The 144,179-nt window shown below is 45.2% G+C and overlaps 4 protein-coding genes across 8 annotated transcripts in view; 1 reads left to right on the top strand and 3 right to left on the bottom strand.

Annotated features, from left to right (window-relative positions):
• Positions 1-30,057: 30,057 nt before the first annotated feature.
• On the top strand, positions 30,058-31,987 carry LOC121583149 (putative uncharacterized protein DDB_G0286901). Its single transcript, XM_041899350.1, has 2 exons — positions 30,058-31,828; positions 31,859-31,987. The coding sequence occupies exon 1, from the start codon at positions 30,146-30,148 to the stop codon at positions 31,424-31,426; it is 1,281 nt and encodes a 426-aa protein (XP_041755284.1). The 5' UTR covers positions 30,058-30,145; the 3' UTR covers positions 31,427-31,828; positions 31,859-31,987.
• Positions 31,988-33,262: 1,275 nt separating this feature from the next.
• fktn (fukutin) lies at positions 33,263-55,466 on the bottom strand. The gene is given in 10 exon segments (XM_045225369.1): positions 33,263-33,653; positions 35,487-35,611; positions 36,152-36,285; positions 49,771-49,900; positions 50,101-50,248; positions 50,577-50,854; positions 53,807-54,007; positions 54,230-54,286; positions 54,426-54,645; positions 55,369-55,466. Coding segments are annotated over 9 exon segments (1,389 nt in total). The 5' UTR covers positions 54,528-54,645; positions 55,369-55,466; the 3' UTR covers positions 33,263-33,439.
• A 12,601-nt stretch (positions 55,467-68,067) lies between these two features.
• On the bottom strand, positions 68,068-134,509 carry LOC121581826 (FSD1-like protein). 3 transcript variants are annotated; one of them, XM_041897188.1, is made up of 14 exons: positions 134,028-134,509; positions 107,830-107,925; positions 107,417-107,548; positions 104,460-104,561; positions 102,470-102,492; positions 101,977-102,098; positions 84,169-84,378; positions 83,788-83,886; positions 83,382-83,511; positions 82,137-82,169; positions 77,638-77,732; positions 72,101-72,352; positions 71,228-71,316; positions 68,068-68,327 (listed from the first exon to the last, which is right to left on the bottom strand). In XM_041897188.1, the coding sequence occupies exons 1-14, from the start codon at positions 134,040-134,042 to the stop codon at positions 68,205-68,207; spliced, it is 1,521 nt and encodes a 506-aa protein (XP_041753122.1). In that variant the 5' UTR covers positions 134,043-134,509; the 3' UTR covers positions 68,068-68,204. The 3 variants fall into 3 exon arrangements, with proteins under 3 accessions (XP_041753122.1, XP_041753120.1, XP_041753121.1); XM_041897186.1 differs by lacking the exon at positions 82,137-82,169 and having other exon boundaries at positions 77,638-77,735; XM_041897187.1 differs by lacking the exon at positions 82,137-82,169.
• A 9,161-nt stretch (positions 134,510-143,670) lies between these two features.
• LOC121581827 (leucine-rich repeat-containing protein 19) overlaps positions 143,671-144,179 on the bottom strand; it is a 5,219-nt gene continuing 4,710 nt past the window's right edge. For all 3 annotated transcript variants that reach the window (XM_045225366.1, XM_045225368.1, XM_045225367.1), the window contains exon 4: positions 143,671-144,179. This exon is cut by the window's right edge and continues 275 nt beyond it. In XM_045225366.1, the coding sequence (XP_045081301.1) occupies positions 144,093-144,179 (87 nt within the window). In that variant the 3' untranslated portion in view covers positions 143,671-144,092.

The raw sequence follows: 144,179 nt of genomic DNA, 5'->3' as shown, positions 1-144,179 counted from the left end.
TGCCCTAACCCTCCATCCCTAGTGCCCTAACCCTCCATCCCTAGTGCCCTAACCCTCCATCCCTAGTGCCCTAACCCTCCATCCCTAGTGCCCTAACCCTCCATCCCTAGTGCCCTAACCCTCCATCCCTAGTACCCTAACCCTCCATCCCTAGTGCCCCTAACCCTCCATCCCTAGTGCCCTAACCTCATCCTAGTGCCCTAACCTCCATCCCTAGTGCCCTAACCCTCCATCCCTAGTACCTAACCCCTCCATCCCTAGTGCCCTAACCTCCATCCTAGTGCCCTAACCCTCCATCCCTAGTGCTTTCTAACCCTCCATCCCTAGTGCCCTAACCCTCCATCCCTAGTACCCTAACCTTCCATCCTAGTGTTTCTAATTTCCTCCATCCCTTAGTGCCCTAACCTCTCCATCCCCTAGTACTCTAATTCTCCATCCTAGTGCCTCTAACCCTCCATCCCTAGTACCTAACCCTTCCATCCCTAGTGCCCCTAACCTCCATCCCTAGTGCCCTAACCCTCCATCCCTAGTGCCCTAACCTCCATCCTAAGTGTCTTTAACCTCCATCCCTAGTGCCCTAACCCTCCATCCCTAGTGCCCTAACCCTCCATCCCTAGTGCCCTAACCCTCCATCCCTAGTGCCCTAACCCTCCATCCCTAGTGCCCTAACCCTCCATCCCTAGTGCCCTAACCCTCCATCCCTAGTACCCTAACCCTCCATCCCTAGTGCCCTAACCCTCCATCCCTTAGTGCCCTAACCCTCCATCCCTAGTGCCTAACCCTCCATCCCTAGTGCCCTAACCCTCCATCCCTAGTGCCCCTAACCCTCCATCCCTAGTGCCCTAACCCTCCATCCCTAGTGCCCCTAACCCTCCATCCCTAGTGCCCTAACCCTCCATCCCTAGTGCCCTAACCCTCCATCCCTAGTGCCCTAACCCTCCATCCCTAGTGCCCTAACCCTCCATCCCTAGTGCCCCTAACCCTCCATCCCTAGTGCCCTAACCCTCCATCCCTAGTGCCCTAACCCTCCATCCCTTAGTGCCCCTAACCCTCCATCCCTAGTGCCCCTAACCCTCCATCCCTTAGTGCCCTAACCCTCCATCCCTAGTGCCCTAACCCTCCATCCCTAGTGCCCTAACCCCTCCATCCCTAGTACCCACCCTCCATCCCTAGTGCCCTAACCCTCCATCCCTAGTGCCCTAACCCTCCATCCCTAGTACCCTAACCCTCCATCCCTAGTGCCCTAACCCTCCATCCCTAGTGCCCTAACCCTCCATCCCTAGTGCCCTAACCCTCCATCCCTAGTGCCCTAACCCTCCATCCCTAGTGCCCTAACCCTCCATCCCTAGTGCCCTAACCCTCCATCCCTTAGTGCCCTAACCCTCCATCCCTAGTGCCCTAACCCTCCATCCCTAGTGCCCTAACCCCTCCATCCCTAGTGCCCTAACCCTCCATCCCTAGTGCCCTAACCCTCCATCCCCTAGTACCCTAACCCTCCATCCCTAGTGCCCTAACCCTCCATCCCTAGTGCCCTAACCCTCCATCCCTAGTGCCCTAACCCTCCATCCCTAGTGCCCTAACCCTCCATCCCTAGTGCCCCTAACCCTCCATCCCTAGTGCCCTAACCCTCCATCCCTAGTGCCCTAACCCTCCATCCCTAGTGCCCTAACCCTCCATCCCTAGTGCCCTAACCCTCCATCCCTAGTGCCCTAACCCTCCATCCCTAGTGCCCTAACCCTCCATCCCTAGTGCCCTAACCCTCCATCCCTAGTGCCCTAACCCTCCATCCCTAGTGCCCTAACCCTCCATCCCTAGTGCCCTAACCCTCCATCCCTAGTGCCCTAACCCTCCATCCCTAGTGCCCTAACCCTCCATCCCTAGTGCCCTAACCCTCCATCCCTAGTACCTAACCCTCCATCCCTAGTACCCTAACCCCCCATCCCTAGTGCCCCTAACCCTCCATCCCTAGTACCCTAACCCCAACCCTCCATCCCTAGTACCCTAACCCTCCATCCCTAGTACCCTAACCCCAACCCTCCATCCCTAGTGCCCTAACCCTCCATCCCTAGTGCCCTAACCCTCCATCCCTAGTGCCCTAACCCTCCATCCCTAGTGCCCTAACCCTCCATCCCTAGTGCCCTAACCCTCCATCCCTAGTGCCCTAACCCTCCATCCCTAGTGCCCTAACCCTTCCATCCCTAGTGCCCCTAACCCTCCATCCCTAGTGCCCTAACCCTCCATCCCTAGTGCCCTAACCCTCCATCCCTAGTGCCCTAACCCTCCATCCCTAGTGCCCTAACCCTCCATCCCTAGTGCCCTAACCCTCCATCCCTAGTGCCCTAACCCTCCATCCCTAGTACCCTAACCCCTCCATCCCTAGTGCCCTAACCCTCCATCCCTAGTGCCCTAACCCTCCATCCCTAGTGCCCTAACCCTCCATCCCTAGTGCCCTAACCCTCCATCCCTAGTGCCCTAACCCTCCATCCCTAGTGCCCTAACCCTCCATCCCTAGTGCCCCTAACCCTCCATCCCTAGTGCCCTAACCCTCCATCCCTAGTGCCCTAACCCTCCATCCCTAGTACCCTAACCCTCCATCCCTAGTGCCCCCTAACCTCCATCCCTAGTGCCCTAACCCTCCATCCCTAGTGCCCTAACCCTCCATCCCTAGTGCCCTAACCCTCCATCCCTAGTGCCCTAACCCTCCATCCCTAGTGCCCTAACCCCTCCATCCCTAGTGCCCTAACCCTCCATCCCTAGTGCCCTAACCCTCCATCCCTAGTGCCCTAACCCTCCATCCCTAGTGCCCTAACCCTCCATCCCTAGTGCCCCTAACCCTCCATCCCTAGTGCCCCATAACCCTCCATCCCTAGTGCCCTAACCCTCCATCCCTAGTGCCCTAACCCTCCATCCCTAGTGCCCTAACCCTCCATCCCTAGTGCCCTAACCCTCCATCCCTAGTGCCCTAACCCTCCATCCCTAGTGCCCCTAACCCTCCATCCCTAGTGCCCTTAACCCTCCATCCCTAGTGCCCTAACCCTCCATCCCTAGTGCCCCTAACCCTCCATCCCTAGTGCCCTAACCCCTCCATCCCTAGTGCCCTAACCCTCCATCCCTAGTGCCCTAACCCTCCATCCCTAGTGCCCCTAACCCTCCATCCCTAGTGCCCTAACCCTCCATCCCTAGTGCCCCTAACCCTCCATCCCTAGTGCCCTAACCCTCCATCCCTAGTGCCCTAACCCTCCATCCCTAGTGCCCTAACCCTCCATCCCTAGTGCCCTAACCCTCCATCCCTAGTGCCCCTAACCCTCCATCCCTAGTGCCCTAACCCTCCATCCCTAGTGCCCTAACCCTCCATCCCTAGTGCCCTAACCCTCCATCCCTAGTGCCCTAACCCTCCATCCCTAGTGCCCTAACCCTCCATCCCTAGTGCCCCTAACCCTCCATCCCTAGTGCCCTAACCCTCCATCCCTAGTGCCCTAACCCTCCATCCCTAGTGCCCTAACCCTCCATCCCTAGTGCCCCTAACCCTCCATCCCTAGTGCCCTAACCCTCCATCCCTAGTGCCCTAACCCTCCATCCCTAGTGCCCTAACCCTCCATCCCTAGTGCCCTAACCCTCCATCCCTAGTGCCCTAACCCTCCATCCCTAGTGCCCTAACCCTCCATCCCTAGTGCCCTAACCCTCCATCCCTAGTGCCCTAACCCTCCATCCCTAGTGCCCTAACCCTCCATCCCTAGTGCCCTAACCCTCCATCCCTAGTGCCCCTAACCCTCCATCCCTAGTGCCCTAACCCTCCATCCCTAGTGCCCCTAACCCTCCATCCCTAGTGCCCTAACCCTCCATCCCTAGTGCCCTAACCCTCCATCCCTAGTGCCCTAACCCTCCATCCCCTAGTGCCCCTAACCCTCCATCCCTAGTGCCCCCTAACCCTCCATCCCTAGTGCCCTAACCCTCCATCCCTAGTGCCCTAACCCTCCATCCCTAGTGCCCTAACCCTCCATCCCTAGTGCCCTAACCCTCCATCCCTAGTGCCCTAACCCTCCATCCCTAGTGCCCTAACCCTCCATCCCTAGTGCCCTAACCCTCCATCCCTAGTGCCCCTAACCCTCCATCCCTAGTGCCCTAACCCTCCATCCCTAGTGCCCTAACCCTCCATCCCTAGTGCCCTAACCCTCCATCCCTAGTGCCCCTAACCCTCCATCCCTAGTGCCCTAACCCTCCATCCCTAGTGCCCTAACCCTCCATCCCTAGTGCCCTAACCCTCCATCCCTAGTGCCCTAACCCTCCATCCCTAGTGCCCTAACCCTCCATCCCTAGTGCTCCCTAACCCTCCATCCCTAGTGCCCTAACCCTCCATCCCTAGTGCCCTAACCCTCCATCCCTAGTGCCCTAACCCTCCATCCCTAGTGCCCTAACCCTCCATCCCTAGTGCCCTAACCCTCCATCCCTAGTGCCCTAACCCTCCATCCCTAGTACCCTAACCCTCCATCCCTAGTGCCCTAACCCTCCATCCCTAGTGCCCTAACCCTCCATCCCTAGTGCCCTAACCCTCCATCCCTAGTGCCCTAACCCTCCATCCCTAGTACCTAACCCTCCATCCCTAGTGCCCTAACCCTCCATCCCTAGTGCCCTAACCCTCCATCCCTAGTGCCCTAACCCTCCATCCCTAGTACCCCTAACCCTCCATCCCTAGTGCCCTAACCCTCCATCCCTAGTGCCCTAACCCTCCATCCCTAGTGCCCTAACCCTCCATCCCTAGTGCCCCTAACCCTCCATCCCTAGTGCCCTAACCCTCCATCCCTAGTGCCCTTAACCCTCCATCCCTAGTGCCCTAACCCTCCATCCCTAGTGCCCTAACCCTCCATCCCTAGTGCCCTAACCCTCCATCCCTAGTGCCCTAACCCTCCATCCCTAGTGCCCTAACCCTCCATCCCTAGTACCCTAACCCTCCATCCCTAGTGCCCTAACCCTCCATCCCTAGTGCCCTAACCCTCCATCCCTAGTGCCCTAACCCTCCATCCCTAGTGCCCTAACCCTCCATCCCTAGTGCCCTAACCCTCCATCCCTAGTGCCCTAACCCTCCATCCCTAGTGCCCTAACCCTCCATCCCTAGTACCCTAACCCTCCATCCCTAGTGCCCCTAACCCTCCATCCCTAGTGCCCTAACCCTCCATCCCTAGTGCCCTAACCCTCCATCCCTAGTACCCTAACCCTCCATCCCTAGTGCCCCTAACCCTCCATCCCTAGTGCCCTAACCCTCCATCCCTAGTGCCCTAACCCTCCATCCCTAGTGCCCTAACCCTCCATCCCTAGTGCCCTAACCCTCCATCCCTAGTGCCCTAACCCTCCATCCCTAGTGCCCTAACCCTAACCCTCCATCCCTAGTGCCCTAACCCTCCATCCCTAGTGCCCTAACCCTCCATCCCTAGTGCCCTAACCCTCCATCCCTAGTGCCCTAACCTCCATCCCTAGTACCCTAACCCTCCATCCCTAGTGCCCTAACCCTCCATCCCTAGTGCCCTAACCCTCCATCCCTAGTACCCCTAACCCTCCATCCCTAGTGCCCTAACCCTCCATCCCTAGTGCCCTAACCCTCCATCCCTAGTGCCCTAACCCTCCATCCCTAGTGCCCTAACCCTCCATCCCTAGTGCCCTAACCCTCCATCCCTAGTGCCCCTAACCCTCCATCCCTAGTGCCCCTAACCCTCCATCCCTAGTGCCCTAACCCTCCATCCCTAGTGCCCTAACCCTCCATCCCTAGTGCCCTAACCCTCCATCCCTAGTGCCCTAACCCTCCATCCCTAGTACCCCTAACCCTCCATCCCTAGTGCCCCTAACCCTCCATCCCTAGTGCCCTAACCCTCCATCCCTAGTGCCCCTAACCCTCCATCCCTAGTGCCCTAACCCTCCATCCCTAGTGCCCCTAACCCTCCATCCCTAGTGCCCTAACCCTCCATCCCTAGTGCCCTAACCCTCCATCCCTAGTGCCCTAACCCTCCATCCCTAGTGCCCTAACCCTCCATCCCTAGTGCCCTAACCCTCCATCCCTAGTGCCCTAACCCTCCATCCCTAGTGCCCCTAACCCTCCATCCCTAGTGCCCTAACCCTCCATCCCTAGTGCCCTAACCCTCCATCCCTAGTGCCCCTAACCCTCCATCCCTAGTACCCTAACCCTCCATCCCTAGTGCCCTAACCCTCCATCCCTAGTGCCCTAACCCTCCATCCCTAGTGCCCTAACCCTCCATCCCTAGTACCCTAACCCTCCATCCCTAGTACCCTAACCCTCCATCCCTAGTGCCCTAACCCTCCATCCCTAGTGCCCTAACCCTCCATCCCTAGTGCCCTAACCCTCCATCCCTAGTGCCCTAACCCTCCATCCCTAGTGCCCTAACCCTCCATCCCTAGTGCCCTAACCCTCCATCCCTAGTGCCCTAACCCTCCATCCCTAGTGCCCTAACCCTCCATCCCTAGTGCCCTAACCCTCCATCCCTAGTGCCCTAACCCTCCATCCCTAGTGCCCTAACCCTCCATCCCTAGTGCCCTAACCCTCCATCCCTAGTGCCCCTAACCCTCCATCCCTAGTACCCTAACCCTCCATCCCTAGTGCCCTAACCCTCCATCCCTAGTGCCCTAACCCTCCATCCCTAGTGCCCCTAACCCTCCATCCTCTAGTGCCCTAACCCTCCATCCCTAGTGCCCTAACCCTCCATCCCTAGTGCCCTAACCCTCCATCCCTAGTGCCCTAACCCTCCATCCCTAGTGCCCCTAACCCTCCATCCCTAGTGCCCTAACCCTCCATCCCTAGTACCCTAACCCTCCATCCCTAGTGCCCTAACCCTCCATCCCTAGTGCCCCTAACCCTCCATCCCTAGTGCCCTAACCCTCCATCCCTAGTACTCTAACCCTCCATCCCTAGTGCCCTAACCCTCCATCCCTAGTACCCTAACCCTCCATCCCTAGTGCCCTAACCCTCCATCCCTAGTGCCCTAACCCTCCATCCCTAGTGCCCTAACCCTCCATCCCTAGTGCCCTAACCCTCCATCCCTAGTGCCCCTAACCCTCCATCCCTAGTGCCCTAACCCTCCATCCCTAGTACCCCTAACCCTCCATCCCTAGTGCCCCTAACCCTCCATCCCTAGTGCCCTAACCCTCCATCCCTAGTGCCCCTAACCCTCCATCCCTAGTGCCCCTAACCCTCCATCCCTAGTGCCCTAACCCTCCATCCCTAGTGCCCTAACCCTCCATCCCTAGTGCCCTAACCCCTCCATCCCTAGTGCCCTAACCCTCCATCCCTAGTGCCCTAACCCTCCATCCCTAGTGCCCTAACCCTCCATCCCTAGTGCCCTAACCCTCCATCCCTAGTGCCCTAACCCTCCATCCTAGTGCCCCTAACCCTCCATCCCTAGTGCCCTAACCCTCCATCCCTAGTGCCCTAACCCTCCATCCCTAGTGCCCTAACCCTCCATCCCTAGTGCCCTAACCCTCCATCCCTAGTGCCCTAACCCTCCATCCCTAGTGCCCTAACCCTCCATCCCTAGTGCCCTAACCCTCCATCCCTAGTGCCCTAACCCTCCATCCCTAGTGCCCAACACCTCCATCCCTAGTACCCTAACCCTCCATCCCTAGTGCCCTAACCCTCCATCCCTAGTACCCTAACCCTCCATCCCTAGTGCCCTAACCCTCCATCCCTAGTGCCCTAACCCTCCATCCCTAGTGCCCTAACCCTCCATCCCTAGTACCCTAACCCTCCATCCCTAGTGCCCTAACCCTCCATCCCTAGTGCCCTAACCCTCCATCCCTAGTGCCCTAACCCTCCATCCCCTAGTGCCCTAACCCTCCATCCCTAGTACCTCAACCCTCCATCCCTAGTGCCCTAACCCTCCATCCCTAGTGCCCTAACCCTCCATCCCTAGTGCCCTAACCCTCCATCCCTAGTACCCTAACCCTCCATCCCTAGTGCCCTAACCCTCCATCCCTAGTGCCCTAACCCTCCATCCCTAGTGCCCTAACCCTCCATCCCTAGTACCCTAACCCTCCATCCCTAGTGCCCTAACCCTAACCCTCCATCCCTAGTGCCCTAACCCTCCATCCCTAGTACCCTAACCCTCCATTCCTAGTACCCTAACCCTCCATCCCTAGTACCTGCATTATTGTTTGCCCCTTGGCATTAAATTGTACCAATGTGTTTCTCGGTCGCCCATGCTATTTCAATAATAAATCATTAGATTTTTCCATTGTGTCAATGAGGGCGGATTGATTGATTTCCACGTTTTTACTATACGTTTTTTCAAGATGAGAAGAGAATCGTCCAGCCCATTGCGTATCTCACTACACCCCGATATACCATGTCTTGAATTATGCGGATAGACGTATACAATTTTTTATATTTCTGACAGCCAACTTCCGGACTTTATAGCATTCCCAGAAAGCATGGATTATTGAGTCATTATTAGTTTTACACTTAAAACAAGACTCTGCCATTATGCTGTAGAATTTGTGAATTTTGTCTCTTGTATAATACATTCTATACATTAGTTTATACTGGATTAAGCATACATTTTAGTTAACTGTAATTTCGTTAGTTATGTTCCATCTTTCCCTCCATTTTGTGCCAACATCAGTTATTTTTAAGTCTCGGTTCCAATAGTGTATATTTTTTATTCTAAGAGGTTGTCAGTTGGATCGGCTCTCTGCAAGGTTTTGAATATCTTCCATATCATATGAACATCCTTTTCCTGACTCAAATAAGATTCCCTCAAGGTTGCTTTGATGTCCAAAATATTTCAAATCGAAATTCCGTGATATGTAACTTTTAAGTTACATTTATTAGATTAAATTCTACAGGTATTGCTTTCAATAGTGTGGTATGTATTCCTTTTTAATGTCGGTTGTTTTTAAACGTTGATTAGTTTGTCAACACCTCTATACTTTATTACCTCAATTTCCCATTGATTGTGCATCCACACTTTGGTAATACTGCATTGATTGGATATCATTGATTTAACAATATTGATGTGATCAGTGATTTCTTGCCACCTTCCCAAAAATCCCAAAGCCCAACCGATCTGCTTTAACAGAAAACAGAATGACAGTTTCTCAGTCAATGAATTTATGGACTGAAATGATTATGTATCCATGTCATTATCACTGAATGGAGCTTGTCCTGGCCAGTCCCTTCCTTACCTCCGCCCCCCTACAAGACCTGGAACTTCCAGGAGTTCTGGTCTTTGAAGTCCAGGCAGTCAACTGCATTGAAGTTTAGTTTTCAGGAGGCAGCTTGGTCCTTGTAGTTCAGGTAGCCCAGCGAGGAGATGAAAGGAGGGCTCCAGATGAACATGGTGGCGTTGGCGCTGCTGGAAGCTCCAGATGGACATGGTGACGTTGGCGCTGCTGGAGCGCTCCAGATGGATGTGGTGGCATTGGCTCTGCTGGAGCTGGGGGTGATGGAGGTGTTGATACTGGCCTCAGAGTTGGCCTCCCGGGATGGAGAGGCCTTCTTCTTGGGTGGATGAGGTTTAGACTGGCCAGTGCTCTGCTGCGCCTGCTGGACGCATTTAGCAGAAAAGTAGCTATAATCAACAATGACTTGACGAGTGCGACCGAAAGGAATTCGCCCCAGTTGTGAATTCCTATTGGTGTGGATGGAATGAGAGGGGTAGGCTACTTAACTTAGGGAAGGGTGAATGTGCTTCACCCCCGCAGAATCCCAAAAGGCCTAGTAAAAAAAGGCCATGCCTTTACGTGACTTTGCCCACAGTCCTGTTAGGGTGATTTCTCCACTTCTTAGCTGTCTATCACAGCCTCCTGGTTTCTGGGGGGAACACAGAACGGAAGGCGGGCTTCTGGGGTCGACAGAGAACGCCGGACGGAAAAAAGATGGCGGAAGTGGATTCTGAATCTATTGGCGGTAGAATCAAGGAGAATTTGAATATTGTCCAAAAGAATGGAAAACGGAGCAAAGTAGAGTTGAGTCTCAAATGGTTTGTTAATGAGGAGCAGCTGATAGAATGACCAGTCTTGAGGAATCCATTTGAGATTCCAAACTGGTGGAGAGAGTGCTGGGTAGAGTGAAGGCTGTGGAATCCATTTGAGATTCCAAACTGGTGGAGAGAGTGCTGGGTAGAGTGAAGGCTGTGGAATCCATTTGAGATTCCAAACTGGTGGAGAGAGTGCTGGGTAGAGTGAAGGCTGTGGAATCCATTTGAGATTCCAAACTGGTGGAGAGAGTGCTGGGTAGAGTGAAGGCTGTGGAATCCATTTGAGATTCCAAACTGGTGGAGAGAGTGCTGGGTAGAGTGAAGGCTGTGGAATCCATTTGAGATTCCAAACTGGTGGAGAGAGTGCTGGGTAGAGTGAAGGCTGTGGAATCCATTTGAGATTCCAAACTGGTGGAGAGAGTGCTGGGTAGAGTGAAGGCTGTGGAATCCATTTGAGATTCCAAACTGGTGGAGAGAGTGCTGGGTAGAGTGAAGGCTGTGATGATCACGAGAGGCGGGCTGGTTTAGATTTTCTGTGCTTCTGCGGATCAGAAGAAACGTGTTGCGTCTCACCCGATTTTATAAGTTTGAAGTGTCATGTGTGTCTCTTAGGAACAGAGCACCCCCTCAAGTGGGTTACAGTGCCTTGCAAAATAATTCATCCGCCTTGGCGTTTTTCCTATTTTGTTGCATTACAACCTGTAATTTAAATGGATTTTTATTTGGATTTCATGTAATGGACATACACAAAATAGTCCAAATTGGTGAAGTGAAATGAAAAACTTGTTTCAAAAAAATGCAACAAAAAAATTAATAACGAAAAAGTGGTGCGTGCATATGTATTCACCCCCTTTGCTATGAAGCCCCTAATAAGATCTGGTGCAACCAATTACCTTCAGAAGTCACATAATTAGTTAAATCAAGTCCACCTGTGTGCAATCTAAGTGTCACATGATCTCAGTATATATACACCTGTTCTGAAAGGCTCCAGAGTCTGCAACACCACTAAGCAAGGGGAACCACCAAGCAAGCGGCACCACGAAGACCAAGGAGCTCTCCAAACAGGTCAGGGACAAAGTTGTGGAGAAGTACAGATCAGGGTTGGGTTATAAAAAAATATCAGAAACTTTGAACATCCCACGGAGCACTATTAAATCCATTATTAAAAAATGGAAAGAATATGGCACCACAACAAACCTGCCAAGAGAGGGCCGCCCATCGAAACTCACAGACCAGGCAAGGAGGCCATTAATCAGAGAGGCAACGAAGAGACCAAAGATAACCCTGAAGGAGCTGCAAAGCTCCACAGCGGAGATTGGAGCATCTGTCCATAGGACCACTTTAAGCCGTAAACTCCACAGAGCTGGGCTTTACGGAAGAGTGGCCAGAAAAAAGCCATTGCTTAAAGAAAGAAATAAGCTAACACATTTGGTGTTAGCCAAAAGGCATCTGGGAGACTCCCCAAACATATGGAAGAAGGTACTCTGGTCAGATGAGACTAAAATTGAGCTTTTTGGCCATCAAGGAAAACACTATGTGTGGCGCAAACCCAACACCTCTCATCACCCCGAGAACACCATCCCCACAGTGAAGCATGGTGGTGGCAGCATCATGCTGTGGGGATGTTTTTCCATCGGCAGGGACTGGGAAACTGGTCAGAATTGAAGGAATGATGGATGGCGCTAAATACAGGGAAATTCTTCAGGGAAACCTGTTTCAGTCTTCCAGAGATTTGAGACTGGGACAGAGGTTCACCTTCCAGCAGGACAATGACCCTAAGCATACTGCTAAAGCAACATTTGAGTGGTTTCAGGGGAAACATTTAAATGTCTTGGAATGGCCTAGTCAAAGCCCAGACCTCAATCCAATTGAGAATCTGTGGTATGACTTAAAGATTGCTGTACACCAGCAGAACCCATCCAACTTGAAGGAGCTGGAGCAGTTTTGCCTTGAAGAATGGGCAAAAATCCCAGTGGCTAGATGTGCCAAGCTTATAAAGACATACCCCAAGAGACTTGCAGCTGTAATTGCTGCAAAAGGTGGCTCTTCAAAGTATTGACTTTGGGGGGGTGAATAGTTATGCACGCTCAAGTTTTTAGTTTTTTTGTCTTATTTCTTGTTTGTTTCACAATAAAAAATATTTTGCATCTTCAAAGTGGTAGGCATGTTGTGTAAATCAAATGATACAAACCCCCCAAAAATCAATTTTAATTCCAGGTTGTAAGGCAACAAAATAGGAAAAATGCCAAGGGGGGTGAATACTTTCGCAAGCCACTGTATAAATAGTGCCTTAAGAGTATATTAGCATTGGAATGAGACACTCATATCCATCCATTGATCCATTGATCTATACATTCCCAGAGGGCTGTGCTTCCTCCTGTCACTTCTGGTCACCTCCGCCTGGTGCAGGTACTCAACCATGTTGGTCCCAACCTGTTAGAGAAATCATTTGATTTCAGAATATGAGGACTTGTGCAAAGCATGGTGGCACACTCACAGTGCCATCACACACCATTTATTTAGTATATTTTATAAACATTTACATCAATCCACACCCAATCCCTGTTTGATGTCTACATCTTCCATTGATTTGGGTCTGGTGCTCATTGGTTTATTTATACAACACTAACCACGTTTCCAGCCAACCATTTCGACTGGGCTGATGGAAACAGGAAATGCCGTTTTACCATTTTATAAATATACAATTTGTTTGTTCGACATGGTGGGATCTTTCTGTGTCTTTAAAATTAATTATGCAAGAAATGGCGGTGGAAAGTCAAATATTGATATAATAACAATCATATCGAAGTAAACTTGGAGTCACGCGATGATATGTTGTGTGGTCCTACGACTCCGGAAGGTATGCAGTTTATTAGGCTACAGATTAAATACACTGAACAGAAATATAAACGCAACATATAAAGTGTTGGTCCCATGTTTCATGTCCGGGTTTAAGTCCTGAGCAATCTGTAGTAAAGCAGACAATTACTTTTTTGTAATATTTTATTTTACTTTGTTGTTTTTTTCAAACAAGAACATACATTGAAAAAAAACAACAGACAACTTAACATTTACATACATATCCATAAACATGAATGACATCACATTTGCTCAGATCCACATGTTCCCACCCGATGCTGTTTCTAATGCTTGTGAGACTCTGCCCCATATGACTTTCAAATTGTGTTATGTTGTAGCCAGACAAACAATTACTTTTAAATCACTAGTCTGGCTAACACCTAACTCTTGATGTCCTCCTGACTTCAGAGTCTGGAATGTCTCTTTGATGTGGCGCAGTGGTCGCAGTGCAAGCTGTGCCACTAGAGATCCTGGTTCGAATCCAGGCTCTGTCGCAGCCGGCCGCGACCGGGAGACTCATGGGCGGCGCACAATTGGCCCAGCGTCGTCCAGGGTAGGGGAGGGAATGGCCGGCAGGGATGTAGCTCAGTTGATAGAGCATGGCGTTTGCAACGCCAGGGTTGTGGGTTCAATTCCCACGGGGGGCCAGTATAAAGAAAATATGTATTCACTAACTGTAAGTCGCTCTGGATAAGAGCGTCTGCTAAATGACTAAAATGTAAAAAAATGTAAATGTAATGTTGTCGGCACAATGCGTTGATAATGAAGGGGGCTGTGCTTTTACTGGTTGGCTCTCCTCTGTGTCTTTCTCACCCACAGCCACACTCAGTCCCTTCTATTTCAATGGTTGGATTTTCAAATCCAACCAATGAGAGGTCTCAACCCAGAGGAAAAAATAAACATTTGAGAGAACCAATCAAACCCCGTTGCACAATTTATTGCATAAACAAACAGCCTCCTTTCCAGACCAGTGTGGTCACAGCTCTCCCTGCGTTGTGAGTCACGTCAGCCAGGCTAGTTAATCACAGCAAACAATCAAATTCAAGTCTAATGTTTCTGGAAAAATGTAATCCACCATGCCTGGCGTATTCAGCAGACGTGAATACTCTCGGACTATCTCGACTGTATTGGCCCCATTCTGTCTGGTCCACTGAGCCCTCTGGATCGCGGTCTCCTTCATGTACTCCTCAACCTGGTTTGCCGGCCAGATGTTGTTCAGCCACTTGGTCATCTGGGCTGCCCTCTCACATTTGACTCTGTTGTGAGCACAAAGTATTCAATTAATTATAAATTCCTTTTAACAATAAGTTTTCAAAATACACAACAAATCTTTCAACATGTACCTGGCAAGACCCGCCTACTGCTCAAGCTTGGTGTTTCCTATGTATTCATGTGTGTCCCGAGGACCTCCCCTCACATATAAGAAAGGTGGTGTTTACAGAATACTCACTGCGTGAATCAGAGAGGTGAGGGGAGCTGCCTTAATCGACATGCACGTCTTCAGCGCCCGGGGAGCAGTTGTTGTTGGGGGTTAACTGCCTTGCTCAAGAGCAAAACGGCAGATTTTTCCACCTAGCAGGCTCGGGATTCGAACCAGCGACCTATCAGTTACTGGCCCAACGCTCTTAACTGCTAGGCTTAATCACTAGGGGGGAGATTTTGTCAAGTTGGTCACTGTGACAGAATATCTGTGTAAATGACCAAGAAAGCAAGTATGGTAAAATGACGGCCAGAATATCTATGGTAGCTGTGTATGTAATTTACATTTACATTTTAGTCATTTAGCAGACGCTCTTATCCAGAGCGACTTACAGTTAGTGAGTGCATCCATTTTTCAGAGGAGTTACACTCCAAAGTGTCAATGTAGCAATCTGGAAGTCAACAACAACAACAACAACAACATAGTCAACCAGCACATCAGTAGAGGACACAGAGATGACAGTCTAAGGTCAGATATCAGACCAGTACTGTATGTAACTTCAGGTTGACAGCCCAGCATATCAGACCAGTACTGTATGTAACCTCAGGTTGACAGCCCAGCATATCAGACCAGTACTGTATGTAGCCTCAGGTTGACAGCCCAGCATATCAGACCAGTACTGTATGTAACCTCAGGTTGACAGCCCAGCATATCAGACCAGTACTGTATGTAACTTCAGGTTGACAGCCCAGCATATCAGACCAGTACTGTATGTAACTTCAGGTTGACAGCCCAGCATATCAGACCAGTACTGTATGTAGCCTCAGGTTGACAGCCCAGCATATCAGACCAGTACTGTATGTAACCTCAGGTTGACAGCCCAGCATATCAGACCAGTACTGTATGTAACCTCAGGTTGACAGCCCAGCATATCAGACCAGTACTGTATGTAACCTCAGGTTGACAGCCCAGCATATCAGACCAGTACTGTATGTAACCTCAGGTTGACAGCCCAGCATATCAGACCAGTACTGTATGTAACTTCAGGTTGACAGCCCAGCATATCAGACCAGTACTGTATGTAACCTCAGGTTGACAGCCCAGCATATCAGACCAGTACTGTATGTAACCTCAGGTTGACAGCCCAGCATATCAGACCAGTACTGTATGTAACTTCAGGTTGACAGCCCAGCATATCAGACCAGTACTGTATGTAACTTCAGGTTGACAGCCCAGCATATCAGACCAGTACTGTATGTAACTTCAGGTTGACAGCCCAGCATATCAGACCAGTACTGTATGTAACTTCAGGTTGACAGCCCAGCATATCAGACCAGTGCTGTATGTAACTTCAGGTTGACAGCCCAGCATATCAGACCAGTACTGTATGTAACTTCAGGTTGACAGCCCAGCATATCAGACCAGTACTGTATGTAACTTCAGGTTGACAGCCCAGCATATCAGACCAGTACTGTATGTAACTTCAGGTTGACAGCCCAGCATATCAGACCAGTGCTGTATGTAACTTCAGGTTGACAGCCCAGCATTGAGTAGCAGATCGTCCCCATCACAGTCCAACTCATAAGAGATCAATTACATCACAGCATACAGTGACGGGAAAAACAGTATTTGATCCCCTGCTGATTCTGCACGCCTGCCCACCGACAAAGAAACCATCAGTCTACAATTCCAATGGTAGGTTCATTTGAACAGCGAGAGAAAAGAACAACAACAAAAAAATCCTGAAAAACGTACCTAGTCCCAAAGGGTCTGCATGGTTCTAAGAGGCTCTGGTGAAGTTCAGTCTTTCAGGTTTCCATTAAGGTTCTACTATTGGTTATCGATGACAATGTGGAAGACGTAGATGCTGTTTTACACAGGGTCAATGAAAATCTGTTTTTTTCTCCCCCCCCCCCCAGAGCTCTGTCCCTACTCTCAAATAGGAATTTCTCAGTTTTACTTACCCTCAAACTTTGGAATCAAAGAGGCCAGGTTCCACTCGTTCAGCGTATCTTTACACAAATGTAAATGTAATGTATCTTTACAAAGCTGTCTATTCATTGGCCTTGACCTCTGCATTTAAGTACAGAAATAAAGAAATGTTAGAAACATAGCTAGCTAGATAAACTAACTTGGCTACATCAAATTTAAGGTAAACTCTAACGTTAGCTAGCTAACAGAATTAGTGTCCATCCTCCTCAACTTCACAAGTCCGACTAAAGCTACCATTGACAAAAACCATTGAAAACCAATACAGTAACGCTAGCTAGCTAACTCAATCAATCACCATGCAAGCATGAGATAAGCCTGCCAAATAGCTATGGTAACAGCTAGCTAGCCAGCTAACTTAGCTAACGAGTGAAACAGTGTCTGAGAAAGTCCAGAAGACGTGTCAGACTAATCTAGCTAAGGTAGCTAGTTAGTTAACTTTACCAACCTACCGTTACAGAACTGACATAGTTAGCTAGATAGCTAGCCAAACGTCGAGAAAAAAACATACATTTAGTTATATTCCGCGACAGCACTTCAGTAAGCTTGCATCGCGAGCATGGTCGCGAGGCTAATGTTAACTAGCTAGCTAACGTTGCAACAGCCAAAGATATTATGGCTAGCTAGCTAACGTTTGTTCGGTCGGCAAACCTTTTCCATTTGAAGTGCCAATTTATCTTACCATTTCTACCAATCTGAGTGCCAGTTATGATTTTCATGAAACAGTTTCATTTAATTTATAATAGTCTTTGTATCTCAAAATCATTGTCTAAAATTATACAAATCTAAAAGTAACTTATTGCCATTGCCAACTATGTAAAAATAGCCTACATAAAGCCAACACATAAAAGCATTGCAGCCTGCAGGTAGGAAATATCCTGATAAAAATAAATATCCTATAAATCACATTGGCTATGCATGGCCTGTCTGCAACGAACTTGAAATACTATATCAACTATCAGCTGGGTCGCCCAAAACTCACGCTAGCAAACTTGACACATTGTATAGAATATTCTGGGCCCTCAGAGTTTCCGGCACCAGTGACCTCGGGACAGACACAGCTGTAGGCTATTTGTGCAAGGGATAAGAAGTAATCAGGTATTTTATGATGTTTCCACTGGATCAGAGCATTACGTTTTTTCCCTTTCATGCCGAGTGGTTATCGAAAGGGAGAGAGCTGGAAATATTGTTCAAATAATTTGAGGAACTATTGTCATTCTCAATTGATTCTAAAAACATACTTTGTTTACTTGCTGTTTGAGGTGAAGAAAACATTACTTTGACAAACTCCACAGCTCATTAGTGGTGGTGAGTTAAGACAATCAGAAATACTATCAGACATCCCCAAATGGGCACATTTATAGGCCTCCATTTGGGTGCAGGCCATGTAGACTGGTCCTACTTCTATATGCATCATCAGGTGCCCGTCCTTACTCAACATTGACAGGAGCGTTTCAAACAAAAGATGATTCATAAATTGACAAAATTCATAAAAAAAAAAAAACTTGGTTCTCACAAGTGTAGCATAGGTTGTGAGTTCTGCAAAACACATGTCCACTAAGACAATGAGAACTGTAGGCCCAAATGACTGTAATAATAATAATAATAATAATAATAATACAGGGCCTAAAATTAACACCTGCCCTTTGCCAAATACAGGTAGATTTTGGCAAATTAACACCTGCCCTTTGCCAAATACAGGTAGATTTTGGCATGGCGGGTAAAGATGTCCATTTCACCAGCCACGTTGGTACGTGGTCAGGGCTCTGCAGTGCGAGCATTTCACTCGCATTTGTGAATAAAAATTGTTTGATCACATCTATATCAAAGTAAATGCTGCAGTAGCTGTTTAATTATTTCTGCCGTTTTGTTTCATAGCTGGAAAATTAATTGCACAAAGTCAAAGAACTACAAATCCTATAGCCTATCCTACCTCAAGCTGCTACATTGGGGCTGTGCACATGAAGAGCGGAGTGAAATGATGGTGTTTAGAAGCGCTGTGCACAGGCACAACAGTTGGTCTAATTTACTTGAAACTAAAGTCTACTGAAGTGAGATTTTGTCCTTGTGTTTCTTGGCTATTTACATTGTTTTGTTCACAAGCTAGGTTGTTTTTCAATGTTTGAGTTTCAACTGCCAGGGAAGAGAAGACAACGCTGCTACTAGTCAGACTCAAATCTCACAGGCATAAGGCACATGACTCTGGAGCCGCGTTACCACGGTAACCTCCCGCCCTTAAATGGGCAGGTGAACATTTTTGTCTCATCTGTGATATTTTGGTTAAAAATCTGAAATTAAATAATATACCACATTACTTCTAACTAGTATACATTTACTGTTTTAGAAACATGACAAAGCATGCTCATCTGTTTTGTTTTGTTTTGTTGGTGTCATTTTAGCTGAAAAAAATATTTTGGCTGGTAAAACATTTTTTTTATCTACTTGACAGTGGCTGGTAGACCAAAAAAGTAATATTAGGCCCTGATAATATATTGAATGCATTACCATAAATTACCGTAACCAAACAAACATTTCAGATTATAAATTATGGGAATTAACGGTAAATGTAGGCTACTACTGGTGAAATATGTAATGGGGAATTGATAGACACAGCAAACAATGCACACAATGAAGTTATGAAACATTGAATACCCAGGAAATGGCGGGAGATAATGCATTCTGGAGAGAGATGTGCCTTGTGTATCTGAGCCACAATCCCCATATTCTTGGACCGTGTCACCCCCGCGGCCTCCTCAATGGATTAGTCCAGTGAGACAGGCGCCACAATCCCCATATTCTTGGGCCGTGTCACCCCCGCGGCCTCCTCAATGGATTAGTCTAGTGAGACAGGCGCCATAATCCCCATATTCTTGGTCCATGTCACCCCCGTGGCCTCCTCAATGGATTAGTCCACTGAGACCGGAGCAAATCAGGCAGGTGTCTCGTGTGCCATGAAAGAAACATCTATTTGCGACTGCTGGACTAAAAAAATCTCATGTTGTCAATACAGACCCCTTTTTGTCCATATAAGGCACCCAGACTTTATGAAAATTGCCCACTATACCCTTAATCTTGTTATAAATCAAATCTAGTGATACATAACTTGACATTTCTGCCATCCATTGTGACATTGTGGGAGGATAACCAACCTTCCAATTAACGGCAATGCATTTCTTAGCCGCTATAAATGCTAGGTTACACAGTTTCTTCCGATAACAGGCTCCGGTATCAACATTTTCAAGCAAACAAAAAAAAAGGGAGAATCTGTAGACGTGCTGAGATAAAATAACATACTCTTTGCCAGAATTCAGCCACAAGATCATAACATGCAAATATGTCCCATTTTGTGTTTTTTCAGCAGAGGAATTACATATCCGACTACATGATATTTAGTTTCACTGGCATATAGTATTGTTCTATGGATGGTCTTAAACTGCAGTCATTTATGTCTGAGATGATATGAACATTATATGAGCATTCAAATATATCTGTATCCATTCATCATCATCAATAGCGTCTCCCAGGTCTTCCTCACATTTTTTGTTTGACATGTTTTGTGTCATCGGGGAACAGCCTCTATCAACCTATAATACAGTTTGAAAATCTACTTGAGGTTTGTCAGACTGCCTTAAAATAGTTTCAATCTTTGAAGTTTCTGGCTTGTCCAGCGTTTGCTGCACTGATAGAATAAAGTCTTGTATCTGCAAAATATTCACCTCAGAATAAAGTCTTGTATCTGCAAAAGACTGGTCTTCCCTGGTTACCCTGCTGAGACCTGCTCAGATGAGGCATGACAAAGAATTACCTTGGCGTACATTTATACATTATATTATCCAGGAATGGAATCAATGGTTCAATAATTGAAATGACCATTATTCCCAGATCCCAGACTGTGGCCCACCCATCAACTTTGTATCCATTCACTGATTGTTATAATATACTGCAAAATTCACCTGAGCTCCGTAGACAGACTGGTCTTCCTTGGCTGTCTGACCCTACAGGGACACCTGTCACCATCTGATGCTGCTAAGACATGATGAGCATAGTGTTGTGTACTGACTGTGCACCATGACAGTGTAGCCTGAGGAGCTGTTTATACCATGTCAGTGTGAAAAGTGGAGAATTAGCTTGGGAAACTGACAGATCAATGACCTTACATTGCTATACTGACTCTAATAAAAACTCACATTGCGCTGTCAAAAAATGTCTGAATATTGGCCTTCAATCGTTTGGCCGCTGGTTTCATCGTTCGATTCAGGTCTAGTGTGATTGAGGCAAAAATAATAGCTAAAGTTAGTGAGCTAGCTAGCTAACGTTAGCCAACTTTTGGCTAGCTCTAATGGTACATCAACTGACGAAAACTAGCCAAGTTAATTGCCTTCTGTTGAAACAGGGTCAAAAAGGCTACAAAACATTTCCATACACACAACAGCTGTTAGATACTCCTACCTGGCAGATAGCTAGAGGCTTTTATTTTTTAATATATTTTTTATTTAACCTTTATTTAACCAGGTAAGCCAGTTGAGAACAAGTTCTCATTTACAACTGCGACCTGGCCAAGATAAAGCAAAGCAGTGCGATAAAAACAACAACACAGAGTTACATATGGGGTAAACAAAACATAAAGTCAAAAATACAACAGAAAATATATATACAGTGTGTGCAAATGTAGCAAGTTATGGAGGTAAGGCAATAAATAGGCCATAGTGCAAAATAATTACAATTTGTATTAACACTGGAATTATAGATGTGCAAGAGATGATGTGCAAATAGAGATACTGGGGTGCAAATGAGCAAAATAAATAACAATATGGGGATGAGGTAGTTGGGTGGGCTAATTACAGATGGGCTGTGTACAGGTGCAGTGATCGGTAAGGTGCTCTGACAACTGATGCTTAAAGTTAGTGAGGGAGATAAGAGTCTCCAGCTTCAGAGATTTTTGCAGTTCGTTCCAGTCATTGGCAGCAGAGAACTGGAAGGAATGGCGGCCAAAGGAGGTGTTGGCTTTGGGGATGACCAGTGGGATATACCTGGTGGAGCGCATACTACGGGTGGGTGTTGCTATGGTGACCAATGAGGCTAGAGCTTAACTGGCTGTGGTAGCTACTAGCTAGCTAGTTCATTCTCTTCAGACAACTTCAGTCGAGAGGGGATAAAACATTACTGTAGCTAACGTTTCATGTCAGTTACACTAGAATAAATACTTTTTTTCTGTTAAGTCAAATAGCACTTACCTTGCCAGCTACATCAGTCAAATAAAGAGTAGCCGGTTTCTGCTCTGCTTGCTTTTACAACTCGGAGAAAAAAGCGCAACACACACAGAGACATGTCTTTCAGAAGCTTTGCCTTCACACAGCCTGTCTGCACCCTATTTGGTGTTCTTGCGGTAGCCGTCTGAAACCGGCTTGGGGTGCCATATTCTTTCCATCTTTTTAATAATGGATTTAATGGTGCTCCGTGGGATGTTCAAAGTTTCAGATATTTTTTTTATAACCCAACCCTGATCTGTACTTCTCCACAACTTTGTCCCTGACCTGTTTGGAGAGCTCCTTGGTCTTCATGGTGCCGCTTGTGTCACGACTTCCTCCAAAGCTGCCTCCTCTCCTTGTTCGGGCAGGCTTCGGCGTTCGTCGTCACCGGCCTTCTAGCCACTGCCGCTCCTCATCTCATCATTCCATTTGTTTTGTCTTGTTTATTACACACACCTGGTTCATATCCCCTCATCAGTACCTGTATAAGTCTTCCCTCTGCCCCCTTGTCCTGGTTCATAGCCCCTCATCAGTACCTGTATAAGTGTTCCCTCTGCCCCCTTGTCCTGGTTCATAGCCCCTCATCAGTACCTGTATAAGTGTTCCCTCTGCCCCCTTGTCCTGGTTCATAGCCCCTCATCAGTACCTGTATAAGTGTTCCCTCTGCCCCCTTGTCCTGGTTCATAGCCCCTCATCAGTAGCTGTATAAGTGTTCCCTCTGCCCCCTTGTCCTGGTTCATAGCCCCTCATCAGTAGCTGTATAAGTGTTCCCTCTGCCCCCTTGTCTTTGTGTGTGATTGTTTATTGTGGAGGTTATATGAGCTCGGTGGAGCTCCTTGTACTTTGTATCGACATATATACAGAATAAACCTTTATTCTGTGATTTACCCTCCTGCGCCTGACTCCTTCCGAATCACACGCCACAGAATCACACACCTGCCATGGAGTCAGCAGGAGAAGAGCCCATGCCTGGAGTCGTGGCACGGGTCCACGAGAAGTCCAGGATGCTTGCCAGCTTGGGAGAAGCGATGGATCTGGTTCTCCAGGTCGTCCAATGCCTGGAGAGGAGAGGACCCGACGCATCAGGACCAGCTGAGCGACCGGATCCGGCCACGTCTCCTGCCTCTCGGGGAAAGCCCTGGAGTGGGCCAACGCGGTCTGGAGAGGAGGAGGAAATGCGTTGGACAACTACGGGGAGTTCGCTCACCTCTTCCGGGCAGTCTTCGACCACCCGCCCGAAGGATGAGAGGCGGGCGAGAGTCTGGTCCAACTGAGGCAGGGGATGAGGACCGCGCAGGACTTCGCCCTGGAGTTTCGGAACCTAGGAGCTGGGTCCGGGTGGAACGAGCGGGCCCTGATTGATGGATTCCGGTGCAGCCTGTGAGAGGACGTCCGAAGGGAGCTAGCCTGCCGGGATTCCATGTTAATCTCGACCAGCTGGTGGACATGGCCATCCCATTGGACAACCTGCTGGCTGCTAGAGGACGTCCCGGTAGTGGCCTGCCCCCCAACTCGGAGTCCGTTCCGATGGAGCTGGGTGGGGCAGCGATCCGGAAGAACGGAGGAGGACAGCTTCAGTGTCACTCTTGTGGCAGAAGAGGACATTATACTGCACGCTGTCGTCAGGGTTCTTCAGGGTCTGGAGGCGGCAGGCAGGGCACTCTCGTATCACCCCAGGTAGCGCAAACCCACACTCGGTCAGAGCCCTCTGCTGCACACTGCACTATACACGTCACCTTCCCTGACTACCCCGTAGTTTCCCTGTGTAAGGCGCTGGTCGAATCAGGTGCAGCTGAGACTTTATGGACAGGTCATTAGCTCTAAGTCTAGGTATTCCATTGGTTCCCCTATCCACTCCACTGCCCATCAAAGCACTTGACAGTCGACCATTAGGGTCAGGGTTCATTAGGGAAGTTACAGCACCAGTCACGATGGTTACCCAAAGGACCCATAGAGAACACGTCACATTTTTTTATTATTTTGGCCGCAGCTTTTTCATGGCCGCAGAGGGTTCTCACGGGGTTGGTCGCGAGAGTGTCAGGGTAGGTGCCTAGCTGTTTCCGTTGGTGCAACCATGGTGGAAAGTCTGGACAGTTCCTCCACCGTGCACCTCCCCCGAATACCTCGATTCGGCTCACGCGTTTCCAAAATGCAGGCGACCAAATTACCACCTCATCGGGGCGGGGCGCGATAAACCTACGAGTAGATGCTGTGCCTCCCAGGAGTCATGTATATTCCCCTGTCGCAGGCTGAAAGGGAGGCGATGGAGACATACGTCTCCGAGTCCCTGCGCCAGGGGTTCATACATCCCTCCACTTCGCCCGCCTCCTCAAGTTAATTTTTTGTGAAGAAGAATGACGGAGGTCTGCGCCCATGCATTGATTACCGAGCATTGAACAAGGGGACACATACGTTATAGTTATCCTCTGCCCCTTTGTTTTAGGTTATCAGCCGGTTCTGGCACCGTGGCATCAGAGCCAGACCGAGGCTCCTGCGGTGGATGACTGGTTTCGGCGCGCGGAGGAGATGTGGAACGCTGCTCACGTTCACCTCCAGCGCGCTGTGCGTCGCCAAAAGGCCAACGTTGACCGCCTCCGCAGTGAGGCCCCGGTTTTTGTACTGGTTGATCGGGTCTGGCTTTAGACCCGGAATCTTCCACTCCGCCTGCCCTGCCGGAAGCTGAGCCCGTGGTTTGTGGGGCTGTTGAAAGTCCTGAGGAGAATCAACGAGGTTACATATAGGTTACTACTCCCTCCAGATTACCGTATTAACTCCTCGTTTCATGTGTCTCTCCTCAGGCCGGTGGTGGCTGGTCCGCTCCAGGAGTCTGAGGTGCGGGAGGTCCCTCCGCCCCCTCTGGACATCGAGGGGGCTCCGGCGTACTCCGTCCGTTCCATCCTGGATTCGAGGCGTCGGGTGGGGGGCCTTCAGTACCTCGTGGAGTGGGAGGGGTACGGTCCGGAGGAGCGGTGTTGGGTCCCGGTGAGGGATATCCTCGATCCCTACCTGTTGCGGGATTTCCACCGTCGCCATCCGGCTCGCCGTGCTCCGCATCCTCCTGGCCGTCCCCGAGCTGTGCGTCAAGGGGTGGGTACTGTCACAACTTCCTCCGAAGCTGCCTCCTCTCCTTGTTCAGGCAGGCTTCGGCATTCGTTGTCACCGGCCTTCTAGCCACTGCTCATCTCATCATTCCATTTGTTTTGTCTTGTTTATTACACACACCTGGTTCATATCCCCTCATCAGTACCTGTATAAGTGTTCCCTCTGCCCCCTTGTCCTGGTTCATATCCCCTCATCAGTACCTGTATAAGTGTTCCCTCTGCCCCCTTGTCTTTGTGTGTGATTGTTTATAGTAATTTTTTTCATTTCACTTCACCAATTTGGACTATTTTGTGTATGTCCATTACCTGAAATCCAAATAAAAATCAATTTTAAATTACAGGTTGTAATGCAACAAAATAGGAAAAACGCCAAGGGGGATGAATACTTTTGCAAGGCACTGTAGATATTTTTCCACCCCTACTCTTGTCCACGGTGGTCTGTGAACCCCCAACCTTCTGTCCCACACCCTGTGCGCTGTCAAAGTCATTGTGTTGCCATGTAATGCTTACAGGACGAAGAACAGTTTCTAAACTGCATATCTAAGGCTCTGGTCTGTCCAGGAACTGAGGGTAAACGGTAGAGATGTTCTCTGCTATCCACTTTGTTGTAATAATTATTTTGGGTATAGGGGAGGGTCACTTGTTTAGTTTTTTCAAGCATTCAGGGGGGGTTTAGGTCAAATATATTTTGCTGAAGGGAGGGCCATCCGTTTTCATTTTAGAGAGGTGCGATTTTTCACCTTTATTATAAATAACGTTCACTCCCTTAGGTCACTGCACGGGAACATTGGAGCATACATTTTCTGCATCAGGTCTTTGATCCACAGGCCAATCTGCAACATGGACGCGTTCTGAGACTCATACATCCAGAAGTCTATGAAGTAGTCATGGATATCCTGCCAGTCTTTTCTGTCAAAGGGTACATTGTAAAACATTAGTTGATGGAAAGCGAGGCGGTGGACTCCAGCACTGTGACACTAAGGTTCCCCTTCACTAGCTCCTCCAGGATCGTATGCATCTGTGCCCAGACACCCACAGAGCAGGAGGAGGGTCACAGCAGACTCCATCCTCTGAAGGCTGAGAAGAGTAGAGTAGCCTCGGACACCCAGGCTTCCGTTCCTAGTCAACGAGATGAGATTTGGATGGAGGGCCCTGCGAGACTAAGTAGATAGAGACCGGAGTGGAGGTTGATGCATTCAAGGAGTGGAGGTTGATGCATTCAGGGAGTGGAGGTTGATGCATTCAAGGAGTGGAGGTTGATGCATTCAAGGAGTGGAGGTTGATGCATTCAGGGAGTGGAGGTTGAGGAATTCAAGGAGTGGAGGTTGAGGCATTCAAGGAGTGGAGGTTGAGGCATTCAAGGAGTGGAGGTTGATGCATTCAAGGAGTGGAGGTTGAGGCATTCAAGGAGTGGAGGTTGATGCATTCAAGGAGTGGAGGTTGAGGAATTCAAGGAGTGGAGGTTGATGCATTCAAGGACTGGAGGTTGATGCATTCAGGGAGTGGAAGTTGATGCATTCAGGGATTGGAGGTTGATGCATTCAGGGATTGGAGGTTGATGTATTCAGGGAGTGGAGGTTGATGCATTCAGGGAGTGGAGGTTGATGCATTCAGGGAGTGGAGGTTGATGCATTCAAGGAGTGGAGGTTGAGGCATTCAGGGAGTGGAGGTTGAGGCATTCAGGGATTGGAGTTTGATACATTCAGGGAGTGGAGGTTGATGCATTCAGGGAGTGGAGGTTGATGCATTCAAGGAGTGGAGGTTGATGCATTCAGGGAGTGGAGGTTGATGCATTCAGGGAGTGGAGGTTGATGCATTCAGGGAGTGGAGGTTGATGCATTCAAGGAGTGGAGGTTGATGCATTCAGGGAGTGGAGGTTGATGCATTCAGGGAGTGGAGGTTGATGCATTCAGGGAGTGGAGGTTGAGGCATCCAAGGAGTGGAGGTTGAGGCATTCAAGGAGTGGAGGTTGAGGCATTCAAGGAGTGGAGGTTGAGGCATTCAGGGAGTGGAGGTTGATGCATTCAAGGAGTGGAGGTTGATGCATTCAGGGAGTGGAGGTTGATGCATTCAGGGAGTGGAGGTTGATGCATTCAAGGAGTGGAGGTTGAGGCATTCAGGGAGTGGAGGTTGATGCATTCAGGGAGTGGAGGTTGAGGCATCCAAGGAGTGGAGGTTGAGGCATTCAAGGAGTGGAGGTTGAGGCATTCAAGGAGTGGAGGTTGAGGTATTCAGGGAGTGGAGGTTGAGGCATTCAAGGAGTGGAGGTTGAGGCATTCAAGGAGTGGAGGTTGAGGCATTCAGGGAGTGGACGTTGAGGCATTCAGGGAGTGGAGGTTGATGCATTCAGGGTGGCCACATACACCCAGAGAGGAATAGGCAAATAAGATACAAAGTCTTAAAAAACAGCAGGTTTTGACTCACATTCGTCGGTGTGAGATCAACAACACTGTGAAAGAGGGAGTGGTCAGAGGGTAATATGCCAATAAACCGTTGTGTAACTCCTTAACCTGAGTCAAGTCTTTTTCAATGAGGGGAAAGCATGAACACAGAACAAACACATACCCCACTGTGACAGGATCTTGGATTCCACAGTATTCCCACAAAGGCAGAGCCACTTCTGTTCAGTTCAGACCTGGGCCCGTATCCACAAAGCATCTCAAATAGGAGTGCTGACCTAGTATCAGGTCCTCTCTCTCCATATCATCTGATTCATTATGATCTAAAAGGCTAAACTGATCCTAGACCAGCACTCCTGCTCTGAGATGCTTTGGGGATACTACGGGCCCCTGTTTGGGGATACTACGGGCCCCTGTTTGGGGATACTACGGGCCCCTGTTTGGGGATACTACGGGCCCCTGTTTGGGGATACTACGGGCCCCTGTTTGGGGATACTACGGGCCCCTGTTTGGGGATACTACGGGCCCCTGTTTGGGGATACTACGGGCCCCTGTTTGGGGATACTACGGGCCCCTGTTTGGGGATACTACGGGCCCCTGTTTGGGGATACTACGGGCCCCTGTTTGGGGATACTACGGGCCCCTGTTTGGGGATACTACGGGCCCCCTGTTTGGGGATACTACGGGCCCCTGTTTGGGGATACTACGGGCCCCTGTTTGGGGATACTACGGGCCCCTGTTTGGGGATACTACGGGCCCCTGTTTGGGGATACTACGGGCCCCTGTTTGGGGATACTACGGGCCCCTGTTTGGGGATACTACGGGCCCCTGTTTGGGGATACTACGGGCCCTGGCCAAGTTCCCAATAATACACTTTCCCTTCCACTCCTTAGTCTGGTATTTCAGCTCATATGACTTTATAAAAACCAGACATGGAGGAGCCTTAGAGACACATTCTGAAAAACAAACACCAACTGAGCTCTTAAACATTGCATCCCCGCCCCTACACTGTCTGTCCCCGCCCCTACACTGTCTGTCCCCGCCCCTACACTGTCTGTCCCCGCCCCTACACTGTCTGTCCCCGCCCTACACTGTCTGTCCCCGCCCCTACACTGTCTGTCCCCGCCCCTACACTGTCTGTCCCCGCCCCTACACTGTCTGTCCCCGCCCCTACACTGTCTGTCCCCGCCCCTACACTGTCTGTCCCCGCCCCTACACTGTCTGTCCCCGCCCCTACACTGTCTGTCCCCGCCCCTACACTGTCTGTCCCCGCCCCTACACTGTCTGAAAGAGATAACTGACTGAAAAGGGACTATTGCACCCCCCATCCTTACTTGGCCTACACTGTCTGAAAGAGATGGGCTCGGTTAAAGGTCAAACAAACCGAAGGTATGGCTACCACTGACTCTTGAATATGATGGAGCTATATATCTTTACCAAAAACCTCGTTGCTGCCACGATCTTTGAACAAGATGTCTCGAGATATACAAAACAGGGTTTTTCAGTCGCTGAGCAAAAGTCATTTTGTCAGTGTATTCAAAACCATTGCCTGGGACGTAAAGGAACAGGGGTGATGGCATTTGCCTGCAGAGTCGTTCCATGGTGTTTGTTACCAAAGAAGAAGAGCATCGTGAGGACGAAGGGTAGTCTCTGCAAGAAGCTCCCCATCTATAGTCCTGGGGTCAGAGGTCAGAACGTCATACTGTTCACTCCACAGTCTCTCCAGCAGCTCAGATAACAGCGCTTTACAGACTTCCTGTTTCTGCCTCACGCCAACATCTATCGTGGCCTTGACCTTCACTGATGACTGGATTAAATTGCCATTGGGCATGTCGTATTTCCAGTATCTCAGCATCTTATCCATCTACTCCTTGACTTCCTGCCCGGTGAAGGGAACCTGGAGGATCTCGAAGCGGTAGCCGCCGACGTCGAGGAAACTGTTGCTGACGGTGTGCGATCACAGTGATCTGGTGACCCCTCTGTGACAGGATCTTCATGCTGGCCAGATCCGCACCTTGCCCCCCAGACACACACAGACTGGAGCAGAGTAGGAGCAGGCCCAGTGCAGGCAGCAGCACCAACACAGCAGGCCCAGTGCAGGCAGCAGCACCAACACAGCAGGCCCAGTGCAGGCAGCAGCACCAACACAGCAGGCCCAGTGCAGGCAGCAGCACCAACACAGCAGGCCCAGTGCAGGCAGCAGCACCAACACAGCAGGCCCAGTGCAGGCAGCAGCACCAACACCGCAGGTCCAGTGCAGGCAGCACCAACACAGCAGGCCCAGTGCAGGCAGCACCAACACAGCAGGCCCAGTACAGGCAGCAGCACCAACACAGCAGGCACGGTGAGGTAATGAGGAAAAACTGACTGAGGAGAAGACCTGGGAACCTCTGGACTAATAGACTACTTCCCAAATGGAACCCTATTCCCTATACAGTGCACTAGTTTTGACCAGAGCCCATCAAAAGTAGTGCACTATTTAGTGAATAAGGGTGCCATTTGGGATGCGGACATGGTGTTGTAAAGACTTGTCACATGGTCTGCGGCAACACTACTGGCAGACTGCCAGCAATTTCAGGACTACATAATCTCTCCCATTCAGGAATGTTTCGAAGGGAAAACCAGCACACTGCGTAAGAGGTAGCCTTAAAAATGCCTTTTTATGAAGTTGCTACAACCATGAAATGCAGCAACACACAGATGAGATGAAGTACAGGAAACAGTTCCACGTGCTGTTATATGCCAACTATACAGAGCGGAGCCATGCACAGCGTTTTCATTCTAGGGTTCTGGTCCGTGGTTGTTCTATGGGACGCTGCATATTTCTGACCTGTCTCCATCATGTCAAAGCTTTTAATCATTTTAGGAATCGGGAGCTGTCAGCTGGTGAGCATAGCCTGGTCCCAGATTTGTTTGTTCTCTTGATAACTCCAATGCTGTCATTGTCAAGCTAAATGAGTGACAAGGAGTTGGCATGATAGCACAAACATACTGGCACTCAGGCTAGCGTGAGCATAGTTCCCTTCAACAACGATGATGACAAAACTCAATCCAAAGGAAAGTAAGACAGTTGGATCTTTATTAAGATTTGTCGGCAAATCAATGATTCCTGAAACACAAGAGGCATTAAAATATATACAATGTGAACATAATGTCCACTCCCAATGTAGGAAATATGGTGCAATTTGGGACACACACAATAATCAAGTTCAGTCAGTGGTCATCACCACCACCTAGCACGTCAAGTAACCAAGGCCGTAATAATATGATATCAAGTAACCAAGGCCGTAATAATATGATATCAAGTAACCAAGGCCGTAATAACATGATATCAAGTAACCAAGGCTGTAATAACGTGATATCAAGTAACCAAGGCTGTAATAACGTGATATCAAGTAACCAAGGCCGTAATAACGTGATATCAAGTAACCAAGGCCGTAATAACATGATATCAAGTAACCAAGGCCGTAATAACATGATATCAAGTAACCAAGGCTGTAATAACGTGATATCAAGTAACCAAGGCCGTAATAACATGATATCAAGTAACCAAGGCTGTAATAACATGATATCAAGTAACCAAGGCTGTAATAATGTGATATCAAGTAACCAAGGCTGTAATAACATGATATCAAGTAACCAATGCTGTAATAACATGATATCAAATAACCAAGGCTGTAATAACATGATATCAAGTAACCAAGGCTGTAATAACATGATATCAAGTAACCAAGGCTGTAATAACATGATATCAAGTAACCAAGGCTGTAATAACGTGATATCAAGTAACCAAGGCTGTAATAACATGATATCAAGTAACCAAGGCTGTAATAACATGATATCAAGTAACCAAGGCTGTAATAACGTGATATCAAGTAACCAAGGCTGTAATAACGTGATATCAAGTAACCAAGGCCGTAATAACATGATATCAAGTAACCAAGGCCGTAATAACATGATATCAAGTAACCAAGGCTGTAATAACATGATATCAAGTAACCAAGGCTGTAATAACGTGATATCAAGTAACCAAGGCTGTAATAACATGATATCAAGTAACCAAGGCTGTAATAACATGATATCAAATAACCAAGGCTGTAATAACATGATATCAAGTAACCAAGGCTGTAATAACATGATATCAAGTAACCAAGGCTGTAATAACATGATATCAAGTAACCAAGGCTGTAATAACGTGATATCAAGTAACCAAGGCTGTAATAACGTGATATCAAGTAACCAAGGCCGTAATAACATGATATCAAGTAACCAAGGCCGTAATAACATGATATCAAGTAACCAAGGCTGTAATAACATGATATCAAGTAACCAAGGCTGTAATAACGTGATATCAAGTAACCAAGGCTGTAATAACGTGATATCAAGTAACCAAGGCTGTAACACGGCCTTACCCTGGGCCTATCCAAAGTAACCAAGGCTGTAATACGGCCTTACCCTGGGCCTACCCAACTGGGCAACACGTCAGTAGTAAGTCATGTCAGTAGCTATTCAAACGTCTATGACATGTTTTTGTCAACATAATACAGTACTTCAAACAAGGAACACACATTCCATATCAATAGACAGCTGCTTCAGTCCAAAGGATGACGTGAGTACAGTATTGGGTGGTCTGCAGTTTACAACCTAACAGTCAACGGTAAGTCACCAGTTCAAAACGCACATCTCAGACTCACACCCTTTAGTAGTAGGCTTTAAAGCTGCTACTTTGGTGTAGTGTTTTCAGGTGTAGTGTACTTCGGAGTAGTGTACTCAGGTGTAGTGTACTTCGGAGTAGTGTACTCAGGTGTAGTGTACTTCGGAGTAGTGTACTCAGGTGTAGTGTACTTCGGAGTAGTGTACTCAGGGTCGTATGGAGGACGCCGTAGCAAAACGTACAAAGACAAGTGTTTCTTATTGAAAAGTTCAGTTCGACAGTCCAGATACAGTCCAGACAGTCAGTCCAGATACAGTCCAGATAGTCAGTCCAGATACAGTCCAGATAGTCAGTCCAGACAGTCAGTCCAGATACAGTCCAGATAGTCAGTCCAGATACAGTCCAGACAGTCAGTCCAGACAGTCAGTCCAGACAGTCAGTCCAGATAGTCAGTCCAGATACAGTCCAGATAGTCAGTCCAGATACAGTCCAGACAGTCAGTCCAGATACAGTCCAGACAGTCAGTCCAGACAGTCAGTCCAGATAGTCAGTCCAGATACAGTCCAGACAGTCAGTCCAGACAGTCAGTCCAGATAGTCAGTCCAGATACAGTCCAGACAGTCAGTCCAGATAGTCAGTCCAGATAGTCAGTCCAGATACAGTCCAGATAGTCAGTCCAGACAGTCAGTCCAGATAGTCAGTCCAGATACAGTCCAGACAGTCAGTCCAGATACAGTCCAGACAGTCAGTCCAGACAGTCAGTCCAGATAGTCAGTCCAGATACAGTCCAGACAGTCAGTCCAGACAGTCAGTCCAGATAGTCAGTCCAGATACAGTCCAGACAGTCAGTCCAGATAGTCAGTCCAGATAGTCAGTCCAGATACAGTCCAGATAGTCAGTCCAGACAGTCAGTCCAGACAGTCAGTCCAGACAGTCAGTCCAGATAGTCAGTCCAGATAGTCAGTCCAGATACAGTCCAGACAGTCAGTCCAGATAGTCAGTCCAGACAGTCAGTCCAGATACAGTCCAGACAGTCAGTCCAGATAGTCAGTCCAGATACAGTCCAGACAGTCAGTCCAGACAGTCAGTCCAGACAGTCAGTCCAGACAGTCAGTCCAGATACAGTCCAGACAGTCAGTCCAGACAGTCAGTCCAGATAGTCAGTCCAGATACAGTCCAGACAGTCAGTCCAGATAGTCAGTCCAGACAGTCAGTCCAGACAGTCAGTCCAGACAGTCAGTCCAGATAGTCAGTCCAGATAGTCAGTTCAGATACAGTCCAGACAGTCAGTCCAGACAGTCAGTCCAGATAGTCAGTCCAGATAGTCAGTTCAGATAGTCAGTCCAGATAGTCAGTCCAGACAGTCAGTCCAGATAGTCAGTCCAGATAGTCAGTTCAGATACAGTCCAGACAGTCAGTCCAGACAGTCAGTCCAGATAGTCAGTCCAGACAGTCAGTCCAGATAGTCAGTCCAGATAGTCAGTCCAGATAGTCAGTTCAGATACAGTCCAGACAGTCAGTCCAGATAGTCAGTCCAGACAGTCAGTCCAGATAGTCAGTCCAGATAGTCAGTTCAGATACAGTCCAGACAGTCAGTCCAGATAGTCAGTCCAGACAGTCAGTCCAGATACAGTCCAGACAGTCAGTCAGTCCAGATAGTCAATCCCTGTTTCAGTCCATTTTCTTCCGTGTGGTTTAAGTGTACTCCAACGTAGTCTACTCTGATGTAGTGTAATCTCATACAGTGCACTCATTATGTAGTGTACTAGTCAGTACAGGTGTAGCAGTGTGTCAGTACACCTGAATGACCTCATCCCAGTCCCTGACAGGCCACACCCCGTTGTCCTGCACGTTGGGCGGAGAGCTCTTCCAGTCCCAGGTCTTTACAGGTGTGTTCCAGGAGGGGCCGTAGTTAGCTGACACATAGTCCAGCGTCTCACATGGGACCCGCACCTTGAGGTCCATCAGCTCAGTCCAGCAGAGAGTAAACTTAGGGAACACGTACCTAACAGAACAGGTAGGAGTCTCTGGTTAGTAAGTCTGGAATGGTATCAAAAACATATTTAAATATACACTAAATATACACAAGTATGTGGACACCCCTTCAAATTAGTGGATTCGGCTATTTCAGCCACACCCGTTGCTGACAGGTGTATAAAATCGAGCACACAGCCATGCAATCTCCATAGGAGTCAGTTCGTCAAATGTCTGCCCTGCTAGAGCTGCCCCGGTCAACTGTAAGTGTTGATATTGTGAAGTGGAACGTCTAGGAGCAACAACGGCTCAGCCGCGAAGTGGTAGGCCACACAAGCTCACAGAACGGGACCGCCGAGTGCTGTCCTCAGTTGCAACACTCATTACCGAGTTCCAAACTGCCTCTGGAAGCAACGTAAGCACAAGAACTGTTCGTCGGGAGTTTTGTAAAGCTCGCCCAACATCAGTGCCTGACCTCACTAATGGTCTTGTGGCTGAATGGAAGCAAGTCCCTGCAGCAATGTTCCAACATCTAGTGGAAAGCCTTCCCAGAAGAGTGGAGGCTGTTATAGCAGCAAAGGGGGGACCAACTCCATATTAATGCCCATGATTTTGGAATGAGATGTTCGACGAGCTGGTGTCCACATATTTGAAAGCATCTCTACTACACATTTTAAAAACATATACTAAAACATCTCAACAAAGCCTGAAGGTCTGCAGAGTGTACATTTAGGGAACACATACTGTATCTGACAGGAGGGAGAAGGAGAAGCATTGGTAACCGCTGGTTAGTAACTGGCACAAAAACACTGCTAATTATTTTAAAAAACAACTGTAAATACAACGTGGTCTCAGAGCATTTCGTACTATTCTGTACGTAAATCCGAGATAACTCCATTTAGTATGAGATGTTACGTTTCGTATGGTATGTATTTGTGGATGTCCATCATCCATTTTGTACGATATGCTACGAATTTACAATTCGTATGATATGTTAAGAATTGCAATCTGGACAATATGTTACGTTTTTTGCTAAACATATGATATGTTATGAATTCCAATTTGTTGTGGCTAAAGTTAGCTAGGTAGCTAACGCTAACATCAGCTAGCTCTAGGGGTTAGGTCGTTGCAAAGTAGCTAAAAAAAAGTAGCAAGTAGTTGCAATGTTGCTAATTAGCTAAAAACGCTAAAGTTGTCTGTGATGAGATTTGAACACGCAACCCTTGCGTTGCTAGACTATACGTGCTGTGAGACCAGTCTCCCACTTTGCGCAAGTTCAAAGTTCTTAATTTGGCATTAGGGAACACATGACCCTCTAGAGCTAAAGAACATTCTGGAATGTTCACCTCCACATTATACTTTGAACTCGTGGAAAGTTGGAGATGCTGTCAAGAAAACACTGGCATGTTTTATCATCGGACCCAGCTGAATTTAAGAACCCACCACTTACTGTCCTCTTGTTATATTTGGTAACACACGATTATTTTCGCTCGACTCCGACCCCATTCGATACATTGAACGGATGTGGGTGGGGCTATGTCTACGTAAGGGTGCAAATCAGAAACACTCACAAAAGCTCTGACGAAGGCCTTGAGGCCGATTCGTAAAGCTTAATAAAGAGATGCCAGCAAGAGCAGTGTGCAGGATTCTTATTTTTTCTCATGTTATTCAACTGTTACCATGGCACCTGCATCAAAGATAGCTCAGATGTGCGATTGCATTTCTAAATACATTTTTTTTTTAAATTAAAAGCCTGAAGGTCAACAGATTGAAAACGTGTTACCTGTAGTTTTTGTTACAGTCTATCACTAAGCAACAGTGACTCGGCTTTATAACATATAGTAATAGTGAAACAGAGACTTACTTGAATTTCTTCCCACTCTTAGCTTGGGTTCCTCCGTTCCACACGATGTCAGTCTCCTCGTAGAAGAAGAAAATGTCCAGTTTAACATCCAGGCCCTGGAAGGACAGTTCCAGGCTGTCCACCACCTGAACAGAGACACATAACATGATACCATTAACCCTGGAAGGACAGATCCAGGCTGTCCACCTGAACAGAGACACATAACATGATACCATTAACCCTGGAAGGACAGATCCAGGCTGTCCACCTGAACAGAGACACATAACATGATACCATTAACCCTGGAAGGACAGATCCAGGCTGTCCACCTGAACAGAGACACATAACATGATACCATTAACCCTGGAAGGACAGACCCAGGCTGTCCACCTGAACAGAGACACATAACATGATACCATTAACCCTGGAAGGACAGATCCAGGCTGTCCACCTGAACAGAGACACATAACATGATACCATTAACCCTGGAAGGACAGTTCCAGATACAACACATTGACTGGCGATACTTCTGAAATGGCACCCTATTCACTATTTAGTGCACTACTTTGGACCAGGACCCAGATCAAAAGTAGTGCACTATAGAATAGGGTGCCATTTGGAACACACAAATGAACCAAAATGATCTTTCTAATAGTATCTCTTTTATGATCGGAAACATAATGTACCTTTCCAAACTTGTGTTTTAACGGAAGGCCAGCCTTTTGAAAAGCTTGAGTGATATCATGTCTGTAGTCTTTAATCCAGATGCCCAGGTCCACATCTTTACTGTAGCTAATGATACTGCACTGCCGAAACCAACCTGAGGAGAGAGGAGCAGAGACCAAGGCCATGTCAACCTGTAGGTAGTGATACTGTAGGGAGTGATACTGTAGGGAGTGATACTGTAGGGAGTGATACTGTAGGGAGTGATACTGTAGGGAGTGATACTGTAGGGAGGATACTGTAGGTAGTGATACTGTAGGGAGGATACTGTAGGTAATGATACTGTAGGGAGTGATACTGTAGGGAGTGATACTGTAGGGAGTGATACTGTAGGGAGTGATACTGTAGGGAGTGATACTGTAGGTAATGATACTGTAGGGAGTGATACTGTAGGGAGTGATACTGTAGGTAATGATACTGTAGGGAGTGATACTGTAGGGAGGATACTGTAGGTAATGATACTGTAGGGAGTGATACTGTAGGCAATGATACTGTAGGAAGTGATAATGTAGGGAGAGATACTGTAGGGAGTGATACTGTAGGTAATGATACTGTAGGAAGTGATAATGTAGGGAGAGATACTGTAGGGAGTGATACTGTAGGTAATGATACTGTAGGAAGTGATAATGTAGGGAGAGATACTGTAGGGAGTGATACTGTAGGGAGTGATACTGTAGGTAGTGATACTGTAGGGAGTGATACTGTAGGAAGTGATAATGTAGGGAGAGATACTGTAGGGAGTGATACTGTAGGGAGTGATACTGTAGGTAGTGATACTGTAGGAAGTGATACTGTAGGGAGTGATACTGTAGGGAGTGAAACTGTAGGGAGTGATACTGTAGGGAGGGATACTGTAGGGAGTGATACTGTAGGCAATGATACTGTAGGGAGTGATACTGTAGGGAGTGATACTGTAGGGAGTGATACTGTAGGGAGAGATACTGTAGGGAGTGATACTGTAGGGAGTGATACTGTAGGGAGTGATACTGTAGGGAGTGATACTGTAGGCAATGATACTGTAGGGAGGATACTGTAGGTAATGATACTGTAGGGAGTGATACTGTAGGGAGAGATACTGTAGGGAGTGATACTGTAGGGAGTGATACTGTAGGCAATGATACTGTAGGGAGGATACTGTAGGTAATGATACTGTAGGGAGTGATACTGTAGGGAGGATACTGTAGGGAGTGATACTGTAGGGAGGATACTGTAGGGAGTGATACTGTAGGGAATGATACTGTAGGGAGGATACTGTAGGGAGTGATACTGTAGGGAGTGATACTGTAGGTAATGATACTGTAGGGAGGATACTGTAGGGAGTGATACTGTAGGGAGTGATACTGTAGGGAGTGATACTGTAGGTAATGATACTGTAGGTAATGATACTGTAGGGAGGATACTGTAGGGAGTGATACTGTAGGGAGGATACTGTAGGGAGTGATACTGTAGGGAGTGATACTGTAGGTAATGATACTGTAGGGAGTGATACTGTAGGGAGTGATACTGTAGGCAATGATACTGTAGGGAGGATGCTGTAGGTAATGATACTGTAGGGAGGATACTGTAGGGAGTGATACTGTAGGGAGTGATACTGTAGGGAGGATACTGTAGGGAGGATACTGTAGGGAGGATACTGTAGGGAGTGATACTGTAGGGAGGATACTGTAGGTAATGATACTGTAGGGAGGATACTGTAGGGAGTGATACTGTAGGGAGTGATACTGTAGGGAGGATACTGTAGGGAGGATACTGTAGGGAGTGATACTGTAGGGAGTGATACTGTAGGGAGTGATACTGTAGGGAGGATACTGTAGGGAGGATACTGTAGGGAGTGATACTGTAGGGAGTGATACTGTAGGGAGTGATACTGTAGGGAGTGATACTGTAGGGAGGATACTGTAGGGAGTGATACTGTAGGGAGGATACTGTAGGGAGTGATACTGTAGGGAGTGATACTGTAGGGAGTGATACTGTAGGGAGTGATACTGTAGGGAGTGATACTGTAGGGAGTGATACTGTAGGGAGTGATACTGTAGGGAGGATACTGTAGGGAGTGATACTGTAGGGAGGATACTGTAGGGAGTGATACTGTAGGGAGGATACTGTAGGGAGTGATACTGTAGGGAGTGATACTGTAGGTAATGATACTGTAGGTAATGATACTGTAGGGAGTGATACTGTAGGGAGGATACTGTAGGGAGTGATACTGTAGGGAGAGATACTGTAGGGAGTGATACTGTAGGGAGAGATACTGTAGGGAGGATACTGTAGGTAATGATACTGTAGGGAGTGATACTGTAGGGAGTGATACTGTAGGGAGTGATACTGTAGGGAGGATACTGTAGGTAATGATACTGTAGGGAGTGATACTGTAGGGAGTGATACTGTAGGCAATGATACTGTAGGGAGTGATACTGTAGGGAGTGATACTGTAGGGAGGATACTGTAGGTAATGATACTGTAGGGAGTGATACTGTAGGTAATGATACTGTAGGGAGTGAAACTGTAGGGAGTGATACTGTAGGGAGAGATACTGTAGGGAGAGATACTGTAGGTAATGATACTGTAGGGAGAGATACTGTAGGGAGTGATACTGTAGGTAATGATACTGTAGGTAATGATACTGTAGGGAGTGATACTGTAGGTAATGATACTGTAGGGAGAGATACTGTAGGGAGTGATACTGTAGGTAATGATACTGTAGGGAGTGATACTGTAGGGAGAGATACTGTAGGTAATGATACTGTAGGGAGTGATACTGTAGGTAATGATACTGTAGGTAATGATACTGTAGGGAGTGATACTGTAGGGAGTGATACTGTAGGTAATGATACTGTAGGGAGAGATACTGTAGGTAATGATACTGTAGGGAGAGATACTGTAGGGAGTGATACTGTAGGTAATGATACTGTAGGGAGTGATACTGTAGGTAATGATACTGTAGGGAGTGATACTGTAGGTAATGATACTGTAGGTAATGATACTGTAGGGAGTGATACTGTAGGTAATGATACTGTAGGGAGTGATACTGTAAGGAGTGATACTGTAGGGAGAGATACTGTAGGGAGTGATACTGTAGGGAGTGATACTGTAGGGAGTGATACTGTAGGTAATGATACTGTAGGGAGTGATACTGTAGGCAATGATACTGTAGGGAGTGATACTGTAGGTAATGATACTGTAGGGAGTGATACTGTAGGGAGTGATACTGTAGGGAGAGATACTGTAGGGAGAGATACTGTAGGTAATGATACTGTAGGGAGAGATACTGTAGGGAGTGATACTGTAGGTAATGATACTGTAGGTAATGATACTGTAGGGAGTGATACTGTAGGTAATGATACTGTAGGGGGTGATACTGTAGGTAATGATACTGTAGGGAGGATACTGTAGGGAGTGATACTGTAGGGAGTGATACTGTAGGGAGTGATACTGTAGGGAGAGATACTGCAGGTAATGATACTGTAGGGAGTGCTACTGTAGGCAATGATACTGTAGGGAGTGATACTGTAGGTAATGATACTGTAGGGAGTGATACTGTAGGGAGTGATACTGTAGGGAGAGATACTGTAGGGAGAGATACTGTAGGGAGTGATACTGTAGGGAGAGATACTGTAGGGAGTGATACTGTAGGGAGTGATACTGTAGGTAATGATACTGTAGGGAGAGATACTGTAGGGAGTGATACTGTAGGTAATGATACTGTAGGTAATGATACTGTAGGGAGTGATACTGTAGGTAATGATACTGTAGGGAGTGATACTGTAGGTAATGATACTGTAGGGAGTGATACTGTAGGTAATGATACTGTAGGGAGAGATACTGTAGGTAATGATACTGTAGGGAGAGATACTGTAGGGAGTGATACTGTAGGTAATGATACTGTAGGTAATGATACTGTAGGTAATGATACTGTAGGGAGTGATACTGTAGGTAATGATACTGTAGGGAGTGATACTGTAGGTAATGATACTGTAGTTAATGACACTGTAGGGAGTGATACTGTAGGTAATGATACTGTAAGGAGAGATACTGTAGGGAGTGATACTGTAGGGAGTGATACTGTAGGGAGAGATACTGTAGGGAGTGATACTGTAGGTAATGATACTGTAGGGAGTGATACTGTAGGGAGTGATACTGTAGGTAATGATACTGTAGGTAGTGATACTGTAGGGAGTGATACTGTAGGTAATGATACTGTAGGGAGTGATACTGTAGAGAGTGTGATACAGTAGAGAGTGAGGGGGTGATAATGTAGGGAGTGATACTGTAGGGAGCGATACAGTAGAAAGTGAGGGAGTGATACTGTAAGGAGTGATACTGTAGAGAGTGAGGGAGTGATACTGTAGGTAATGATACTGTAAGGAGTGATACTGTAAGGAGTGATACTGCAGGTAATGATACTGTAGGGAGTGATACTGTAGAGAGTGATACTGTAGAGAGTTATATTGTTTGGAGTGATACTGTAGGTAATGATACTGTAAGGAGTGATACTGCAGGTAATGATACTGTAGGTAATGATACTGTAGGGAGTGAAACTGTAGGGAGTGATACTGTAGGTAATGATACTGTAGGGAGTGATACTGTAGAGAGTGAAACTGTAGGGAGTGATACTGTAGGGAGTGATACTGTAGGGAGTGATACTGTAGAGAGTGAAACTGCAGGTAATGATACTGTAGGTAATGATACTGTAGAGAGTGAGGGAGTGATACTGTAGGGAGTGATACTATAGAGAGTGAGGGAGTGATACTGTAGGGAGTGATACTGTAAGGAGTGATACTGTAGAGAGTGAGGGAGTGATACTGTAGGTAATGATACTGTAGGGAGTGCTACGGTAGGTAATGTTATTGTAGGGAGTGATACTGTAGGTAATTATATTGTAGAGAGTGATACTGTAGAGAGTGTGATACAGTAGAGAGTGAGGGAGTGATGCTGTAGGGAGTGATATTGTAGGTAGTGATACTGTAGGGAGTGATACTGCAGGTAATGATACTGTAGGGAGTGATACTGTAGGTAATGATACTGTAGGGAGTGAAACTGTAGGGAGTGATACTGTAGGGAGTGATACTGTAGGTAATGATACTGTAGTTAATGACACTGTAGGGAGTGATACTGTAGGTAATGATACTGTAAGGAGAGATACTGTAGGGAGTGATACTGTAGGTAATGATACTGTAGGGAGTGATACTGCAGGTAATGATACTGTAGGGAGTGATACTGTAGGTAATGATACTGTAGGGAGTGAAACTGTAGGGAGTGATACTGTAGGGAGTGATACTGTAGGTAATGATACTGTAGTTAATGACACTGTAGGGAGTGATACTGTAGGTAATGATACTGTAAGGAGAGATACTGTAGGGAGTGATACTGTAGGGAGTGATACTGTAGGGAGTGATACTGTAGGTAATGATACTGTAGGTAGTGATACTGTAGGGAGTGATACTGTAGGTAATGATACTGTAGGGAGTGATACTGTAGAGAGTGTGATACAGTAGAGAGTGAGGGAGTGATAATGTAGGGAGTGATACTGTAGGGAGCGATACAGTAGAAAGTGAGGGAGTGATACTGTAAGGAGTGATACTGTAGAGAGTGAGGGAGTGATACTGTAGGTAATGATACTGTAAGGAGTGATACTGTAAGGAGTGATACTGCAGGTAATGATACTGTAGGGAGTGATACTGTAGAGAGTGATACTGTAGAGAGTTATATTGTTTGGAGTGATACTGTAGGTAATGATACTGTAAGGAGTGATACTGCAGGTAATGATACTGTAGGGAGTGAAACTGTAGGGAGTGATACTGTAGGGAGTGATACTGTAGGGAGTGATACTGTAGGGAGTGATACTGTAGAGAGTGAAACTGCAGGTAATGATACTGTAGGGAGAGATACTGTAGGGAGTGATACTGTAGGGAGTGATACTGTAGGGAGTGATACTGTAGGGAGTGAAACTGCAGGTAATGATACTGTAGGGAGAGATACTGTAGGGAGTGATACTGTAGGTAATGATACTGTAGAGAGTGAGGGAGTGATACTGTAGGGAGTGATACTATAGAGAGTGAGGGAGTGATACTGTAGGGAGTGATACTGTAAGGAGTGATACTGTAGAGAGTGAGGGAGTGATACTGTAGGTAATGATACTGTAGGGAGTGCTACGGTAGGTAATGTTATTGTAGGGAGTGATACTGTAGGTAATGATACTGTAGGGAGTGATACTGTAGGGAGTGATGCTGTAGGGAGTGATACTGTAGGTAGTGATACTGTAGGCAATGATACTGTAGGGAGTGATACTGTAGGGAGTGATACTGTAGGCAATGATACTGTAGGGAGTGATACTGTAGGGAGTGAAACTGTAGGGAGTGATACTGTAGGGAGTGATACTGTAGGCAATGATACTGTAGGGAGTGATACTGTAGGGAGGATACTGTAGGGAGTGATACTGTAGGGAGTGATACTGTAGGGAGTGATACTGTAGGGAGGGATACTGTAGGGAGTGATACTGTAGGGAGTGATACTGTAGGGAGTGAAACTGTAGGGAGGGATACTGTAGGGAGTGATACTGTAGGGAGTGATACTGTAGGGAGTGATACTGTAGGTAATGATACTGTAGGGAGTGAAACTGTAGGGAGTGATACTGTAGGGAGTGATACTGTAGGTAATGATACTGTAGGGAGTGATACTGTAGGGAGTGATACTGTAGGGAGTGATACTGTAGGGAGTGATACTGTAGGGAGTGATACTGTAGAGAGTTATATTGTTTGGAGTGATACTGTAGGTAATGATACTGTAGGGAGTGATACTGTAGGTAATGATACTGAAGGGAGTGATACTGTAGGGAGTGAAACTGTAGGGAGTGATACTGTAGGGAGTGATACTGTAGGTAATGATACTGTAGGGAGTGATACTGTAGGTAATGATACTGTAGGGAGTGATACTGTAGGGAGAGATACTGTAAGTAATGATACTGTAGGGAGTGATACTGCAGGCAATGATACTGTAGAGAGTGATATTTTTTGGAGTGATACTGTAGGTAATGATACTGTAGAGAGTGATATTTTTTGGAGTGATACTGTAGGTAATGATACTGTAGTGAGTGATACTGTAGAGAGTTATATTGTTTGGAGTGATACTGTAGGTAATGATACTGTAGGGAGTGATACTGTAGGTAATGATACTGAAGGGAGTGATACTGTAGGGAGTGATACTGTAGGTAATGATACTGTAGGGAGTGATACTGTAGGGAGTGATACTGTAGGGAGTGATACTGTAGAGAGTGATACTGTAGGGAGTGATACTGTAGAGAGGGATACTGTAGGGAGTGATACTGTAGGGAGTGATACTGTAGAGAGTGATACTGTAGGGAGTGATACTGTAGAGAGGGATACTATAGGGAGTGATACTGTATGGTGTGTATTAAATTGATTTATTAGACTTTTTTAAATGTAGATGTTCCAAAGGCGTAAATCAGAAGCTTGTATGTGTGGAGGCCAGTGATGTCATCAGCACAATTCAACAGAGAGGAGTAGAGACCACAGTCATGTCAACAACACAATTCAATAATGACTTTTTGCCATATATCACAATAACCATATGGACAAGTCAGTTGAGTGTGACAATGTAAATGTTCAATGGGATAAAAGCTTGAATATGTAGTGTGAAGAAGAAGAAGAAGAAGAAGAAGAAGAAGAAGAAGAAGAAGAAGGGTTAAGTAGCGCAGTCTTATCAAGGCAAGTGCTACTGCTGAGCCAGAGGGGGACTTGGAGCTCTGTGAGTGGTTAGGGATATGTAGGGTTAGGGATATGTAGGGTTAGGGATATGTAGGGTTAGGGATATGTAGGGTTAGGGATGTGTAGGGTTAGGGATATGTAGGGTTAGGGATATGTAGGGTTAGGGATATGTAGGGTTAGGGATGTGTAGGGTTAGGGATATGTAGGGTTAGGGATATGTAGGGTTAGGGATATGTAGGGTTAGGGTTATGTAGGGTTAGGGATATGTAGGGTTAGGGTTGTGTAGGGTTAGGGTTGTGTAGGGTTAGGGATGTGTAGGGTTATGGATATGTAGGGTTATGGATATGTAGGGTTAGGGATATGTAGGGTTAGGGTTAGGGATATGTAGGGTTAGGGATATGTAGGGTTAGGGATATGTAGGGTTAGGGTTATGTAGGGTTAGGGTTATGTAGGGTTAGGGATGTGTAGGGTTAGGGATATGTAGGGTTGTGGTTATGTAGGGTTAGGGATGTGTAGGGTTAGGGATATGTAGGGTTAGGGATATGTAGGGTTAGGGATATGTAGGGTTAGGGATATGTAGGGTTAGGGATATGAAGGGTTAGGGATATGTAGGGTTAGGGTTATGTAGGGTTAGGGATATGTAGGGTTAGGGATATGTAGGGTTAGGGTTATGTAGGGTTAGGGATATGTAGGGTTAGGGATATGTAGGGTTAGGGATATGTAGGGTTAGGGAAGTGTAGGGTTAGGGTTATGTAGGGTTAGGGTTATGTAGGGTTAGGGATGTGTAGGGTTAGGGATATGTAGGGTTGTGGTTATGTAGGGTTAGGGATATGTAGGGTTAGGGATATGTAGGGTTAGGGATATGTAGGGTTAGGGTTATGTAGGGTTAGGGATATGTAGGATTAGGGATATGTAGGGTTAGGGAAGTGTAGGGTTAGGGTTATGTAGGGTTAGGGTTATGTAGGGTTAGGGATGTGTAGGGTTAGGGATATGTAGGGTTGTGGTTATGTAGGGTTAGGGATATGTAGGGTTAGGGATATGTAGGGTTAGGGATATGTAGGGTTAGGGATATGTAGGGTTAGGGTTATGTAGGGTTAGGGATATGTAGGATTAGGGATATGTAGGGTTAGGGATATGTAGGGTTAGGGATGTGTAGGGTTAGGGATATGTAGGGTTAGGGATATGTAGGGGTAGGGATATGTAGGGTTAGGGTTATGTAGGGTTAGGGTTATGTAGGGTTAGGGATATGTAGGGTTGTGGTTATGTAGGGTTAGGGATATGTAGGGTTAGGGATATGTAGGGTTAGGGATATGTAGGGTTAGGGATATGTAGGGTTAGGGTTATGTAGGGTTAGGGATATGTAGGATTAGGGATATGTAGGGTTAGGGATATGTAGGGTTAGGGATATGTAGGGTTAGGGATATGTAGGGTTAGGGTTATGTAGGGTTAGGGATGTGTAGGGTTGTGGTTATGTAGGGTTAGGGATATGTAGGGTTAGGGATATGTAGGGTTAGGGATATGTAGGGTTAGGGTTATGTAGGGTTAGGGATATGTAGGGTTAGGGATATGAAGGGTTAGGGATATGTAGGGTTAGGGATATGTAGGGTTAGGGTTATGTAGGGTTAGGGTTATGTAGGGTTAGGGTTATGTAGGGTTATGTAGGGTTAGGGTTATGTAGGGTTAGGAATATGTAGGGTTGTGGTTATGTAGGGTTAGGGTTATATAGGGTTGTGGTTATGTAGGGTTAGGGATATGTAGGGTTATGTAGGGTTAGGGATATGTAGGGTTATGTAGGGTCTTACCCAGGCAGGTACCACTACTCAGCCAGAAGGGGACTCGGAGCTCAGTGAGGGTCCTGGGTTAGGGTTAGGGATATGTAGGGATATGTAGGGTTAGGGATATGTAGGGTTAGGGATATGTAGGGTTAGGGATATGTAGGGTTAGGGTTATGTAGGGTTAGGGTTATGTAGGGTTAGGGTTATGTAGGGTTATGTAGGGTTAGGGTTATGTAGGGTTAGGGATATGTAGGGTTGTGGTTATGTAGGGTTAGGGTTATATAGGGTTGTGGTTATGTAGGGTTAGGGATATGTAGGGTTATGTAGGGTTGGAGTTATGTAGGCTCTTACCCAGGCAGGTACCACTACTCAGCCAGAAGGGGACTCGGAGCTCAGTGAGGGTCCTGGGTTAGGGTTAGGGATATGTAGGGTTATGTAGGGTTAGGGATATGTAGGGTTAGGGATATGTAGGGTTATGTAGGGTTGGAGTTATGTAGGGTTAGGGATATGTAGGGTTGTGGTTATGTAGGGTTAGGGATATGTAGGGTTATGTAGGGTTAGGGATATGTAGGGATATGTAGGGTTGTGGTTATGTAGGGTTAGGGATATGTAGGGTTATGTAGGGTTAGGGTCATGTAGGGTTAGGGATATGTAGGGTTGTGGTTATGTAGGGTTAGGGATATGTAGGGTTGTGGTTATGTAGGGTTAGGGATATGTAGGGTTAGGGATATGTAGGGTTAGGGTTATGTAGGGTTAGGGATATGTAGGGTTGTGGTTATGTAGGGTTGTGGTTATGTAAGGTTAGGGATATGTAAGGTTATGTAGGGTTAGGGTTATGTAGGGTTAGGGTTATGTAGGGTTAGGGATATGTAGGGTTAGGGTTATGTAGGGTTAGGGATATGTAGGGTTAGGGTTATGTAGGGTTAGGGTTATGTAGGGTTAGGGTTATGTAGGGTTAGGGATATGTAGGGATATGTAGGGTTGTGGTTATGTAGGGTTAGGGATATGTAGGGTTATGTAGGGTTAGGGTTATGTAGGGTTGTGGTTATGTAGGGTTAGGGATATGTAGGGTTGTGGTTATGTAGGGTTAGGGATATGTAGGGTTAGGGATATGTAGGGTTAGGGTTATGTAGGGTTAGGGATATGTAGGGTTGTGGTTATGTAGGGTTGTGGTTATGTAAGGTTAGGGATATGTAAGGTTATGTAGGGTTAGGGTTATGTAGGGTTAGGGTTATGTAGGGTTAGGGATATGTAGGGTTAGGGTTATGTAGGGTTAGGGATATGTAGGGTTAGGGATATGTAGGGTTAGGGTTATGTAGGGTTAGGGATGTGTAGGGTTAGGGATATGTAGGGTTGTGGTTATGTAGGGTTGTGGTTATGTAGGGTTAGGGATGTGTAGGGTTAGGGATATGTAGGGTTGTGGTTATGTAGGGTTAGGGATATGTAGGGTTATGTAGGGTTGGAGTTATGTAGGGTTAGGGATATGTAGGGTTAGGTAGGGTTAGGGATATGTAGGGTTGTGGTTATGTAGGGTTAGGGATATGTAGGGTTGTGGTTATGTAGGGTTATGGATATGTAGGGTTAGGTAGGGTTAGGGTTATGTAGGGTTAGGGATGTGTAGGGTTAGGGATATGTAGGGTTGTGGTTATGTAGGGTTAGGGATATGTAGGGTTATGTAGGGTTGGAGTTATGTAGGGTTAGGGATATGTAGGGTTAGGTAGGGTTAGGGATATGTAGGGTTGTGGTTATGTAGGGTTAGGGATATGTAGGGTTGTGGTTATGTAGGGTTATGGATATGTAGGGATATGTAGGGTTTGGGTTATGTAGGGTTAGGGATATGTAGGGTTAGGGATATGTAGGGTTAGGGATATGTAGGGTTAGGGATATGTAGGGTTAGGGTTATGTAGGGTTAGGGTTATGTAGGGTTAGGGTTATGTAGGGTTAGGGTTATGTAGGGTTAGGGATGTGTAGGGTTAGGGATATGTAGGGTTAGGGATATGTAGGGTTAGGGTTATGTAGGGTTAGGGATATGTAGGGTTAGGGATATGTAGGGTTAGGGTTATGTAGGGTTAGGGTTATGTAGGGTTAGGGATGTGTAGGGTTAGGGATATGTAGGGTTGTGGTTATGTAGGGTTAGGGATATGTAGGGTTAGGGATATGTAGGGTTGGGGATATGTAGGGTTAGGGTTATTTTAGGGTTAGGGATATGTAGGGTTAGGGATATGTAGGGTTAGGGTTATGTAGGGTTAGGGTTATGTAGGGTTAGGGTTGTGTAGGGTTAGGGATGTGTAGGGTTAGGGATATGTAGGGTTAGGGATATGTAGGGTTAGGGATATGTAGGGTTAGGGTTATGTAGGGTTAGGGTTGTGTAGGGTTAGGGATGTGTAGGGTTAGGGATATGTAGGGTTGTGGTTATGTAGGGTTAGGGATATGTAGGGTTAGGGATATGTAGGGCTAGGGATATGTAGGGTTAGGGATATGTAGGGTTAGGGATATGTAGGGTTAGGGATATGTAGGGTTAGGGTTATGTAGGGTTAGGGTTATGTAGGGTTAGGGTTATGTAGGGTTATGTAGGGTTAGGGTTATGTAGGGTTAGGTATATGTAGGGTTGTGGTTATGTAGGGTTAGGGTTATATAGGGTTGTGGTTATGTAGGGTTAGGGATATGTAGGGTTATGTAGGGTTGGAGTTATGTAGGCTCTTACCCAGGCAGGTACCACTACTCAGCCAGAAGGGGACTCGGAGCTCAGTGAGGGTCCTGGGTTAGGGTTAGGGATATGTAGGGTTATGTAGGGTTAGGGATATGTAGGGTTAGGGATATGTAGGGTTATGTAGGATTGGAGTTATGTAGGGTTGTGGTTATGTAGGGTTAGGGATATGTAGAGTTATGTAGGGTTGTGGTTATGTAGGGTTAGGGATATGTAGGGTTAGGGATATGTAGGGTTAGGGATATGTAGTGTTATGTAGGGTTAGGGATATGTAGGGTTAGGGATATGTAGGGTTGTGGTTATGTAGGGTTAGGGATATGTAGGTTAGGGATATGTAGTGTTATGTAGGGTTAGGGATGTGTAGGGTTATGTAGCGTTGGAGTTATGTAGGGTTAGGGATATGTAGGGTTAGGTAGGGTTAGGGATATGTAGGGTTGTGGTTATGTAGGGTTAGGGATATGTAGGGTTAGGGATATGTAGGGTTGTGGTTATGTAGGGTTAGGGATATGTAGGGTTAGGGATATGTAGGGTTAGGGATATGTAGGGTTAGGGATATGTAGGGTTGTGGTTATGTAGGGTTAGGGTTATGTAGGGTTGTGGTTATGTAGGGTTAGGGTTATGTAGGGTTATGTAGGGTTGGAGTTATGTAGGGTTAGGGATATGTAGGGTTAGGTAGGGTTAGGGATATGTAGGGTTGTGGTTATGTAGGTTTAGGGATATGTAGGGTTATGTAGGGTTAGGGTTATGTAGGGTCAGGGATATGTAGGGTTGTGGTTATGTAGGGTTAGGGATATGTAGGGTTAGGGATATGTAGGGTTAGGGATATGTAGGGTTAGGGATATGTTGGGTTAGGGTTATGTAGGGTTAGGGTTATGTAGGGTTAGGGATATGTAGGGTTGTGGTTATGTAGGGTTAGGGATATGTAGGGTTGTGGTTATGTAGGGTTAGGGATATGTAGGGTTGTGGTTATGTAGGGTTAGGGATATGTAGGGATATGTAGGGTTAGGGTTATGTAGGGTTAGGGATATGTAGGGTTATGTAGGGTTAGGGATATGTAGGGTTAGGGATATGTAGGGTTATGTAGGGTTGTGGTTATGTAGGGTTAGGGTTATGTAGGGTTATGTAGGGTTATGTAGGGTCTTACCCAGGCAGGTACCACTACTCAGCCAGAAGGGGACTCGGAGCTCAGTGAGGGTCCTGGGTTAGGGTTAGGGATATGTAGGGTTATGTAGGGTTGTGGTTATGTAGGGTTAGGGATATGTAGGGTTATGTAGGGTTGGAGTTATGTAGGGTTATGTAGGGTTGGGGATATGTAGGGTTGTGGTTATGTAGGGTTATGTAGGGTTGGGGATATGTAGGGTTATGTAGGGTCTTACCCAGGCAGGTACCACTACTCAGCCAGAAGGGGACTCGGAGCTCAGTGAGGGTCCTGGCAGCTAGGTGGAGCAGAGCCTTAGCTTTCATCCTGAAGTTCATTGCCTCAGGAGATGTGTCATCAGGGTACAGCTGATTCAACAGGGAACAACCCTGGTTAGATGTAGTGAACTAAACCAAAGTCCAAATCATAGGCTGGAATCCGAACTTCAAATTTGAGATACAGCTGATTCAACAGCAGGGAACAACACTTAGCTAGTGGACTAAACCAAAGTCCAAAGGCCCAATGGGTCCTGTTCAAAAGTAGTGCGCTATATATGGAATAGTGAGACTTGAAACTACAGACCTGGAAGAAGGAGCTGACGGCCCCTGTATCTGCACTCCAGAAAACGAGCCTGGGAATATTCAGTCAGGAATCCAGAGATGTTCCTGGGGATCCGGACATCCAGCCCGTCCAACGTGGTCATTACCAGCTCTGGCCTGACAGGAGAGAGACAACCAATCGTCAGCCTTCTGTGGTTATTTACAAATACTCAATGTCTGCAGGTATAATGCATTATGATGCAGTTATAATGCACTGTAAGACTTGTCATGAGCATGTATGACCCCTACGGTGTTGTTTCCGGACTGTTCTAAGGAATGGGAGGTTTACAGAAGAAGCAAGTACAGAGGAAAGAAGGGCTGGGGTGTATTCACTATAGAACCAAATGGAAGAAAACCGTCCAAAACGGGAAGAGACTAACTTGAACTTATCCAATTAGAAACTATTGTTTTCGTTGGCACTATTGTTTCCCTGTTGTCTACCTACCGGTCATAGGCTCCAGCGTTGCGGCCATAGTCCAGCCTTCTGAAGGGGGCGAACTTCCTGTCCATGTTTGGTTTGAGTCGCAGGGCGCCGTGCCACAGGTAGTTCCCGCTGCGCTCGTACAGGACCACCACGTGGACCACGTAACCTTGGAGACGGAACAGGAAGTGGAGGGGGATCTCGTTTCCTGATAGGTCGTCCATGCTGACCAATCGAGGGTCTTTCCCTCGCACCTCCAACAGTTCGAAGCCCTTCTCTTCAGCTGCTGCCACCAAACCAGCCTGACCACAACACAGACAGATACCAGGGTCATGTTCATTAGGCACCAAATGGAAAGAAAAAGGACAGAAACATTTAGCTACGGTGTGTGCTAATGAATAAAACCCAGGCTTCTGTTCAAATAACTACTGGACAATGTCAGAGAAGTCAAACCTATCACTCCAAGGACGTTATAATGAAAACAAAGCTCTGCTTAGAATCAAATGAGGACATTATTAGAGAAACAGCTCTAAACCAAACAGTTCTACATCTCTATAGCTAGCTTCATATCTAGCTCTATATATCTCTCTCTCTATATATATCTCTATATCTAGCTCTATATCTAGCTCTATATCTCTATATCTAGCTCTATATCTCTATATCTAGCTCTATATCTCTATATCTAGCTCTATATCTCTATATCTAGCTCTATATATCTCTCTCTATATATATATCTATATCTAGCACTATATCTCTCTCTATATATATATCTATATCTAGCTCTATATCTCTATATCTAGCTCTATATCTCTATATCTAGCTCTATATCTAGCTCTATATCTAGCTCTATATCTCTATATCTAGCTCTATATCTCTATATCTAGCTCTATATCTCTATATCTAGCTCTATATCTCTATATCTAGCTCTATATCTCTATATCTAGCTCTATATCTCTAAATCTAGCTCTATATCTATATCTCTATATCTAGCTCTATATCTCTATATCTAGCTCTATATCTCTATATATATAGCTCTATATCTCTATATCTAGCTCTATATCTCTATATCTAGCTCTATATCTCTATATCTAGCTCTATATCTCTATATCTATCTCTATATCTCTATATCTAGCTCTATATCTAGCTCTATATCTCTATATCTAGCTCTATATCTCTATATCTATCTCTATATCTAGCTCTATATCTAGCTCTATATCTCTATATCTAGCTCTATATCTCTATATCTCTATATCTAGCTCTATATCTAGCTCTATATCTAGCTCTATATCTCTATATCTAGCTCTATATCTCTATATCTATATATCTATATCTAGCTCTATATCTAGCTCTATATCTCTATATCTAGCTCTATATCTCTATATCTAGCTCTATATCTCTATATCTAGCTCTATATCTCTAAATCTAGCTCTATATCTCTAAATCTAGCTCTATATCTCTATATCTATCTCTATATCTATCTCTATATCTCTATATCTAGCTCTATATCTCTATATATAGCTCTATATCTAGCTCTATATCTCTATATCTAGCTCTATATCTCTATCTAGCTTACCATCTCTATATCTAGCTCTATATCTCTATATCTAGCTCTATATCTAGCTCTATATCTCTATATCTAGCTCTATATCTCTATATCTAGCTCTATATCTCTATATCTAGCTCTATATCTCTATATCTAGCTCTATATCTCTATATCTAGCTCTATATCTATCTCTATATCTAGCTCTATATCTAGCTCTATATCTCTATATCTAGCTCTATATCTAGCTCTATATCTCTATATCTAGCTCTATATCTATATCTAGCTCTATATCTCTATATCTAGCTCTATATCTCTATATCTAGCTCTATATCTCTATATCTAGCTCTATATCTAGCTCTATATCTCTATATCTAGCTCTATATCTCTATATCTAGCTCTATATCTCTATATCTAGCTCTATATCTCTAAATCTAGCTCTATATCTCTAAATCTAGCTCTATATCTCTATATCTAGCTCTATATCTAGCTCTATATCTCTATATCTAGCTCTATATCTAGCTCTATATCTCTATATCTAGCTCTATATCTCTATATCTAGCTTAACATCTCTATATCTAGCTCTATATCTAGCTCTATATCTCTATATCTAGCTCTATATCTATATCTAGCTCTATATCTCTATATCTAGCTCTATATCTAGCTCTATATCTCTATATCTAGCTCTATATCTCTATATATAGCTCTATATCTCTATATCTAGCTCTATATCTCTATATCTCTATATCTAGCTCTATATCTCTATATCTAGCTCTATATCTCTATATCTAGCTCTATATATCTATATCTAGCTCTATATCTCTATATCTAGCTCTATATCTCTATATCTAGCTCTATATCTCTATATCTAGCTCTATATCTAGCTCTATATCTCTATATCTAGCTCTATATATCTATATCTAGCTCTATATCTCTATATATAGCTCTATATCTCTATATCTAGCTCTATATCTCTATATCTATAGCTCTATATCTCTATATCTAGCTCTATATCTCTATATCTAGCTCTATATCTCTATATCTAGCTTAACATCTCTATATCTAGCTCTATATCTAGCTCTATATCTCTATATCTAGCTCTATATCTCTATATCTAGCTCTATATCTCTATATCTAGCTCTATATCTCTATATCTAGCTCTATATCTCTATATCTAGCTCTACATCTCTATATCTAGCTCTATATCTAGCTCTATATCTCTATATCTAGCTCTATATCTCTATATCTAGCTTAACATCTCTATATCTAGCTCTATATCTAGCTCTATATCTAGCTCTATATCTCTATATCTAGCTCTATATCTCTATATCTAGCTCTATATCTCTATATCTAGCTCTATATCTCTATATCTAGCTCTATATCTCTATATCTAGCTCTATATATCTATATCTAGCTCTATATCTCTATATATAGCTCTATATCTCTATATCTAGCTCTATATCTCTATATCTATAGCTCTATATCTCTATATCTAGCTCTATATCTCTATATCTAGCTCTATATCTCTATATCTAGCTTAACATCTCTATATCTAGCTCTATATCTCTATATCTAGCCTCTATATCTCTATATCTAGCTCTATATCTCTATATCTAGCTCTATATCTCTATATCTAGCTCTATATCTCTATATCTAGCTCTACATCTCTATATCTAGCTCTATATCTATAGCTCTATAGCCGTTAATTCCTTACGTCGTATTTCCAGAGGTTGCTGAGCAGAGCGAAGGTGAGGACGTCTCTGTTAGTGCAGAGGAAATTGCAGTGGGGTTCTTTAACCAGGCCGTCTCTCAGCAGCATAGAGTCCTGAGAGAGGAGTCCTAGAGAGGCTGTGTCCACCAGGAACACTGGCAGGTTGTACTTATGGACCAGCCCCATGAACTTCTTCACCACCTGCTGTAGTAGTAGACAGGGTCACGATTCAACAACAACACACCCATTACTGCATATTGTTCAGAGGACTGGAAATGACAGGTTACTCAAATAGACAGACTATTCTTCATTTTAACCCAACATAGGTTCTATTCAAAGATTAGCGGTAGGTCATTCTGTATATGTGTTGTTTATCTGTGGGGAAAACAGTCATGGAAGAGAAGCTCTAGCCTATAAAGAGCTTACCCATTGAGTATCCTTTCCTGACAGATGCACTGTCCTGCCAAAGATATGTGGTCCATTCTAGAACGACATCAACAGTTTAACATTGTGGTGAACGCAAGCACATTACTTCCAGTTTGTATGGCAAAAATAGGCCAGCCAGTGGGTCAATATCCATGCATAGATTTACAGCAAACTTATGTGGTCAAGTTCAACCCACCTGAGAGACATGCTGTCTGTAGTGATAGAGCTGGAACAGGAGGAAAACAGAGCTGGTAGCTATGAGGAGGGCCAGAACCGTTGTTTTGTTAAAGCGAAGCATCAGTCCTCCTTAGTTGCTCTGGCACAGTAGAGCCAAAGATTTCATCTGTGGTAGAGCAGTAGCAGTGTTGCAGAGCCTCAGGTGGTCCGCTAACCATGTTCATCAGATGGCAGGGATACTGAGAGAGAGAGAGAGAGAGAGAGAGAGAGAGAGAGAGAGAGAGAGAGAGAGAGAGAGAGAGAGATGCAACTCACTACAGTGTAGGTCAGGGATAGGCAACTGGAGGGACGCCCCCGCCTACTGTTGAGAGTTAGAATAGTAGAATACACAAGGTGACATTTTGAAATTTGGTAGTGCATCACCAATTTTTATTTTGTTATGTGAAAACTTCGCATAGGGCCCCCAAAAGGCTAGGTCCGGCTCTGACTGCAGGTGTGGGTATGGATGTGGGTAGCAGACCCCCAGACCCCCTGCGACCCCTGCGACCCGCGACCCCCTGCGGACCCTCATATTGAGTTCTGACTGTTTTGGTGGCCCCCCCACCACCATCAAAGTTTCCCATCCCTGGTGTAGGTACTGTACAGTCTCCATCTACTCTTCAGCTAAAATGTAGCACTGCATTTCATGTTGACACACTTTGAAGTAGTTACATTTAGTGTAACTGAGAGAAGATATTACAGCCCTGGAAATTACTCGGGACAGAAATAACGTTATGATGCTACCGGTGCATTAGCCTAGACAGCCGATGGGCCCAGCAAACAGCATAATCATTATCAGGGACACACCGATAAACCGAGTGTTATGACACTGTTATAACGGTCACAGAGCACTGATGAAAATGCCAGCTAGCTGGATAATAATGGTCCTAGATCGAAAATACCTGAATGGCATTTTAACTTACCAAAGCCAGTTTTGTCTTTGTGCCGTCAAGGTCCTAGCTAACAAAATCCAAACAAACTGCTGTCTTCTTCTATAACAGTGACGTTGTTCACCATCAGTTAACATCAACTTACATCGCCTCCTGCTGGTCTGGAATACACGTTGTATTTTGTGAGAGTACGACCAAAGATATTTAGAACTAATCCCTTACCCCCAGTGGCGGTTCTAGACACATTTTACTAGGGGGGCCAAGGAGGGGCCAGTGTTTAATCAGGGGGGCACACATAAAAAAACTGGCAACACATGATATTCAAAGATTATAAACTTTATTTTACTTTAAAATCATATGACATTTATTATAACACGTATTTTGTACAAGAGTGCAGATGCAAGAGAGATAGTGCCATAAAAATGAAAAAATAAATAAATTTAAAAAAATTTAAAAAGTACAGGGTACAAATACAGGGTTCATATTCAATGTGAACAAAACTCCAGGATACAACAAAGGGTACAACAATGTGCCATTTCCTATTTATGGAAGCCCCACTACTGTGGACAGTTGATTCCACATTTTGTTTTAAGAAAGAAAACTTTCTGAGTGATTTATAAACAAAACACACTACCCTGTATCCATTTAGGTAAAATAAACCAAATCAGAAAAGAAATTCAATTCAAAGAGGCTTTACTAGCATGACCATATTGACATACAGTATTGCTAAAGTACATAAACAGGGAAACGTGTTACACATTAACATCCAGTAGTCCAATAGGATGCAGACAATAAACATTAAGTTAACATTCGTTTAAAAGCAACAATCATGTCAACACAATGTAGCAATATGAACAACACTGATGGATATCAGCAACAACATGAAAACAAGAATATTACAGGTGTCTGTGTGTGTGTGTGTGTGTGTCTGTGTCTTTGTGTACTTCACTGTCAGTTGATGAGCAGGTGTACAAAAAAAGGGCTTTACAACATATATGGGCAAGTCCATTTAGGACAGCACATTTCCACCATAGTTCACATTAGGAAAAAATGACAGCATGAATGCTCACTAAACAAACATATACTACATATACCTTTTTATACACATTTTTTTTCAGTAATTTTTTAAGAGTGAAAGGGAAGTAAGCAATCGCTCATCATAGGATCATACATATTTCAGTTACAATATTAGTTACAATATTAGTGTTAGTTAGATCATCATGTCAAAGCTGGACCTGCAAAGTCTGAACGACACAAGTGTGCAATGATTGGAGTGATTTTGTTTCTTTTTTTCTTGCTTTGCTTGTTTTCAAAAGGAAAAATCATAGTTGGTAAAAAATAAAATAAACTTTCGTTGAAAGGTATCACACTGTATAATTTACAAATATCTAAAGAGGTTTAGTGGATGCCATAAAACATCTGTGGAGCTTGAAGATTTGTAGTACATAGATGTTTGGCAGAGATAATTCAAAATAATAAAATCATAAACTCTATCTATCTATCTATCTATCGAGAGAGAGAGAGAGAGAGAGAGAGAGAGAGAGAGAGAGAGAGAGAGAGAGAGAGAGAAGTGTTTCCTTAGAGCAGTACATGCAGCAATCACTTAATGGAGTGATGTCATAATGGGCCACAAAACTTTGGGGATGTGGATGGAAAGTTACAGGCAGGAGAGGGGAACCAACAGAAGCAGGTCTTGAGACATGAGTTTGCCCCTTTTTGAAAACCTCTTGAGAGAGGATTGGTGGGATATATATACATACATACAAACATACATACACTCTAGTAGTGTGTGGAACTACTGGTACTGTGAGGAAAAAAAGATAGATGATGTAAAATGAAAAATAAAACAAGCTTCAGCTTCTTAAGACACGGTGGGTTCATCTAAGTAGACACATGTAACTTCATATGGACACCAGACTGTCTCTGTCTACACATCTAACTTCATATGGACCCCAGACCGTCTCTGTTTACACATGTAACTTCATATGGACACCAGACTCTTTGTCTACACATGTAACTTCATATGGGCACCAGACTGTCTCTGTCTACACATGTAACTTCATATGGACACCAGACTGTCTTTGTTTACACATTTAACTTCATATGGACACCAGACTCTTTGTCTACACATGTAACTTCATATGGGCACCAGACTGTCTCTGTCTACACATGTAACTTCATGTGGACACCAGACTGTCTTTGTCTACACATCTAACTTCATATGGACCCCAGACCGTCTCTGTTTACACATGTAACTTCATATGGACACCAGACTCTTTGTCTACACATGTAACTTCATATGGGCACCAGACTGTCTCCTGTCTACACATGTAACTTCATATGGCTGCACCAGACTGTCTTTTTCACATCAACCTGTCTACACATGTAACTTCATATGGGCACCAGACTGTCTCTGTCTACACATGTAACTTCATATGGACACCAGACTCTTTGTCTACACATGTAACTTCATATGGGCACCAGACTGTCTCTGTCTACACATGTAACTTCATATGGACACCAGACTGTCTCTGTCTACACATGTAACTTCATATGGACACCAGACTCTTTGTCTACACATGTAACTTCATATGGACACCAGACTGTCTTTGTTTACACATTTAACTTCATATGGGCACCAGACTGTCTCTGTCTACACATGTAACTTCATATGGACACCAGACTGTCTCTGTCTACACATGTAACTTCATATGGACACCAGACTCTTTGTCTACACACGTAACTTCATGTGGACACCAGACTAACTCCATTCATTTTACCGGTGGTATTGAGAACAGATAAACCCACCGTGTCTTAAGAAGCTCAAGCTTGTTGTTTTATTGTTCATTATATCTCTTTTTCCTCACAGCGGCACTCATACGCTACTAGCGTATATATCATATAGATACACTACAGCAACAGGATACGGCGGTTGTGCTGTCTGGCAAAACGGTCCACAAATACATCAAGATCCAGAGCCTTGGCCCTTCTGGACTCTATGCTCAGGACACCAAGATCACTGAGTCTCTCATCACTAGTGGTGGACCGCAGGAAGGTTTTTATCAGTTTCAGTGTGGAGAAACTGCGTTCGCAAGAGGCTGAGCTTTTGGGTGCGCCACTCTAATTTACCCGTGTAGAACGTTGCCGTGTAGAGCGTTGCATTAGTTCCGCTTTTGGCGCTCGCGTGTAAAATAGTTATAAATTCATAATTTTTTATTTGGTCAGTACGGGGGGGCCACAGGGGTGGCCAGGGACATTTCCAGGGAGGCACGGGCCTCCCCCGGCCTCCGTGTAAAACCGCCACTGCTTACCCCTTACCTGTCTATGGTATGACATTATATGACAGTAGGAAGGAATACCGCAAGGTGACTGACTCATACGCCTCATATAGAATAACAGCCACACATAATGGAGATAATTATCTGAAATCAAATGTCAGTTGGAGCGAGCATGTCATTGGCCGTGTTCCAGAGGCTCAAAACCGCAATGTATCATGGGTAAATTGTGACTGACTGATCTACAAACGATAATGAGTGGTTATTTATGATGCAATGTGATTTGTAAATCAGTCAGGCAGTCGCCTGCAGACGTTTTGATGCTCTCGGCGGCCGTCTGCGCTGAGCTGTCTGATGGCTTCTTGGCTAGAAGGGATCCAGCTTTTGTCAAATTAACTTCAGAATCAGATTTTACTTTTCGTAGCAAGTTAGGAGAATTTACGCAGCAGGTTAGGATAATTCAAGTAGCAGGTTAAGATATTTAGGTCAAGGGCTTTTGACGCCTCCTCGACCAATCAGATGAGGGAGTGTGATAACGCGGTTCTGGCATATCTGGACCAAAAATACATTCAGGAACAAGAGCTGCAATTGGCAACGTAAATACAATTCATAACATTGAAAAGGGACAAAGGTTTGGGGCAAAAGTAGCTACACTCATCTAAAATGAGCTAGCTAGCTAGCATAAGGGATTCCATGCCAAGAACAGAGGAGTTATTCTATTTGATAGAGCAACGTTGTTAGTTTCCCTACAAGCCTTTCATTCTAATAGTAATATATCATATTCTTGACCTTCAACAGATGCACAACCTTTGGCAGGAAAACAACTCAGCTGGGAGAGTAAAAGCCTCCCATTTAATGGTGTTCCGTTTCATGTCGGCACAAAGACGTATGAATGCTACCAGGGGAAACACAGACTGCCAAACAAAAGCCAAAGAGAAATATATAGCCTCCCTATAAAGGTAACATGAATGTAAAATGTATGTGAAACAAAATATCTGTAAAAAAACAAAAATGTCAAACAAAGTTACTTTTGTCCTCCGAAGAGGGGGTGGATGGGCCAATAAAATAAATACAAATAAAGAGGATGTAATTTTTATTTATTTATTTAACCTTTATTTAACTAGGCAAGTCAGTTAAGAACAAATTCTTATTTACAATGACCGCCTACACCGGCCAAACCCGGACAACGCTGGGCCAATTGTGCGCCCCAATGGGGTTAGGGTGGTGAGTTTCCCCTCTATAGAGTGGGGTTAGGGTGGTGAGTTTCCCCTCTATAGAGTGGGGTTAGGGTGGTGAGTTTCCCCTGTATAGAGTGGGGTTAGGGTGGTGAGTTTCCCCTGTATAGAGTGGGGTTAGGGTGGTGAGTTTCCCCTGTATAGAGTGGGGTTAGGGTGGTGAGTTTCCCCTGTATAGAGTGGGGTTAGGGTGGTGAGTTTCCCCTGTATAGAGTGGGGTTAGGGTGGTGAGTTTCCCCTCTATAGAGTGGGGTTAGGGTGGTGAGTTTCCCCTGTATAGAGTGGAGTTAGGGTGGTGAGTTTCCCCTCCTGTATAGAGTGGGGTTAGGGGTGGTGAGTTTCCCCTGTATAGAGTGGGGTTAGGGTGGTGAGTTTCCCCTGTATAGAGTGGGGTTAGGGGTGGTGAGTTTCCCCTGAATAGAGTGGGGTTAGGGTGGTGAGTTTCCCCTGTATAGAGTGGGGTTAGGGTGGTGAGTTTCCCCTGTATAGAGTGGGGTTAGGGTGGTAAGTTTCCCCTGTATAGAGTGGGGTTAGGGTGGTGAGTTTCCCCTGTATAGAGTGGGGTTAGGGTGGTGAGTTTCTCCTGTATAGAGTGGGGTTAGGGTGGTGAGTTTCTCCTTTATAGAGTGGGGTTAGGGTGGTGAGTTTCTCCTTTATAGAGTGGAGTTAGGGTGGTGAGTTTCCCCTGTATAGAGTGGGGTTAGGGTTGTGAGTTTCCCCTGTATAGAGTGGGGTTAGGGTGGTGAGTTTCCCCTCTATAGAGTGGGGTTAGGGTGGTGAGTTTCCCCTGTATAGAGTGGGGTTAGGGTGGTGAGTTTCCCCTGTATAGAGTGGGGTTAGGGTGTTGAGTTTCCCCTGTATAGAGTGGGGTTAGGGTGGTGAGTTTCCCCTGTATAGAGTGGGGTTAGGGTGGTGAGTTTCCCCTGTATAGAGTGGGGTTAGGGTGGTGAGTTTCCCCTGTATAGAGTGGGGTTAGGGTGGTGAGTTTCCCCTGTATAGAGTGGGGTTAGGGTGGTGAGTTTCCCCTGTATAGAGTGGGGTTTGGGTGGTGAGTTTCCCCTGTATAGAGTGGGGTTAGGGTGGTGAGTTACCCTGTATAGAGTGGGGTTAGGGTGGTGAGTTACCCCTGTATAGAGTGGGGTTAGGGTGGTGAGTTTCCCCTGTATAGAGTGGGGTTAGGGTGGTGAGTTTCCCCTGTATAGAGTGGGGTTAGGGTGGTGAGTTACCCCTGTATAGAGTGGGGTTAGGGTGGTGAGTTTCCCCTGTATAGAGTGGGGTTAGGGTGGTGAGTTTCCCCTGTATAGAGTGGGGTTAGGGTGGTGAGTTACCCCTGTATAGAGTGGGGTTAGGGTGGTGAGTTTCCCCTGTATAGAGTGGGGTTAGGGTGGTGAGTTTCCCCTTACACTGTAAAGAGCTTTGGATGTCTAGAAAATAGCCATGGAAGTCCAATCAATGATTATTATTATTACATGTTTTGCCATCTTCCATGGCTTGAAGACCATGCCTTCGTACAGAGATGGAAACTGGTACAAAATACCAAAAAGGTGGACTGCAGGGCTATGTTAAGTTAAATAAATAAATGACTGTAGTAAGTGTCTAGGTGCCAAATAAAGTAACAGGGTTGAAGTATATCTTAAAATCAGCCAATTTCTAAAATATAAATTTCGGTGAACATTTATGTGAAACTGTATGTTTTACTTGTGGATTTTGAAAATAAACATGTAAAATCAAGATGTGTCAATTTGTTTGTCTACATACCATTTTAAAAAGAATTAATATATTCAAATCAAATCAAATGTTATTGGTCACATACACATGTTTAGCAGATGTTATTCGCGGGTGTAGCGGAATGCTTGTAGATATTGGAGTAAACCTGTTTTGGGTTAAGACAAGTAACTGAGTAATTGAAAACATAAGCTTGCAAGCTGAGTTTGAATAAGACATCCGATTAACACTGCATTTATAACGGTTGGTTTTACTATATCTAATAAATAACCAAATCATTGATGGATCAATAGATAAAATAAATGAATGTCTCTCGTCTAGCGCTGCAAGCTGGGGAGGCCCACGCGTCACCACACTCTATCTGATTGGTCGAGTAGGCGGGCCTTCTGACTTTGTGGCTGTAGTAACTAGTGACGACCTTGTCGGTTAGGATAGTCTGGTGGCAAGTCTGGTGGCAAGTCTGGTGGATAGTCTGGTGGATAGTCTGGTGGATAGTCTGGTGGATAGTCTGGTGGATAGTCTGGTGGATAGTCTGGTGGATAGTCTGGTGGATAGTCTGGTGGATAGTCTGGTGGATAGTCTGGTGGATAGTCTGGTGGATAGTCTGGTGGATAGTCTGGTGGATAGTCTGGTGGATAGTCTGGTGGATAGTCTGGTGGATAGTCTGGTGGATAGTCTGGTGGATAGTCTGGTGGATAGTCTGGTGGATAGTCTGGTGGATAGTCTGGATAGTCTGGTGGATAGTCTGGTGGATAGTCTGGTGGATAGTCTGGTGGATAGTCTGGTGGATAGTCTGGTGGATAGTCTGGTGGATAGTCTGGTGGATAGTCTGGTGGATAGTCTGGTGGATAGTCTGGTGGATAGTCTGGTGGATAGTCTGGTGGATAGTCTGGTGGATAGTCTGGTGGATAGTCTGGTGGATAGTCTGGTGGATAGTCTGGTGGATAGTCTGGTGGATAGTCTGGTGGATAGTCTGGTGGATAGTCTGGTGGATAGTCTGGTGGATAGTCTGGTGGATAGTCTGGTGGATAGTCTGGTGGATAGTCTGGTGGATAGTCTGGTGGATAGTCTGGTGGATAGTCTGGTGGATAGTCTGGTGGATAGTCTGGTGGATAGTCTGGTGGATAGTCTGGTGGATAGTCTGGTGGATAGTCTGGTGGATAGTCTGGCTAGCCTAACATTTGAAATAAAAAAAATGTTACCAAGGTGACGTTGTCCACTGAACCCCCTTTCATCCTTGAACGAGTCAGCGGTAATCTTACCAAAAACGGTAAACCTGTAGTCTTCACTCCCTAATTCTACATCTAGCTAAGGTGTCTTATGGTAGAATCAGTATTTATGAAATTAGAATTGTGCACAAAAATGTGCCATCTAACATTAGGGACAGATCGACATTTACTGGGGGGAGGGGCTGGTCCAACTCAAGGTGTCATAAAAAAATATTTAAGAAATGCACCCCCCCTCCCCAATGTTACAAATATGACCATCCCCTTGTACTGTAAAATAAATGAAACACCCTTCCCCCTCAGAATTAACACCCACATTTTTTTTTTTTACAAACGCATAACAATGTAGTGACCCTATGTTTATTTAAGGTTGATATCGACATTGCCACTTCAGCATGCTTTTGTGGCACAGCCGATGCCACGCAGGGCTACAGGCCAGAAGGTTGAGGGATTGCTGACCGCCACAACACGCTCACTCTCTGTGCATGTTTCATTACACTACGCTGTAGAGCACGGCGCTTGTAACGCCAAGGTAGTGGGTTCGATCCCCGGGACCACCCATACACAAAAATGTATGCACGCATGACTGTAAGTCGCTTTGGATAAAAGCATCTGCTAAATGGCATATTATTATTATTATATAATTAATATTATTACTACGATCAGAGCCAGCGGCAGACAATGATTAGCTACTCAAGGACATTCAGAGACTTGTCCCGAAGCCACTCCTGCGTTGTCTTGGCTGTGTGCTTAGGCTCGTTGTCCTGTTGGAAGGTGAACCTTCGCCCCAGTCTGAGGTCCTGAGCCCGCTGGAGCAGGTTTTCATCAAGGATCTCTCTGTACTTTGTTCTGTTCATCTTTCCCTCGATCCTGACTAGTCTCCCAGTCCCTGCCGCTGAAAAACATCCCCACAGCATGATGCTGCCACCCCCATGCTTCACCGTAGGGATGTTGCCAGGTTTCCTCCAGACGTGATGCTTGGCATTCAGGCCAAAGAGTTCAATCTTTGTTTCATCAGACCAGAGAATCTTGTTTCTCATGGTCTGAGAGTCCTATAGGTGCTCTTTGGCAAACTCCAAGCGGGCTGTCATGTGCCTTTTACTGAGGAGTGGCTTCCGTCTGGCCACTCTACCATTAAGGCCTGATTGGTGGAGTGCTGCAGAGATGGTTGTCCTTATGGAAGGTTCTCCTATCTCCACAGAGCAACTCTGAAGCTCTTTCAGAGTGACCATTGGGTTCTTGGTCACCTCCCTGACCAAGGCCCTTCTCCCCCGATTGCTCAGTTTGGCCGGGCGGCCAGCTCTAGGAAGAGTTTTGGTGGTTCCAAACGTCTTCCATTTAAGAATGATGGAGGCCACTGTGTTCTTGGGGACCTCAACACAATCCTGTCTCGGAGCTCTACGGACAATTCCTTCGACCTCATGGCTTTGTTTTTGCTCTGACATGCAGTGTCAACTGTGGGACCTTATATAGACAGGCGTGCGCATTTCCAAAGGTTGGAGCGCTTGGGTGCACTGCCTTCATATCGTAGGCCTGCAGTAGTTGAAGCTTAATAATAGCCAAACCAAACCAAACCTTCACAAATGTTTCTAAACTTTATTAGGGTAATATCAAAAGTAAAGCAAGCCATTGTTTATAGGGAAAATATGAGCAGAAGAGCAAATGTTAACTAGGGAAAAAACACACTACCCTCCCCTGTGCCCCCCCAAAAACACACTACCCTCCCCTGTGCCCCCCCCAAAAACACACTACCCTCCCCTGTCCCCCCAAAAACACACTACCCTCCCCTGTCCCCCCCCAAAAACACACTACCCTCCCCTGTCCCCCCAAAAACACACTCCCCTCCCCTGTCCCCCCAAAAACACACTCCCCTCCCCTGTCCCCCAAAAACACACTACCCTCCCCTGTCCCCCCAAAAAACACACTACCCTCCCCTGTGTCCCCCCCAAAAAACACACTACCCTCCCTGCCCCAAAAAAATCCTCCCTGTCCCCAAAAACACACTACCCTCCCCTGTCCCCCAAAACCTAAAACATCCTCCCTGTCCCCCCCAACAACACTCCTCCCCTGTGCCCCCAAAACTCCCCCCTGTCCCCCAAAAACACACTCCTCCCTGTCCCCCAAAAACACACTCCCTCCCTGTCCCAAAAACAACACACTCTCCCTGTGCCCCCTCACCTCCCCTGTGCCCCCAAAAACACACTACCCTCCCCTGCCCCACTCCCCCCTGTGCCCCCCCAAAAACACACTACCCTCCCCAAAGCAAATAAAAAGCTAGACAGCCCTCCCCAAGTAAATGTGGATCTGTCCCTAAATTAGACCAACTTCTATGCTGAGCCATTGCACAGCCCCCAGCCAGGCAGTGTTGCAGCAAGGTGGGATAGGCTATAGGCAGGGCAGGGGTATTCAACTCCCTGCGAAGTCCAGAGCCTCCTGGCTTTCTGTTCTATCTGATAACTAATTGCACACACCTGGTGTCCCAGGTCTAAATCAGTCACTGATTAGAGGAGAACAATGAAACAACGCAGTGGTAATGGCTTCCAGGTCCAGAGTTATAGGATTTGTAGTTCTTTGACTTTGTGCGATTAATTTACCAGCTATGAAACAAAACAGCAGAAATACTACTGCAGCATTTATTTTGCTCTAAATGTGATCACACTTTTTATTCACAAATGCGAGTGAAATGCTCGCACTGGTGAAATGGACATCTTTGGCGGGTGTTAACTTTAGGCTCTGGCTAACTTCTTTGCAAAAAAACGAGCATAGTATTCACGGGATAGTATTCACGGGATAGTATTCACGGGATAGTATTCACGGGATAGTATTCACGGGATAGTATTCACGGCATAGTATTCACGGGATAGTATTCACGGGATAGTATTCACGGGATAGTATTCACGGGATAGTATTCACGGGATAGTATTCACGGGATAGTATTCACGGCATAGTATTCACGGCATAGTATTCACGGCACATTGTATATATCTGACTGTTACTAGGATAGTATTCACGGCACATTGTATATATCTGACTGTTACTAGGATAGTAAGAAACAAGACCAAATGCAAAAATAAGCCAACACATTGACATTTTAGTCATTTAGCAGAAGCTCTTATCCAGAGCGACTTACAGTTAGTGAGTACATACATATTTGTATTTATTTTTCATACTGGCCCCCCCGCGGGAATCAAACCCACAACCCTGGCGTTGCAAACACCATGCTCTACCAACATCCCTGCCGGCCATTCCCCTCCCCTACCCTGGACGACGCTGGGCCAATTGTGCGCCGCCCCATGGGTCTCCCGGTCACGGCCGGCTACGACAGAGCCTGGATTCTAACCTTAGACCACTGCGCCACTGTTAGTTAAATAAAATATGTAATAGTAAACGATAATGTTCAACATATCTTTCGTTTTGGATCAAGTTAGCTAGTAGCTAGCTAGCTGACAGCAAAGGTGTCAGCTAGAGATGACGTGCCGGAGCTTGCAGGGATTTGTAGTCTTTGATGCTAATTAGCATTTTCTCAGCCGAGAGTAAATCGAGCCGAATATATTGATAAAAGTCACCTTGTCCTAATGAGATTTACACGGTTATCAAAACGTCACGCCAGGGTAAGCCCACACAAAACACAACCCTTATTTTAAGTGTTTCTAAAATCCCTTATTAGGAAAAATGAATGGTGAAAACAACTATTGGAATAATTTCTGTGTTTGACCGCTAGGTTTTATGGGTATTATGACAAGTCCACTCTGGGGCTCCATTGGTTTCAATGGATGTAAGAATATATGATAACAGGTCACACTAGAATAGCATTAGCCTACCGTCTGTGGAATACATTTAAAATAGATAGCTCAATGCATTTCAAAATGTTGGTAAGCGAAAACAGAGAAACAGAGAAATTCTTCACTTTTTAAAATTCAATCAACCTGCCTCAATACTATAGATTTAGGGGTCAATTATTTATAATTTAGGGTATAAAGATACAACACTTTGCTAAGGGGGTGAAAACAGTTTATTTGGTGTTCAACAAAGAGGAGGAGATATCTAAAGAGTCAAATATCAAACAAATATTTATGTAAAGTGTGAATGTTACTCAAAATGTTGGCCCACTTGAAGACAACAGGAGAGATATCATTCTCCCTTCAGGGCCCAACACAGAACAGAACAGAACAGAACAGCACAGCAGCATGGAAAATATGGTAGAAAATGAAATAACCAAACATTGGAAAAAGAGTTTAACCAGTATACATGATGTAGACATGAAAACGATGGGTCAGTTATTTTTTAATGAATGAATCCATCTGGCTCAATAATCCAGGTCATTGTGACATCTTCAGCATTCAGACCACTGAGAACTAAATGATGTCAAGTGAAATAATTATTTTAAAACAAAAAATCAAAAATGTAGTAATGTATGATGAAAGATGTCTTCTTGTCTGCAGTGGGAAGAGATGCTGCCCGCTTGGTGGTTTTCTGGAATTATTGCAAAGATATTGTCCAGACACCAGGTGGCAGAAGACACAGTATCCCATTTACATTTCCCCTCACTAAAAACAATCTTTGGTGGTGGTTTTGACACCATTTATTTGACAGACTCCTTCCAACTAACGACGACCATATGTATCATCATAATTATGAATGTCTATATATCACCCTTTTCCAACCTAATTTAAGACCTGCCATTCCTGAGCAACATCACGACATGCTTTAAACATACAGTAGTAGGTAACTGGGGAGAACAAGGGAGAAAAAAGTGCACTGGTCTATTCCCTGATTAAACGTCTAGCATTCCAGATACAGAATGAGAATCCTATGGGTGTTCCATCCCCTAAGAGACCTGGAACATGGTTATGAGGGTTCCCCTAACCCCTACCCTAATGCTGCAGCTGGGATATTGTTGTGCACCTAGGGGCTACATCTTGATTCCTTTAAGTGTCCGTAGCTGCTTGGTTAAACTCGGAGGAGTGAAGGCGAGGCTGGTTTTGAGAGAGAGAGGAGCCAGACAGAGAAAAATGCTCAGTGTTTCTCATGCTTCGTAGTGCGGCTGCGTTGGGCGGCTCGGGTTGACTGACAGATCAAGAACAGGAAGGGGTTGTACTTGCACAGGAAGCAGGAAGTCAGAACAGGAGCGAGTTCAGTTAGTCATTGGTTGTGTCTGAAATGGCCCCCTATTCCTTATATAGTGCACTAGAGGGCAAGGGCTGTTCAACTCTGACCCTACGAGGTCCGGAGACGGCTGGTTTTCTGTTCTACCTGATAATTAATTGCACCCACCTGGTGTCCCAGGTCTAAATCAGTCCCTGATTAGAGGGGAACAATGAAACAACGCAGTGGAACTGGCTTGGAGCCCCGGAGTTGAGTTCCAGGGACATAGGGAATAAGGTGAGGTTTCAGACAGTGAGTGTGGGCTACTGGGCCATGCTGTTGAGGCTGCTGTTGGATCCTCCCAGGCCGTTCTCGGTCTTCTGGAAACTCTTGACTGCACTGGGGACCTGCATCCCTGTACTGAGGCTCAGTCCACCACACCATACCTGGAACAACACAACACATGAATACAACACCTCTACCATAGTCCACTACACCATACCTGTAGATAACAAAACACACATTAACAACTTGCAATACGGCTGTGAAATGTGCCGAATGATGGCACGCCTTACATAGCTACAGTGGGGGAAAAAAGTATTTAGTCAGCCACCAATTGTGCAAGATCTCCCACTTAAAAAGATGAGAGAGGCCTGTAATTTTCATCATAGGTACACGTCAACTATGACAGACAAATAGAGATTTTTTTTCTCCAGAAAATCACATTGTAGGATTTTTTATGAATTTATTTGCAAATTATGGTGGAAAATAAGTATTTGGTCACCTACAAACAAGCAAGATTTCTGGCTCTCACAGACTTGTAACTTCTTCTTTAAGAGGCTCCTCTGTCCTCCACTCGTTACCTGTATTAATGGCACCTGTTTGAACTTGTTATCAGTATAAAAGACACCTGTCCACAACCTCAAACAGTCACACTCCAAACTCCACTATGGCCAAGACCAAAGAGCTGTCAAAGGACACCAGAAACAAAATTGTAGACCTGCACCAGGCTGGGAAGACTGAATCTGCAATAGGTAAGCAGCTTGGTTTGAAGAAATCAACTGTGGGAGCAATTATTAAGAAATGGAAGACATACAAGACCACTGACAATCTCCCTCGATCTGCGGCTCCACGCAAGATCTCACCCCGTGGGGTCAAAATGATCACAAGAACGGTGAGCAAAAATCCCAGAACCACACGGGGGGACCTAGTGAATGACCTGCAGAGAGCTGGGACCAAAGTAACAAAGCCTACCATCAGTAACACACTACGCCGCCAGGGACTAAAATCCTGCAGTGCCAGAAGTGTACCCCTGCTTAAGCCAGTACATGTCCAGGCCCGTCTGAAGTTTGCTAGAGTGCATTTGGATGATCCAGAAGAGGATTGGGAGAATGTCATATGGTCAGATGAAACCAAAATAGAACTTTTTGGTAAAAACTCAACTCGTCGTGTTTGGAGGACAAAGAATGCTGAGTTGCATCCAAAGAACACCATACCTACTGTGAAGCATGGGGGTGGAAACATCATGCTTTTGGGCTGTTTTTCTGCAAAGGGACCAGGACGACTGATCCGTGTAAAGGAAAGAATGAATGGGGCCATGTATCATGAGATTTTGAGTGAAAACCTCCTTCCATCAGCAAGGGCATTGCAGATAAAACGTGGCTGGGTCTTTCAGCATGACAATGATCCCAAACACACCGCCCGGGCAACGAAGGAGTGGCTTCGTAAGAAGCATTTCAAGGTCCTGGAGTGGCCTAGCCAGTCTCCAGATCTCAACCCCATAGAAAATCTTTGGAGGGAGTTGAAAGTCCTTGTTGCCCAGCGACAGCCCCAAAACATCACTGCTCTAGAGGAGATCTGCATGGAGGAATGGCCCAAAATACCAGCAACAGTGTGTGAAAACCTTGTGAAGACTTACAGAAAACGTTTGACCTGTGTCATTGCCAACAAAGGGTATATAACAAAGTATTGAGAAACTTTTGTTATTGACCAAATACTTATTTTCCACCATAATTTGCAAATAAATTCATAAAAAATCCTACAATGTGATTTTCTGGATTATTTTTTCTCATTTTGTCTGTCATAGTTGACGTGTACCTATGATGAAAATTACAGGCCTCTCTCATCTTTTTAAGTGGGAGAACTTGCACAATTGGTGGCTGACTAAATACTTTTTTCCCCCACTGTATGTGTTGTTCATGGCAGTTGGACTGTTCTGAGGCCATTAACTATCATTACAGACTCACAGGCATATCTTCTCTTATTTTGTACCAGTATTCCTCACTCTTGGTAGACCAAGGAAGACAATTTTCGGATCACTGAAAATGTATTGGTTTTAGCTGGTTCAATATAGTGTACACACACCCAGTAGATTTCACAGATACAGGGTGTATATGGATAATATCTGGACCTGTGGTCTGGGGCTGAGCTAGCCTGTGACCTATGGACCTGTGGTCTGGGGCTGAGCTAGCCTGTGACCTATGGACCTGTGGTCTGGGACTGAGCTAGCCTGTGACCTATGGACCTGTGGTCTGGGACTGAGCTAGCCTGTGACCTATGGACCTGTGGTCTGGGACTGAGCTAGCCTGTGACCTATGGACCTGTGGTCTGGGACTGAGCTAGCCTGTGACCTATGGACCTGTGGTCTGGGACTGAGCTAGCCTGTGACCTATAGACCTGTGGTCTGGGACTGACTGAGCTCTAAACACATCAAGCAAATAACATCCAAGGCCTCCTGGGGTGATTAAAGGAGAATATGGCAACATATTTGCATTGTCACTGGACAGATCATTGAAAGTAAAGCCCTGTTTTACCCTGCTGCTAAACTGAGTTTGTCTGGGTGTATAACATTGATCTTCTTTGACCAATGTCCACTTGTGAATGAAATGTGCTACCAATAGTCATGAAACATTTCACATTTATATATGAGTAATTTAGCAGACGCTCTTATCCAGAGAGACCATTTAGCAGACGCTCTTATCCAGAGAGACCATTTAGCAGACGCTCTTATCCAGAAAGACCATTTAGCAGACGCTCTTATCCAGAGCGACTTCCAGTTAGTGCATTCATCCTAAGATAGCTAGGTGGGACAACCACATATCACAGTCATAGTCAGATCATTTCTTCCCGACAAAGTAGCTGTCAGAAAAGTCGGTGCTAGTTAGAAGTACGAGTGTTAGTTCATGAAAGAAACGTTTATTTTTTATTTTTTTTATATTGTTTTTTTTACAATACAAGTTCTCTGGTGTTATCTGGGTCTTGATGACAGGCATGCGGTGTAAAGTACAGGGATGAGGGAGTGGTAGTTAGACAAAATAATATCAACCATAATACAGACAAAACATACCATGAAGGCTGGTACAACAGGTTGGCTAAACTTAGCCTTGAACGTGTGGATCAACTGCTTGGTTTCAGCGTTGTAGAAGGACACTTGTCCTGAGGAAGAACAAGAGAAAAACAAACAGAATTCAGGCCCAAGCAAACTATTGCATCCACTTCACTTGTTGAAGCACAGAGAGAGAAGGATGAGAAGTGTCTCCTGATAATAATAATAATAAGCCATTTTAGCAGACGCTTTTAACCAAAGCGACTTACAGTCGTGTGCATACATTTTTACGTATGGGTGGTCCCGGGGATCGAACCCACTACCCTGGCGTTAAAAGCGCCATGCTCTACCAATTGAGATATTCTGATACTCAGAGGAGAACAGCCTAGTTTGTAATCACTTCCTGGGGAAGAGAGATGGCTGAAATCCAATATGGCCGTATCCGATGGCCTATGTCACCGTCACCTGAGGGATATGGTATTCCACCCTGACTGGCTGTAAAACACACCACTACATGTACAGTAGAACAATGAGGCCCAACTTGTTCTCAGTTGGTGAAATTGTCAGTACAATATATCACAGGTATAGCTGCATAAAATGTATGGATCAACAACAGGATTTTAATACCTGCCAGGTGTTGAAATCCATTGAACCACAGCTCCTATCAAACCTGGGTTCAAACTTCAAATACTATTTGACATTTTTTTGGGAATACTTTAGCTGTGCTTGACTGAGCTTTCCTGCCGAAACGGAACCAATAAAATAGTCCCAAAAGTGTAAACACCACCTATCTGCCACCTCAGACAGGCTAAAGCAAAGGCTCAAAGTATCTGAAATATTTCAAATAATATTTGAACCCAGGTCTGGGTTCCTATGTCTCTAACATCAACCCACCTGAGTCCAGGTCACAGAAGACTCCGATGCGGTCAGGTACGGCGCCGTCCAGACTCTTGGCCTTGTTGTTGTGCTTGGCGGAGAAGGAGGTCTGCAGCCAGGTGTTGATGTGGATACACCATGTGGTGTTGGTCTTTCCCAGCTGGTCGAACTTCCCCAGGTTCCTGTAGGAGACCCCGACGCTGTACGACTTACAGTCTTTAAGAGCTTTCACCTCCCAGTAGTGTTGACCACAGTCCATACTGGTATCACCTGGGAGCGGTGGACAGACATGAAGGCTTATCAATCCCTTGACAGACAGAGCAAACACACATAAATACACAACTGGTATCACCTGGGAGCGGTGGACAGACATGGAGGCTTATCAATCCCTTGACAGACAGAGCAAACACACATAAATACACAACTGGTGTCACCTGGTGGCTGGATACTGTGGTATTATGATTTCATACATAATACCTGGGTGGGGACTGGAGAGGACAGACAGGACATCTTATTAATCACTACACAGACTTCTGGTGTGCCTTGGGAGTGGATATTATATTATGATATAATAATGTTATACCTGGGTGTGGAGGACAGGAAACCTTATCAATCCCTTGGGAGAGAACAAACACTGACACCCAAAACATCATAATACACGAAAACCCTGTTGAACATGTTTACCTAGCACTGTGTCCTCTGTTATGAATCCTCTGACAGAGCAGTGAGAACACAGCACGCCACTAACGACTACCCTTCGTGGGTAGAGACTTCTGACAGAACACAGCACGCCACTAACGACTACCCTTCGTGGGTAGAGACTTCTGACAGAACACAGCACGCCACTAACGACTACCCTTCGTGGGTAGAGACTTCTGACAGAACACAGCACGCCACTAACGACTACCCTTCGTGGGTAGTGACTTCTGACAGAACACAGCACGCCACTAACGACTACCCTTTGTGGGTAGAGACTTCTGACAGAACACAGCACGCCACTAACGACTACCCTTTGTGGGTAGAGACTTCTGACAGAACACAGCACGCCACTAATTCTTACATAGGTGTTCCTTTTGTCCAGGTGGGAAAGGGCAGTGTGGAGTGCAGTAGAGATTGCGTCATCTGTGGATCTGTTGGGGCGGAATGCTAATTGGAGTGGGTCTAGGGTTTCTGGTATGATGGTGTTGATGTGAGCCATGACCAGCCTTTCAAAGCACTTCATGGCTACAGACGTGAGTGCTATAAGGTTGGCAGGGTTTACCTACCTAGCACAGTGATGTGTTAACGTTGTGTTTACCTAGCACAGTGATGTGTTAACGTTGTGTTTACCTACCTAGCACAGTGATGTGTTAACGTTGTGTTTACCTAGCACAGTAATGTGTTAACGTTGTGTTTACCTACCTAGCACAGTGATGTGTTAACGTTATGTTTACCTAGCACAGTGATGTGTTAACGTTGTGTTTACCTACCTAGCACAGTGATGTGTTAACGTTGTGTTTACCTACCTAGCACAGTGATGTGTTAACATTGTGTTTACCTAGCACAGTAATGTGTTAACGTGTTTACCTAGCACAGTGATGTGTTAACGTTGTGTTTACCTACCTAGCACAGTGATGTGTTAACGTTGTGTTTACCTACCTAGCACAGTGATGTGTTAACGTTGTGTTTACCTACCTAGCACAGTGATGTGTTAACGTTGTGTTTACCTAGCACAGTGATGTGTTAACGTTGTGTTTACCTACCTAGCACAGTGATGTGTTAACGTTGTGTTTACCTACCTAGCACAGTGATGTGTTAACATTGTGTTTACCTAGCACAGTAATGTGTTAACGTTGTGTTTACCTACCTAGCACAGTGATGTGTTAACGTTGTGTTTACCTAGCACAGTGATGTGTTAACGTTGTGTTTACCTACCTAGCACAGTGATGTGTTAACGTTGTGTTTACCTAGCACAGTGATGTGTTAACGTTGCGTTTACCTAGCACAGTGATGTGTTAACGTTGTGTTTACCTACCTAGCACAGTGATGTGTTAACGTTGCGTTTACCTAGCACAGTGATGTGTTAACGTTGCGTTTACCTAGCACAGTGATGTGTTAACGTTGTGTTTACCTACCTAGCACAGTGATGTGTTAACGTTGTGTTTACCTAGCACAGTGATGTGTTAACGTTGTGTTTACCTACCTAGCACAGTGATGTGTTAACGTTGCGTTTACCTAGCACAGTGATGTGTTAACGTTGTGTTTACCTACCTAGCACAGTGATGTGTTAACGTTGTGTTTACCTACCTAGCACAGTGATGTGTTAACGTTGTGTTTACCTAGCACAGTGATGTGTTAACGTTGTGTTTACCTAGCACAGTGATGTGTTAACGTTGCGTTTACCTAGCACAGTGATGTGTTAACATTGTGTTTACCTAGCACAGTGATGTGTTAACGTTGTGTTTACCTACCTAGCACAGTGATGTGTTAACGTTGTGTTTACCTACCTAGCACAGTGATGTGTTAACGTTGTGTTTACCTACCTAGCACAGTGATGTGTTAACGTTGTGTTTACCTACCTAGCACAGTGATGTGTTAACGTTGTGTTTACCTAGCACAGTGATGTGTTAACGTTGTGTTTACCTACCTAGCACAGTGATGTGTTAACGTTGTGTTTACCTACCTAGCACAGTGATGTGTTAACGTTGTGTTTACCTACCTAGCACAGTGATGTGTTAACGTTGTGTTTACCTACCTAGCACAGTGATGTGTTAACGTTGTGTTTACCTACCTAGCACAGTGATGTGTTAACGTTGTGTTTACCTACCTGCACAGTGATGTGTTAACGTTGTGTTTACCTAGCACAGTGATGTGTTAACGTTGTGTTTACCTACCTAGCACAGTGATGTGTTAACGTTGTGTTTACCTACCTAGCACAGTGATGTGTTAACGTTGTGTTTACCTACCTAGCACAGTGATGTGTTAACGTTGTGTTTACCTACCTAGCACAGTGATGTGTTAACGTTGTGTTTACCTACCTAGCACAGTGATGTGTTAACGTTGTGTTTACCTACCTAGCACAGTGATGTGTTAACGTTGTGTTTACCTACCTAGCACAGTGATGTGTTAACGTTGTGTTTACCTACCTAGCACAGTGATGTGTTAACGTTGTTTACCTAGCACAGTGATGTGTTAACGTTGTGTTTACCTACCTAGCACAGTGATGTGTTAACGTTGTGTTTACCTACCTAGCACAGTGATGTGTTAACGTTGTTTACCTAGCACAGTGATGTGTTAACGTTGTTTTTACCTACCTAGCACAGTGATGTGTTAACGTTGTGTTTACCTACCTAGCACAGTGATGTGTTAACGTTGTGTTTACCTACCTAGCACAGTGATGTGTTAACGTTGTGTTTACCTAGCACAGTGATGTGTTAACGTTGTGTTTACCTAGCACAGTGATGTGTTAACGTTGTGTTTACCTAGCACAGTGATGTGTTAACGTTGTGTTTACCTACCTAGCACAGTGATGTGTTAACGTTGTGTTTACCTACCTAGCACAGTGATGTGTTAACGTTGTGTTTACCTACCTAGCACAGTGATGTGTTAACGTTGTGTTTACCTACCGCACAGTGATGTGTTAACGTTGTGTTTACCTAGCACAGTGATGTGTTAACGTTGTGTTTACCTAGCACAGTGATGTGTTAACGTTGTGTTTACCTACCTAGCACAGTGATGTGTTAACGGTGTGTTTACCTACCTAGCACAGTGATGTGTTAACGTTGTGTTTACCTACCTAGCACAGTGATGTGTTAACGTTGTGTTTACCTACCTAGCACAGTGATGTGTTAACGTTGTGTTTACCTACCTAGCACAGTGATGTGTTAACGTTGTGTTTACCTAGCACAGTGATGTGTTAACGTTGTGTTTACCTAGCACAGTGATGTGTTAACGTTGTGTTTACCTACCTAGCACAGTGATGTGTTAACGTTGTGTTTACCTACCTAGCACAGTGATGTGTTAACGTTGTTTACCTAGCACAGTGATGTGTTAACGTTGTGTTTACCTACCTAGCACAGTGATGTGTTAACGTTGTGTTTACCTACCTAGCACAGTGATGTGTTAACGTTGTGTTTACCTAGCACAGTGATGTGTTAACGTTGTGTTTACCTAGCACAGTGATGTGTTAACGTTGTGTTTACCTACCTAGCACAGTGATGTGTTAACGTTGTGTTTACCTACCTAGCACAGTGATGTGTTAACGTTGTTTACCTAGCACAGTGATGTGTTAACGTTGTGTTTACCTACCAGCACAGTGATGTGTTAACGTTGTGTTTACCTACCTAGCACAGTGATGTGTTAACGTTGTGTTTACCTAGCACAGTGATGTGTTAACGTTGTGTTTACCTAGCACAGTGATGTGTTAACGTTGTGTTTACCTACCTAGCACAGTGATGTGTTAACGTTGTGTTTACCTACCTAGCACAGTGATGTGTTAACGTTGTTTACCTAGCACAGTGATGTGTTAACGTTGTGTTTACCTACCTAGCACAGTGATGTGTTAACGTTGTGTTTACCTACCTAGCACAGTGATGTGTTAACGTTGTTTACCTAGCCCAGTGATGTGTTAACGTTGTGTTTACCTACCTAGCACAGTGATGTGTTAACGTTGTGTTTACCTAGCACAGTGATGTGTTAACGTTGTGTTTACCTAGCACAGTGATGTGTTAACGTTGTGTTTACCTAGCACAGTGATGTGTTAACGTTGTGTTTACCTACCTAGCACAGTGATGTGTTAACGTTGTGTTTACCTACCTAGCACAGTGATGTGTTAACGTTGTGTTTACCTAGCACAGTGATGTGTTAACGTTGTGTTTACCTAGCACAGTGATGTGTTAACGTTGTGTTTACCTACCTAGCACAGTGATGTGTTAACGTTGTGTTTACCTACCTAGCACAGTGATGTGTTAACGTTGTGTTTACCTACCTAGCACAGTGATGTGTTAACGTTGTGTTTACCTACCTAGCACAGTGATGTGTTAACGTTGTTTACCTAGCACAGTGATGTGTTAACGTTGTGTTTACCTACCTAGCACAGTAATGTGTTAACGTTGTGTTTACCTAGCACAGTGATGTGTTAACGTTGTGTTTACCTACCTAGCACAGTGATGTGTTAACGTTGTGTTTACCTACCTAGCACAGTGATGTATTAACATTGTGTTTACCTACCTAGCACAGTGATGTGTTAACGTTGTGTTTACATTTACATTACATTTACATTTTTACATTTTAGTCATTTAGCAGACGCTCTTATCCAGAGCGACTTACAGGAGCAATTAGGGTTAAGTGCCTTGCTCAAGGGCACAGCGACAGATTTTCCACCTAGTCGGCTCGGGGATTAGAACCAGCGACCTCTCGGTTAATGGCACAACGCTCTTAACCACTAAGCTACCTGCCGCCCCTTTACGTTGTGTTTACCTACCTAGCACAGTGTATAACTCTCCTGTGAAGCTGTCTCTGCTACATTACTTTGTGTGTGTGTGTGTGTGTGTGTGTGTGTGCGCGCGCACGTTTACCTAGCACGGTGTAGGACTCTCCAGTGAACCTGTCTCTGCCTCCTCTGATGGCAGGCGACCGAGTCGTCAACGTTCTCTTGGGAGACGGAGTTCCACTTCTACAACCGAGAGGAAGGAAGGAAGGGCAGAACATTCTAAAGATTAGCATCGCAACACACTGACATTCTAAAGATTAGCATCGCAACACACTAACATTCTAAAGATTAGCATCGCAACACACTGACATTCTAAAGATTAGCATCGCAACACACTAACATTCTAAAGATTAGCATCGCAACACACTAACATTCTAAAGATTAGCATCGCAACACACTAACATTCTAAAGATTAGCATCGCAACACACTGACATTCTAAAGATTAGCATCGCAACACACTGACATTCTAAAGATTAGCATCGCAACACACTGACATTCTAAAGATTAGCATCGCAACACACTGACATTCTAAAGATTAGCATCGCAACACACTGACATTCTAAAGATTAGCATCGCAACACACTGACATTCTAAAGATTAGCATCGCAACACACTAACATTCTAAAGATTAGCATCGCAACACACTGACATTCTAAAGATTAGCATCGCAACACACTGACATTCTAAAGATTAGCATCGCAACACACTGACATTCTAAAGATTAGCATCGCAACAGACAAGACAGTAGAGTGAAGAAGGATGCTGTGGAGAAGCCCATTTCCTTTCAGCTAGGTATCCAGCTCCAAGGACCAATTTATCTGAAAGAAGATGGAGTTTTCCACAGATGTCATTGGTAAACTATGAAGATAAACAACAACCCGTGCAGTATGAAACATACGGATGAAGACGCTCTTTTATACGCACTTCAACAGTTTATCAGATTGCAAACAAACTCAAGCTTTTAGTGGTGTAAGACACAAGCAAACAGGGTGGAAGAGGAAATGAGAGATGAGATGAGAACTGGTAACAAACAGACCAATGGAAATGAGAACTGGTAACAAACAGACCAATGGAAATGAGATGAGATGAGAACTGGTAACAAACAGACCAATGGAAATGAGATGAGAACTGGTAACAAACAGACCAATGGAAATGAGATGAGATGAGAACTGGTAACAAACAGACCAATGGAAATGAGATGAGATGAGAACTGGTAACAAACAGACCAATGGAAATGAGATGAGATGAGAACTGGTAACAAACAGACCAATGGAAATGAGATGAGATGAGAACTGGTAACAAACAGACCAATGGAAATGAGATGAGATGAGAACTGGTAACAAACAGACCAATCTGAGATGTTATTGGACTAGACAGGATCTAGGTGTAAGGGACTATTTTAAGGTTGAAATTGAGAGGTGGAAGGATACTCCTGGACAAGTTAGGAACATAGCTGTGACATGGCCGATATGGATACATCCTCTACAGGCAAATACATCAGATATAAGACTTCTCAGGTGGTGATTGAAACACTAATCAGGTTTCCATCCAACGTCTTTAAGCATGTTGTGTGGCCTCCCACTACGACTGGGGAAAGGATGCAGTTTATTAGGCTACAGATCAAATAAGTTCTGATGAACGTTTCAAGTTTTTATTGTCATGTGCACCAGTACAGTGAAATGCCTTTCTTGCTCTTCCCCAACACTGCAGTCTCAATAGCAGTGGCAGGGTGGTGATGAGCTTGATGCTCCTTTCAATAAATATCGACGCTCTTATTCTGGTGACATGATGATCGATGCTTGGCTGCCGTTTGACAAATACAAATAATCTTGCTATTTTGTCCATAACAATCCCGTCATGTAGGCTCTACGTGCGCTCCAGCCAACAGCTCGCAGATACACAGTGAGGGTCGGCTAGCCCAGAGTTTCCCAAACTCAGTCCTTACATGTAATTGCATTGCTGGACTTTTTGAAACTTCATGTATTTGTATTGTTTTAAAAATGTACAAATAAAAAGGAAATGTATGGTTTAATTATTTCTCATGTTTATTTGTTTTAGCTGTTAGTGATAATTCCCTAAGTGTTAATACATTGGTGTTTAGATCCTTAAGTCTTTATAGATGTGTTATGAATGACCGAAGGGGTCTGAATTCAAACTAAGTATTACAGGACACACTACATAAAGTGTCAATGAAGGTTCTCTCATGATCCACAGGTTACTGTAGGGTGTGAGAAGTATTTCAATGGGTTGATGCACAGTTTGTGTTTGTGTGTGTGTGTGTGTGTGTGTGTGTGTGTGTGTGTGTGTGTGTGTGTGTGTGTCAAAACCAAGATGATTTAGAGTAGTCCAACCTGAGACTACCTCACCAGGTATTCCTCTTCTGTTCCCATGGAGACCAGGGCGTGATTACCACCTGTTAGAAATGGTGCCAACATGTTGTGGCTGATCTTTCAGCGGGGCAGTGGGTGAATGTGTCAAAGACCTGAATGGGTCCAGCACCGCGCGGTATGACTGGTTATATTGTTGTGTTTGTGTACTGAAGAACATGTAACTTGATTCCAGAAGAAAGCCACTTTCAATGTATTTAGGTTGGGGGCTTTCATCAAGGTAAGTGTTTCTTGGCGTAACGTCGTCCCCAGGCTATTGAACACACAGCACATATAACCCCGGGAGATCAACCGTTCAAAGTTGGCCTTAAATGGGAGTGACCATAGAATTCTATAGGAGTGACCTTACTGAGTAAAGTATTTGTCCTCGTCACTACTTAACACAGTCAAAAAGTCACAATTATTGCTGAACCCTGCCCAATTCCACAAGTTATCTTCATAAAATGTGATTTTAAACCTAACTAATGAAGGCCAAGGTTGATGCGTTGGTCCACCAGACCTTCCGGAAGTGTCTGGGAACGAGATTAGGTGTCACGTGACTAACATGACATCACTTTAGAGCGTATGCCATAGTGGGTTATGCCGCATTTATGAACCCTTTATAAAGCATGACATATGGTTATAGATGCTTTGTAACACATTTATGTAGTGCTTATGAAGGCTTTATGAAGGCATTATGAAGGCTTTATGAAGTCTTTATAAGCTGAACGTAATTTAAAGCGGGACTTATTTTTCTAGTTTTTTTTTCTGAGAAAGCATTGTGATCATGGTTGTGATTGTTGTTGTAATCATGGTTGTGATTGTTGTTGTGATTGTTGTTGTGATCATAGTTGTGATCATTTTGTTTTTGTGAACATGATATGGAACTAATGAAAAACATGTATATTACAGATAGTACACTAGAACTGTTACTCACCAAAACCATTCGTTGCAATCAGGGAAAATGGGTAAAAACAAGCAGTGAAAATGGGTAAAAACAAAATCAATTCTGTGCTATTAACTATACATTGATTCTGTAACAGAGATTGGTCAGCTGAAGGTAGAGGTTCATTTGATTTCTTTAGAAGGAGAGTGAGAAATAAGGGGGTTTTAGAAACAGAAACAGAGTTAGGATGTAATCTACAGATGGAGCTTCTTTCAGGACAGAATAAGATTTAATCATTTTCTTTGTTTGTGGACGGCAACCATGTCCAGTTTAACCAAATCAAATGTGCAATTATTTGGCCTAAATCAATAGTTGGTAAAGAGCTCTCCATCTGTAGGTGACTAGTGAAGTCAGTCACACACAGATGCTCAATATCAAGTCATTTTCAGGAGGTTAATTCTCACAGACCTCAACGAGCAAAAATAGACTTTGCTGAAAATATCTGTAAACTGTTCACACAAAAACCTGGAAGGGACTTGATGAATAAAACATATCTAAGCGTTTGTTTGCTGGAGCGTACGAACACGACCACAAGCGGTCTCTACCTAATACAATTCCACAGGTTTCAGGTAGCCTAATGCTACATTTAAGTAGCCTAATGCTACATTCAAGTAACCTAATGCTACATTCAGGAAGCCTAATTCTACATTAAAGTCACATAATGCTACATTCAGGTAGCCGAATGCTACATGCAGGTAGCCTAATGCTACATGCAGGTAGCCTAATGCTACATGCAGGTAGCCTAATGCTACATGCAGGTAGCCTAATGCTACATTCAAGTAGCCTAATGCTACATTCAGGTAGACTAATGCTACATTCAAGTAGCCTAATGCTACATTCAGGTAGCCTAATGCCACAGGTTAAAGGTAGCCTAATGCTACATTCAGGTAGCCTACTGCTACATTCAGGTAGCCTAATGCTACAGGTTAAAGGTAGCCTAATGCTACAGGTTAAAGGTAGCCTAATGCTACAGGTTAAAGGTAGCCTAATGCTACATTCAGGTAGCCTACTGCTACATTCAGGTAGCCTAATGCCACAGGTTAAAGGTAGCCTAATGCTACATTCAGGTAGCCTACTGCCACAGGTTAAAGGTAGCCTAATGCTACATTCAGGTAGCCTAATGCTACAGGTTAAAGGTAGCCTAATGCTACATTCAGGTAGCCTAATGCTACAGGTTAAAGGTAGCCTAATGCTACATTCAGGTAGCCTAATGCCACAGGTTAAAGGTAGCCTAATGCTACATTCTACAGCTTAAAGTCACACATGGTCACCTTGACATGTTCTTCAGATTGGTAAAATGAGCACTGTTGACGACCACAAAGAAACAATAAAAGCAACTGGTTAAAATAAAGACATTATGTGGGTGTCATGGTGAAGCTTGCTATTTAAAGGACGCTAAAAGAGGTTCCATTCCATTAGGCACTAAATAACGCAAATCCTACACTATAGCTGAGTAAACATCTCTCCAGACAGTCCAGAGAATACTACGGGAACTATGAATTCTCTCTTTAATGGGGCAATCCGCAGTTGAAACAATATCAAAGCATCCTCCCTGCCCCTGTTTCAAGTAAAAAGCTGAGGGATGGGGCTGGAGAAATGTAACGACTCAAATGTATAGACAGGACTATGGATATAAGGACTGACCATCCATGGAATCAAAATGATAGTTTTAACCATATTTTGAGGCTATGTAGTACTTTGTTTACAAACATGTCAGTAAAACAAGCTTCTATTTTGGGTTCTGATGAACTAAGCTTATTAGTCAAAAGATGTATGTAGCCAACTGGATGTAGCCAGCTGGATGTAGCCAACTGGAAGTAGCCAGCTGGATGTAGCCAGCTGGATGTAGCCAACTGGAAGTAGCCAGCTGGATGTAGCCAGCTGGATGTAGCCAACTGGATGTAGCCAGCTGGATGTAGCCAACTGGATGTAGCCAACTGGATGTAGCCAACTGGATGTAGCCAACTGGATGTATCAACACTGCAGCTTGAAGAAATGAGGCCTCAACTTGGCAGACAGTGTCTGGAGTAACAATGCTGCAAGTGAAATGGCATTTTGTCCTTTTGACCAATCAGATAAGCTCTTTTGCAAATAATTGGGTGGTCTGTGGAAACACAGCCCATAAACTAAAGAAAGAAGAATGCGAGAGAAAAAGCGGTTGAACGGTAGCCTGGCCCCAGACCTGTGTGTGTCCTGTCACGCCAAAAGTGACAATGACCACAGAAGTTGGAAAGAGAGCACACAGATCTAGGACCAGGCTATTTCAATGAGAGTTCCAGGTAAAATGAGGATTAGGCCCAATCCCAAATGGATCCCTAGACCCTAAACCCTATGTGGAGAGCTAAGAGGATTTCACAGGTGCAGTCAATATGGTAATAGCTACACCTTGCCCTCTGATAGGCCCAGTGGAAGTGTCTACACATTGCTTCTACCAATCAAATCCTCTCAGATCTCCACAAGTGCATAGGGCCTAGGGGTCCATTTGGGACGTGCATTTGTTTCAGTTCAGTTCTCACCTGCCCTTGTTCTCCTTGCCTTTGAGCTTGTTCTCCAGCCCCTTGCCCCCCTGGGGGTCCCACTCCACACTCCCGTCCTCTACCTTCAGGTTCAGATGGGCCGAAGACGAGTCGAAGCCAAAGTTGAACGCTGGGGAGGGAATCAATCAATCAATCAATCAAACAAACAAACAAACAAACAAACACGAGATATAGCAGGCATTTTCTTACGTTTTTGTTGCCGGGGAAAACACTTAAGTCAAATAACTTTTATATCAATATTGTAATGACTACGTAATTAAAGATCCAAGACAACATAGTGCAATCGTTTTACCTCTGGTTTCCAGGGTAACTAACCGTCTTACTTCTGGTTTCCAGGGTAACTAACCGTCTTACCTCTGGTTTCCAGGGTAACTAACCGTCTTACCTCTGGTTTCCAGGGTAACTGGATCTGAGTATTCTCCAGCTGCTGCCTTGTTGCATGCTCGTACCCGGAAGTTCATGAACTTGGAGTCAAACTTTAAACCTGGAGGATGAACATTCCATTATCTGCATTGGTTCATAACGTTCTGTAGGTAGACAAGCTTTTACACTTTGATAAAGTTACAAACGTTTAGGTGAAGCAAAGCTATATGGATTGTTCACGTTTTAAAACACAGGAAGCTACATGAAGACAGTACAGTGTTAGCCTGGTCCCCGAGCTGTTTGTGCCATCTTGCCAAGTGGCATGACAATGGCCATAGGAGTTGGCAAGACGGAACAAACAGATCTGGGACCAGGCTACAGTAGGTCTACTCTAGCTTCGTACCTGACACTGAGTATTCTGTGGTCTTGATGTTATCCACCACCTCCCAGCAGTGTTCGTCTTTGATGCGTGGCAGTCCTTCGTGGTCGGTCTTTCTGTACTCCAGTATGTAGTGGTCTATCTTGCTGTCCTCTACTGGCATCTTCCAGGCTACGGACACCGTGTTGTCTGACACCAGACAATCCCCTACCTCCATCTCTGGGGCCCAGGGGACTGGAATAACATAGAGAGGAAGGCATCTTTAAAAGCTGAACAAGATCTTTGCAGAGGAAAATATTGGTAAATAATTTACAGTCTAAGTCTTTTTGGATATTGTTCTAACCTCATAAATGTGTACATATCACAATCAATAGGTTCCTAGCATTCATGGGGATGTTTTTTTACAATTAAATGAGAGAGAGAGGAGTGTGACAGACGTCCTATTAACAAGCCAGTGGACACACCACTGGGGATCAGGTGGTTTGCTTATTATAGTAGTTAGAGAGCTTCCATTGACTAAGTTATCCTAGAGGTCAGGGTCCCACCACTGGTACTAACAGCAGCCTTTAGGTTCTAGAGGTCAGGGTCCCACCACTGGTACTAACAGCAGCCTTTAGGTTCTAGAGGTCAGGGTCCCACCACTGGTACTAACAGCAGCCTTTAGGTTCTATAGGTCAGGGTCCCACCACTGGTACTAACAGCAGCCTTTAGGTTCTAGAGGTCAGGGTCCCACCACTGGTACTAACAGCAGCCTTTAGGTTCTAGAGGTCAGGGTCCCACCACTGGTACTAACAGCAGCCTTTAGGTTCTAGAGGTCAGGGTCCCACCACTGGTACTAACAGCAGCCTTTAGGGTCTAGAGGTCAGGGTCCCACCACTGGTACTAACAGCAGCCTTTAGGTTCTAGAGGTCAGGGTCCCACCACTGGTACTAACAGCAGCCTTTAGGTTCTAGAGGTCAGGGTCCCACCACTGGTACTAACAGCAGCCTTTAGGTTCTAGAGGTCAGGGTCCCACCACTGGTACTAACAGCAGCCTTTAGGTTCTAGAGGTCAGGGTCCCACCACTGGTACTAACAGCAGCCTTTAGGTTCTAGAGGTCAGGGTCCCACCACTGGTACTAACAGCAGCCTTTAGGTTCTAGAGGTCAGGGTCCCACCACTGGTACTAACAGCAGCCTTTAGGTTCTAGAGGTCAGGGTCCCACCACTGGTACTAACAGCAGCCTTTAGGTTCTAGAGGTCAGGGGTCCCACCACTGGTACTAACAGCAGCCTTTAGGTTCTAGAGGTCAGGGTCCCACCACTGGTACTAACAGCAGCCTTTAGGTTCTAGAGGTCAGGGTCCCACCACTGGTACTAACAGCAGCCTTTAGGTTCTAGAGGTCAGGGTCCCACCACTGGTACTAACAGCAGCCTTTAGGTTCTAGAGGTCAGGGTCCCACCACTGGTACTAACAGCAGCCTTTAGGTTCTAGAGGTCAGGGGCCCACCACTGGTACTAACAGCAGCCTTTAGGATCTCACAGCCTCTGTCATCCCGTATATAGGTTGAAAATGGCAGATTTTGTCATTGATAAGTGATAAGTATTTTCAGATTTCGTTATTGACAAATGCTGTGAAAAGTACAGTAAATATAAAATGCACATAAAATCAACAATGTAAGTGCTCTCTTTCAACCCTTTCTACTCTGGTCATGCATATACTTTTCATACTTCCTCTGTTAGAAACACTTCCATTTGGCTATATCCATACAGGCCAGTATAAAAGGTTAACAGGCTGCAGATTGAAACTCAATGGAAACGTTCAACCAGATAATGCCTTTTAGCAGATGGAGTGGGGCGTTTACTATTTTCATTGTGATTTAACACCACATTTTCCAGATCTTCCTGTTGTCATCCATCTTAAAGAGTTCCTGCCTTCTTTCTTCTTTAAAAAAAGGTAGACATCTTCCTCAATCATTTGGAGAAATGCTAACCTTCTGCGGAGGAGTTGTTACCAAGGCAATGGATCCCCAGCAACTCACTAGTGTTAGACTGTTGAAACCCCAAGAGGCTCTTTGTCTGTCAAATAAAGCCTCCAAGGAAGTCTCAGATATTTTCAGCTGTGGGCCCCCATTACACATCACAAGCACTAGAGGTTAGCAGCCAGCAGTCCTTAACAGAAGGAGAACATTGGGGTGGCAGGTAGCCCAGCGGTTAGAGAGGAGAGCCAGCTACCGGAGTGTTGCCAGATCAAATCCCGGGGAAAACATCTGACGGGGAAAAAAAATCAGGCGGGAAGTGAACTGGCAACCCTAGATGCCATTGCCTGCCATTGTGCCCTTGAGCAAGGCACTTAACCCCCCACAACAACTGCTCCACGGGCACCCAGTGGCAGCCCCCTGCTCCAACCGGAGGGGTTTGGATTAAGCAGAAGTACAATTTCGGTTGGACATGGTGTACAATTGACGAATAAAGTGATCTTAAATCAGCCTTATCAAAAAGACCAAAGTCGGTCCTACTAGAAATGCAACAGGGTATTCATAAAGTATCTCAGAGTACGAGTGCTGATCCAGGATCAGTTTAGACTTTTAGATGAAAATGAATAGACAGAGGAGACCTGATTCTAGACTAGCACTGCTACATTTTTACATTTTAGTCATTTAGCAGACGCTCTTATCCAGAGCGACTTACAGGAGCAATTAGGGTTAAGTGCCTTGCTCAAGGGCACATCGACAGATTTTTCACCTAGTCGGCTCGGGGATTAGAACCAGCGACCTCTCGGTTACTGGCACAACGCTCTTAACCACTAAGCTACCTGCCGCCCCTTTACGTTGTGTTTACCTACCTAGCACACTGCTACTCTGAGACACTTCATAAATACTGGACCAGATCTTCTTCTTCTAGGCTCCTACGTCAAGCTGTAACCCAACGGCAACATGCATAAAGATGGCAGAATTCAGATATGACGTCATTGTTTTAGCAGTATCCATTGCATTGGCGAAATTGCCAAGGGGGATGGGGGGGGACATGTCCCCCACCAATACAGGTTGATTCATCCCCCCCATTCATTTCTTTAAAATGGGGTGTGCCTTTGGTGGTTCATCTATGTGTTTTTCTGGTCATGCATGCCGCGACTGATGTAGCTAGTTGGTTAGCTAATCTAACCACTTGTAGCTAGTTGGTTAGCTAATCTAACCACTTGTAGCTAGTTGGTTAGCTAATCTAACCACTTGTAGCTAGTTGGTTAGCTAATCTAACCACTTGTAGCTAGTTGGTTAGCTAATCTAGCCACGTGTAGCTAGTTGGTTAGCTAATCTAGCCACGTGTAGCTAGTTGGTTAGCTAATCTAACCACTTTTAGCTAGTTGGTTAGCTAATCTAGCCACTTGTAGCTAGTTGGTTAGCTAATCTAGCCACTTGTAGCTAGTTGGTTAGCTAATCTAGCCACTTGTAGCTAGTTGGTTAGCTAATCTAACCACTTGTAGCTAGTTGGTTAGCTAATCTAACCAATTGTAGCTAGTTGGTTAGCTAATCTAACCACTTGTAGCTAGTTGGTTAGCTAATCTAACCACTTGTAGCTAGTTGGTTAGCTAATCTAGCCACTTGTAGCTAGTTGGTTAGCTAATCTAGCCACTTGTAGCTAGTTGGTTAGCTAATCTAACCACTTGTAGCTAGTTGGTTAGCTAATCTAACCACTTGTAGCTAGTTGGTTAGCTAATCTAACCACTTGTAGCTAGTTGGTTAGCTAATCTAACCACTTGTAGCTAGTTGGTTAGCTAATCTAGCCACGTGTAGCTAGTTGGTTAGCTAATCTAGCCATGTGTAGCTAGTTGGTTAGCTAATCTAACCACTTTTAGCTAGTTGGTTAGCTAATCTAGCCACTTGTAGCTAGTTGGTTAGCTAATCTAGCCACTTGTAGCTAGTTGGTTAGCTAATCTAGCCACTTGTAGCTAGTTGGTTAGCTAATCTAACCACTTGTAGCTAGTTGGTTAGCTAATCTAACCAATTGTAGCTAGTTGGTTAGCTAATCTAACCACTTGTAGCTAGTTGGTTAGCTAATCTAACCACTTGTAGCTATTTGGTTAGCTAATCTAGCCACTTGTAGCTAGTTGGTTAGCTAATCTAACCACTTGTAGCTAGTTGGTTAGCTAATCTAACCACTTGTAGCTAGTTGGTTAGCTAATCTAGCCACTTGTAGCTAGTTGGTTAGCTAATCTAACCACTTGTAGCTAGTTGGTTAGCTAATCTAACCACTTGTAGCTAGTTGGTTAGCTAATCTAACCACTTGTAGCTAGTTGGTTAGCTAATCTAGCCACGTGTAGCTAGTTGGTTAGCTAATCTAACCACTTGTAGCTAGTTGGTTAGCTAATCTAACCACTTGTAGCTAGTTGGTTAGCTAATCTAGCCACTTGTAGCTAGTTGGTTAGCTAATCTAGCCACTTGTAGCTAGTTGGTTAGCTAATCTAACCACTTGTAGCTAGTTGGTTAGCTAATCTAACCAATTGTAGCTAGTTGGTTAGCTAATCTAACCACTTGTAGCTAGTTGGTTAGCTAATCTAACCACTTGTAGCTAGTTGGTTAGCTAATCTAACCACTTGTAGCTAGTTGGTTAGCTAATCTAACCACTTGTAGCTAGTTGGTTAGCTAATCTAGCCACGTGTAGCTAGTTGGTTAGCTAATCTAGCCACGTGTAGCTAGTTGGTTAGCTAATCTAACCACTTTTAGCTAGTTGGTTAGCTAATCTAGCCACTTGTAGCTAGTTGGTTAGCTAATCTAGCCACTTGTAGCTAGTTGGTTAGCTAATCTAGCCACTTGTAGCTAGTTGGTTAGCTAATCTAGCCACTTGTAGCTAGTTGGTTAGCTAATCTAGCCACTTGTAGCTAGTTGGTTAGCTAATATAACCACTTGTAGCTAGTTGGTTAGCTAATCTAACCACTTGTAGCTAGTTGGTTAGCTAATCTAGCCACTTGTAGCTAGTTGGTTAGCTAATCTAACCACCTGTAGCTAGTTGGTTAGCTAATCTAACCACTTGTAGCTAGTTGGTTAGCTAATCTAACCACTTGTAGCTAGTTGGTTAGCTAATCTAACCACTTGTAGCTAGTTGGTTAGCTAATCTAACCACTTGTAGCTAGTTGGTTAGCTAATCTAGCCACTTGTAGCTAGTTGGTTAGCTAATCTAACCATTTGTAGCTAGTTGGTTAGCTAATCTAACCACTTGTAGCTAGTTGGTTAGCTAATCTAACCACTTGTAGCTAGTTGGTTAGCTAATCTAGCCACGTGTAGCTAGTTGGTTAGCTAATATAACCACTTGTAGCTAGTTGGTTAGCTAATCTAACCACTTGTAGCTAGTTGGTTAGCTAATCTAGCCACTTGTAGCTAGTTGGTTAGCTAATCTAACCACCTGTAGCTAGTTGGTTAGCTAATCTAACCAATTGTAGCTAGTTGGTTAGCTAATCTAACCACTTGTAGCTAGTTGGTTAGCTAATCTAGCCACTTGTAGCTAGTTGGTTAGCTAATCTAGCCACTTGTACAGCTAGTTGGTTAGCTAATCTAACCACTTGTAGCTAGTTGGTTAGCTAATCTAACCACTTGTAGCTAGTTGGTTAGCTAATCTAACCACTTGTAGCTAGTTGGTTAGCTAATCTAGCCACGTGTAGCTAGTTGGTTAGCTAATCTAACCACTTGTAGCTAGTTGGTTAGCTAATCTAGCCACTTGTAGCTATTTGGTTAGCTAATCTAGCCACTTGTAGCTAGTTGGTTAGCTAATCTAACCACTTGTAGCTAGTTGGTTAGCTAATCTAACCACTTGTAGCTAGTTGGTTAGCTAATCTAACCACTTGTAGCTAGTTGGTTAGCTAATCTAACCATGTGTAGCTAGCCAGTAACTCCTCCAGTATGTGTTAACTGTTTCAGACTGCTGGCTCGTCTCTCTAACCGCTAAGCTACCTGGAGGCTGCTGAGGGGAAGACGACTCACAGTAATGGCCGAAATGGAGTGAATGGAATGGTATCAAACATCTAGTTTTCATGTGCCTGATACCATTCCATTCACTCCATTCCAGCCATTACTATGAGCCGTCCTCCCCTCAGCAGCCTCCACTGGTGTTGACGTAGTTTCACAGGATTTGTTTTTGGACGGAAGCTGTAGAGATCTGGAAGAAATGGCACTTCTGTAGCCAAATATCTTGACCAAAGTCGACCTGTAAAGTAACTGTCCAGTTTTTCTAGATTTCTATGAAATATGACCTATAATTAATTACAATATGAGTTAAATAGTTAAGTAGGTTAAAAATCAGCTTTTCTGTTTTGGAATGGTGAGGGCCAGAGTATGTGAGTGGAGCGGCTGCTCTCCAGACACCATCGCATGAGCCTGAAGCCACAAACTCTAGCCAAACTCCTGTTTCTAAAAGGCCTCATATGGCATTTTTCGTTTTATTTTAATTCAACCAAATGTTGTTTAAAGGCTGAATTACTTAATGTTCAGGCTTGTGTCGCACTCGCTAATGCTTCACAATGTACTTATTTGTAGGCTATAGCCTTGAAATAACGGAAATAATAATAATAATAGTAATAATAATAATAACAATAATAATAACAATAATAATAATAATAATAACAATAATAATAATAACATAATAATAATAATAATAATAATATAGCCTTAGGCTTCCTGTCTGGCTCCTGACCTATTTAGAGTGTTTATATGCTGTTTAATACGACATGTAGACTTATTTGAATTGATGAGCGCTTCTTACGGTTTCATGTTGTTTAATAAAATACTTTTCATTCAAATCATATGGTTTGGTTTCAATACTTCAAAACTAAATGGTAGGTCCAGGTAGACACAAAAATAGATGGGTGTTGGTTAAATTGTGATTTTAATGAATGGAGCGAATTTCGAGCGGCAGTTAGTGTTTCTGTGAGCGAGGAGCGGTTTTTAGCGGAGCGGTTGGAAAGGATGTGGAGTGACAGAGGGGTGACACCGCTCCGTGAGCGATGAGCGGGATTTCCGACCGCTCTGGTGTGAGCGGGCGTACCCCGACAACAGAATGGTGTGGACGTATAACGGTCATTAAAAATATTCATGCAAGCAGACTGCTGATTGGCCAGCTCATCCTCCTCAGGAGGATGACATCATCCTCTATGAGGAAATAGCACGCTTTTTTTAAACAGTCTGTTTGAGGTGGAGTTTTAGTTGTGTTTTTTCTCTCCAATTTATGCTTTGGGCATAAATACGAGTATAGGATGAGATAACATTATTTCGAGTTAACAGAATATGAACTTTTAAAAAGTGAGATTTTTACTGGACAGTTACTTTAAAGGGAGATTTTACCATTGCTCTATACATTAATATGTTATTAAAATGTGTATTAAACATTTTGAATTTCAAATACGAGTGTTTCTGCATCTCAATGGTAGAAAACGGGCCTACATTTCCTGGTTGTAAGTAAACCACAATATCCAGAATTCATAGTAATTTCAGGGTGATTTCAGGGTGTGGAGGACTGCTCCATGGAGGTGTGAGAAATATAAACATTTCTGAGTTTGTAGCAAGCACTTTCAGACAGAGGATTTCGAAACGGAACTGAAGTCTCAACTGATGGGGTTGCCATGTCGTCGAACGTTGAAAAGTGATGCAATTCTATCAATTTTCCACTTCACTTCAAAGAGGGAGTGATCAGCCAACATCAGCGCAGCAGAAAATAAGTCAAGCTGAGGTAACGTAGCTAACGTTACCTAGCTAACTAGCTAGCTAGCAAACTACATTTGTTTATCTAAACCAAGCTACGGACAATGAACACAATTGCATTTTATTGATGGCAATTTGAATGCACAGAGATACCGTGACGAGATCCTGAGGCCCATTCATCCACAGCCATCACCTCATGTTCCAGCATGATAATGCACGGCCCCATGTCGCAAGGATCTGTACACAATTCCTGGAAGCTGAAAATGTCCTTCCATGGCCTGCATACTCACCAGACATGTCACCCATTGAGCATGTTTGGGATGCTCTGGAACGACGTGCACGACAGCGTGTTCCAGTTCCCGCCAATAACCAGCAACTTCGCACAGCCATTGAAGAGGAGTGGGACAACATTCCACAGGCCACAATCAACATCCTGATCAACTCTATGCAAAGGAAATATTTCACGCTGCATGAGGCAAATGGTGGTCACATCAGATACTGACTGGTTTTCTGATCCACGCCCATACCTTTCTTTTTAGGTATCTGTGACCAACAGATGCATATCTGTATTCCCAGTCATGTGAAATCCATAGATTAGAACCTAATGAATTTATTTCAATTGACTGATTTCCTCATATGAACTGTAACTCAGTAAAATTTTTGAAATTGTTGCATGTTGCGTTTCTATTTGTGTTCAGTATAGTTTAGCATCCTGTTGTTCTTTTACTCTTTTGCCAGTACATCTTACATTTTAAATGTTTAGTCATTTAGCAGACGCTCTTATCCAGAGCCACTTACAGTCAGTGAGTGCATAAATTTATTTATCGAACCCACAACCCTGGCGTTGCAAGCGCCATGCTCTACCAACTGAGCTACACGGGGCCAGTAACGTGTATTTATTGAGCGCAAGGCTAATTATGTGTCGAGGAAATGTTTGGTACAGTTGCATTGTGACGCATTTCAGTTTCATATTTAAATGCAGTAATTTACCATTTCGCAATCCTCCCAGTGGATGCCATTTTCAGGTGCACATGAACACTACTGACGAGAAAGAACCATCTCTGTAGCACTCCACCAATCAGGCCTTTATGGTAGAGTGGACAGACGGTAGACACTCCTCAGTAAAAGGCACATGACAGCCCGCTTGGAGTTTGCCAAAAGGCACCTAAAGACTCTCAGACCATGAGAAACAAGATTCTCTGGTCTGATGAAACCAAGATTGAACTCTTTGGCCTGAATGCTAAGCGTCACGTCTGGAGGAAACCTGGCACCATCCCTATGGTGAAGCATGGTGGTGGCAGCATCATGCTGTGGGGATGTTTTTCAGCGGCAGGGACTGGGAGGCTAATCAGGATCGAGGGAAAGATGAACGGAGCAAAGTACAGAGAGATCCTTGATGAAAACCTGCTCCAGAGCGCTCAGGACCTCAGACTGGGGCGAAGGTTCACCTTCCAACAGGACAACGAGCCTAAGCAAACAGCCAAGACTACGCAGGAGTGGCTTCGGGACAAGTCTCTGAATGGCCTTGAGTGGCCCAGCCAGAGCCCGGACTTAAACCCGATCGAACATCTCTGGAGAGACCTGAAAATAGCTGTGCAGCGATGCTCCCCATCCAACCTGAGAGAGCTTGAGAGGATCTGCAGAGAAGAATGGGAGAAACTCCCCAAATACAGGTGTGCCAAGCTTGTAGCGTCATACCCAAGAAGACTCAAGGCTGTAATTGCTGCCAAAGGTTCTTCAACAAAGTACTGAGTAAAGGATCTGAATACTTATGTAAATGTTTTTTTTCTCTAAATGCCTAAAAACCTGTTTTTGCTTTGTTATTATGGGGTATTGTGTGTAGATTGATGAGGGAAAAAAACAATTTAATCAATTTTAGAATAAGGCTGTAACGTAACAAAATGTGGAAAAAGTCAAGGGGTCTGAATACTTTCCGAATGCACTATACCCCTCCCTATACCCCTCCCTATACCCCTCCATATACCCCCTATATACCCCTCCCTATACCCCTCCATATACCCCTCCCTATACCCCTCCCTATAGCCCTCCCTATACCCCTCCATATACCCCTCCATATACCCCTCCCTATCCCCCTCCCTATACCCCTCCCTACAGCCCTCCCTATACCCCTCCCTATACCCCTCCATATACCCCTCCATATACCCCTCCCTATACCCCTCCATATACCCCTCCCTATACCCCTCCATATAGCCCTCCCTATCCCCCTCCATATACCCCTCCATATACCCCTCCATATACCCCTCCCTATACCCCTACATATACCCCTCCCTATACCCCTACATATACCCCTCCATATAGCCCTCCCTATACCCCTCCATATAGCCCTCCCTATACCCCTCCATATACCCCTCCCTATACCCCTCCATATAAGCCTCCATATACCCCTCCCTATACCCCTCCATATACCCCTCCCTATACCCCTCCATATAAGCCTCCATATACCCCTCCCTATACCCCTCCCTATACCCCTCCCTATACCCCTCCCTACAGCCCTCCCTATACCCCTCCATATACCCCTCCCTATACCCCTCCATATAGCCCTCCCTATACCCCTCCATATACCCCTCCATATACCCCTCCCTATACCCCTACATATACCCCTCCCTATACCCCTACATATACCCCTCCATATACCCCTCCCTATACCCCTCCATATAGCCCTCCCTATACCCCTCCCTATACCCCTCCATATAGCCCTCCCTATACCCCTCCATATAGCCCTCCCTATACCCCTCCATATACCCCTCCCTATACCCCTCCATATAAGCCTCCATATACCCCTCCCTATAGCCCTCCCTATACCCCTCCATATACCCCTCCATATACCCCTCCATATACCCCTCCATATAGCCCTCCCTATACCCCTCCCTATACCCCTCCCCCTCCATATACCCCTCCATATACCCCTCCATATACCCCTCCCTATACCCCTCCATACAGCCCTCCCAATACCCCTCCCTATACCCCTCCCTATACACCTCCCTATACCCCTCCCTCTACCCCTCCCTATACCCCTCCATATACCCCTCCCTATAGCCCTCCCTATACCCCTCCCTATACCCCTCCATACAGCCCTCCCTATACCCCTCCCTATACCCCTCCTATACCCCTCCATATGCCCCTCCCTACAGCCCTCCCTATACCCCTCCATATACCCCTCCCTATACCCCTCCATATAGCCCTCCCTATACCCTCCCTATACCCCCTCCCTACAGCCCTCCCTATACCCCCCCCTAACACCTCCCTATACCCCTCCCTCTACCCTCCCATACCCTCCATATACCCCTCCCTATAGCCCTCCCTATACCCCTCCCTACAGCCCTCCCTATACCCCTCCCTATACCCCTCCCTACAGCCCTCCCTATACCCCTCCCTATACCCCTCCCTATACCCCTCCCTACAGCCCTCCCTATACCCTCCCTATACCCCTCCCTATACCCCTCCCTATACCCCTCCATACAGCCCTCCCTATACCCCTCCCTATACCCCTCCCTATACCCCTCCCTACAGCCCTCCCTATACCCCTCCCTATACCCCTCCATACAGCCCTCCCTATACCCCTCCCTATACCCCTCCCTATACCCCTCCCTACAGCCCTCCCTATACCCCTCCCTATACCCCTCCCTACAGCCCTCCCTATACCCCTCCCTATACCCCTCCATACAGCCCTCCCTATACCCCTCCCTATACCCCCTCCCTATACCCCTCCCTATACCCCTACATATACCCCTCCCTATACCCCTCCATACAGCCCTCCCTATACCCCTCCCTATACCCCTCCCTATACCCCTCCCTATACCCCTACATATACCCCCTATATACCCCTCCCTACAGCCCTCCTATACCCCTCCCTATACCCCTCCATACAGCCCTCCTATACCCCTCCCTATACCCCTCCCTATACCCCTCCCTATACCCCTCCATACAGCCCTCCCTATACCCCTCCCTATAGCCCTCCCTATACCCCTCCCTATACCCCTCCCTATACCCCTCCATACAGCCCTCCCTATACCCCTCCCTATACCCCTCCCTACAGCCCTCCCTATACCCCTCCCTATAGCCCTCCATATACCCCTCCTATACCCTCCATATACCCCTCCCTATACCTCCCTATGCCCCTACCCCTCCCTATACCCCTCCCTACAGCCCTCCATATACCCCTCCCTATACCCCTCCCTATACACCAACTCCCTATACCCTCCATACAGCCCCTCCCTATACCCCTCCCTACAGCCCTCCCTATACCCCCCCCTATACCCCTCCCTATACCCCTCCCTATACCCCTCCATACAGCCCTCCCTATACCCCTCCTATACCCCTCCCTATACCCTCCCTATACCCCTCCCTATACCGCCCTCCCTATACCCCTCCTATACCCCCTCCATACCCAGCCCTCCCATACACCCTCCCATATACCCCTCCATATACCCCTCCCTATACCCCTCCCATACAGCCCTCCCTATACCCCTCCCTATACCCCTCCCTATACCCTCCCTATACCCCTCCATACAGCCCTCCCTATACCCCCTCCCTATACCCCTCCCTATACCCCTCCCTATAGCCCTCCCTATACCCCTCCCATATACCCCTCCCTATGCCCCTCCCTATACCCCTCCATACAGCCCTCCCTATACCCTCCCATATACCCCTCCATATACCCCCTCCCTATACCCCTCCCTATACCCCTCCCTATAGCCCTCCCTATACCCCTCCCTATACCACCCTCCCTATAGCCCCTCCCTATACCCCTCCCTATAGCCCTCCCTATACCCCTCCCTATACCCCTCCATATAGCCCTCCCTATACCCCTCCCTATACCCTCCATATACCCCCTCCCTATACCCCTCCCTATAGCCCTCCCTATACCCCTCCCTATACCCCTCCATACAGCCCTCCCTATACCCCCTCCCTATACCCCTCCCTATACCCCTCCCTATACCCATCCCTACACCCCTCCATACACCCCTCCATACAGCCCTCCCTATACCCCTCCCTATACCCCCTCCCTATACCCCTCCCTATACCCCTCCCTATACCCTTCCCATATACCCCTCCCTATACCCCTCCCTATAGCCCTCCCTATACCCCTCCCTATACCCCTCCATACAGCCCTCCCTATACCCCTCCTATACCCATCCCTACAGCCCTCCCTATACCCCTCCCTATACCCCTCCCTATACCCTTCCATATACCCCTCCCTATACCCCTCCCTATACCCCTCCATATACCCCTCCCTATACCCCTCCATATACCCCTCCCTATACCCCTCCCTATACCCCTCCATATACCCCTCCCTATAGCCCTCCCTATAGCCCTCCTATGCCCCTCGCTATACCCCTCCATATAGCCCTCCCTATACCCCTCCATATACCCCTCCCTATACCCCTCCCTATACCCCTCCCTATACCCCTCCCTATACCCCTCCATATACCCCTCCCTATACCCCTCCATACAGCCCTCCCTATACCCCTCCCTATACCCCTCCCTATACCCTCCCTATACCCCTCCCTATAGCCCTCCCTATACCCCTCCCTATACCCTCCATACAGCCCTCCCTATACCCCTCCCTATACCCCTCCCTATAGCCCTCCCTATACCCCTCCATATACCCCTCCCTATACCCCCTCCCTATACCCCTCCCTATAGCCCCTCCCTATAGCCCTCCCTATACCCTCCATATGCCCCTCCCTCCCTCATACCCTCCCTATACCCCTCCCTATAGCCCTCCCTATACCCCCTCCCTATACCCCTCCCTATACCCTCCCTATCCCTCATGCCCTCCCTATACCCCTCCTATACCCCTTCCATATACCCCTCCCTATACCCCTCCCTATCCCTCCCTATACCCTCCCTATACCCCTCCCTATACCCCTCCATATACCCCTCCCTATACCCCTCCATATACCCCCTCCCTATACCCCTCCATATACCCCTCCCTATACCCCTCCCTATACCCCTCCCTATACCCCTCCATACAGCCCTCCCTATACCCCTCCCTATACCCCTCCCTATACCCCCTATATACCCCTCCATACAGCCCCTCCCTATACCCCTCCCTATACCCCTCCCTATACCCTTCCATATACCCCTCCCTATACCCCTCCATATACCCCTCCCTATACCCCTCCATATACCCCTCCTATACCCCCTCCCTATACCCCTCCATATACCCTCCTATACCCCTCCATATACCCCTCCCTATACCCCTCCCTATCACCCCTCCATATACCCCTCCCTATACCCCTCCCTATACCCCTCCCTATACCCTCCCTATACCCCTCCCTACAGCCCTCCCTATACCCTCCCTATACCCCTCCCTATACCCCTCCCATATGCCCCTCCCTATACCCCCCTCCATATACCCTCCCTATACCCCTCCCTATACCCCTCCATATACCCCTCCCTATACCCCTCCCTATACCCCTCCCTATACCCCTCCCTATACCCCTCCATACAGCCCCTCCCTATACCCCTCCCTATACCCCTCCCTATACCCCTCCATATACCCCTCCCTATACCCCTCCATATACCCCTCCATCGGCATAATAAGTCATGTCAAAGTGTAGAATTGCAGGAGATGCATTTCGAAATGTCAAACCGACTGCTCTCCAATCAACAGAGGTTGAGGCTGAGCTGTGCTGATGATTTCTGCTCTCACGGCCCAATGAGCATCAGAGGAGCCACAGACTGCCTAGTTATATGGAACACACACTGGTCCTCTCACATCCTATATGCAACCACACACTCACACAAGATTAAGTAAAGATTAAGATTACTGGTCAACTGCACACAAGGTCCAACCGAAATGTGACTTCTGAATTTAACCCAACACTGGGTGCCCGTGGAGCTGTTGTTGTGGGGGATTAAGTGCCTTGTTCAAGGGCATAACGGAAGGCAATGGCATTTTCCGCCAGATTTTTCCCGTCAGACCTGGGATTCAAACTGGTAACCCTCAGACTGCTGGCTCGCCTCTCTAACCGCTAAGCTACCTGGAGGCTGCTGGGGGGAAGGCGGCTCACAGTAATGGCCGGAATGGAGTGAATGGAATGGCGTCATGTGTTTGATACCATTCCATTCAATCCATTCAACTCCATTACAGTCCTAAGCCTAAAATAGCCTTTTTACAAGTGAGACACGGAAAAATGTCCTCATTCTGAATTTTTGTTGGTTTACTATTCTTGTGAGGACTTCTGGTACTCACGTATAGTAAAACATGCACACGCACACGCTTGTAAAGGATGTCCTATTCAAGCAGTTCTCTACTCTATCCACTCTACTAGTAACCCAGTCAATGTACGACCATACAACCATACAGCCATACAGCCATACAACCATACAGCCATACAACCATACAACCATACAGCCATATAGCCATACAGCCATACAACCATACAGCCATACAGCCATACAGCCATACAGCCATACAACCATACAACCATACAGCCATACAGCCATACAGCCATACAGCCATATAGCCATACAGTCATACAGCCATACAACCATACAGCCATTCAGCCATACAGCCATACAACCATACAACCATACAACCATACAACCATACAGCACATTACAACAGTAGTATATGGAGGGTTTGACTAGTATGAGAAAGGACTACTGCCCAGGTTAGTTCCCTGAGGAAATGGTTATTTTCTGGGTTATTTTTAGTCTGTGTTGAGTGGCTCTGAGCTTGGGGGGCATCTGCATCCAGAGCCAGTTCAGTCAGAGTAATATTTAGTGCAGTGCATCATCTGGGGCCGAGCGCTGCTGCAGTGCCTTGGGGACCCTGTATGACACAGAGGAGGAGGAGGAGGAGGAGGAGGAGGAGGAGGGGAGTCTTCATCAGCTGATCCTGGATCTGAGCAGCACAGAAAGCCCTAATAATCCAATAGGAGGGCCAGTCATTATAACCCTATAAAGATGAGGCTTGGTGCTCCCTAAAAATCCAAAAGAGTCAGAACAGATCTGCTCTACATTCGACCACAAAGAGAATGTCTCTGGAGCCTCTTTGGATTACTGCTGTGGCAGCTGATGCTCTGATGCTCTGCTGCTCTGAAAGATAAATTAATTAGCCGTCTGTCCATTCCTCCCTTTGACTGACTGGATCACAGAGGGCTAATAGGATATAGAGGTCTGTCATAGTGTGTTCCAGTCAGACCAGTCCATGACTACGTCCCAAATGGGGCCCTGGTCTAAAGTAGTGCACTATGTAGGGAATAGGGTGCCATTCTCTGGTCTAAAGTAGTGCACTATGTAGGGAATAGGGTGCCATTCTCTGGTCTAAAGTAGTGCACTATGTAGGGAATAGGGTGCCATTCTCTGGTCTAAAGTAGTGCACTATGTAGGGAATAGGGTGCCATTTGGGACGCATCACGTCAGAAAGATTGTCCATAGCTCTAGAATGCAGTTAGAGCATTACTGGTCCTACAGCGCCACGCCCCCTGGCAAGCCCCCTGGTAGGTCCCCTGGTAGGTCCCCTGGCAGGCCCCCTGCCACGCCCCCTGAAAGGCCCCCTGCCACGCCCCCTGGCAGGCCCCCTGGCATGCCCCCTGGTAGGCCCCCTGCCACGCCCCCTGGCAGGCCCCCTGCCACGCCCCCTGGTAGGTCCCCTGCCACGCCCCCTGGTAGGTCCCCTGCCACGCCCCCTGGCAGGCCCCCTGCCACGCCCCCTGGTAGGTCCCCTGCCACGCCCCTGGCCCTCCCCCTGCCACGCCCCCTGGTAGGTCCCCTGCCACGCCCCTGCCACGCCCACTGGTAGGTCCCCTGCCACGCCCCCTGGCAGGCCCCCTGCCACGCCCCCTGCCACGCCCCCTGGTAGGCCCCCTGCCACGCCCCCTGGTAGGTCCCCTGGCAGGCTGACTACCACTACCGCTGTGCTTTTCATACATTCTGACAGCACCATACACACGCTGTATGAATAACGTTACAAGAGGAAAGCTCTTCCTTCCGCATGAACTAAATAACCACAGACTACCGCTGCTACCCTCTATAGCTGATGCTTTAGCAGCGGTTAATGGGGATCCTAATAAATACCAAATAAGCAGAAAAAAAACATAAAATGAATCAAAGGTAGACTAATTACGCAAGATACTCAAATTAACAACAGGCTATATGACAACAACAAAAAATTCAAATACAGTATTATAAAAATGCAAACATTAGCAATCTTTTCCGTACAAATTGAATCTCATTGTCTATTAGAGTAATAATAAAGATATATAATGTTGCCAGATTGGAGGGTTTCAAATGTCAGCGAGTTAACACTAATGTACTGTCTCACATCCACTACGAAATAATGGCTGTATGGCTGTATGGCTGTATGGCTGTATGGCTGTATGGCTGTATGGCTGTATGGCTGTATGGCTGTATGGCTGTATGGCTGTATGGCTGTATGGCTGTATGGCTGTACGGCTGTACGGCTGTACGGCTGTATGGTTGTTTGGCTGTATGGTTGTATGGCTGTATGGCTGTATGGCTGTACGGCTGTACGGCTGTACGGTTGTTTGGCTGTATGGTTGTTTGGCTGTATGGTTGTATGGCTGTACGGCTGTACGGCTGTATGGTTGTTTGGCTGTATGGTTGTTTGGCTGTACGGTTGTATGGCTGTATGGTTGTATGGCTGTATAGCTGTATGGCTGTACGGCTGTATGGCTGTACGGCTGTATGGCTGTATGGCTGTATGGCTGAATGGCTGACAGACAGTCACCTGAGTACAACCCCTGAAGACAGACAGACAGACAGGCACCTGAGGCCAACCCCAAAGACAGACAGACAGACAGACAGACACCTGAGGACATCACCAAAGACAGACACAGACAGACAGACACCTGAGGACATCACCAAAGACAGACAGACAGACAGATCATTATTATATCATTACAGAATCACATGGGTTACGTCTCAAATATATTCCATATACAGGGCACTACATTTACATGTTTACATTTGAGTCATTTAGCAGACGCTCTTATCCAGAGCAACTTGCAGTTCAAAATAGCTGCTATCAGTAAAATCAGTGCCAGGAAGAAAAAGTAAGGTTTTGGTGTGACCAGGGGCCCTTTTGACAAGGGACTGCTATCCAGTCACAAGTAGTGCACTATATAGGAAACAGGGTGTCATCTGGGATTGCAGCCATAGTGTCATCACGTACCAGGCAGGAACTTGAGGTTCTGGAGGAGTTGTCGTTCCTGGGTGAAGTCCACCATGAGATGGTTCATGTGGTCTGTGGCCTTGGGCTTCATGGTCAGTCTGAAGGCTGGGGCCATGGTCACCCTGCGGGGAGGAACAAGACGCAGTGAGACCCCCGCCACCACCCTCCAGCTGAAACGGAAGCCGTTCCATTGCTGTAACCACAGTGTGCTATTGGGAATACCTTCCAGGGGCCAATGAGCAATGGCTGTTTTTGATGATTCTACATACAGTATCTCACAAAAGTGAGTACACCCCTCACATTTTTGTAAATATTTGAGTATATATTTTCTATCTATCTAAACTATCTATCTATCTATCTATCTATCTATCTATCTATCTATCTATCTATCTATCTATCTATCTATCTATCTAAACTATGCACTAAGCTAGGTTTCTCACTGCAGCTGATACCAGACATGTCCACAGACTAGAGAAGGGAAGAGTATACCTACCTATCTTTGATCTGCTTGGCAGCCTTGAAGAAGAGGAGAAGAAGAGAGTTGGTTAGAGCAGCCATGCAGGTGAGGGTTGGTTAGAGCAGCCATGCAGGTGAGGGTTGGTGGACATGCAGAAGTATTCTGCTCAGTGGCTGTACTGGACACAGACACGCAGGCAGGCCCTCGTACTCACACGCACGCAGGCAGGCCCTCGTACTCACACGCACGCAGGCACAGGCATGGTGATCAACATCACACAGAAAAAGCAGCGTGACTTTGGATGTAAACATTAGTTAAAGTGGAACTGACAGAACATTAGTTAAAGTGGAACTGACAGAACATTTTATTTTTATGTCATTTAGCAGATGCTCTTATCCAGAGCGACTTACAGGAGCAATTAGGGTTAAGTGCCTTGCTTAAGGGCACATCGACAGATTTTTCACCTAGTCGGCTCGGGGATTAGAACCAGCGACCTTTCGGTTACTGGCACAACACTCTTACCCACTAAGCTACCTGCCGCACAGTCAAGTTCCCATTCAGTTGTCAAAACGTGGGTTGGGACAAGCGTTGGCAGGCAAGTTCCCATTCAGTTGTCAGAACGTGGGTTGGGACAAGCGTTGGCAGGCAAGTTCCCATTCAGTTGTCAGAACGTGGGTTGGGACAAGCGTTGGCAGGCAAGTTCCCATTCAGTTGTCAGAACGTGGGTTGGGACAAGCGTTAGCAGGCTAGTTCCCATTCAGTTGTCAGAACGTGGGTTGGGACAAGCGTTAGCAGGCAAGTTCCCATTCAGTTGTCAGAACGTGGGTTGGGACAAGCGTTAGCAGGCCAGCTGCAGAAGGACGAGGAGGCTACTATTCCCCATCGTTTATCAGTGCAATATGACGGCCAACTAGCTGGAAAGGTTTGAGAGGGTTTATCTAATGTTCCCTCGTTAGATTTGAGCTCATCTTGCTCTGGCTAGCATTAGTTGTTGATCTTGTTTTGTTGATGTGCATAACTGAGGGAGAGAGAGCCTACCTTTTCATGGTTGTTTGATCAATAGGACTGTAAAGTTCCCAAATGTAAGAGGACTCCTGTGGTATTTACATATTTGCAGAAATCCATTCAGGTGTATTTTGTGGCTTTTGGTGAATGTGTTCTAATGATCTAAAGTCACGCTGTTACAACAGCCTGTAAACACACAGTCCAGTTCAAAGAAGTTAAGGATGGCAGGCCTGTGTGGCAAATGGCTTGTTTGCCTAAAGGCCTACTGTAGCTCTGATTGGCTATGGCGCACCGGTCTGCGTAGACTCCGGTCCTGGACGAGACAGAAGTTTTTATTAGGTTTTATTTACTGCAGTGTCTATTAATTGTCCAAAAGCACGGCTGCTTTCCCACTCTATATTGCTATAGAGTTTTCACAAATGACTTACTCTACATCATTCCCAAACATTCTAGGAATTTATGAAAACGTGAAAATGACCATATCTAAGTGCTCGCTTGTCAGAAAATGTAAAAAAAAAAAAAAAAGGTGTCATATTCCTGAGGGTGTATATGAAGAGATTTGAATAAGACTTCATGTTGTTAAAACGCTGTCAGTTCCACTTTAAGATTCTGAAAATATATTATAGGAAATTGAGAGGGAAAAATCATGTTTGTTTGTTAGTTTAGGAGAAAACCATTCTTCATAGGTCACCTTTAGAAGTATATTTTAAGCTTGTTAACAAAAGTTCTCATTCACTTCCATTCATTTTATCACATTGTATTTTGAAAAGAAATCCAAAACAATCAAATAAACTTTCACTTTAGAATGAGGACTACAATCTGCCAAATTTAGCTGGATGAGACCAACAGACTACAATCTACCCAACATTTTCCTGACTCATGTTACCCAGCAGCAGTCAACGTTGACCTTTACCTACTTCCTGGTATCCCTTATCAGCTGATCACATTCAAATAATCTTATTGTCTAAGGCCCAGACAGCCAATGAGATGCTGTTGTTTCACACCATATCCTGTATGATACCTTAGTGAACTCCTCCTCGTCTTTCATATCCAGGGCATTGTTGGCAAACTCCAGCAGCTCCTCTGCACTCTCCAAGGCGTTGCTGCTCTGTGTCAGTTGATTCTGTGGAACAAAGAAAGAAAATTGAAATATTGAGCTGTTACAGCACATTCTGTTTGCAGGGTTTTTCTGTTAAAGGCTCAGTGCAGCCGTATTAAATCATTTCTGAGTAACAATTAAGGACCTTACTGTATGTTCTAGCAGTGTCTGAATCCTGGCTTAGGAAGGCCACCAAAAATTCAGACATTTCCATCCCGAATTACAACATTTTCCGTCTAGATAGAACTGCCAAAGGGGGTGGAGTTGCAATCTACTGTAGAGATAGCCTGCAGAGCTCTATCATACTATCCAGGTCTGTGCCCAAACAGTTTGAGCTCCTACTTCTAAAAATCCACCTTTCCAGAAATAAGTCTCTCACTGTTCCCGCTTGCTACAGAGCCCCCTCAGCCCACCGCTGTGCCCTGGACACCATATGTGAATTGCTTGCCCCCCATCTATCCTCAGAGTTCGTAATGCTTGGTGACCTAAACTGGGATATGCTTAACACCCCGTCCATCCTACAATCCAAACTAGATGCCCTCAATCTCACACAAATTATCAAGGAACCTACCAGGTACAACCCTAAATCCGTAAACATGGGCACCCTCATAGATATCATCCTGACTAACTTACCCTCTAAATACACCTCCGCTGTCTTCAACCAGGATCTCAGCGATCACTGCCTTATTGCCTGCGTCCGTAATGGGTCCGCGGTCAAACGACCACCCTTCATCACTGTCAAACGCTCCCTAAAACACTTCAGCGAGCAGGCCTTTCTAATTGACCTGGCCCAGGTATCCTGGATGGATAATGACCTCATTCCGTCAGTAGAGGATGCCTGGATGTTCTTCAAAAGTGCTTTCCTCTCCATCTTAAATAAGCATGCCCCATTCAAAAAATGCAGAACTAAGAACAGATATAGCCCCTGGTTCACCCCAGACTTGACTTCCCTTGACCAGTACAAAAACATCCTGTGGCGTACTGCATTAGCATCGAACAGCCCCCACGATATGCAACTTTTCAGGGAAGTCAGGAACCAATATACACAATCAGTTAGGAAAGGGTTAGGGTTAGTAAAGTAATTTGCATCCTGTAGCACTAACTCCAAAAGTTTTGGGACACTGTAAAGTCCATGGAGAATAAGAGCACTTCCTCCCAGCTGCCCACTGCACTGAGGCTAGGAAACACTGTCACCACCGATAAATCTACGATAATCGAGAATTTCAACAAGCATTTTGCTACGGCTGGCCATGCTTTCCACCTGGCTACCCCTACCCCGGCCACCAGCTCTGCACCCTCCGCTGCAAAAAATCTCTGAAGCTGGAGACTCTTATCTCCCTCACTAACTTTAAGCATCAGTTGTCAGAGCAGCTTACCGATCACTGCACCTGTACACAGCCCATCTGAAATTAGCCCACCCAACTACCTCATCCCCATATTGTTATTTATTTTGCTCATTTGCACCCCAGTATCTCTATTTGCACATTATCTTCTGCACATCTATCACTCCAGTGTTAATACTAAATTGTAATTATTTTGCACTATGGCCTATTTATTGCCTTACCTCCATAACTTACTACATTTGCACACACTGCATATATATTTTCTATTGTGTTATTGACTGTACGTTTTGTTTTACCCCATATGTAACTCTGTGTTGTTGTTGTTTTAATCGCACTGCTTTGCTTTATCTTGGCCAGGTCGCAGTTGTAAATGAGAACTTGTTCTCAAACTGGCTTACCTGGTTAAATAAAGGTGAAATAAATAAAATGCAATAGAGTTCCATTAAAATGGGCAAAAATGGCTTTTTAGCAAAAAACTCTGTTATTGGCAGAGAGGTTTGGAACTCTTTGTAATTGGTCTATTAACCAATTCACCACATGGTGATGTCACCATGGAAGGCCGAAAATCCCACCCATGCAAACCTGCTGATTATAAGGTCCTGTGTAGATTTTATTTTCAACCAGCAACTATCACAGTGACACAATAACATTTTGGTCCGGCAGCTGACAGACAAACTCATAACGCTGGCAAAACAAAGACTAGCTCTTGGGAGTGTTGGACGAAAACACTAAGTGCTAAAACTAATCATGAACAACACGACTGTCATGCTGTGGTTTAGTCATTCAAAAGAGTCGGTTCCACTGACACGCAAAACAGGTGTATGTTTTTCATTTAACTGATGAAAATATATGTTTTCCTGAGTCACATGATGATGAGACACGAGTATGTGAGTTGAATACCAGGCAGCACTCACCCTACAAAGAGGGACAATGGGTAATCTCATATCTGGGGGTAATTTCAGACACTTTTTGTTCCTGCTTAATGAACTTAAGAGAGTTGGCCAGAGAAACTGCAATAGCAGTATGATGACATCACACACACCCCAGGCTGCCTGAGCGAGGGGTGAGAGGGGTGTATGGAGGCACTACAACAACGTGATGGAAGAGAATTTTAGGGAAAAACATTTAAGAGCAATAACTCTAGAAATTGCTCTAGAAATTGCTTGGCCCCCTCCTGTTTGAGGGTGTTGGGTTAGGGGTTAGGGGTCAGGGGTCAGGTACCTGTAGTTCCTGTGTCTTCTTGGCCCCCTCCTGTTTGAGGGTGTTGGGTTAGGGGTTAGGGGTCAGGGGTCAGGTACTTGTAGTTCCTGTGCCTTCTTGGCCCCCTCCTGTTTGAGGGTGTTGGGTTAGGGGTTAGGGGTTAGGGGTCAGGTACCTGTAGTTCCTGTGTCTTCTTGGCTCCCTCCTGTTTGAGGGTGTTGGGTTAGGGGTTAGGGGTTAGGGGTCAGGGGTCAGGTACCTGTAGTTCCTGTGCCTTCTTGGCCCCCTCCTGTTTGAGGGTGTTGGGTTAGGGGTTAGGGGTTAGGGGTCAGGTACCTGTAGTTCCTGTGTCTTCTTGGCCCCCTCCTGTTTGATGGTGTTGGTCATCCTCTCCTTCATCTCAACCAGGACGGTGAATAACGTGTCAAACTCCTCCTCCAGGTCTGACACTACTTGTGTGGAGTTCACCTGTCACAATCACACATAGTGATACACCTGTCACAATCACACATATTGATTCACCTGTCACAATCACACATAGTGATTCACCTCTAAACCCAGAACCAAATCTCTGCATCACTAGAGTCTATAGATTCATTAACATTTCATATTTGATTTGATTGATTAACATGGCATATTTGGCAAATGGAAATTCCTGTACAAGATTGTGATTTCACTGTTAATATTGCTTCTTTATGTTATGTTTAATGTAATTCAATGAATTTAGAGTGTTATTATTTGTGTCTTACCTGGACACCAGCCAGAGAGTGGCTAAGTGTTTCCATGAAGTTATGGAGTTCCTCATTTTTATTGGCCAACGTGGTTATTATCCTTTGCAGGGCCTCCTGAAAGACAGACACATTACGTATATGTTAAAGGGTCTGCAATCCATCAATACATTGAAAATACATTGGCCTACTATTGTATTTCATGCCAATCAATCACATATTCAAATTTGCTTGTCAGGTTTAGAAGTTCACCCATGACCAATTATAACCTCCACTGATTGGCTGACTGTCCTCTTGGTTCCTGCCATACGACTCCTGCCCTGCGTCGGGCATAGGAAGAAATGGCACTGTGACTTCCTTACCAACATCAGAAGTATCAGAGTCAGAATCCACACAGCAGGCTCACAATACGTTTGCCAGACTAGTGTAATGCAAAAGACAACTACCAACTTTATTATCAGGTACTATACTAACAAGTATAAGACTGTTTTGTCCATACAGGATTATTAACCAAAATGTCCTCTCAGTTACAGATCTACAGTGTGAGACAGAGACAATGTATGAGCCAATCTCTACCATGGCACCCAGGACACTCAGCCAGGACACACAGCCAGGGCACACAGCCAGGGCACACAGCCAGGACACACAGCCAGGGCACTCAGCCAGGACACTCAGCCAGGACACACAGCCAGGACACACAGCCAGGGCACTCAGCCAGGACACACAGCCAGGGCACTCAGCCAGGACACACAGCCAGGGCACTCAGCCAGGACACACAGCCAGGACACTCAGCCAGGACACTCAGCCAGGACACTCAGCCAGGACACACAGCCAGGGCACACAGCCAGGACACACAGCCAGGGCACTCAGCCAGGACACACAGCCAGGGCACTCAGCCAGGACACACAGCCAGGACACTCAGCCAGGACACTCAGCCAGGACACTCAGCCAGGACACACAGCCAGGACACACAGCCAGGGCACACAGCCAGGACACACAGCCAGGGCACACAGCCAGGACACTCAGCCAGGACACTCAGCCAGGACACTCAGCCAGGGCACACAAGGCTTCATCTGCAGCGTTTCTGGAGGGCTGCCAGATTCACGATCAGCACCCGCAGCTCCACTACTCATCTACAGCTATTTCCTGGTGCTGTGTGTAGCGAGCCGACGTGTTGGAACTATGGCCACACATAGTCTACAGCTATTTCCTGGTGCTGTGTGTAGCGAGCCGACGTGTTGGAACTATGGCCACACATAGTCTACAGCTATTTCCTGGTGCTGTGTGTAGCGAGCCGACGTGTTGGAACTATGGCCACACATAGTCTACAGCTATTTCCTGGTGCTGTGTGTAGCGAGCCGACGTGTTGGAACTATGGCCACACATAGTCTACAGCTATTTCCTGGTGCTGTGTGTAGCGAGCCGACGTGTTGGAACTATGGCCACACATAGTCTACAGCTATTTCCTGGTGCTGTGTGTAGCGAGCCGACGTGTTGGAACTATGGCCACACATAGTCTACAGCTATTTCCTGGTGCTGTGTGTAGCGAGCCGACGTGTTGGAACTATGGCCACACATAGTCTACAGCTATTTCCTGGTGCTGTGTGTAGCGAGCCGACGTGTTGGAACTATGGCCACACATAGTCTACAGCTATTTCCTGGTGCTGTGTGTATTTCCTGGTGCTGTGTGTAGCGAGCCGACGTGTTGGAACTATGGCCACACATAGTCTACAGCTATTTCCTGGTGCTGTGTAGCGAGCCGACGTGTTGGAACTATGGCCACACATAGTCTACAGCTATTTCCTGGTGCTGTGTAGCGAGCCGACGTGTTGGAACTATGGCCACACATAGTCTACAGCTATTTCCTGGTGCTGTGTGTATTTCCTGGTGCTGTGTGTAGCGAGCCGACGTGTTGGAACTATGGCCACACATAGTCTACAGCTATTTCCTGGTGCTGTGTAGCGAGCCGACGTGTTGGAACTATGGCCACACATAGTCTACAGCTATTTCCTGGTGCTGTGTAGCGAGCCGACGTGTTGGAACTATGGCCACACATAGTCTACAGCTATTTCCTGGTGCTGTGTAGCGAGCCGACGTGTTGGAACTATGGCCACACATAGTCTACAGCTATTTCCTGGTGCTGTGTAGCGAGCCGACGTGTTGGAACTATGGCCACACATAGTCTACAGCTATTTCCTGGTGCTGTGTAGCGAGCCGACGTGTTGGAACTATGGCCACACATAGTCTACAGCTATTTCCTGGTGCTGTGTAGCGAGCCGACGTGTTGGAACTATGGCCACACATAGTCTACAGCTATTTCCTGGTGCTGTGTGTAGCGAGCCGACGTGTTGGAACTATGGCCACACATAGTCTACAGCTATTTCCTGGTGCTGTGTAGCGAGCCGACGTGTTGGAACTATGGCCACACATAGTCTACAGCTATTTCCTGGTGCTGTGTGTAGCGAGCCGACGTGTTGGAACTATGGCCACACATAGTCTACAGCTATTTCCTGGTGCTGTGTGTAGCGAGCCGACGTGTTGGAACTATGGCCACACATAGTCTACAGCTATTTCCTGGTGCTGTGTGTAGCGAGCCGACGTGTTGGAACTATGGCCACACATAGTCTACAGCTATTTCCTGGTGCTGTGTGTAGCGAGCCGACGTGTTGGAACTATGGCCACACATAGTCTACAGCTATTTCCTGGTGCTGTGTGTAGCGAGCCGACGTGTTGGAACTATGGCCACACATAGTCTACAGCTATTTCCTGGTGCTGTGTGTAGCGAGCCGACGTGTTGGAACTATGGCCACACATAGTCTACAGCTATTTCCTGGTGCTGTGTGTAGCGAGCCGACGTGTTGGAACTATGGCCACACATAGTCTACAGCTATTTCCTGGTGCTGTGTGTAGCGAGCCGACGTGTTGGAACTATGGCCACACATAGTCTACAGCTATTTCCTGGTGCTGTGTGTAGCGAGCCGACGTGTTGGAACTATGGCCACACATAGTCTACAGCTATTTCCTGGTGCTGTGTGTAGCGAGCCGACGTGTTGGAACTATGGCCACACATAGTCTACAGCTATTTCCTGGTGCTGTGTGTAGCGAGCCGACGTGTTGGAACTATGGCCACACATAGTCTACAGCTATTTCCTGGTGCTGTGTGTAGCGAGCCGACGTGTTGGAACTATGGCCACACATAGTCTACAGCTATTTCCTGGTGCTGTGTGTAGCGAGCCGACGTGTTGGAACTATGGCCACACATAGTCTACAGCTATTTCCTGGTGCTGTGTGTAGCGAGCCGACGTGTTGGAACTATGGCCACACATAGTCTACAGCTATTTCCTGGTGCTGTGTGTAGCGAGCCGACGTGTTGGAACTATGGCCACACATAGTCTACAGCTATTTCCTGGTGCTGTGTGTAGCGAGCCGACGTGTTGGAACTATGGCCACACATAGTCTACAGCTATTTCCTGGTGCTGTGTGTAGCGAGCCGACGTGTTGGAACTATGGCCACACATAGTCTACAGCTATTTCCTGGTGCTGTGTGTAGCGAGCCGACGTGTTGGAACTATGGCCACACATAGTCCAGGCTACACGCGATTTGTATAAATCCTGGCCTAATTTTTCTTGTGTTTCTACATCGAGTCATATTCAGTAACCCACATCATGATGAACTCACCCTAAAGGCTGGTTGTGAATGGCCTACATAATAAGTCATGCTGAAACTTCACAACTGCTCTGCTCTCTACTTGGACCGCCTGGGAATGGAACATGGTCTTTGTACTGTCTCTATGCGGATGGATATCTGGCACCAACGCAGTGCCTGGGTGATTTTCCAAATGGTACCCTATTCCTTATATAGTGCACTGGGGTCATCTCCATGTGAATGGACCCATGAGCACCAACAGGTTCATATCAAATTGGGTGTCAAATAAAACTCTAAGAGTTTATATTTTGGGGGAAATGAAGGCATAGATATATTTTTCAACCATTTTCCATTAAAGAAAATTTGCATAAGCAATGGTAAAGGGGTCTTAGAAATCCAAACTATCTACCAGAAAAAGTCTTAAAAGCTATTAGAACTACATCAAAACACAATAATGTTGAAGACCCCTGCCAGCTATTATCAACACTTACAGCGCCTTCGGAAAGTATTCAGACCCCTTGACTTCCACATGTTGTTACGTTACAGCCTTATTCTAAAATGGATTAAATAAATAAAAATCCTCAGCAATCTACACACAATACCCCATAATGACAAAGTGAAAACAGGTTTGTAGAAATGTTTGCAAATGTATTAAACATAAAAACAGAAATACCTTATTTGCATAAGTATTCAGACCCTTTGGTATGAGACTCGAAATTGAGCTCAGGTGCGTCCTGTTTCCATTGATCATCCTTGAGCTGTTTCTACAACTTGATTGGAGTCCACCTGTGGTAAATTCAAATGATTGGACATGATTTGGAAAGGCACACACCTGTCTATATAAGGTCCCACAGTTGACAGTACATGTCAGAGCAAAAACCAAGCCATGAGGTCAAAGGAATTGTCTGTAGAGCTCCGAGACAGGACTGTGTCGAGGCACAGATCTGGGGAAGAGTACCAACACATTTCTGCAGCATTGAAGGTCCCCAAGTACACAGTGGCCTCCATCATTCTTAAATGGATGAAGTTTCGAACCACCAAGACTCTTCCTAGAGCTGGCCAAACTGAGCAATCGGGGGAGAAGGGCCTTGGTCAGTGAGGTGACCAAGAACTCAATGGTCATTCTGACAGAGCTCTAGAGTTCCTCTGTGGAGATGGGAGAACCTTCCAGAAGGACAACCATCTCTGTAGCACTCCACCAATCAGGCCTTTATGGTAGAGTGGCCAGACGGAAGCCACTCCCCAATAAAAGGCACATGACAGCCCGCTTGGAGTTTGCCAAAAGGCACCTAAAGGACTCTGACCATGAGAAGCAAGACTCTCTGGTCTGAAGAAACCAAGATTGAACTCTTTGGCCTGAATGCCAAGCGTCACGTCTGGAGGAAACCTGTCACCATCCCTACAGGGAAGCATGGTGGTGGCAGCATCATGCTGTGGGGATGTTTTTCAGCTGCAGGGACTGGGAGACTAGTCAGATCAAGGGAAAGATGAACGGAGCAAAGTACAGAGAGATCCTTGATGAAAGCCTGCTCCAGAGCGCTCAGGACCTCAGACTGGGGCAAAGGTTCACCTTCCAACAGGACAACAACCCTAAGCACACAGCCAAGACAACGCAGGAGTGGCTTCGGGACAAGTCTCTGAATGTCCTTGAGTGGCCCAGCCAGAGCCCGGACTTGAACCTGATCGAACATCTCTGGAGAGACCTGAAAATAGCTGTGCAGCAACGCTCCCCATCCATCCTGAGAGAGCTTGAGACGATCTGCAGAGAAGAATGGGAGAAACTCCCCAAATACAGGTGTGCCAAGCTTGTAGCGTCATACCCAAGAAGACTCGAGGCTGTAATCGCTGCCAAAAGCGCTTCAACAAAGTACTGAGTAAAGGGTCTGAATACTTATGTAAATGTGATATTTCTGTTTTGTATTTTTTATAAATTATCAGAAATGTCTAAAAACCTGTTTTTGCTTTGTCATTATTGTAGATTGATGAGGGGAAAAAAACAATTTAATCAATTTTAGAATAAGGCTGTAACGTAACAAAATGTGGAAAAAGTCAAGAGGTCTGAATACTTTCCGAAGGCGCTGTATATTTGCATCTGGAGAAATGATTTGCCTTCTGTAAGTTTAAGAAACATTGTCCTATACAACAAAACCCATATAGTGTATCTTCAAGATATTCAAGATAAAGAAAGTTCACAGAAGTAACAAGTAAAGGTAGACTTATCAATTAGTTCTAGTGTTTTAACAAATATACCTTTTTATGAATTAAGTGATTAAAAATTCTGAGACCAAATCGGTAACAGAATGACAGACAAATCATCAATAATGGTATTACTACAGTTGAACTGGCTACAATGGGAACTCAAAATAGTCACAGACCACAGTTGGGTCTCCTGCTACTGTCCTCCTTCCACTGGTATACTGTTATGTTCAGCTCATAGGGTCTCCTGCTACTGTCCTCCTTCCACTGGTATACTGTTATGTTCAGCTCATAGGGTCTCCTGCTACTGTCCTCCCTTCCACTGGTATACTGTTATGTTCAGCTCATAGGGTCTCCTGCTACTGTCCTCCCTTCCACTGGTATACTGTTATGTTCAGCTCATAGGGTCTCCTGCTACTGTCCTCCTTCCACTGGTATACTGTTATGTTCAGCTCATAGGGTCTCCTGCTACTGTCCTCCTTCCACTGGTATACTGTTATGTTCAGCTCATAGGGTCTCCTGCTACTGTCCTCCCTTCCACTGGTATACTGTTATGTTCAGCTCATAGGGTCTCCTGCTACTGTCCTCCTTCCACTGGTATACTGTTATGTTCAGCTCATAGGGTCTCCTGCTACTGTCCTCCTTCCACTGGTATACTGTTATGTTCAGCTCATAGGGTCTCCTGCTACTGTCCTCCTTCCACTGGTATACTGTTATGTTCAGCTCATAGGGTCTCCTGCTACTGTCCTCCTTCCACTGGTATACTGTTATGTTCAGCTCATAGGGTCTCCTGCTACTGTCCTCCCTTCCACTGGCATACTGTTATGTTCAGCTCATAGGGTCTCCTGCTACTGTCCTCCTTCCACTGGTATACTGTTATGTTCAGCTCATAGGGTCTCCTGCTACTGTCCTCCTTCCACTGGTATACTGTTATGTTCAGCTCATAGGGTCTCCTGCTACTGTCCTCCCTTCCACTGGTATACTGTTATGTTCAGCTCATAGGGTCTCCTGCTACTGTCCTCCCTTCCACTGGCATACTGTTATGTTCAGCTCATAGGGTCTCCTGCTACTGTCCTCCCTTCCACTGGTATACTGTTATGTTCAGCTCATAGGGTCTCCTGCTACTGTCCTCCCTTCCACTGGTATACTGTTATGTTCAGCTCATAGGGTCTCCTGCTACTGTCCTCCCTTCCACTGGTATACTGTTATGTTCAGCTCATAGGGTCTCCTGCTACTGTCCTCCTTCCACTGGTATACTGTTATGTTCAGCTCATAGGGTCTCCTGCTACTGTCCTCCTTCCACTGGTATACTGTTATGTTCAGCTCATAGGGTCTCCTGCTACTGTCCTCCCTTCCACTGGTATACTGTTATGTTCAGCTCATAGGGTCTCCTGCTACTGTCCTCCTTCCACTGGTATACTGTTATGTTCAGCTCATAGGGTCTCCTGCTACTGTCCTCCTTCCACTGGTATACTGTTATGTTCAGCTCATAGGGTCTCCTGCTACTGTCCTCCTTCCACTGGTATACTGTTATGTTCAGCTCATAGGGTCTCCTGCTACTGTCCTCCTTCCACTGGTATACTGTTATGTTCAGCTCATAGGGTCTCCTGCTACTGTCCTCCCTTCCACTGGCATACTGTTATGTTCAGCTCATAGGGTCTCCTGCTACTGTCCTCCTTCCACTGGTATACTGTTATGTTCAGCTCATAGGGTCTCCTGCTACTGTCCTCCCTTCCACTGGTATACTGTTATGTTCAGCTCATAGGGTCTCCTGCTACTGTCCTCCCTTCCACTGGTATACTGTTATGTTCAGCTCATAGGGTCTCCTGCTACTGTCCTCCTTCCACTGGTATACTGTTATGTTCAGCTCATAGGGTCTCCTGCTACTGTCCTCCTTCCACTGGTATACTGTTATGTTCAGCTCATAGGGTCTCCTGCTACTGTCCTCCTTCCACTGGTATACTGTTATGTTCAGCTCATAGGGTCTCCTGCTACTGTCCTCCTTCCACTGGTATACTGTTATGTTCAGCTCATAGGGTCTCCTGCTACTGTCCTCCTTCCACTGGTATACTGTTATGTTCAGCTCATAGGGTCTCCTGTTACTGTCCTCCCTTCCACTGGTATACTGTTATGTTCAGCTCATAGGGTCTCCTGCTACTGTCCTCCTTCCACTGGTATACTGTTATGTTCAGCTCATAGGGTCTCCTGCTACTGTCCTCCTTCCACTGGTATACTGTTATGTTCAGCTCATAGGGTCTCCTGCTACTGTCCTCCTTCCACTGGTATACTGTTATGTTCAGCTCATAGGGTCTCCTGCTACTGTCCTCCTTCCACTGGTATACTGTTATGTTCAGCTCATAGGGTCTCCTGCTACTGTCCTCCTTCTACTGTCATGTTCAGCTGAACTGTTTTCTCTCTCTCTCTCTCTCTCTCTCTCTCTCTCTCTCTCTCTCTCTCTCTCTCTCTCTCTCTCTCTCTCTCTCTCTCTCTCTCTCTCTCTCTCTCTCTCTCTCTCTCTCTCTCTCTCTCTCCCTCTCTCTCTCCCTCTCTCTCTCTCTCCTCTCTCCCTCCCTCCCTCCCTCCCTCCCTCTCTCCCTCTCTCCCTCCCTCCCTCCCTCCCTCCCTCCCTCCCTCCCTCCCTCGACTCTTACCAGCATTGGAGCATTGACCGACACCGGATGTTGAAAAGTAGTTGAAATTTGATCAGTCCGCCATGGTCTACAGACGTTGAAATTTGGTCCGGACCGGCCTTGATTTGCCTTAAACATAGACATCCATGATTGGTGACCGGACCAAATCTGAACCAATCATAGACGTCTAGGTTTCACAAGTCTGGACAGCACAGTAGAGAACAGTGAAGAAAAGTAGTTTATAGTTAAGTACAGTACACTAGAGTAGAGTACAGTAGAATGTAAAATACTGTGAGGAACTCTACTACTGTACTGAACTCTACTACGATGTGGTGTACTCTACTCTACTCTAGTCTAGTCTAGTCTAGTCTAGTCTAGTCTAGTCTAGTCTAGTCTAGTCTAGTCTAGTCTAGTCTAGTCTAGTCTAGTCTAGTCTAGTCTAGTCTAGTCTAGTCTACTCTACTCTACTCTACTCTACTCTACTCTAGTCTAGTCTAGTCTAGTCTAGTCTAGTCTACACTACTCTACTCTACTCTACTCTACTCTACTCTACTCTAGTCTACTCTACTCTAATCTACTCTAGTCTACTCTACTCTACTCTACTCTAGTCTACTCTACTCTAATCTACTCTAGTCTACTCTACTCTAATCTACTCTAGTCTACTCTACTCTAGTCTACTCTACTCTACTCTACTCTACTCTAGTCTACTCTACTCTAATCTACTCTAGTCTACTCTACTCTAGTCTAGTCTAGTCTAGTCTAGTCTACTCTACTCTACTGTACTCTACTCTACTCTACTCTACACTACTCTACTCTACTCTAGTCTACTCTACTCTACTCTACTCTACTGTACTCTACTCTACTCTACTCTACTGAACTCTACTCTACTCTACTCTACTCTACTCTAGTCTAGTCTACTCTACTCTACTGAAGTCTACTCTACTGTGATGTCCAAACTTGTGAAAAATAGACATTATGATTGGTTCATATTTGGTCCGGTCCGGAACAACCAATTTTGTTCTTGTTTGGGGGCGGAGTTCATTACAATAATAGCCAGTGTGTAGAGTAATGCAGATATGCAAAGGATGATATTGCATATTTCTACCTTTGTGTTCCTGTTCAGGATAAATCCCCATGAAGAGCATGACTTTCATATCCTTCATTATGTATTACTGTGTAGTACAGATCAGATCAGGGACCCATGATGAAGTTCTGTTACCCTCATTCCGTTACCCTCATTCCGTTACCCTCATTCCGTTACCCTCATTCCGTTACCCTCATTCTGTTACCGGGTGTTAATTCACTTCACCTACTGTAATTCAATAACCAAAATTGATTTTTTCAAACTAAAAGGTGTCATATCATAGCTGACACCCCATTCTTTCTGCAGACAGCTTTGAATCTTAATTCAGAGCAGATATGTAACAAGAGTGTTGGGAAAACATGGTCGCATTAAAACCTGAGGGAGATTTTACCATAATTCCGTTACCAAAGTTTGCATCTGCACAGTTCTTCAACTAAATGTGTTTTTGTGACATTTTCTGTATAAACTGTTCAAAGTAGTCGTTGTGTATAGAGTTCTATGGTTTGTTAAACTTTGAAATCAATGGTTTTGCATACATTTTAAAGTGAAAAAACTGAGACTCAGCATAATTCAGTTTCTGTGAAATTGCCCCACTACCTTTACCAGGCCCTGCCATCACCTGCTCCAGAGTTCATGTCATCACATGGAAACAAAGGACTACAACACCAGTTACCTCTTCTTTATGACCCCCTCCTGTCATTGCATTAGTGTACACTGTCAATATTGCCTACCTGAGAGAACCACAATGGAAATAAGCCTCAAGGGTCAAAATGAATGCCAACAAAATGTTGATTTGAATTTCATTGGTCATTGTGATGCATCATTTTTATTATGGGCGTCAGGTAACATAATTCTCTGAAAAACATCAACCTTTAGGGCTATATGAGGCTGTCGGCTACATATTTTATGATGAATATATTCATTACATTCTAGTATGTGAGCTTATATGGCCAATGGAGAACAGAATACACAACATAATATAATAGATATAATATAGCCCATTGACTCAGGTCAGTTTCCATCATGTCCAACCACAGTAATATCAGATATCAGATATCCACTGCACAATAAGGCTTCTCAACAATAAGGGGTGTGGCCTGAGTCCTGCTCTGATCTAATTTGGCCAAGCCCACAGACCGTTCAGCCCATAGGCCAAGCCAACAGACCATGCTCAGCCCATAGGCCCAGCCCACAGACCGTTCAGCCCATAGGCTAAGCCAACAGACCATGCTCAGCCCATAGGCCCAGCCCACAGACCATGCTCAGCCCATACGCCCAGCCCACAGACCATGTTCAGCCCATAGGCCAAGCCCACAGACCACGTTCAGCCCATAGGCCCAGCCCACAGACCATGTTCAGCCCATAGGCCCAGCCCACAGACCACATTCAGCCCATAGGCCCAGCCCACAGACCACGTTCAGCCCATAGGCCAAGCCCACAGACCATGCTCAGCCCATAGGCCAAGCCCACAGACCATGCTCAGCCCATAGGCCCAGCCCACAGACCATGCTCAGCCCATAGGCCTAGCCCACGGACCACGTTCAGCCCATAGGCCCAGCCCACAGACCACGTTCAGCCCATAGGCCCAGCCCACAGACCCATGTTCAGCCCATATGCCAAGCCCACAGACCATGCTCAGCTCATAGGCCCAGCCCACAGACCATGTTCAGCCCATAGGCCCAGCCCACAGACCCATGTTCAGCCCATAGGCCCAGCCCACAGACCCATGTTCAGCCCATAGGCCCAGCCCACAGACCCATGTTCAGCCCATAGGCCAAGCCCACAGACCCATGTTCAGCCCATAGGCCCAGCCCACAGACCATGCTCAGCCCATAGGCCCAGCCCACAGACCCATGTTCAGCCCATAGGCCAAGCCCACAGACCCATGTTCAGCCCATAGGCCCAGCCCACAGACCCATGTTCAGCCCATAGGCCCAGCCCACAGACCCATGTTCAACCCATAGGCCCAGCCCACAGACCCACGTTCAGCCCATAGGCCCAGCCCACAGACCCATGTTCAGCCCATAGGCCCAGCCCACAGACCATGTTCAGCCCATAGGCCCAGCCCACAGACCCATGTTCAGCCCATAGGCCCAGCCCACAGACCATGTTCAGCCCATAGGCCCAGCCCACAGACCCATGTTCAGCCCATAGGCCAAGCCCACAGACCCATGTTCAGCCCATAGGCCCAGCCCACAGACCCACGTTCAGCCCATAGGCCCAGCCCACAGACCCATGTTCAGCCCATAGGCCCAGCCCACAGACCATGTTCAGCCCATAGGCCCAGCCCACAGACCATGTTCAGCCCATAGGCCTAGCCCACAGACCCATGTTCAGCCCATAGGCCCAGCCCACAGACCACATTCAGCCCATAGACGGTATAAGATAACAACTCACACCAATGTATACTACACATTCATTATTGATGAAGGCTAGTCATTGGGGGGCATTTGAGATGTGTAATCTGCAGCCCTATGTTTGGGCATTCTGTATCTGTATGTTATGTCATGTGAGAGTTGACAGATGTCTGTTAGTTCCCGGGGGGGACCGAGCGAGCGAGCGACGTGCAACTGAGCAACACGACATGATTAGGCAGACTTGAGGATTAGGCTTCACTTCTATTTAAAACTGATGCACGACACTAGGGACAGATTATTAGACAAAATATATATACACAGTGATGGTAAATATGATCATACATAACCCTAATGGGTCGTTCCACCTCAAAAAGAAAGAGGATTGACACCCACCATCTCAGATAGTAAAAGATACGATTAGCATTAGCATTCCTGATTAGCATTAGCATTCCTGATTAGCATTAGCATTCCTGATTAGCATTAGCATTCCTGATTAGCATTAGCATTCCTGATTAGCATTAGCATTCCTGAAACATTATTTAGTTGAAATAGAATTTGATCTCTGAAAAATTAAGCTAATTGATTGCACTCAAATTGACCATTTTAATTGATAGGATTCAGATAATATTCAATATAGTACCCAATATCTGATTTTGACCAAACTTCTTCCTACCAATGAGTAAGACATGAAGACCCTCCACACCCCACGCCAATCCCACCCGAGTATACAGTATCAGTTCTCTATGTTTTACAACTCAACAAAATCCAGAAAAACGCATGTCAAAAATGTTATAAATTGATTTGCATTTTAATGAGGGAAATAAGTATTTGACCCCCTCTCAATCAGAAAGATTTCTGGTTCCCAGGTGTCTTTTATACAGGTAACGAGCTGAGATTAGGAGCACACTCTTAAAGGGAGTGCTCCTAATCTCTGTTTGTTACCTGTATAAAAGACACCTGTCCACAGAAGCAATCAATCAATCAGATTCCAAACTCTCCACCATGGCCAAGACCAAAGAGCTCTCCAAGGATGTCAGGGACAAGATTGTAGACCTACACAAGGCTGGAATGGGCTACAAGACCATCGCCAAGCAGCTTGGTGAGAAGGTGACAACAGTTGGTGTGATTATTCGCAAATGGAAGAAACACAAAAGAACTGTCAATCTCCCTCGGCCTGGGGCTCCATGCAAGATCTCAACTCGTGGAGTTGCAATGATCATGAGAATGGTGAGGAATCAGCCCAGAACAACACGGGAGGATCTTGTCAATGATCTCAAGGCAGCTGGGACCATAGTCACCAAGAAAACGATTGGTAACACACTACGCCGTGAAGGACTGAAATCCTGCAGCGCCCGCAAGGTCCCCCCGCTCAAGAAAGCACATATACAGGCCCGTCTGAAGTTTGCCAATGAACATCTGAATGATTCAGAGGAGAACTGGGTGAAAGTGTTGTAGTCAGATGAGACCAAAATCGAGCTCTTTGGCATCAACTCAACTCGCTGTGTTTGGAGGAGGAGGAATGCTGCCTATGACCCCAAGAACACCATCCCCACCGTCAAACATGGAGGTGGAAACATTATGCTTTGGGGGTGTTTTTCTGCTAAGGGGACAGGACAACTTCACCACATCAAAGGGACGATGGACAGGGCCATGTACCGTCAAATCTTGGGTGAGAACCTCCTTCCCTCAGCCAGGGCATTGAAAATGGGTCGTGGATGGGTATTCCAGCATGACAATGACCCAAAACACACGGCCAAGGCAACAAAGGAGTGGCTCAAGAAGAAGCACATTAAGGTCCTGGAGTGGCCTAGCCAGTCTCCAGACCTTAATCCCATAGAAAATCTGTGGAGGGAGCTGAAGGTTCGCGTTGCCAAACATCAGCCTCGAAACCTTAATGACTTGGAGAAGATCTGCAAAGAGGAGTGGGACAAAATCCCTCCTGAGATGTGTGCAAACCTGGTGGCCAACTACAAGAAACGTCTGACCTCTGTGATTGCCAACAAGGGTTTTACCACCAAGTATTAAGTCATGTTTTGCAGAGGGGTCAAATACCTATTTCCCTCAATAAATGCAAATCACTTTATAACATTTTTGACATACGTTTTTCTGGATTTTTTTGTTGTTATTCTGTCTCTCACTGTTCAAATAAACCTACCATTGAAATTATAGAATGATCATGTCTTTGTCAGTGGGCAAACGTACAAAATCAGCAGGGGATCAAATACATTATATATATATATATATATATATATATATATATATATATACACAGTCGAAGTCTGAGGTTTACTTACACTTAGGTTGGAGTCATTAAAACTTGTTTTTCAACCGCTCCACAAATTTCTTGTTAACAAACTATAGTTTTGGCAAGTCGGTTGGGACATCTACTTTGTGCATGACACAAGTACTTTTTCCAACAATTGTTTACAGACAGATTATTTCACTTATAATTCACTGTATCACAATTCCAGTGGGTCAGAAGTTTACATACACTAAGTTGAATGTGCCTTTAAACAGCTTGTAAAATTCCAGAAAATGATGTCATGGCTTTAGAAGCTTCTGATAGGCTAATTGACATAATTGGAGTTAATTGGAGGTGTACCTGTGGATGTATTTCAAGGCCTACCTTCAAACTCAGTGCCTCTTTGCTTGACATCATGGGAAAATCAAAAGAAATCAGCCAAGACCTCAGAAAACAAATTGTAGACCTCCACAAGTCTGGTTCATCCTTGGGAGCAATTTCCAAATGCCTGAAGGTACCACGTTCATCTGTACAAACAATAGTACGCAGGTATAAACACCATGGGATCACGCAGCCGTCATAGCGCTCAGGAAGGAGATGCGTTCTGTCTCCTAGAGATTAACGTACTTTGGTGCAAAAATGCAAATCAATCCCAGAACAACAGCAAAGGACCTTGTGAAGAAGTATCTATATCCACAGTAAAACAAGTCCTATATCGACATAACCTGAATCGCCGCTCAGCAAGGAAGAAGCCACTGCTCCAAAAACGCCATAAAAAAGCCAGACTACGGTTTGCAACTGCATATGGGGACAAAGATCGTACTTTTTGGAGAAATGTCCTCTGGTCTGATGAACCAAAAATAGAACTGTTTGGCCATAATGACCATCGTTATGTTTGGAGGAAAAAGGGGGTTGCTTACAAGTCGAAGAACACCATCCCAACCGTGAAGCACGGGGGTGGCAGCATCATGCTGTGGGGGTGATTTGCTGCATGAGCGACTGGTGCACTTCACAAAATAGATGGCATCATGAGGAAGGAAAATTATGTGGATATATTGAAGGAACATCTCAAGACAACAGTCAGGAAGTTAAAGCTTGGTCGCAAATGGGTCTTCCAAATGGACAATGACCCCAAGCATACTTCCATAGTTGTGGCAAAATGGCTTAAGGACAACAAAGTCAAGGTATTGGAGTGGCCATCACAAAGCCCTGACCTCAATCCTATAGAAAATGTGTGGGCAGAACTGAAAAAGTGTGTGCGAGCAAGGAGGCCTACAAACCTGACTCAGTTACACCAGCTCTGTCAGGAGGAATGGGCCAAAGTTCACCCAACTTGTTGTGGGAAGCTTGTGGAAGGCTACCCGAAACGTTTGACACAAGTTAAACAATTTTTAAAGGCAATGCTACCAAATACTAATTGAGTGTATGTAAACTTCTGACCCACTTGGAATGTGATGAAATAAATAAAAGCTGAAATAAATCATTCTCTCTACTATTGTTCTGACATTTCACATTCTTAAAATAAAGTGGTGATCCTAACTGACCTAAAACAGGGAATTTTTACTAGGATTAAATGTCAGGAATTGTGAAAAACTGAGTTGAAATATATTTTGCTATGGTGTATGTATACTTCCGACTTCAACTTTATATATATATATATATATATATATATATATATATATATATGTATGATACCAGTCAAAAGTTTGGACACCTACTCATTTAAGGGTTCATTTGTTTTTCAACAGGACAATGACCCTGCACCTCCAGGCTGTGTAAGGGCTATTTTACCAAGAAGGAGAGTGATGGAGTGCTGCATCAGATGACCTGGCCTCCACAATCCCCCATTGAGATGGTTTGGGATGAGTCGGACGGCAGAGTGAAGGAAAAGCTGCCAACAAGTGCTCAGCATATGTGGGAACTCCTTCAAGATTGTTGGAAAAACATTCCAGGTGAAGGTGGTTGAGGGAATGCCAAGAGTGTGCAAAGCAGCCATCAAGGCAAAGGGTGGATATTTATATATACCATCATGTAATGGACATACACAAAATAGTCCAAATTGTTGAAGTGAAATGCAACAAATTACTTATTTTAAAAAATTCTAAAAAATAAACAACGAAAAACTCACGGACCAGAAAAGGAGAAAACTCAAGGAGGGCATTAATCAGAGAGGCAACAAAGACACCAACGATAACCCTGAAGGAGCTGCAAAGCTCCACAGCAGAGATTGGAGTATCTGTCCATAGAGCTGGGCTTTATGGAAGAGTGGCCAGAAAAAAGCCATTGCTTAAAGAAAAAAATAAGCAAACACATTTGGTGTTCGCCAAAAGGCATATGGGAGACTCCCCAAACATATGGAAGAAGGTACTCTGGTCAGATGAGACTAAAATTGAGCTTTTTGGCCATCAAGGAAAACGCTATGTCTGGTGAAAACCCAACACCTCTCATCACCCCGAGAACACCATCCCCACAGTGAAGCACGGTGGTGGCAGCATCATTCTGTGGGGATGTTTTTCATCCGTAGGGACTGGGAAACTGGTCAGAATTGAAGGAATGATGGATGGCGCTCAATACAGGGAAATTATTGAGGGAAACCTGTTTCAGTCTTCCAGAGATTTGAGACTGGGACGGAGGTTCACCTTCCAGCAGGACAATGACCCTAAGCATACTGCTAAAGCAACACTCGAGTGGTTTAAGGGGAAACATTTTAATGTCTTCGAATGGCCTAGTCAAAGCCCAGACCTCAATCCAATTGAGAATCTGTCGTATGACTTAAAGATTGCTGTACACCAGCGGAACCCATCCAACTTGAAGGAGCTGGAGCAGTTTTGCCTTGAAGAATGGGCAAAAATCCCAGTGGCTAGATGTGCCAAGCTTATAGAGACATACCCCAAGAGACTTGCAGCTGTAATATAGTAGAATAGTTATGCACGCTCAAGTTGTTATTTTGTCTTATTTCTTGTTTGTTTCACAATAAAACATATTTTGCATCTTCAAAGTGGTAGGCATGCTGTGTAAATCAAATTATACAAACCCCCCCCCCAAAATCTATTAATTCCAGGTTGTAAGGCAACAAAATAGGAAAAATGCCAAGGGGGGTGAATACTTTCTCAAGCCACTGTAGAATAACTGATGATGGAGCGCATGTGTGCGTAATAATGGTTGCCAGGTCTGCGTAATTATGGGTTGCCAGGACAGGTGATTAGTAGACTGGTGATGTCGGGCACCGGGAGGGGGCGAGCGGGGGCGAGCGGGAGGGGGCGAGCGGGAGGGGGCGAGCGGGAGGGGGCGAGCGGGAGTAGACATGACAGTTAGGAAGGAGGCCTGTATCTTTGTAGTGACTGGGTGTATCCTCCTCCTCCACTCCTCCTCCTCTCCTCCTCCTCCTCCTCCTCCTCCTCCTCCTCTCTCCTCCTCCTCCTCCTCCCTCCTCCTCCTCCTCCTCCTCCCTCCTCCTCCTCCTCCTCCTCCCTCCTCCACTCCCTCCTCCTCCTCCTCCTCCTCCTCCTCCTCCTCCTCCTCCTCCTCCTCTTTGTAGTGACTGGGTGTATCCTCCTCCTCTCCTCCTCCTCTCCTCCTCCTCCTCCTCCTCCCTCCTCCTCCTCTCCTCCTCCTCCTCTCCTCCTCCTCTCCTCCTCCTCTTTGTAGTGACTGGGTGTATCCTCCTCCTCTCCTCCTCCTCCTCTTCCTCCTCTTTGTAGTGACTGGGTGTATTGACACACCATCCAAAGTGTAATTAATAACTTCACCATGCTCAAAGGGATATTCAATGTCTGTTTTCTGTTTTTTTTTTTTACCCATCTACCAATATTTGCCCTTCTTTGTGAAGCGTTGGAAAACCTCCCTGGTCTTTGTGGTTGCATCTGTGTTTAACATTCACTGCTCGACTGAGGGACCTTACAGATAATTGTATGTGTGTGGTACAGAGATGAGGTAGTCATTCAAAAATCATGTCCATGCAACTTATTATGTGACTTGTTATGCACATTTGTACTCCTGAACTTTATTTAGGCTTGCCATAACAAAGGGGTTGAATACTTATTGACTCAAGACAGCTTTTCATTTATTATTACATTTGTAAAGAATTCAAAAAAAAAAATATCCACTTTGACATTATGGGTATTGTGTATAGGCAAGTGACAAAACATCTATTTTAAATTCAGGCTGTAACAACGAAAAGTGGAAAAAGTCAAGGGGTGTGGATACATTCTGAAGGCACTGGATGTAATGTATTCCCTGTGAATCTGGTGATGTTTTTCTCTTCCCTGTTCAGAGAAATTAGTCATTGGTAATGAGTTGGGTTTAATGGTAATAGTAATGAGTTGGTTTTAATGGTAATAGTAATGAGTTGGTTTTAATGGTAATGAGTTGGGTTTAATGGTAATAGTAATGAGTTGGTTTTAATGGTAATAGTAATGAGTTGGGTTTAATGAGTTGGGTTTAATGGTAATGAGTTGGGTTTAATGGTAATAGTAATGAGTTGGTTTTAATGGTAATAGTAATGAGTTGGGTTTAATGAGTTGGGTTTAATGGTAATGAGTTGGGTTTAATGGTAATAGTAATGAGTTGTGTTTAATGAGTTGGGTTTAATGGTAATGAGTTGGGTTTAATGGTAATGGTAATGAGTTGGGTTTAATGGTAATGAGTTGGGTTTAATGGTAATGAGTTGGGTTTAATGGTAATAGTAATGAGTTGGTTTTAATGGTAATAGTAATGAGTTGGGTTTAATGAGTTGGGTTTAATGGTAATGAGTTGGTTTTAATGGTAATAGTAATGAGTTGGGTTTAATGAGTTGGGTTTAATGGTAATGAGTTGGGTTTAATGGTAATGGTAATGAGTTGGGTTTAATGGTAATAGTAATGTATTTTTTATCATGAGAAAAATCTATTTGTTTTCTACCCAAAGCTAATGCTGTGACCTATTTAATAAACACTTAAGAGCCCAGGAGAATTGATAAAAGCTAATGGCGGTATAGCAGGAACAGCGACATCTATTGGTCAAAACTTGGTACTTCCACACTTCTTTATGGTAAATAATCCAAGAGACTTCAATTTTTACATTTTAGTCATTTAGCAGACGCTTTTATCCAGAGCGACTTACAGTTAAGTGAGTGCATACATTTTCATACTGGCCCCCCGTGGGAATCGAACCCACAATCCTGGCGTTGCAAACGCCATGCTCTACCAACTGAGCTACATCCCTGCCGGCCATTCCCTCCCCTACCCTGGACGATGCTGGCTAATTGTGCGCCGCCCCATGGGTCTCCCGGTCATGCCGGCTACGACAGAGTCTGGATTTCATCCTCTGAACAGGACAGAAAAAACCGGAGGAGGCGAGCGGGAGTAGACATGACAGTTAGGAAGCATGTCTGTATCTTTGTAGTGACTGGGTGTATTGATACACCATCCAAAGTGTAATTAATAACTTCACCATGCTCAAAGGGATATTCCTTGTCTGTTTCATTTTTTTTTTTACCCATCTACCAATATTTTCCCTTCTTTGTGAAGCGTTGGAAAACCTCCCTGGTTTTTGTGGTTGAATCTGTGTTTGAAATTCACTGCTCGACTGAGGGACCTTACAGATAATTGTATGTGTGTGGTACAGAGATGAGGTAGTCATTCAAAGATCATGTCCATGCAACTTATTATTGCATTTTTTTTATTTTTTTTAAATTTTATTATGTGACTTGTTAAGTTCATTTGTACACCATCACCAGATTCACAGGGAATACATTACATAGTATGAAGAAGCAATGCTCCAAACCACATCTTTCAACTACTTGTCAAACATAGAGAACTGATACTGTATACTGGTTGTTGGGGTGGGATTGGCGTGGGGTGTCGGGGGTCCGTGGGTGGCTTTTGACAACAACAAAATAATATTCCTCATGTCTTACTTATTGGTAGGAAGAAGTTTGATCCAAATCGGATGTTGGGTACTATATTGAATATTATCTGAATCCTATAAATGAAAATGGCTGAAATAAAATAACATTTCAACAAAATAATGTTTCAGGAATGCCAATTCTACCCGTCTCTAACTACAGGAACGATTTCAGAGTGTCATGGCTTGATGAAATGATATGGAATGGCCTGACCTCTACAGCCAGCCAGCTTACATAAAAAGTGCTGTTTGCACCTCATTCTATTACCAAACTTTGCATTTGCACTGTTCTTCAAGTAAATGTGTTTTTGTAAGAATTTCTGTGGAAGTTGTTAAAAGTAGTCCATGTGCATAGAGTTGAATGGTTTGCTTAAGTTTTCAATCATTGGTTATTGTTTGACATTTTAAAGTGGATAATCTGTGTCACTCTGTTACTATGACATTTTAAAGTGGATAATCTGTGTCACTCTGTTACTATGACATTTTAAAGTGGATAATCTGTGTCACTCTGTTACTATGACATTTTAAAGTGGATAATCTGTGTCACTCTGTTACTATGACATTTTAAAGTGGATAATCTGTGTCACTCTGTTACTATGACATTTTAAAGTGGATAATCTGAGTCACTCTGTTACTATGACATTTTAAAGTGGATAATCTGAGTCACTCTGTTACTATGACATTTTAAAGTGGATAATCTGTGTCACTCTGTTACTATGACATTTTAAAGTGGATAATCTGAGTCACTCTGTTACTATGACATTTTAAAGTGGATAATCTGTGTCACTCTGTTACTATGACATTTTAAAGTGGATAATCTGAGTCACTCTGTTACTATGACATTTTAAAGTGGATAATCTGAGTCACTCTGTTACTATGACATTTTAAAGTGGATAATCTGTGTCACTCTGTTACTATGACATTTTAAAGTGGATAATCTGTGTCACTCTGTTACTATGACATTTTAAAGTGGATAATCTGTGTCACTCTGTTACTATGACATTTTAAAGTGGATAATCTGTGTCACTCTGTTACTATGACATTTTAAAGTGGATAATCTGTGTCACTCTGTTACTATGACATTTTAAAGTGGATAATCTGTGTCACTCTGTTACTATGACATTTTAAAGTGGATAATCTGTGTCACTCTGTTACTATGACATTTTAAAGTGGATAATCTGTGTCACTCTGTTACTATGACATTTTAAAGTGGATAATCTGTGTCACTCTGTTACTATGACATTTTAAAGTGGATAATCTGTGTCACTCTGTTACTATGACATTTTAAAGTGGATAATCTGTGTCACTCTGTTACTATGACATTTTAAAGTGGATAATCTGTGTCACTCTGTTACTATGACATTTTAAAGTGGATAATCTGTGTCACTCTGTTACTATGACATTTTAAAGTGGATAATCTGTGTCACTCTGTTACTATGACATTTTAAAGTGGATAATCTGTGTCACTCTGTTACTATGACATTTTAAAGTGGATAATCTGTGTCACTCTGTTACTATGACATTTGGCAGTAGTAAAGTTCAAGTAGGAGGGACTTGTTTGTGATCTTGAAAAGTTTTTGCAAAAACATTAGAAAAGGGAACAAAAATATCCAGGAAGTTTTGGAGGTCCTTTTTAGCAAGGACATTTGACATATACACTACCGTCTCTCTCTCTCTCTCTCTCTCTCTCTGCTCCCCTCTCTCTCTCTCTCTCTCTCTCTCTCTCTCTCTCTCTCTCTCTCTCTCTCTCTCTCTCTCTCTCTCTCTCTCTCTCTCTCTCTCTCTCTCTCTCTCTCTCTCTCTCTCTCTCTCTCTCTCTCTCTCTCTCTCTCTCTCTCTCTCTCTCTCTCTCTCTCTCTCTCTCTCTCTCTCTCTCTCTCTCTCTCTCTCTCTCTCTCTCTCAAACGTACAGTAAACATTACACTCCCAAAAGCTCCAAAATAGTCATATTATGTCTATATACAGTGTTGTAATTATGTTTTTTTTTTTTATGTGCAAAAAAGTACAAAAAGGAAAATAACATGGTTTTTGTTCTTCACTGGTTGCCCTGCTGCTGTGATGGCACACTGTGGTATTTCACCCAATAGATATGGGAGTTTATCAAAATTGGATTTGTTTTTTAATTCTTTGTGGGTCTGTGTAATCTGAGGGAAATATGTGTCTCTAATATGGTTATTCGTTTGGCAGGAAGTTAGGAAGTGCAGCTCAGTTTCCACCTCATTTTGTGGGCAGTGTGCACATAGCCTGTCTTCTCTTGAGAGCCAGGTCTGCCTTCGGCGGCCTTTCTCAATAGCAAGGCTATGCTCACTGAGTCTATACATAGTCAAAGATTTCCTTAATTTTGGGTCAGTCACAGTGGTCAGGTAATCTGTCACTGTGTACTCTTTGTTTAGGGCCAAATAGCATTCTAGTTTGCTCAGTTTTTTGGTAAATTCTTTCCAATGTGTCAAGTAATTATCTTTTTGTTTTCTCATGATTTGGTTAGGTCTAATTGTGTTGTTGTCCTGGGGCTCTGTGGGGTCTGTTTGTGTTTGTGAACAGAGCCCCAGGACCAGCTTGCTTAGGGGGCTCTTCTCCAGGTTAATTTATCTGTAGGTGATGGCTTTGTTATGGAAGTGTTTGGGAATCGCTTCCTTTTAGGTGGTTGTAGAATTTAACGGCTCTTTTCTGGATTTTAATAATTAGCAGGTATCGGCCTAATTCTGCTCTGCATGCATTATTTGGTGTTTTACGTTGTACACGGAGGACATTTTTGATGTTTAGGCTGAGGTATGTATAGTTTTTTGTGTGCTCTAGGGCAACGGTGTCCAGATCGAATTTGTATTTGTGGTCCACCATAATTTTTCTCTTACTGAGATTTACTGTCAGGGCCCAGGTCTGACAGAATCTGTGCAGAAGTTCTAGGTGCTGCTGTAGGCCCTCCTTGGTTGGGGACAGAAGCACCAGATCATCAGCAAACAGTAAACATTTGACTTCAGATTCTAGTAGGGTGAGGCCGGGTGCTGCAGACTGTTCTAGTGCCCTCGCCAATTCGTTGATATATATGTTGAAGAGGGTGGGGCTTAAGCTGCATCCCTGTCTCAACCCACAGCCCTGTGGAAAGAAATGTGTGTGTTTTTTGCCAATTTTAACTGCACACTTATTTGCATACATGGATTTTATAATGTCGTATGTTTTCCCCCCAACACCACTTTCCATCAATTTGTATAGCAGTCCCTCATGCCAAATTGGGTCGAAAGCTTTATTGAAATCAACAAAGCATGAGAAGACTTTGCCTTTGTTTTGGTTTGTTTGTTTGTCAATTAGGGTGTGCAGGGTGAATACGTGGTCTGTCATACGGTAATTTGGTAAAAAGCCAATTTGACATTTGCTCAGTACATTGTTTTCACTGAGGAAATGAACTAGTCTGCTGTTAATGATAATGCTGAGGATTTTCCCAAGGTTGCTGTTGATGCATATCCCACGGTAGTTATTGGGGTCAAATTTGTCTCCACTTTTGTGGATTGAGGTGATCAGTCCTTGGTTCCAAATATTGGGGAAGATGCCAGAGCTGAGGATGATGTTAAAGAGTTTAAGTATAGCCAATTGGAATTGGTGGTCTGTATATTTTATCATTTCATAGAGGATACCATCAACACCACAGGCCTTTTTGGGTTGGAGGGTTTGTCTTTTGTCCTGTAGTTCTTTCAATGTAATTGGAGAATCCAGTGGGTTCTGGTAGTCTTTAATAGTTGATTCTAATATTTGTATTTGATCATGTATATTTTTTTGCTGTTTGTTCTCTGTTATAGGGCCAAAAAGATTGGAGAAGTGGTTTATCCATACATCTCCGTTTTGGATAGATACCTCTTCCTGTTGTTGTTTGTTTTCCAATTTTCCCAGAAGTGGTTAGATTCTATGGATTCTTCAATTACATTGAGCTGATTTCTGACGTGCAGTTCCTTCTTTTTCCGTAGTGGATTTCTGTATTGTTTTAGTGATTCACCATAGTGAAGGCGTAGGCTCAGGTTTTCTGGGTCTCTATGTTTTTGGTTGGATAGGTTTCTCAATTTCTTTCTTAGGTTTTCGCATTCTTCATCAAACCATTTGTCATTGTTGTCAATTTTCTTAGATTGTCTGCTTGAAAAAATAAAAATAGATAGGGAAGCTGAGAGGTCAAATATACTGTTTAGGTTTTCTACTGCCAAGTTTACACCTTCACTATTACAGTGAAACATTTTGTCCAGGAAATTGTCTAGAAGGGATTGAATTAGTTGTTGCCTAATAGTTTTTTGATAGATTTCCTTCCATCAAAAGCATTTCTTAATATTATTCAGTTCCTTTGGCTTTGATGCCTCATGATTGAGCATAGCTCTGTTCAAGTAGAGTGTGATGTTGCTGTGGTCTGATAGGGGTGTCAGTGGACTGACTGAACGCTCTAAGAGACTCTGGGTTGAGGTCAGTGATACAGTAGTCTACAGTACTACTGCCAAGGGATGAGCTATAGGTGTACCTACCATAGGAGTCCCCTCCAAGCCTACCATTGACTATGTACATACCCAGCGTCCGACAGAGCTGCAGGAGTTGTGACCCGTTTTTGTTGGTTATGTTGTCGTAGTTGTGTCTAGGGGGGCATATGAGGGAGGGAATGCTCTCTCTCTCTCTCTCTGACAGTTATAATAGACCTGTACCACTGGTGTGACCCCTCTCTCTCTCTCTCTCTCTCTGACAGTTATAATAGAACTGTACCACTGGTGTGACCTCTCTCTCTCTCTCTGACAGTTATAATAGACCTGTACCACTGGTGTGACCTCTCTCTCTCTCTCTCTGACAGTTATAATAGACCTGTACCACTGGTGTGACCCCTCTCTCTCTCTCTGACAGTTATAATAGACCTGTACCACTGGTGTGACCCCTCTCTCTCTCTCTGACAGTTATAATAGACCTGTACCACTGGTGTGACCCCTCTCTCTCTCTCTCTCTCTCTCTCTCTCTCTGACAGTTATAATAGACCTGTACCACTGGTGTGACCCCTCTCTCTCTCTCTCTCTCTGACAGTTATAATAGACCTGTACCACTGGTGTGACCTCTCTCTCTCTCTCTCTGACAGTTATAATAGACCTGTACCACTGGTGTGACCCCTCTCTCTCTCTCTGACAGTTATAATAGACCTGTACCACTGGTGTGACCCCTCTCTCTCTCTCTGACAGTTATAATAGACCTGTACCACTGGTGTGACCTCTCTCTGAGTAATAGACTTAGAAGAAGCTTAGATTGACAACACGTGCTAAAGGCTAAACGCTCTCACCTTTTCCTGTACTCCCTCCCTTTACCCCGGTACAAAGGAGAAGAGAGGCACATGTCCATTTTTCCTGTTTGATAGTCACACCCTAGTAACACTGATAACAAACCAAGCCAAAAGATAAGCTCCTCTGGTTGCTACAGTCCCTTGACAACAGACTTTGAAGCAAATTGTCCGGTGACATTTCAAAACAAATCTTGATGCTTCTTTTCAGTATCATGAACATGATCATGTTCTGAGATGCATGACAAGACCGTGAAAACTTGACCACTACAATTAGCATTTTTTGTCATCATGTTGATGCTTTGTAGGTTAGCTGTTGCAATAGCAGACTGTCTGATATACACGAAGAGGCAGGCAAATAAACAAATAGCCCATAGAAGACAGATCTACACAATACATTAATGAATGACTTTGACCCCTGTTGTGACTGTCAAACTCTCAAAAAAGCCACACTAGCAAGTAGGAAGTGAATTACATTACAGAAGTGCACCTGTGCGATCATATTCAATATCAATGTGTCAAATCATTGAAAGGGTAGAGTTGTCCCAGGTAATATGAGAATAGAACCACAGCCGTTCAATTTGAATACCGAGAAGAAAGGAAAGGTTCGAATGAGACATTGTAGCCTATCAGAAAATATCTAGTTTCCAGGTCAACAGATTATTCACAAGCAGACAACAGAGCGAATATGAAAATGTTTCCACCCCTAAAAGCTGAACGTATATTGTTGATTCACATTGACAAAATAACGGAATGTTGAACTAACGTTGGAAATCCTTTCGATCGTTCACAGATTGTCCAGTTACTATCACGTTGACTAACCGTGCAGCTTCAAAGCTGGATACAATGTTGCCAGTCAGAATCGATATCAGTTCATGATACGCCGGGTGTACTTACTTTTTGAGAGTCCATACCCGGGACCGAAACACAAGTATGATTAAATCCAATGCATAGGCAGGCACGCCACGTTTTCTCCAAAGAAGAAGACGATTATCCCACTGGATGGCAGTCGGAGTTTAGTGTACATGCGCAATAGTTTTTTAACCCCCACCCTCATAAATGTGTTAAACTTGATACCACATGTAGAGTCGCTGTGCCCTCCACTGGCCTAAAGAACACTTGCAGAGATTTGTAAATCCGTCCGGTTGTGATCCAGCCTGGAATCGAACCAGGGGTCTGTAGTGACGCCTCAAGCCCTGAGATGCAGTGCCTTAGACCGCTGCGCCACTCGGGAGCTAAACAGCATGCCTCTGTTTAGCTAGCTTTGCTACGTTACTCCAGGCAGCGGTTTGTTGTTGAAAGACCGATTTTTTTCCTGCAGGATCTTGTGGATAGGAGAGAAAGCAGTGAAGAGATGGCGAGCCAGAGGCTACCCTCAGGTAACGTGGATCTGTAGTACCTGTATGTAGCTAGGACATGACTATACACTTATAGTCGTGTTGTGATGAAGTATCTAGCTAGCTAAGTAACGGATATAACGTTAGCGCTTATGAAGACTAATATTTCTAGCTAGTTGAATCATGTATCCATCCATCCATGTATGTGATGTGTAGAGACGGTTCCGGGTACTGGGTGTCCTGGACCCAGAGCAGAGGAGGAGCCGTGGTAGAACAGCCAGTAACTCAGCCGGGCCTGAGCTGCATGAAGACTGGTATTAAGGGTATTGTTAGTCAAATTTCCCCTACCTGGAATAGTCTATTCACTGTGGTAATCACCTGTTTTATCTGTTCTCACATTTATGAAGCTGTAATCACCAGTAACAATCACCTTTAACATCTGACCTCAGGCTATGTTAGTGTGAGGTACACACTCCCTCTTAACTTCCTCTCTGGTAAAATATATACAGTGGCTTGCGAAAGTATTCACCCCTCCCTTGGCATTTTTCCTATTTTGTTACCTTACATCCTGGAATTAAAATTGATTTTTTGGGGGGGTTTGTATAATTTGATTTACACAACATGCCTACCACTTTGAAGATGCAAAATATTTTTTCTTGTGAAACAAACAAGAAATAAGACAAAAAAACTGAAAACTTGAGCGTGCATAACTATTCACCCCCCCAAAGTCAATACTTTGTAGAGACACCTTTTGCAGCAATGACAGCTGCAAGTCTCTTGGGGTATGTCTCTATAAGCTTGGCACATCTAGCCACTGGGATTTTTGCCCATTCTTCAAGGCAAAACTGCTCCAGCTCCTTCAAGTTGGATGGGTTCCGCTGGTGTACAGCAATCTTTAAGTCATACCACAGATTCTTAATTGGATTGAGGTCTGGGCTTTGACTAGGCCATTCGAAGACATTAAAATGTTTCCCCTTAAACCACTCAAGTGTTGCTTTAGCAGTGTGCTTAGGGTCATTGTCCTGCTGGAAGGCAAACCTCCGTCCCAGTCTCAAATCTCTGGAAGACTGAAACAGGTTTCCCTCAAGAATTTCCCTGTATTGAGCACCATTCATCATTCCTTCAATTCTGACCAGTTTCCCAGTCCCTGCGGATGAAAAACATCCTCACAGAATGATGCTGCCACCACCGTGCTTCACTGTGGGGATGGTGTTCTCTGGGTGATATAATATAATATATAGTATGCCATTTAGCGGACACTTTTATCCAAAGCGACTTACAGTCATGCATGCATACATTTTTGTGTATGGGTGGTCCCGGGGATCGAACCCACTACCTTGGCGTTACAAGCGCCATGCTCTACCAGCTGAGCTGATGAGAGGTGTTGGGTCTTCGCCAGACATAGCGTTTTCGCCAGACATAGCGTTTTCCTTGATGGCCAAAAAGCTCAATTTTAGTCTCATCTGACCAGAGTACCTTCTTCCATATGTTTGGGGAGTCTCCCATATGCCTTTTGGCGAACACCAAATGTGTTTGCTTATTTTTTTCTTTAAGCAATGGCTTTTTTCTGGCCACTCTTCCGTAAAGCCCAGCTCTATGGACAGATACTCCAATCTCTGCTGTGGAGCTTTGCAGCTCCTTCAGGGTTATCGTTGGTGTCTTTGTTGCCTCTCTGATTAATGCCCTCCTTGAGTTTTCTCCTTTTCTGGTCCGTGAGTTTTTTGTTATTTATTTTGTAGAATTTTTTTTAAACAAGTTATTTTTTTCAGTTCACTTCACAAATTTGGACTATTTTGTGTATGTCCATTACATGAAATCCAAATAAAAATCCATTTAAATTACAGGTTGTAATGCAACAAAATAGGAAAAACACTAAGGGGGATGAATACTTTTGCTGGGCACTATATATGCTACCAGTCGAAAGTTTGGACACACCTACTCATTCAAGGGTTTTTCTTTATTTTTACTATTTTCTACATTGTAGAATAATAGTGAAGACATCAAAACTATGAAATAATACATATGGAATCATGTAGTAACCAAAAAGGTGTTAAACAAATCAAAATATATTTTACATTTGAGATTCTTCAATGTAGCCACCCTTTGCCTTGATGGCAGCTTTGCACACTCTTGGCATTCTCTCAACCAGCTTCACCTGGAATGCTTTTCCAACAATCTTGAAGGAGTTCCCACATATACTGAGCACTTGTTGGCTGCTTTTCCTTCACTCTGCGGTCCGACTCAACCCATACCATCTCAATTGGGTTGAGGTCGGGGGATTGTGGAGGCCAGGTCATCTGATGCAGCACTCCATCACTCTCCTTCTTGGTAAAATAGCCCTTACACAGCCTGGAGGTGCAGGGTCATTGTCCTGTTGAAAAACAAATGAACCCTTGAATGAGTAGGTGTCCAAACGTTTGACTAATACCATATATATATATATATAAGTTGAAGTCGGTAGTATACATACACCTTAGCCAAATATATTTCAACTCAGTTTTCCACGATTCCTGACATTTAATCCTAGTAAAAATTCCCTGTCTTAGGTCAGTTACGATCACCACTTTATTTTAAGAATGTGAATAATAGTAGAGAGAATGATTAATTTCAGCTTTTATTTCTTTCATCACATTCCCAGTGGGTCAGAAGTTTACATACACTCAATTAGTATTTGGTAGCATTGCCTTTAAAAATTGTTTAACTTGGGTCAAATGTTTTGGGTAGCCTTCCACAAGCTTCCCACAATAAATTGGGTGAATTTTGGCCCATTCCTCCTGACAGAGCTGGTGTAACTGGTCTCTTCCAGGCAGTCGTCGATCATCCCCCCGAAGGAAGAGAGGCGAGCGAGCGTCTGGTCCATCTGAGGCAGGGGACGAGGACCGCGCAAGGCTTTGCCCTGGAGTTTAGAACTCTAGCGGCTGGGTCCGGGTGGAATCATCATCGACCACTTCCGATGCAGCGTGAGGATGTCCGAAGGGAGCTTACCTGCTGGGATACCACGTTGACTTTCAACCAACTGGTGGACATGGCCTGCTGGCTTCGAGAGGACGTCCTGGAAGGGGCCTGCTGTTAGATTAATTTGGATTTTAAGAATAATTACTAAAGGATTTCACCCCAAATACAGTATAAATGTTAGAATTATCATGTAGTGTCAACCCACTAACAGAGGGGGCGGTACTAAACATTCAAGGGGGAAGGGGAAGGCGGAAACTGTTTAGAAAAGCCACCTAAAGGTGGGAGGAGTCATGTTCAGGAGGTATAAAACCGTATGTTTGTGTTTTTGGCGTCAGAGCTCTCCATGAATAAAAATACAAAAAATCCTTCTTCGTGGTTATGGACCTTGAATCATTTATGATTAAAACCAGAGCCTTACAACCTCTGGTAATGATTCAAGCTTAGGTTGAATTAGAGATAGAAATTCACATGACACCTGCCCGTTTCACCCCCCTTCAACCCGGATCACGTTCCGATGGAGCTGGGTGGTGCAGCTATCCGGGAGAACGGAGGACGACAGATCCAGTGTCACTCTTGTGGCAAGAGAGGACATTCTGCTGCATGCTGTCATCAGAATCCCCAGTGTAAGTCGATTCAGGCACAGCTGGGAACTTTATAGACAGGTCTTTAGCTAATAGTCTTACATTGATCCCCCTATCTATTCCATTGCCCATCAAAGCACTTGACAGTCGACCATCAGGGTCAGGTTTTGTTAGGGAGGTTTCGTCACTAGTCACGATGATTACACAAGAGACTCATAGAGAGCAAACCACCTTTTATATTATTGAGTCCCCTGATTTCCCTGTTGTGTTGGGGCTTCCCTGGCTAGCACTACACAACCCCACCTTTTCATGGCCGCAGAGGGTTCTCACGGGGTGGTCGCGAGAGTGTCAGGGTAGGTGTCTAGCTGTTTCCGTTGGTGTGCATTCCCCCCAAATACCTTGACTTGGCGCACGCGTTTTCCAAAACGCAGGCGACCAAATTACCACCCCATCGGGCGAGGGATTGCGCGATAAACCTCCGGTTAGATGCTGTGCCTCCCGGGAGTAATGTATATCCCCTGTCGCTGGCTGAAACGGAGGCTATGGAGACAAACGTCTCTGAGTCCCTGCCAGGGGTTCATACGTCCCTCCACTTCGCCCGCCTCCTCAAGTTTCTTTTTCGTGAAGAAGAAAGACGGAGCTCTGCGCGTAACGCCCACTCTATGTCCGCGTCCACCGCCCACACTACCGGCGCCACAACGCAGGAGGCCGGGAGTATGGGGGTGTTGTCTATGGGCCTCTGCTCTGTGTCGTACAGCCGTGACAGTGCGTCTGCCTTCACGTTCTTTGTTCCTGGTATGTAGGACAGTGTGAAATCAAACCGGGTGAAGAACAAGGCCCACCTGGCCTGGCAAGTGTTCAGCCTCCTCGCTGCCCGGATGTACTCCAGGTTACGGTGGTCAGTCCAGATGAGGAAAGGGTGTTTTGCCCCCTCGAGCCAGTGCCTCCACACGGTCAGGGCTCTGACAACAGCCAACAGCTCCCGATCACCAACATCATAGTTCTGCTCCGCCGGGCTGAGCTTCTTAGAGAAGAAGGCACAGGGGCGGTGCTTGGGTGGCGTGCACGAGCGTTGGGATAGGACAGTGCCTACCCCTACCTTGGACGCATCCACCTCCACTATGAACGGCAATGATGGATCGGGATGGGCCAGTACAGGGGCTGAGGTGAACAGAACCCTCAGGTTACTGAAGGCCCTGTCAGCCTCAGCAGACCAGCGGAGCCGGGACGGCCCACCCTTCAACAGAGATGTCATAGGAGCTGCGACCTTGCCAAAGCCCTGGATAAACCTCATATAGTAATTGGCAAAGCCAATAAAGCGCTGCACCTCCTTTACTGTGGTTGGAGTCGGACAATTACGCACGGCTGAAATGCGGTCTCCCTCCATCTCCACACCTGAGGGGGTGATGTGGTATCCGAGGAAGGAGACGAACTGTTGGAAAAACATAAATATTTCTGCCAGTGAAGGAAAAAAGTATTTGATCCCCTGCTGATTTTGTATGTTTGCCCACTGACAAAGACGTGATCAGTTTATAATTTTAATGGTAGGTTTATTTGAACAGTGAGAGACAGAATAACAACAACAAAATCCAGAAAAACGCATGTAAAAAATGTTATAAATTGATTTGCATTTTAATGAGGGAAATAAGTATTTGACCCCTCTGCAAAACATGACTTAGTACTTGTTGGAAAAACCCTTGTTGGCAATCACAGAGGTCAGACGTTTCTTGTAGTTGGCCACCAGGTTTGCACACATTTCAGGAGGGATTTTGTTCCACTCCTCTTTGCAGATCTTCTCCAAGTCATTAAGGTTTCGAGGCTGACGTTTGGCAACTCGAACCTTCAGCTCCCTCCACAGATTTTCTATGGGATTAAGGTCTAGAGACTGGCTAGGCCACTCCAGGACCTTAATGTGCTTCTTCTTGAGCCACTCCTTTGTTGCCTTGGCCATGTGTTTTGGGTCATTGTCATGCTGGAATACCCATCCACAACCCATTTTCAATGCCCTGGCTGAGGGAAGGAGGTTCTCACCCAAGATTTGACGGTACATGGCCCCGTCCATCGTCCCTTTGATGCGGTGAAGTTGTCCCCTTAGCAGAAAAACACCCCCAAAGCATAATGTTTCCACCTCCATGTTTGACGGTGAGGATGGTGTTCTTGGGGTCATAGGCAGCATTCCTCCTCCTCCAAACACGGCGAGTTGAGTTGATGCCAAAGAGCTCGATTTTGGTCTCATCTGACCACAACACTTTCACCCAGTTCTCCTCTGAATCATTCAGATGTTCTTTGGCAAACTTCAGATGGCCCTGTATATGTGCTTTCTTGAGCAGGGGGACCTTGCGGGCGCTGCAGGATTTCAGTCCTTCACGGCGTAGTGTGTTACCAATTGTTTTCTTGGTGACTATGGTCCCAGCTGCCTTGAGATCATTGACAAGATCCTCCCGTGTAGTTCTGGGCTGATTCCTCACCGTTCTCATGATCATTGCAACTCCACGAGATGAGATCTTACATGGAGCCCCAGGCCGAGGCAGATTGACAGGTCTTTTGTGTTTCTTCCATTTGAGAATAATCGCACCAACTGTTGTCACCTTCTCACCAAGCTGCTTGGCGATGGTCTTGTAGCCCATTCCAGCCTTGTGTAGGTCTACAATCTCCTCTGTAGCTCAGCTGGTAGAGCACGGCGCTTGTAACGCCAAGGTAGTGGGTTCGATCCCCGGGACCACCCATACACAAAAATGTATGCACGCATGACTGTAAGTCGCTTTGGATAAAAGCATCTGATAAATGGCATATTATTTGTCCCTGACATCCTTGGAGAGCTCTTTGGTCTTGGCCATGGTGGAGAGTTTGGAATCTGATGGATTTATTGCTTCTGTGGACAGGTGTCTTTTATACAGGTAACAAACTGAGATTAGGAGCACTCCCTTTAAGAGTGTGCTCCTAATCTCAGCTCGTTACCTGTATAAAAGACACTTGGGGGCCAGATATCTTTCTGATTGAGAGGGGGTAAAATACTTATTTCCCTCATTAAAATGCAAATCAATTTATAACATTTTTGACATGTGTTTTTCTGGATTTTTTTGTTGTTATTCTGTCTCTCACTGTTCAAATAAACCTTCCATTAAAATTATAGACTGATCATTTCTTTGTCAGAGGGCAAACTTACAAAATCAGCAGGGGATCAAATACTTTTTCCCCTCACTGTAGCTAGTGTGACAACCACCCAATATTATAAATAATTTTTATTTTACCTGTTTTATTTTTCTTCAATTTTTGGTCAAATTGTTATTTTTATCTTTTTTTTCCTATTTTTTCTTTTTCTGTTGTTTTTTTTTTTTAATGGGGGGGAGGGGGGAGATTACTTTTATACTATTCCAGGTATTCCTTAAAGAGGTAGGGTTTCAAGTGTCTCCTGAAGGTGGTCAGTGACTCCGCTGTCCTGGTGTCGTGAGTGAGCTTGTTCCACCATTGGGGTGCGATTAGTTTTGACTGGGCTGATACCGCACTGTAGAGTTTTACGCATTGCTGCGTACCGTTGTATTTGCCGAATAAACCATTTATTCTGAGATTTATCCACCTGCGCCTGACTCCGTCCAAATCACCCGCTACATATGCACGCACCACTTTTCCGTTATTTATTTTTTAGAATCTTTTGAAACAAGTTATTTTTTTCATTCCACGTCACCAATTTGGACTATTTTGTGTCCATTACATGAAATCCAAATAAAAATCCATTTAAATTACAGGTTGTAATGCAACAAAATAGGAAAAACGCCAAGGGGGATGAATACTTTTGCAAGGCACTGTACATAATAGTGATGTGCAGTTTGCCAACGATTTGTTCTTTTTTAACAACTATTTTTACTGACTTGAGTCATGATTCGTTTTTCAGAGTGACTCGTTCATTTTAGTAGTTCGTTTGACCTGCTGGCCCCAATTAATTATACAGCAGGATTAATATGCACTCCTCAAGTTCAGCGGCTCCGGAGACGTGCTCCGACCAACAACTGTCTCGTGCGCCCAGATAAATAGATCATGCTGCAGGCAGCATAGAGAAGAAAAATACATGTTTAGAATTGATAATTGATCGTATGGTGCAAGAATGAACGCAATTGATTATTGAATGTTATGATGGACACAGCTTTGTAGAACCAAAACATACGCAGCCTCTGGTCAACAAACTCCAACTCTAGAACGAATTGTTTGGGGGGCCGCAGTTCATGAACGACATTGTACTTATCAACCTCACAGCAGTCAAGCAATGCATTCTGCCGAGAGTCGTTCACATTCTAGTCCAGTTGCGGCCACACTATACATTGTTTCGATGGTATCAATAAATAATCGTATTTGTATGCCTAGCAATCACAAATGTTTGAAGCACACTTTTATAAGTCTCAGTCACAAATGACAGCTCCAATAAGCCCCCAATGGTGAACGAGAGGCTTGTAGAATCATGATTTTTTTATTCTTCGAGTTTTCAGTTCCTCATTCGCTGGTATTACTGACTATAATGAACGAAATTACTCGAAATATTTATTATTTTGAGTCGATAAGATCAGAGTCAATAGAAAAAGCAGAATCTCTCATCACTAAACAGGACCTACATATAAAACATTCCAGGTTTTATTATACAAACATTAGTTTTATCTTTCTGTCATGACATGAGATCTGCCCTAATCTCCCAGGATCTCTGAGGCAGAGTCTGGGTAAATCCTACTACCTTAACCTCCTCGGGTAAGGCATAACAGAACATGTAGCTCCACATATCACGTATCTTCATGTGCCTATCTGTTCGTACACATAGAAGACCGTGTTCACTGTATCTCAGCATGAGTAAGATCAATGAACTGACAACAGAGACCGGCAAACTGCAGAAGGAGATTGACACCTTTAATCAGGAGAACTCTGTTTACAATCTCCTATGAGAAAAGGTATGGCGATCAGCTTATGTAATAACTATGTTATATATAATGCACAAATAATTATGTGCACTTAGAGCAGCTTTTTGTCAAGTCGTGTCAATGTTATCAGATCAGTTGGTTCTCCCGTCTCAGGGTTTTTTTTTGATGATCTGTCACCTAAAAGTCCTGTTGTTTTATCCCCTGCAGAGCGGAAGGACTTGCTGGTGAACTGAAGGATCGACATGGACGGCTGTCAGATTAGAACATGGTAAGGGACACACACGTCTGACATGTGAACATACAGTTATCATGTAAATACCACTTTATCCTGTGCTGTAATGTGAAGTGCTACCAAGATGGAATGTTAGCTATGAGCTAATGAGTATCTCATTAGGATGTACTAATTCTGCTGTAACCATTTTGAATTTCAGCTGGTGGACAAGTTGAACACCAACACTGAGATGGAGGATGTAATGAATGACTTCAATAGGGTGAGTTCATTTGATGACTAAGCAAACTGTTTTATACATTCATTATCCACAATAGGATGCATTCATTCATTCATTCATTCATTCATTCATTCATTCATTCATTCATTCATTCATTCATTCATTCATTCATTCATTCATTCATTCATTCATTCATTCATTCATTCATGTATTAATTCCTTAAATCAGCCCTAACCCTAACTGTTTGCATACTAGTTTCCTGTAGCTGAAAGCACAGAACGACAGAGAGGCCCAAAGTATGGATGTCATATTCACAGTGAGATGAGAGCAAGTACTCAAATATGTATTTAATATGACAAAACGTTGATTACCGACACTATGTCTCCGGCAGTACAACTTTGCAAGTAGCCTAAATCATGACGTCAAAACACCCCACCTGGTCGGGCCTTTCACTCAATTCCTACATTTCCAAAACTTGCAAATATTTACAAATGTACACAACCTTTAGGCACGTTTTGTCTGATGAAAGAGAAAAGCATTGAGCTCAATGGCCAAACGATAAATGATAATCAGTGGCAGCAGGCAATGCATGGGTTACGTACAGACAACCATGGCTTTCTCATACTATCAGTGAGTAGAGTAGAATAGGATACTTTATCGTATCGAAAGGGATCATTTTGATGTCACAATACCCAAGGTCACATACACAAACAGAAGGCTGGGAGCGGCTCAGAGAGCGTCAGGGTTCTGTGTTGTCTTTATAGTCCTCTGCCTCTATGTAGCGGTCCTCTATGTATCCGTCCTCCTCCTCCTCATCATCCAACCC

This window comes from Coregonus clupeaformis, chromosome 15 (assembly GCF_020615455.1).
Source record: "Coregonus clupeaformis isolate EN_2021a chromosome 15, ASM2061545v1, whole genome shotgun sequence".
Taxonomy (NCBI): Eukaryota; Metazoa; Chordata; class Actinopteri; order Salmoniformes; family Salmonidae; genus Coregonus; species Coregonus clupeaformis.
This window is presented reverse-complemented; position numbering and strand designations above follow the sequence as displayed.

Coding starts and splice junctions, on each gene's coding strand:
- LOC121583149 (XM_041899350.1), top strand. CDS start 30,146: ATGTCCACTCCCAATGTAGGAAATATGGTGCAATTTGGGACACACACA.
- LOC121581826 (XM_041897188.1), bottom strand. Junction 82,170..83,381: donor GGCAAGGAGAACAAGGGCAG/GTGAGAACTGAA, acceptor GGTCGTCAACAG/TGCTCATTTTACCAATCTGA. Junction 72,353..77,637: donor AGAGTCCTACACCGTGCTAG/GTAAACGTGCGC, acceptor CACCGCTCCCAG/GTGATACCAGTATGGACTGT.